Source organism: Sabethes cyaneus, chromosome 3 (genome assembly GCF_943734655.1).
Source record: "Sabethes cyaneus chromosome 3, idSabCyanKW18_F2, whole genome shotgun sequence".
Lineage (NCBI taxonomy): Eukaryota > Metazoa > Arthropoda > Insecta > Diptera > Culicidae > Sabethes > Sabethes cyaneus.
Window position 1 is genome coordinate 4,141,067 of NC_071355.1, and position 144,179 is coordinate 4,285,245.

A 144,179-nucleotide genomic window follows, 5' to 3' on the forward strand; every position below is an offset into this window, starting at 1 on the left:
AGGGGTCCTAATTCAACATAGAAAATTTTCTTGCCCTCGAAAACCTTCACATGCCAAATTTGGTTCCATTTGCTTGATTATTTCTCGAGTTATGAGGAAATTTGTATGGAAACCCCCCCTCTTAAAGGGGAGAGGAGTTATAATTCCCCTTATAAAGAGGGGAGGGGTCTCAAATTACCCTAGAATAAATTCTTGTCACCGAAAACACCCACATGCCAAATTTGGTTCTATTTGCTTGATTAGTTCTCGAGTTATGCAGAAATTTGTGTTTCATTTGTATGGGAGCCCCCCCTCTTAGTGGGGGGAGGGGTCTCTAACCATCACTAAAACCTTTCCTGGCCCCAAAAACCTCTACATGCAAATTTTCACGCCGATTGGTTCAGTAGTTTTTGATTCTATAAGGAACACAGGACAGACAGACAGACAGACAGACAGACAGACAGACAGACAGACAGACAGACAGAAATCCTTCTTTATAGGTATAGATTATATTCTCGTTACGTTATATCGAAGTAAAAACGAAATTTATTCCTATTCGAAAGAAATAGATTGCAAATGACAGGGAACCCTTAGAAAACCGCTAACTTTCAAATTTCACGATAGTTGGTCTTATAGTTTGGAAGATTCGTTAAGAAATGAGAAAAAGCGAAGAGTTTGTAAAGATTTTGTTAATTGATATTTGTAAATCTAAATAACGAAATTGTCTCATAATTTACAACGTTTAAGAAATAGAAATAATTTTCGCACAGTAGCAATGCGAGGTCATACCATAATGAAAGTTAACACTGTTGTTTTTATTAATTTTAAACAATTACGTTATATCGATGTTAGGGGCCGTGCAATAATTACGTAAGGGCATTTTCCTCATTTTTGAACCCCCCCTCCCACCTATATAAGATTTTGTAAGATTTTGACCAATCCCCCCTCCCCCCGTAAAAAAATCTTAGTAAGATTTTTTGAAACATCAAAATGCAAGTTTTATTTAAAAAGTTAGACATTGAAAGAATATTGAAATAGTCAACAAAGTTCAAACAAGGTTATATTGAAATAGAAAACCAAACAAGTTCAAACAAATTCATAAAAAAACCAACAATACAAATTTTTTGTTGTAAATCCCTTTATGGTCCACTCACGAACAGAACGTATTTCAGCATTGAGGTTGCCAATAAACGTTTGTGTATGCTCAGAATCTCACAAGCGTTCACTTAATTCGCATTGATCCACATCCACTCTAAATCGTCTTACCACGTGTCCTCGTCAAGTAGCGTACAAAGAACTTATTTGCCTCTTCTAGATGACACACGACATGGTCTTATGTTGTAATTGGTACTGCGTTGCGTGTAATATACAGATCGGTAATGACCATCCGCGATTTCTTTTGAAGCGAAATAATGACCCAACTCTGGTCACATGCGGCAGGCAAGATCTTTGGATGCAGAAGAATAATACATCCCAAGAAACATTTTTGTTGTATAGTAGCTTATCAAGCACTTGTTCCATTAGTATAGCTATACATTAGTTGAATAAGCTACTTTTAAACATAAATGTTTCTCGCGATATCATAAGGGATTTTACGGCTGCTTTGCGGGATTGGGATAGGTAATTGCAACGAAATATGTTGGAATAATAGCATAAACCGATAACATCAGATGGCTCTGGAACAAGTAGGCCAACTGCTGTTTTCCTGAGTGGGCAAGGCTAAAATACTCAGCAGGTTGCTATGCATTTCCTTGCAGCATGAAGGATTTTGACACTTCACAACTTAACTCATCAATTTAAAAAAAATTTGTAACAAGTAACATGAATTGCTATTAAAAATGTGAATTTTTCTTAATTTTTTCGTGTGTGAAAATCTTACGTAAGAAATGATTAAACCCCCCTCCCTCCCAAATAAGATTTTGTAAGATTTCGCGGAGCCCCCCCTCCCCCCATTATGCCTTACGTAATTAGTGCACGGTCCCTTACCCAAGTAGCACACTTTAGGTCTATTTAGTTGAAGCAACCAGATTACGACTGAAATTAGTCATAATTCGGTTACCATAACTACTTTGTAACAACCGTGCTAGTAGGGTTACTTTGAATCGAGGTTACTTTGTATCGAGGTATTACTGTACTATAAAAATATATTCTTGTATGGTCTTGTATAAAAACGTGATGGAATTTTTCATGTGACATGAGGCACCAATTTTCAGTGTTTGTTTAAAGATTAGCCATGAAATTCTTAACAAGTTTTTGATTTAATTGCTGTTGTGAAGTCGTACCGCTTAAATTTGGCTTATCTGTTGCCTATAATGAGTTGGCATCAGACATCCTGGTGAATTATTGCGTTAGGTGGAGATCACACCGAAACGAAAGTGAAATGAAAAGGACGAGTATAACAGCACTGTTGGCGCGGACGGTTTATTGAAGTATACTTTGCCTTTGGACTTTAAGCAATAGCCCGTGGCAGATCAACTGATCTCGGGGTTGCTTGTGGGACTAAGTTCTTTCGTTAGCGATAGCCCGATTGGGGTCGCATTAAACGTACGAAGTCTGAAGTCGAAATGGCTTGCTTTATTGTTTGAAAGGTTAGCTTTTATAGTTAAATTTTGGTGGAAAATATCGGTAATGCATATCGATATTTTCCTTATTCTAAATGCATTCTTAAAGCTAAAAAGAGATAGACTACTGGGACAGAAAGATTCATTGTTCGATACATTGGGTTCTGGAATTGTAATTCGAGTCCTTACACCGAGTCACATATGCCACCGAGCGGTCGGAGAGCCAGCTCAGCGAAATGCGTGCACTTGTGAAGTGTATGCATGGCGCCGGTGCTTGCGTTCGGTGCCCGCCGTGTGTCTCAATACGATCGGAGTTGTCTGTTTTGTTTTGCTTGTTGCATAATATTTATTTACATGATGTTGTGCATGGTTAGGGTAGAGTACGGATGGTACACGAGGGCAAAAGGATTTGTGCTCTTTTCGCCTTTCCACGCCTTTTCCCCTTTTTTCTGTTTATCTAATTTGCATACGCCCACACGCGGTGACAGCAGCGTATCCATGCACGTGTTGTGTGCATTATCATGCGCAAGGGAAATTTTAACTCTTTCATTGTATTAGAGCAACGAAGCCACGATTTGAATGCATAGGTGCATAGAAAGCATAAACGTAGGTCCATAGGATGCTTAGAGTAGGTTTATAGATTAAGACAAATATGTGTTTCTCTTTCTATCATACAAATTAAGTTCCTTTTAAATTCATGTTTCAAATCAAATAGAAGTTTATGTATTGGTAGGCAAATAGACCCACATAGTTTTATATCTATCTCTGTTATGTTGATATGAATTGAACTATCCGTTTCATTCTTACTATGACATTTTGATGGAATTTGTAACTTTTGGACATTTGATTAGGATAGAATGTAAGCGATACCCAAAAGAGGGAAATTTTTCTGTAATGTAAATAATTGTGACTATATAAGCTAAGTTTCGATTTAATAAAGTAGTGTTCTAGTTCTAAAGACCTCGCATGTAGATGCTTTTCCTGTTGCTAAGGAATGATATCACATGACCCTTAGACGTCTCCTGTTTTAAGGAACGTTGTAATCCGAACTCACAAACCAAGTGCTAAGGCTATCTTCCTGTTCTTAAGGAAGAAATTCGCGTTCCGTTTCCGTATCTAGGAAACGTAAAAATAAGAGGATCCTTCGTCCTCTTGAATTCGAATAAAACGCCCGCACAGCTGTAAAGTAAAAGTATATGAAAAGCAGAGAAAAAAGCCACGAAAAACCTCCAATGTCCTTAGAACGGTAGTAATAATTGAAAATCTTCCAGTCTGCGTGATTTTAACTAGCATTTACATGATAGTTGAAAGACAAGCATACATCAAAGGATATGCCATAATAAAATGGTGTTGTCAACTATTTTCGAATAAATTGATAAGAGTGAATTAGTGAGAGTAGTGATAAGAGTGAAAGAGTGAATTTTGAATAACCCAGATCAATTGATTATTATTTACTGTTTAGCCAAAAGTTTTGCGTTTAATGACAAATATTTTATGCTTTGAATAAGTTGTTTTTAATCCAATACACGTATATCGATTGCAAAATATGGTCAATCATCTAACAAAGTTATAAACTTGCGTAACAAACTGTGGAAGCTTTGAAGAATGTCCAGTGTTATCGAATTGCATCTGCATTCGTAGTTCTACGTTAGCGCAGCGTACGTGCCCTTAGGCACAGACCTTCATACTTTTTAGGTATATATTTTCAAATATCTTTCGGCTTTTACTGTCTCAACGACACCGGGAGTGCCAATATGTGTGGCGTTGATCTAAAAAGTCAGTTGTGCTTCCCCAAAAATAGTCCACAACATCAATAAGCGTGTCCAGACCCGACCTTCTAGAAAAATGTTTTGGTCTGCAAAACGGAGTAATCGTATGACGGCAAATCTATTATTACTTATCGCGAAAACATCACCCGATTCGGTTGAAAACTGCCGGACTGTCCGGTGCAATTGGATTTAAAATCAAAAGGCAAATTGGACTAGCAATTAGACTTCGAACTGGAATTGGAAATCAGAGTTTAAATTTGACTTGACATAGGATATTAAATTAGACATGAATTTGTACTAATTTAGGCTTGAAGCTTTACTTCATATGGAACTGAAATTTGGGACTCACATTGAGAGTAACTTGGACTGGAAGTTTTACTTGGAATTAGATATGAAATCGTACTTGAAGCAGAATTAGAAGGTGTTATTTACCTCATATTTAACTGGAAATTTCATTTGAATTTAAGCTCGAAATGGAACTTAAAATTGGAGTTCAAATTGAACATAAATTGGATTTGAATTAGAATTCGAATTCTACTTCAAATTGGACTTGGTTTGAGACGTTAAATTTGACTTGAAATACACCCTCAAATTAGACTTGAATTTGGACTCATTTAAATTGGAAGTTTCACTTCAAACTGCACATTGATACAAAGTTTTACTTGAAATTACATTTTCCTTTTTTACTGTTTGTTCCTTTTTTCTCTTTTTCTATATCGTTTTCTTGGTTTTTGCTCACTTTCCTTCCGTTTTTCCCCTTTTCCTTTCGTCTTCTTTTTTTCTGTCCCGTGTTTCTTAGCTTCCTGTCCCATTTTTTCTTATTTTCAGTTCTCATGTTATTCACTCATGTTTTGTTATTCTCTTATTCCTACATTTTTAGTATCTTTCCCTTTTTTTCGTTTCCAGTTTTCATCCTCTCCTAACCCCCTTTTATGTACCTACATTCTCGTTTTTCATCTTCGTCTGTCCCGTTTTTCCTCGCTGATTCTGATTTAGGCTCCCTTTTTCCGTTTCCTCTTCGGTTTTTCCTATTTCATCTACCGCTTTTCGGTTTTCTATCTTCCGTTTTGCCTTTTTCTTTAATCCGTTTTTCTTGTTTTTTCTTTCTTCTTTCTCTGTCTAACTTTTTGTCTTTTTGACCTCATTTTCTTAGTTTCCTCTGTCATTTTCCTTTCGGTTTCTCTTATTTTCTGTTCAGTATTACATTTCTTGTTTCGTTTTCCTTTTTTTTCTTTCACTTTTACTTTTTCCCGATGTTTTCTCTTTCACTATTTCCGTTTTTTCGCCCTTTTCCAATCCCCTGATTTTCCTCTATTTTGTTATTCGTCTTTTTCTTTCGTTTTTCTTTATTTTCAGGTCCGTTTTTCCAGTATAATCAATATATATAGAATGCCAGTGTCGCTGCAGTGCGCGTGGTGAACATCATACATATTCAGATAATGTATTTACATTATATATGCATATGTGTGTGTGCCTGAGATGCATCAAAAGGGGAATCTCACTGTCAAACTTTGACAGCCAGTTTGAAATTTCGAATATGGCTGCCAAGTAATGTGATCTGATTGTAAACTTCACTTGCTTCAAATTTCTGAAAAAATCGGTGCAGAAGGCCGCAGTTGTGGGATTCTATTCATCCGGACGATAAGAAAATTAGCGTTTAAAAACATTTCACTGGCATGAAAACAGCGATGAGTGCACTGATGACAACACCAACCAGCGCACAGATAAAGAACAGATAAATAACAATGAGCAGCTTTGATAATGAAGTTCCCGATTCACAGACTTGATACAGATTGTTAGCATCATGTTTACCATAATGAGTCTTGTAGAAAAACAGCGACACTGGCATTCTATGTATATTGATTCTACTGTTTTTCCTCTTCTCTCTTCTTGTTTTTTATCAGTTTCGGTCCAATTTCGACTTTTTTCGATTCCAATGTGGAGGAATCCCAGAGACTCCGCGTGAATCTTTTTGGTTCGTCCTGGTAGAGCTGCGAAAAAAAGAACTCACCGTCTAAAAACGCCAGTACGAAGAGCACGTGCCCGCTAGCCCAGAGGAAAGGTTCGCCAGCAACGACAAACGGAGTTACAAAACGGTCAGGTGCAAGAATTTTGCCATAAGTTGTTACCGTTTCGCACTCTTTACCCTATAACACCCAGGTAGATCGAAATAAATTGAATGTATCGTGAAGCAAACTAGAGTTCGTGATGAATTTTGCATATAAATAATTCATAGGTTTAGGTTGGGTGAGCGTTTTGAAGCAAATGATACATTATTATAAATATAAAAATTAAATCAAAATCGAAATTAAAAATAAATAAATAAATTAGGGAAAAATAGGTAAAAAGTAAAATTATTTACGAGTAAATAAAATCGAGGGACTAATTAAAAAACACTCACGATGCAACGATACAAAACATAATCCACAACTCTACAAACACCAAACGAAATAAAATATCAGTTCAATGGCTTAAAAAACGGCAGGAAATAGAAAGAGGAGTTTCTCCCTCCAGCGACAGTGGAGCTACCACCACTTTCGATTAGATGGTTCACTAAGTCAGAACAAAATTAATTAGGTCCGGCTATTCAATAAAAATTAGTTAAAATCTTTAACTTATTAAAGTAAGTGGTGCTTATTATATAGCACGATATCTGTGTATACGATCCGTGGCACATGAAGTGGATTAGCATAGTCAGAACCCATTAATATTATTCGGCCTGAATACGCCGACCCGGTTTACCAGCCCCTAGACGGTAGATCAACGAGTGATTGGCAAAATCCATCGGAAAAACGTACCCGCCTTCGAACCCCCGCTTCTGAGGTCACACGCGCTCCAGGGGAGGCGGTGACGGGCCGGGGTTAAGCAGTTCGATAGAGCAGGGAAAACCTCGCACCTGCAGTCGTAATAAGTAGTGATCGACATCGGACCGGGTAAAGTCCGGAAAGTCCGGTTCGATGTCCGGTCCGAAGTCCGATCGGAACGAAATTTTAGAGTCCGATTTTTTATCGGACCGGAACCGGAACGAAGCGTTCCGGAACCGGACCGGACCAGGAATTCCGTTGAAAGTCCGGAAAAGTCCGGTGCACTTTTGATAGTAAAACTGACCGCAGTGGAAACTGTCGCACTGTCGAACCAGGGAAATGCGTGTTCATAAGAATCTCCAACGTTTCCCTAGTAGTAACAGTGAGACTGACAACTTCTTTTTACAATTGCCCTAGGCCATTATTATGGTCTTTGACTAACGCTTTTTAGAGTCGCGCCGTCACAGGCAGAGTCTGGATGCTTTCGCAAAATTTGACTCTGGACTTTCTTTTGGCTTTGCGAAGCTCTGCGTTGTATTTGGTGAGAGATGCCCTGTAGGCCTCCCAATTAAACGTGATCTTTGTCCTGTTGAATAAACGCCCAGCCTCCCGAATAAGGTTGCTGAGCGATTCATTCCACCAGGATACGTCACGGTAGACTATCCGCGTGATTAACGGACAGTTTGCAGTATAAGCATCAATAATCCTACTTTGTAGGTCATTGGCTTCAACGTCCAGCTCAGCTGGTGTGCGTATATTAATATGACAGGAATTCCGAGAGTTTCCCAGATGTTCTCTGAATGAACTCCAGTTGGTTTTCTTCGGATTTCCGGATTGTTCTCTCCTGAGAGAGTTTGCCTCAATATCAAAAACGATATGCCTGTGGTCTGATAAACTTAGTTCGTCAGAGACATGCCAGTTTTTGACCTTCTTAGCTATAGAAGTGTTGCACAGAGTAAGATCTAGGACCTCATCTCTGATAGCATTAACAAAAGTTTCGAACATTTTACTTTGAAGAAAGTTTCAGCATGGCTTAAGTGTTCGAAGTTTGAATCAGAACGGTACCTAGTTAGCAGCTAGGTTTTACTTTGCTTTACTTTACTTTACTTCGGCGACAATCCGTTTATCGAATCCATGCCGAATTCAGGAGCCGTCTCCACATTTCTCGGTCTTGGCCTACCTCTCTCCAGTCGCCCCTAACACCCGCTGCTCTAACATCATCGTCAACGGCGCTCATCCACCGGGTACGGGGTCTGCCTCGAAATCGTCGGCCTCTATCGGGTTCTCTGCTAAATATTGTTTTCGCTGGTCTCTTTTCCGGCATCCTTGCTACGAGGCCCACCCATTGTAGCCTGCCGTGTTTTATTCACTTCACAATATCCGCGTCTTTGTATACTTGGTATATTTCATGATTCATGCGTTTGTGCAACACTCCCTCGTCTAATATGCCGCCAAGAATTGATCGCAGGATCTTATGCTCAAAAACGCCAAGAGCTCGTCGATCGCTCTCTTTCAATGTCCACGCTTCGTGGCCATACTGTACCACCGGGAGAGTTTGCGTCTTAAAAAGCGCTAGTTTTGTACGGAGTTGTAGGCTACTGGACCTCAGCTGGCTACGTAATCCGTAGAAGACCCTGTTGACAGCCGCTATCCGCCTTTTTACTTCACGGCTCAATCGGCTCGTTGTCACATGTTACTAACGTACCAAGGTAAACAAATTCGTCGACCACTTCAAAAGTATCTCCAGCTATGACCACCGCAGTTCCTACACCCGAAGGACTACCACACTCTCTACCAGCCACCATATACTTTGTTTGGGTAGAATTTATGATAAACCCTGTCCTCGCAGCTTCTCCCTTAAGATGCGTGCGCTTCTTTCACAGCACTACGGTTAACACCGTCATACATAAACATGACTAGGACTTGCTTTATATGTTTAAAACTAATTTTTTTAACTTCCTCAGTATTGAGGAATGGCAATAATTTCGCTAGCAACTCCACTTTCTGCTTAAGGCTCCCAAACAAGTCCAGCCAATTTATTTTTGAAAAATTAGCAAATATCTGTGGGTCTTGAAACCGAACGCTTCACAGCATCGGCTCGTACATTTCGATCCCTCAAAATTTAATTTCAAACAATTCATTTTAAAAGTTATGTAATTATGGCACTTCATCTTCTTGGTAATGCCATAGGTAACCGAATTTCACGCTTATGGTCCAATTTAAAACATAACTACAATAGTTTCAACGGATTTTTCTAAATTATCGTATAGGTTTGGGCGGAAGAGTATCAGATTTTCATGAAGTACTATGGCTTCAAGATATACACTTGCACCTTTTTCTCTCTAAGTAGTAATTCCTTATAATCGCTTGGAATGAAAGGGGTACAAGTGCACAACTTAGAAGGAAAGAGGTGTAAGTGCAAATTACATTTTCAAAAATGTCTTCTAAGTCCCGAAAATCAAAATGCTTTTCCAAGACATCAATAGAATTTAATAAAGAAATGTTAACACAACCATAGTGCGTCATTAGTTTTGTATTATATGACCTGACGAATTTTATAGATGATGTTAATTTTGGAGCTGATTTTCTCGAAATTTACTTTTTGTCATTTACACCCCTTTTCTTCTGATCCACTCAATTGCTAATCATAGCAATTTTTGTTCGATTATAGTCACTTTAACCAGCTTGGGTCATTCATGACTTCTGCGGGGTTGGGATTTGAACTCGGGTCCTCGGCGTGAGAGTGGTGAATGCTAACCACTACGCCGGGACTGACCCCATCAGCACAATTGAATGGAAAACATTTTGATGGTTACTTCTAAAGTTACAGCTGTTTGTATCAAACGTGTCCTGAGTGCATAAAAACTTTAATTGTGTTTTTATCGAAATCATATTTCTAACTTCACTACTAATTTTTATAAAGCGGATAAAATTATTATCTTTTTGACCCATCGTTTTAGCATCGGTATTGCATTTATTGAATTTTTAGAGGCGTTGAAAGACAATTTTTTTATTAAAAAACTGACTTTTATATCTGAATGTGCACCATTTTGGAATGCACTTAAATTTTCGAAAAAAGGGTAGGTCAAACAGAAAATAACTTAGTTTAGGAATTTTCCATGATGGGTAAGCTGCCAAGCACCAGTCAATGGTGCCGCAATTTTTTTTATAATCCGCTTCAAGGAGCCGTATGGCGTTTAGAAGTTACAGATTACAGGTTCCACACATTCAAAGCTTTGCCTTTGACGTTTACCTACTTTTTTAAAATTGGTAAATTTTCCATCCGGACAATTTCGGACTTCCGGACCGGAATCGGACCGGAACCGGAACAGAACTAAATCGGACCTAAAAAGTTCGTTCCGATTTTTTACCGGACCGGACCGGACCGGAACCCGGACTTCAATTTTCGTTCCGATGTCGAACACTAAAGCAGATCAAAAGCCAGAGGAGTTCATCGCAAGCAGCAACGGTCGGCCGACCAACAGCACCGGTAGCAGAAAACCAAAGTAAACACAGCATCGTGAGTAGAGTGGAAAAAAAAGTTAGGTTAATAAAAGATTGTAAAAGTTTAATTTAGGGTTTTGATCTCTTGATCCCGAAAGTAGACCCGGAGCCGACCCTGAAAGCCTTCGCGTTCTCAAGGTTGAGCTAGCCAGTGAGAAAAGAGGTCTTGAGAGCCCAGCCCCTACACGGTTCCCAGTGGTTCGACCAGGAACCAGGGGTGAACTTAACCGAGGCCCTTCCGGCCTCGGAGGTAACAATTGGCGCCCAACTTATAAGTCGAACACGGATCAAGATTTCAAAAATAGTTTTTGAAAACTCGGAGTGTAGGAGGAACTTGTAAAATTGAATTAATTTTCCAAACTAAAACGCACAAGGGTTTAAGTGAGTAACGATTGCGCAAATCATACTTACCGTTTCAACTGAATTTAGCCTAATCGATAACTTACGCTTATTAAAGCTACGATTTGCGATTGTGGGTGAACTAAATAGATTTACGCGAAGCAAATTTAGTTTAATTGAGTATTAGAGAATCAATTAATGGGTCTTGACTAAATAACATTCGGAAATAATACGTTTGGTACAAAGTATTCGGATTAAAAAAAGTTTGTGGACCTTTGTGATCATATATTTATTTCGTTTTTCTTAAATTATCGCTAAAATGGATTTACAAAATTCATATAAGACTATGAATGTATCGCATCTTACGATAGAAGAGGTAGAGCATGAGCTTTTAATCCATAATCTTCTATTTCGAAGAGAGGATCATGAAAGCGTCAAGCGACGTAAGCTTAAAGATAGGATGAAAGAGGAAAGGGCGATGGGATACGTATCCGCCGCATTTGCTCGGACATGGCGCTCCGCTTCCGAAGAAATCGCTTTGATCAATTCCACTCTCACATAAATTGGTGAGATTCTAGACCATCCAAAAGTCGATACTAGACAGATTGAAAAATTAAGAACGAGAATGATTCACTACCGTGTCAGAATTGCTCACTTATCTGTGGCATTAGACGCGAGAAAATATTCCTCACAGGTTAGGGCCATCGAGAAGCAGATTAATGAGATTTTTGAGAAGCATTTCCGTTTTCCGTCCGCTCCTAGAACCGAAGAGTCGGGAGAAGGGCCAGATGAGATGGGTATTGAAGAAGCTTTACTAGAAGTGAGAACTGAAATCGATCATTTGAATGAGACAGTAGTTGCACTAGAGGACGATGACGGGTCTTTAGAGGGTGCTGTTGGGGGACAGAAATCAGCCCAGTCCAAAGAATATGAATTAGAATGTACAATGAAACGATCTGAAAATATATTAGATAAGTTAACAGAATTTGAACAAGGGAAAATTGAAAATATTGGACCATTGATAAAGGCCTTTAAGGATTTTGTTTTACAAACATCCGATCAAGAAAGGGCGAGAAAAGAAAAAGAGATTCAGGCGGAGAAACATAGAAAATTGGAAATGGAGGAAAATATTAAAAGAAAAAGAAAATTAGAAAAACTACTATTGGAAATGAATGAAAAAATGAAACTGCAAACTGAGCAAAATAGCGCCCCCGCGATTTCCTTCGAAAACCGAGAAGAAGTACTCAGCGTAACAGAGGAGAAAAGTGAGAAACAGGAAAAGAGGAAGAAATTGAAATGGAAGGAAATTGAAGGTACATCAACTACAGATGTTTCCGAATCAGATGCCAAATTATCGACAGAGCCAATCAGTAGCTCCGATAGCTCAGATAGTTTCAGGAAAAGGAAACGGAAAAATAAGAACTATAATAAGGAAAAACCCCAAAAAACCGTTATGTCGAATCCGTACACGTCGACCGAAAATTCTTCGACTGAATCGAGCGATAGCTCTGAGTCGTCATCAACGACGATGTCTGATAGCTCATCCAATTCCAAATAGTCCCAAAATCGAAGGAATAAGAACAGAAAACATCGAAAATCGAAACGAAATAAAGAACCGATGAAACGAATTCCTATCTCAGAATGGCGATTGAAATATGACGGTAAGGACAATGGACGTAAATTGGCCGAAAAAGCAGCTGAAGCGCGAATTTCTTCCGCCAGACCTAGACTTTCAACTAGAAACCCAAGCAAGCAATCGCAAACAAGCAAGAGGGGAAAAGTTTGCGGATTATTTCCATGATGTACAGAAAATTTTCCTGAGTGTCAACCCGGATTGAATAAACAAATTCGACATAAGTATGGAGCTTAAGCTGACAGTTCAATATTTATAAGTACTCAAATAACTGCGGATGAAATACTAACTCTACTTTTAAATACTTAGAATTGAAGCTGGTAATATTTTCGGAGCTTGGACCCCAAAAGCTCTACTTAAATGATTTCATGAATCGTGGGGCCCCAGCAATTGAACATTCGTGAGTCGTATAAAAAGTTTAATTGAAATACTTACTTACTTAAGTGACTTGCCGTCCTAAGACAAAGCCTGTTGTAACGGACGCATCTAATTAAACGTTTATTAGATTATTTAATCAAATCCCAAATTCATTTTATTTTCTGTAACTAAAGAAGGTTTTGAAAAGTAGGTTCATAAATCGTGTATTTTCAATACCTGCGTGTACGAATTGTAGAAAGATTAGAAGAAAGGATCAACAAAACAAACCATAATCCAAAACCAGGTATCTGAGCAAGACCCCTTTGGTGATTAGGCTGCATAGGTAGTTACAGTGTACCACGTGTATATGCACTTACCATGTTTATCAGGCAGGGTCCGAACGGTCCGAACACACTTTACCCCCGCCCCAGGTAGCGTCAAAGATAAGCCGGGAGAAAGTAACCTTTGTTTTGACTAGCGGAAGGAACAGGCAGAGTAAATAATTTCGTATTATTCATTAGGTAAAATTGTCTACGCCCTTTAACAATGAATGCACGAAAATGGAAATACCAACCAACCAGGTACAGTTCAGGGAATCAGTCGGTAAATAATTTCCCACTTCTCTATCTCTTTCACCACACCTGGATCAAATGATTTGAATTTGTATCGAAAGATAGGAAAAACCAAAGTTATCACTTTCACTCCAATTAGCCATAAGGATTTAGAATAATTGAATTTACCTAACTACGTATAAATAGATCAGCTTTACGAAAAAATAAACTAGTGCAAAATCAGACCAGCAGTAAAGCTTCTCATCCGAACGATCCTTTTGATTATTCTCCACAGCCAGCTCAATCACACTGCTCAATCATGAATCCAGTTCGCTCTCTATTGAAGGTAACAGCGCTCGGAGCAGCAACCTTTAGCATCACCTGCCTGTACAAGGGAAATGAAAGGTTCTACGAAAACATTTTCATGCCGATCGTTCGGCTCGCTCCGCCGGAAACTGCTCATCATCTGGCGGTGTTCGGCCTGAAGCTGGGATTGATTCGACCCGGATATCAAGATCCCGGCGTTCTGCGCACCCAGCTGATGAATATGGTTCTGCGCAATCCGGTCGGTATCGCTGCCGGTTTTGACAAACACGGCGAAGCGGTCTGTGGACTGCATCTGCTTGGGTTCGGCTTTGTGGAGGTCGGATCGGTTACGCCCCAGCCGCAGCCGGGAAACCCGGGACCGCGAGTGTTTCGGTTGAATGAGGATAAGGCGATTGTCAATAGGTATGTGTGTGAACTGAACGTGTTCTGTTATAATGGTAACATTGTTTCATATTACCAAATTTTTTTTTCAGATACGGATTTAATAGTGAGGGCCACAAAGTAGTTTACGAGCGGCTGAAAGAAGCTCGTCAAAAGTGTGGCGAAGATGTTGCTTTAGGAATTAATTTAGGAAAGAATAAACTTTCAAAGGATGCGATCCGCGATTACGTGAAAGGAGTGAAACGATTTAGTGGCTTAGCTGATTATCTCGTTATCAATATAAGTAGCCCGAATACGCCCGGTTTGAGGACTATGCAAAACAAAAGTACGCTTTTCGTATTGTTGAGTGAAGTCCTGAAGGTACGGAGTTCCCTGCCGCTGGCAGAACAAAGACCTATTATGGTGAAACTGGCACCGGACTTGTCCGATGAAGACATCCAGGAGATAGTCACAGTTGTATGCAGCAAAGCATGTGCCGTCGACGGACTAATCGTATCGAATACAACCATCGAAAGGCCATCTAGTCTGAAGAGCATCAATGCCGGCCAGCTGGGCGGCTTGAGTGGGCAGCCATTGTTCCAAAGATCTACCCAACTGGTGGCCAAGGTGTACAAATGGACCGAGGGAAAGATTCCCATCATCGGCGTTGGAGGGATTTTCAGCGGTCGCGATGCGTACAATAAAATTCTGGCCGGTGCCAGCGCGGTTCAACTATATACGGCGTTTATTTACCATGGACCACCGATTGTGATACGAGTCAAACAGGAGCTTGAGGAGCTACTGAAAGCGGACGGGTACGACAGCGTGCAGCAAGCCGTCGGCAAGGGCGTAGATCAGATCTTACAAAGTTGATGATTGGTTCTAAGAAGAAAGATTTTTAACGTAGAACTACGTTTTTGTTTTCTATTCTATATTGGGGTGCACTTTAGAAATTCGAGAAATGTGCATGTAACGAAAAGTGGTTATGGTTTGCGCGCATAACTCAGCCATTTTTCAATGGATTTTCGAGATATTTGTATCAATCGATCAGTATTTTTTCTAAAAATTGATAAATATAGCAAAAAATCAGAGGGGTTGTGTACAAGACACGACCGCATATATAGGTGACGCAGGACTACGTAAGTCTCTTTGTAGTGATAGTAGCATGTATTCAATCATTCAAATAATCATTAGATTCTTCATGTATACATGCTATATGCAACATATATACATGCTACATACGTTGTATGTAACATTTATCAAAGTAGTAACATTGCATACGTTCAATTCTCAAAAGATTGTGCATTTGAAAACAATTTAACAAAATCAAGAACACAAACTATTGCTTTCCTGCTACCTTACTGAAATTAAAGATTGTTTTTATTACCCATGGTTCCCCACGTTGAAGGGATTTTACCTATTCAATCCTATTTTATCAACAGCACATCTTTTCACTACACTTGTAATGAAACGGCAAGCATGCGTATTCATACAGAGTCGTATTATAACCGAACACTACAGCTGTAGTACATTTTTCCAACACAGATATCAAATTCGCCGAGGTTTAATCGTCTCGTAGTAAATAATTTGCGATCTTTTCGGACAACGAACTTGTATCATTTGTTCTGGCACTTCCCTAACACAGACATCAAATTGGACTAGGTTTAATCGCGTTCGTAAGAAATCTGTTGGCACGAGGGGGGTTTGTCACTCTTTCTGGCGTACTTCCCAAGCAATGACATCAAAATGGTCTAGGTTTAACCACGGTGTTAAGAAATCTTGTTGAAATGAGGATACTTTGTCACTTGTTTTGGCTTACTTCTCAAGCACAGATATCAAATTGGTATAGGTTTAGATCATCGCAAAGAATCTTCCAACCAATCACGAAGCGAGAATTCTGGTAAAACATAGGTTCATTATTTTCAATTTTTCAATAGTTCAACATCAAGAATTCATACTTTTCTTCATTTGGGTCAATTCTTAGAAGATTTGCCAATCGATTGGTGTAAGAATATTGAAAATCGATCGGAAAATCGCTGAGCTATTAGCGCTCAAAACCTTTCATTTTTCGTGACGCTCGCATTTTTCGATTTTTTGGAATGACACCCTATCTCAAAACTTGCCGTAACACGTAGTCCTACGTCAATATAAAAATAATTTGTCAAATTACTATTAAAAAAAGTATAAATAGTAGGTATTGTCAAAATCAGCCAATCACATAGAAGCACTCTTTTGCTTCCCAGGCCCGGGACGACAATTTTATACACCTGCGGCTTCGTTTACTTCGATTCTAGAAAAAATGTAACCGAACCCTTGCCTTCCAGTAGGACAAGAATTATTCATTACCAGCTAAGCTGGACAAAATTGAAGTCCTGAAGGTAAACAACTTTTGTAAAAATTCGAAATTACCCACACACTTTGATCGATGTTATTATTTAAACATAGAACCTAGACGAATTCGATGTCCTGAAAGTAAACAAGTTTGTCAGAGTGTAAAACCATCCTTCCAATTATGCTTACTCTTCGATCGATCTAATCATTCGAACATTAACTTTAATCAAAGTTGATGTCCTGAAAGTAAACCGTTGAAAAAAAGAACGCATCTACCTCTTCTCTTCAATCGATTATATTATATTATATTCTCGTTACGTTATATCGAAGTAAAAACGAAATTTATTCCTATTCGAAAGAAATAGATTGCAAATGACAGGGAACCCTTAGAAAACCGCTAACTTTCAAATTTCACGATAGTTGGTCTTATAGTTTGGAAGATTCGTTAAGAAATGAGAAAAAGCGAAGAGTTTGTAAAGATTTTGTTAATTGATATTTGTAAATCTAAATAACGAAATTGTCTCATAATTTACAACGTTTAAGAAATAGAAATAATTTTCGCACAGTAGCAATGCGAGGTCATACCATAATGAAAGTTAACACTGTTGTTTTTATTAATTTTAAACAATTACGTTATATCGATGTTACTTTGAATCGAGGTTACTTTGTATCGAGGTACAGGTATACCTCGATAGTACGTACGCCCGCGTATCGTTTAGCGTGCGTACTATCGAAACGTACGTAATATCGAATCACAATTTTTAAGGTAAAGTATTATTTTTATTATGCTAAATATTGTCTAAAATTTCCAAATTTTAATATATTATAAAATAAATAATTATTTTGGGAGCGTGTAGGGCGCATATGCCTACATAGTTGCGTTGGTAAAAGGAAATGCTTATCAACTTAGGGACCAATTGCTTCAAGAAATGGTTAATTGGTTTCACTGTTCCTGGTTTTTGCTGTCAGGTATTGTGATAGTGTTTGAGGTGTTCAAGTTCGGAATATTTTATTGCAAGGGATCAGCATCGCTTGCTTTCGTGTCTCGTTCGTTGCAAAACTTTGGCAAAAAATTTTTTACGGAGCCGTGACAATTACCCAGTTTTAAATTCGAGCCAGTAGTTTGAACTTTGGAATAGTAGTTTGCATTGTAGTTTACAATAATATTTGACTCAGGTGAAGGGCCGAGGTCGCAGAGCAGCAAATTTATATGTAACGTTTTGTAAACAAATTAGAACGCGTGATTTTGATGACGACCTCGATGTCGCTATCTTAATTTTGCGAGAAATCTCATCCTCATCTAACAAGACGGATGCAATAATATTCGCCCACACAGTGGATTCGCGCGGGACTAGTTTATGTTTCGCTTACGGAAATAAATGTGCAAGGCATAATTTTCAAATCATCGAAACGAATTCAGGCCCAAATACGTCGCAAACGCTTTCTAAACGACTATTTATTTGCAATGGTGATCGCGAAAAGTTGAGATGAAATGTAATCGCTGACACGTTGTTTCGTTGGATCATATCATCTACCAAGATGAACCCTGATCTGTACCTTCCTCTACTAACATAAATCCTATCCCATAATACTTGGTGAGATGCAGTGGTACCTGCGGTCTCTAGCAACAACACGTATCGGACTAATATTCCTTCCTTTTCCCATGTAGTACAGCCTTTTGGTCGTGACCGGCGGCATTATTGGTCAATTTTCAAAGTATTGAATCAGTAGAAGTTGCACAACGAGTATGTCATGCTACTCCCAAGCACCATTCAATTGGTAGTGCAACTACGGGCAGTCTACCTAACCTAAGCTAATTATAAAATAAATAATTATCTTGGTAAAATTATTTTAGAAAAAACACTACAAATGTCAAAAAATATTTGAAAAGTAAAGCAAAAGGAATTCAAAAACATTTAGTTCTTTGAAAAATTCTTTCTCAAATTGAAAATTTACATATTTTAATCGAATAAATCTAGGTAAAGGTTTGGTACATAGTTGTCAATAAAAGCTGAAATGTTCGAATCTCGGCTAGGCGGTGCTGCTAGATAGAGTCAGTAGGATTGTTGCACTAGCCCCGTAACTGTTCTGTACTCTAACAGCCGGCTGCGAAGTCTGTCGATAAAGAAGGGTCAAATCTTAGAAAGATGTTTAAGCCCAAGGCTATGCTTTATGGGACAGACGTGCTTTTATTTAGCAACATGCGCTTGTAAATAAAAGCTTAACTGGCCAATCTTCCAAATTTTAAATAAAAAATGTGCATTTGTGTTTAACTTTACAACAAAGTTAATATGGATAGTTTAATTACTAGCGCAACGTGATTTTTCCTCCAAAGAAAGTAAAATAATTCTCGTATAATGACGCACAACATATATTTATAAATTAGTCAGTTGCTCTCATTTTTTCACACTTCACTTTTGTCCATATGGGACAGTTACGCTTTTATGGGTAGTAATCATATTACACGTATTTGCCGAACACCAGTATCTGCAAACCAACGAATATAACATTGCCTGCTATTCCCCCATCGCAGTTAAAAAGATTGTGAATCACAGAAAAGGTTAATTCCCTGAGCAAAAATCTGCAAAATCAGAATGCTAAAAAATAACTGTTATTTAGAAAGTATATTTGATTAATTTACTGTTTAGGAACTGTTTTTATTTTAAAATAATGGTTTTTACATTACATAAATAACTGATATTAATCAAATATTTAGAATTATTGAATACGTATTTGCTTGTATTGACTCATAAATATTCATAAAAAAGTTTCTGCTTTATATAGAAAATAAAAAAAATCATTGCTGGAAAATGTACGTACTATCGAGGCAAAATGTACGTATTATGGAAGGTACGTATTATAGAGGGTACGTACTAACGAGGGTACGTACTATGGAGGTATACCTGTATTACTGTACTATAAAAATATATTCTTGTATGGTCTTGTATAAAAACGTGATGGAATTTTTCATGTGACATGAGGCACCAATTTTCAGTGTTTGTTTAAAGACTAGACATGAAATTCTTAACAAGTTTTTGAAGTAGGACTACTTCTTTGATTTCTATATTGGGGTGCACTTTAGAAAAACGAAAAGGGAACATGTAACGAAAAGTGGTTATGGTTTGTACGCCTATAACTCAGTCATCCGTCAACAGATTCTAGAGATATTGGTATCAATCGATTGGAAATTTTTCAAAAATTCCATAACAATACAATAGATTCCATGTTTCCCAAACAGACGTTTAATAATTGAGAAAATATTAGACTATATTCATTATTTCATTATTTTCATGTTCTTGCCTTCCCACGCCAATGCTTCCCTAGCACAGATGACAGAAATATATACGAGATGAGCTATGGGTTTTGATTGTATTTAAATTACGCTCTATAGAATCCGCTCGAAAATTGTTGAGCTTCAGTGGGTGTTGCTTGCTCGGAATAAGGCATCGAAGACATTCAAATTCACCAAGCAAGACGCCAACAATCCGAAGAAGCCACCGACTCGCCCGCCAGCGAACGATATGGTTTTTACTGCTATCAATACCCAGTAAAATCAATGGATCCTCGCTGCAAGCCGTTAGAAGTAAATCGCCGCTAGCCACAATTGTGACGTTCCAAGGTTGGACACATTTGTGAAAAAGGTTTTGAAATTAGCTGTCGAAAAGCTGGTCCAAACAAAAAGAACAGGCGCTTCCGATTTGTTCAAGGTTGATAAAACGGACGAAAACAATATGTGTGCTAACTGCTGCAAAGGCGGCTCCGATTAAAGCTGTACTACTGGAGTAAATATGCGGGTGCCCCGAACAAAAATCTACTAAGCCAATGAAAACCGTAGCAAAGGCACCGAAAGCCCCAGTCAAAGGAAATCGTTCCAGCGGAGAAGGTGCCCGAAAAAAACTGTTGCCTAGATGTAAATTTCCTTGATTTGCATTACTAATATCTGGTAGAAAACAATCAGTTCTTTTAAGAACTACTGAATAAAAAGTATACGAAGCAGTTAAATTGATTTTTCTCACATTTTAAAGTGATGTTGGCAGTTTAGTATGAGCGTTCGAAGTATGAGCCCGTCGGAAATTACATGTTTAAACTGTATTAAGACAAACACAACTGTGAGTGCACGTCTGCCATGCTCGTTGCCGTGCCATCCCTGTGTTCAAACAATGTACGGAGTACGGTTTCATTGTACCGCCTTTCTTTCGTGTCTATGATTCTCTGCCCTACGTTGATCCGCCTTTGTTACAACTTGCTGCCATTTGCTCTGGTATATAATCAGAAGTAAGTCGGCTAACGGCATCATTTTTGCATTGGCATTGGTACGGTGCAGAAGCAGAACAGACAGCAGAGAGTTGCGATTTCCCTCTCTGGACTCGGCAAACTGGTAAAACGCAGCGCAGCGGCAGCAGCAGTAGCGGATCATTGTTTGGTGTAGAGTGCGCTGAACGTGTTGGTACCGGAGCATCGATCTATTATCAGCTATATTAGAATATTTGGTTGCGGGAGCGGAAGAGCTTGAATCAATGGAAAATGCTCTGTCCGGTAACCATTGTCACCATTGCCCTGGGAGGTGTTGTTTCAAACATTCAAGCCATTCTGCTGGCCGGATTTTCAACCACATAATTTACCACAACACGTCCTTTTTAGGACGAACGAATTTGTTTATGAAGAGATGAAAATTTTCTGCATACTAAATTTCTTTACTTAAATTTCCAAATGTCGCTGATTCTTTAAATCATGAAGAATTTCTTCTGATTTGATCTATAAAACGATAAATATGTGGTGACTCACCATGCGGTCTTCTAACTTATTTTTGCCTTCCCACGCCAATGCTTCCCTAACACGGATGACAGAAATATATAGGAGAAGAGCTGTGGATTAAATTCCCTTTGAATCAAAGTTTGATTGTATTTAATTTACGCTCTATAGAATCCGCTCGAAAATCGTTGAGCTTCAGCTGTTGCTACTTCCCCGGAATAAGGCAACGAAGACATCCAAATTCACTAAGCGAGACGCCAATAAACCGAAGAGTCAACGGATCTTCGTTGCATGCCGTCTCGAAGTATATCGCCGCCAGCTACAATTGTGACGTTTCAAAGTTGGACACATTCGTGAAAAAGGTTTTGAAGTTAGTTTTCAACAAGAGAAAGCTGGTCCAAACAAAGAACTGGCGCTTCCGGTTCGTTCGCCTACCAAACTTGCTAACGAGAAGCAAGATTACTAAGTCAATAAAGACCATAGCAAAGGCTTCGAAAACTCCAAAGCCAAAAGAAGTTCTAACGGAGAATGCGGTTCGAGAAAAGCTGCTGCCAAGCAGTAAATTTCTTCGATTTGTATTATTAACAGCTGCTAGAAAACAATCAGTTCTTTTAAGAACTACTGAATAAGTATATGAAGCAGTTGAATTGATTTTGCGAACGGCATCATTTTCGCGTTGTTTGGGTTACAAATAATAATGAGAGTTACGACTTTATCTCCCTGTCCGGATCCGAACGCGGCAAAGGTGGTAAAACTCGGCAGCAGCCGATTATTGTTTAGTGTGGAGTGGAAATTACGCCGACCGTGTTGGATTCGAAACATCGATCTATTATTGTCAATTGCAACGAAAATTGTCCAATCAATAAGTGCGCAATCGCTCATAAAAGTACTATTTTAGCTTAAATCGTTTCGGTCTCTTCGGCGCACTTATTGCTTGGAAGATAAAGAAAAAGTGCGCCGAAGATCGAAACGGTTTAATGCAAAATAGCACTTTATGAGCGATATCGCACTTTGGATGGTACAATTTTACTTGCAATTGACAATAAGCTGCTATAATAGAATATTAAATATGCTAGAAAACCCAAAGTTTGGTCGCGGAAGCAAAGGGTTTAAATTGGTGGGAGTGATGTCCGAAATTTTCAATTATTCGATTACCGATTAATCGGTGAGCCTTGTCTGCACTAATCGATTAATTCAACTATTCGTGCTAGAGAGCTTTCTGACAGCTCAAGCACCCACACTAGCGAACACGAAATACGCGTGAATATACATGATGTTTACCTCATTTTGGGGAACAGCTGATGCTGGAGGAACAAACCGAAAAATAGCGATTACTAGTTGTGTTTCTCCATTTGCCACACTGCAGAGCACATATTTCGGTCAAATTTTTCATCCTGTTCCAAATTCAAGCACATATTTTGAAAATTTGCTGGTATTTAAGCCAGCGGAAGACGAAACTCATTCTGTACCTTGGTGACAAAGGAATGCATCTCTTTTGTTTACTGTTGTTGTTTGCCTCATTTTCAAGCACCAATACACACATAACTGGAAAGGTCTAGTGGTCTTCGATTAGAAATATTCGCATATTTCTTTGCATAATTCGATTAATCGAACAATTATGAACGATTACCGAGCATTATTCGGGGATTATACGTACTGATTGAACTATTCGATTAATTCAACTACTCGTGCTGGCATTATTCGATTAAAAATTATTCGAATATTCCTTGTGTTATTCGATTAGTTGAATTAATCGAACGATTAACGGACATCACTAAGCCCATCTGAAGGACGAAAGTTGACAATGGACACTACGAGTCAGAAATTTGAGAATTAGAGATTAATGAACGGACCTTTTCAGGTCCACCATATAAATTAGCTGAAGAGTTGAAATTATGAATTTCTCACATGGAAGAACACAATTCTTTAATGCGCAACTTGAGCATCTATATATGAAATTCATACAAAAATCACCGGCTTTAGCATTGGGAGACGAATTGCGCTACATTCGTAGTCCTACTTCAAGCCTGCGCCCGTGCCACTAGGCATGGACCCTTATACTTTTATGATCACTTTACATTGGGAAACTTTCGTTTCACTTTTAACGTTTCTCTGGAGTACTTGAATATCAACCTCCTGAGTCGTTAAATTATTCGATGGAGGTAAACAAGAAGCGACCTCCAACAACGAGTAACTAGTCATATTAACTTCGGGACTACCGCAATCAAAGGCAATTAGCCCATGCCTTTCTAAGGAAAATGCATTACCAAAACAAAGTATAATGCAATAGATCACGAAGCACAAATTCGCCCATGTACATGGCCTAATTGTTTTCCTCTTTTTTGGTTTTGGTTCGGGGATGTTTGAAACTAATTCCCTTACCTTATTTAAATCTACTTCTGGTCGTTTACCCCAGTTTTTGTTTACTTGTTTTACTGCCTTACGTTTCCTATCAGGATGCAGTTTCTTAAGTGGCATATTACTTTTATGGTTTGTGTTTTGTTTTTGAACACAATCCCGCACAAGGCGTTGACTTTGTTTGTCAGCTGTTTTAGCGATCTTTGTTTTTCCATTAGAGGCCATTCACCCAACCTAATTTCTTTCCTACTGGGAAATACACGTTTAATGCGCGCTGGTTTTTTTTAAATCCAGACGACTTGGAGCTCTCCAAGGGATCTTCTCCCTTTGATTAATTCTTGCCAACTCAAAGACAATCTTCGAATTTATTATTGACGAAGATAATTTACGCGTAGGTGAGCATACTGGACTTTTTTCCGCATGAAAACCGACAAAGGAACTCTCTGTAGAAGAGTTATTTTTGGTTTTCGCATCGCTAACTGTCACTTCCTCCTCTACGGAAGGTTCAACATCCAGCACTGTCAATTTACAGGCTGGTCTTTTTGTCTGTCCGTCTTGCGTTTGTACGATCGCCGATCGTACCTGTCCGTCCTTCGACGGATGAACTTCCTGTATTACACCCTTTTTCCAATTCCCCTTTCGATTCTCATCCATTATCATGACAATATCGCCTACCTTAAGCGGAGGACAATCATAATTCCACTTGGAACGTTTTCCAAGTGTGGGTAAATACTCCTTGACCCATCTGTCCCAAAACTGTTTAGCCAGATATTGGACTCTTTTCCAATGCTGTCTGGAAGCTTCGGTTTTGGATACATCATCAAGTGAAGTTTCCGAGTCTCCAACACAACCGAACAAGAAATGGTTTGGTGTCAGTGGCTCGTCATCTTCTGAATTTATCGGAATATTTGTTAATGGTCGACTATTTATCTGATTTTCGACGACAGCTAATAACCCACGTAAAACATGCTCAGGCATAGTCGTACTTGGGAGTAAGGACTTAACTTCCTTAACTAATCTCTCCCAAGCTCCTCCGAAATGGGGGGAAGCTGGGGGGATAAAGTGCCAATCGATTCCCTTCCCGGCTAGTCGATGTTGTATGGCTTTTAACTCGTTCGATGCTCCGATGAAATTAGTACCGTTATCGCTATATAATTCGGAAACCCTGCCTCTTCTACTTTGGAGAGAGTTTAGACACACCATGAATGAATCTGCGCTTAGATCATAAGCTAGATCTAAATAGACAGCACGTGTGGTCATACAGGTGAATAACGCACCCCATCTTTTTTCAGTGCGTCTTCCTATTGAGATGATATAAGGCCCAAAGTAATCAACACCAGTCAAAGTAAATGGTTTAAAATATGGCTGCATCCTACATTGTGGCAATGCGGCCATTATTGGAATATTAGCTTGAGCATTTTTATTTTTGCAGAATTGACAACTCCTTTTAAATTTCCTTACGGCTTCTTTAATGTGTATTATATGATATTTTTGCGTTATTTCCGCAATTATAGTATTCTCCTTTTGGTGATTAAAATATTCATGATTCATTATGTGGTGTTTCCTCGGCAAAATAATAGGATACCGTGCTTTAAATGGACTGCAATTCGCATTTTCAAAACGAGTTCTAAATCTTAGAATTCCATCTTGATCTAAGAAAGGAGCTAAATTAAGGATGTGGCTATCCCTTTCTATAGGTAATTTTTTGCTGAGATTAAAAATTTCTTGATTATAAACATCCTTTTGGGCCTTTTTGAGCAAAATTAATTCTGCCTCTCTCATGTCCAGAGCAGTTACAATCGGATTATAGTCCGATTTATTCCATTTCTTCGTAATTTTTTTGGCATTGCATATTACCCTTTTTAATCGGGTCCAATCAGAACACCAGTTTATCCACTTATCATCAATATCCTCAACATTATCTTGGGTTTGGAAAAGATACATCGGTCTAAGTTCCAAATCAGTCGAACCGTACCCCTTTCGAGTAGGCCAATTATTTTCAGGCTCTTCTAAAAATGATGGTCCCTTAAGCCAAATGGAATTTTTTGAGATTTCCCTAGTCCCCTCATCTGCGGGGTTATTTCGCGTGTCAGCATAACGCCATTGTTTTTCAGTTGATGTCTCTAAGATTTCTCCAACCCTATGTTGAACAAAAATTTTATACTTTCTGGATTCAGAATGTATCCAGCTCAATACGGTAGTTGAATCAGACCAATACGTAATGCGATTGATTGGTGGCCTTAGTTCCTTGACAATAGAATTGACCAATCTCGACCCCAAAACTGCAGCTTGCAGCTCAAGCTTTGGGATTGATAAGGTTTTTGTCGGCGCTACACGCGCCTTCGCTGCTAATAAAGAGGTATCTACCCCATTCTTATGTGTTGTTACTAAATAAATCGTACAAGCAAAGGCAGCTTCTGAGGCATCGCAAAACACATGTAAATCTCGTTTTAATATTTGAGAACTAATTGAATAGCACCTATTGAAACTGCGGTCTTTAAAACATTTTAACTGTTCTAACCACTCAAACCATTTTTGTTGCGTACTATCTGAAATTGCATCATCCCATCCTATGCCTGATTTCCAAATTTCTTGCATTAAAATTCGAGATCGAATAGTTATATTCGACATTAGGCCTAAAGGATCATAAATATTCATTGCTATTGACAATACATTTCTTTTAGTAAGCTTAATTGGAATCGTCTCGGGTATTTTGATGTTAATCTTAAACACATCCTTTCTAAAATCCCAATTCATTCCCAGAATTTTTTCATAGGAATCCTCCATATGTTCCAATGAAATATTATTCGTATCAGATACTCGATCTTCCGGTATTGCCTTTATAATTTCCTTAGAGTTTGAAATAAAATCTCTCATTCTAAAGTTACCATTTTCGTGAATGTCAATTACGTCTCGAATTGTTTTTATAGCTTGATCCAAATTATCAAAGCTATCTAAATAATTATCAACGTAATGGTTTTTTATGATGGCTTTAGCTGCATCCGGAAATTGATCATTGAATTTTAGCGCATTAAAATTCTTTACATACTGAGCACATGCTGGTGAGCATGTTGCCCCAAAAATCATTGATTGCATTACATACACCTCAAGCGGCACATCATTCCGTTTTCGAAACAAAAATCTCTGGGAATCCTGATCCTCCTTACGGATAGCGATTCTATGGAACATTTCTTGGATGTCCCCAGATATAGCAAATCGATGCTCTCTAAATCTAATTAAAATACCTAAGAGTGACTCTGTTGAATCAGGACCCGTTAAGAGTTTCGAATTAAAGGAAACTCCTTCAGATTTAGCAGCAGCATCAAAGACCAACCTATGTTTTCGTTGCTGTTTATTCTCATTTACCACTACAAAATGTGGTAAATAAAACGTTGTTGGGGTTAATTTAACAGAATCAGCTGGAGAGAGCTTCCTAGCGTATCCCTTTTCCACATATTCATCTATTTTATCGTTGTACCATTTTCTCAAGTTAGAATCATTTTTCATTCTCTTTTCTTGAGATAATAACCTTGATAAAGCGCCTGGGAAACTATTAGGAAAGTTTACCTCATCCTCTTTCCACAACAAACCGATTTCATATCCCTGCTCGATCTGTTGGGTTGTATTTTTCATTACCTCAACTGCTCGTTGATCATATTTCGAAAGCAATTGCTCTTGAGGTACTTTGACACCAAAACCTTCGGTTGAAAAATAGTCCGCCATGATTTGACGCATCGACTGGTCTTCATCAAAGGGCTTATCTTTTTCCTCTTCCATGACAAATAGATGTTCAACAGGAGTTGATTTTGTGGCCTGATTCACCATTCCGTGAATCGTCCAGCCTAACTTCGTCTTTCTAGCAATTGGTTCATTAAACCCTCTAGTCTAGTCATAAGGAAAGCATGAGGCAACCCTAAGAGAATTAAAGGTTTTGCCTCAATAAAATTTTCTATTTTAACATCCTTCAGATAATGATATTTATTTAATAATTTCGCCTTATCTTGAGATTGTGACGGTAGGGTAAGTTCGCTTACCGTCCTCATACCTTTTAAAGTGTAGCCTCGACCATCCATACCATGAATTTACCTGGACGTCTAAACTTTCGGGCTCACGTATGGTTTTTCCATTTGTCCATGCCAGCGTCATTGGACGTTTAATACCAGTAATATTTAATTTGTTAATTAAATCTTGTTGGATCAAACTGACAGAAGATCCTGAACGCATATATTCTAAGGGTCTTATTGCCATTCTTAAGTGTGACAGGAATTATCTGATAATACACCTTTTTTCCCGCCAAATGACAATTTATGGTTTCGGTATTTTCCACTCTTCTTCCATTGGAATGTAGAAGTGGATGGTGCTTTCTTTCATACCCATTTACATTGCAACGCATTGCCTGTTTACATTCGCTGACCCTATGACCTGGGTTGCAGCACGAAAAGCAAAGTCTCTCTTTTATTGCCACCTCGTATCTTTTCCCTGTTCCCAACTGTTTAAACTTATAACAGTCGGAAGTCTTGTGGTTTTTCTTGCATACCACACAAGTAAATTTAGACTCCTTTGAGCCCTGTGAGCCGTGATAATTGACTCGATCTAACCTTTCAGTTTTAAAGGTTTTATCCGCCAAGAAAGCGGTCGCCAGCTTTTCTTGCGATTTTAGCCATTTATAAAATTCAGTGATACTTGGAGGCAAAAATGGATCTTCATCTGAAGAAAGTGCCTTTTGCTCCTCAATGTTTTCAATCCATTTTGATCTATAACGAGATCACGAAGCAATCTCTGATCATGTAAATAACTTTCCTGGTTAATACATTTCATATTAGTAACCAGGTTTCCTACAGCAGTTATGAAATCAATTACAGATTGAGGATTATCATGTCGAGGGTTCCTCAATCTGAATATGTCTTGCAAAAGACTTGAGTGGATTGTCTCGACTCTTCCAAATAATCTTTCGAGACGAGACATAATTTCATTAACGTTATTGGAGTCTAAAAATAATGCGCTTACTGCTTTCAAAGCATCTCCCTTTAAATGTTTCTGCAAACGATTTAGGTTTTCTAGATCAGAAAAACCTGCTTCCTTCGTCGTTTGCTCAAAAATTACTTTAAATCTTGGCCATACCTGGTGTGACCCATCATAATATGGCAAATCAATCAATGATTGCCTAGCTAACAATTTAGTAAAATTTTCATTGCTTCTAGTCATCGAATCCACATTCAATTCTTCTAACTTTGCCCTAAGATTTTTAACTAATAATTCTTGGTCTGTACATTTCGTACAGATCCACCTTTCTGACTTTTTGGGAGCCTGTGTGAGCTTGGCACAGCTCAAGTGAAACCATCGGTCACACTCATCACAGGCTACCAAATTGTCATGGTCATCTGCCTTGTCGCACAAACGACAGTGACCGATTTTATTGGTTACAAAATACCATACCGCCATTATGATAGTATCAAAATTAAAAATGAACTTACGTTTTTGATACACTTCTTGCCGGTTCAGCAGACACCGTCCCTTGTCGATATGGAAATGCACCAGGCTTTGCCGGTTCAGCAGACACCGACCCTTGTCAGTATGAAAATGCACCAGCTCTTGCCGGTTCAGCAGACACCGACCCTTGTCGGTATGAAAATGCAGCGGCCCTTGCCGACCCTTGTCGGTATGATTAGAACTAGTTCCCTGCTAGTATTCCGAGTTCAAAGATGTGATATTACACCTGGAGCACTGTTGTTGATCTTTTGGCGCCAACACACCATATAAACTTGCCTGTGCAATTTGCTAGCACCGTAGGCAATCTACTTCGATTCGTAGCCTTTCCAGTTTCTACTAGGATATATGGCTAACCCGTGTGACTACACACGTTGGACTTTTGCCTGCGTCAAAGGCACTCTACGTCCTGCTCCTCTCTGGAGCCACCAAAATGTGCGGGCGTTTTATTCGAATTCAAGAGAGCGAAGGATCCTCTTATTTTTACGTTTCCTAGATACGGAAACGGAACGCGAATTTCTTCCTTAAGAACAGGAAGATAGCCTTAGCACTTGGTTTGTGAGTTCGGATTACAACGTTCCTTAAAACAGGAGACGTCTAAGGGTCATGTGATATCATTCCTTAGCAACAGGAAAAGCATCTACATGCGAGGTCTTTAGAACTAGAACACTACTTTATTAAATCGAAACTTAGCTTATATAGTCACAATTATTTACATTACAGAAAAATTTCCCTCTTTTGGGTATCGCTTACATTCTATCCTAATCAAATGTCCAAAAGTTACAAATTCCATCAAAATGTCATAGTAAGAATGAAACGGATAGTTCAATTCATATCAACATAACAGAGATAGATATAAAACTATGTGGGTCTATTTGCCTACCAATACATAAACTTCTATTTGATTTGAAACATGAATTTAAAAGGAACTTAATTTGTATGATAGAAAGAGAAACACATATTTGTCTTAATCTATAAACCTACTCTAAGCATCCTATGGACCTACGTTTATGCTTTCTATGCACCTATGCATTCAAATCGTGGCTTCGTTGCTCTAATACAATGAAAGAGTTAAAATTTCCCTTGCGCATGATAATGCACACAACACGTGCATGGATACGCTGCTGTCACCGCGTGTGGGCGTATGCAAATTAGATAAACAGAAAAAAGGGGAAAAGGCGTGGAAAGGCGAAAAGAGCACAAATCCTTTTGCCCTCGTCCTTTTCATTTCACTTTCGTTTCGGTGTGATCTCCACCTAACGCAATAATTCACCAGGATGTCTGATGCCAACTCATTATAGGCAACAGATAAGCCAAATTTAAGCGGTACGACTTCACAACAGCAATTAAATCAAAAGTATAAGGGTCCATGCCTAGTGGCACGGGCGCAGGCTTGAAGTAGGACTACGAATGTAGCGCAATTCGTCTCCCAATGCTAAAGCCGGTGATTTTTGTATGAATTTCATATATAGATGCTCAAGTTGCGCATTAAAGAATTGTGTTCTTCCATGTGAGAAATTCATAATTTCAACTCTTCAGCTAATTTATATGGTGGACCTGAAAAGGTCCGTTCATTAATCTCTAATTCTCAAATTTCTGACTCGTAGTGTCCATTGTCAACTTTCGTCCTTCAGATGGGCTTAGTGATGTCCGTTAATCGTTCGATTAATTCAACTAATCGAATAACACAAGGAATATTCGAATAATTTTTAATCGAATAATGCCAGCACGAGTAGTTGAATTAATCGAATAGTTCAATCAGTACGTATAATCCCCGAATAATGCTCGGTAATCGTTCATAATTGTTCGATTAATCGAATTATGCAAAGAAATATGCGAATATTTCTAATCGAAGACCACTAGACCTTTCCAGTTATGTGTGTATTGGTGCTTGAAAATGAGGCAAACAACAACAGTAAACAAAAGAGATGCATTCCTTTGTCACCAAGGTACAGAATGAGTTTCGTCTTCCGCTGGCTTAAATACCAGCAAATTTTCAAAATATGTGCTTGAATTTGGAACAGGATGAAAAATTTGACCGAAATATGTGCTCTGCAGTGTGGCAAATGGAGAAACACAACTAGTAATCGCTATTTTTCGGTTTGTTCCTCCAGCATCAGCTGTTCCCCAAAATGAGGTAAACATCATGTATATTCACGCGTATTTCGTGTTCGCTAGTGTGGGTGCTTGAGCTGTCAGAAAGCTCTCTAGCACGAATAGTTGAATTAATCGATTAGTGCAGACAAGGCTCACCGATTAATCGGTAATCGAATAATTGAAAATTTCGGACATCACTCCCACCAATTTAAACCCTTTGCTTCCGCGACCAAACTTTGGGTTTTCTAGCATATTTAATATTCTATTATAGCAGCTTATTGTCAATTGCAAGTAAAATTGTACCATCCAAAGTGCGATATCGCTCATAAAGTGCTATTTTGCATTAAACCGTTTCGATCTTCGGCGCACTTTTTCTTTATCTTCCAAGCAATAAGTGCGCCGAAGAGACCGAAACGATTTAAGCTAAAATAGTACTTTTATGAGCGATTGCGCACTTATTGATTGGACAATTTTCGTTGCAATTGACAATAATAGATCGATGTTTCGAATCCAACACGGTCGGCGTAATTTCCACTCCACACTAAACAATAATCGGCTGCTGCCGAGTTTTACCACCTTTGCCGCGTTCGGATCCGGACAGGGAGATAAAGTCGTAACTCTCATTATTATTTGTAACCCAAACAACGCGAAAATGATGCCGTTCGCAAAATCAATTCAACTGCTTCATATACTTATTCAGTAGTTCTTAAAAGAACTGATTGTTTTCTAGCAGCTGTTAATAATACAAATCGAAGAAATTTACTGCTTGGCAGCAGCTTTTCTCGAACCGCATTCTCCGTTAGAACTTCTTTTGGCTTTGGAGTTTTCGAAGCCTTTGCTATGGTCTTTATTGACTTAGTAATCTTGCTTCTCGTTAGCAAGTTTGGTAGGCGAACGAACCGGAAGCGCCAGTTCTTTGTTTGGACCAGCTTTCTCTTGTTGAAAACTAACTTCAAAACCTTTTTCACGAATGTGTCCAACTTTGAAACGTCACAATTGTAGCTGGCGGCGATATACTTCGAGACGGCATGCAACGAAGATCCGTTGACTCTTCGGTTTATTGGCGTCTCGCTTAGTGAATTTGGATGTCTTCGTTGCCTTATTCCGGGGAAGTAGCAACAGCTGAAGCTCAACGATTTTCGAGCGGATTCTATAGAGCGTAAATTAAATACAATCAAACTTTGATTCAAAGGGAATTTAATCCACAGCTCTTCTCCTATATATTTCTGTCATCCGTGTTAGGGAAGCATTGGCGTGGGAAGGCAAAAATAAGTTAGAAGACCGCATGGTGAGTCACCACATATTTATCGTTTTATAGATCAAATCAGAAGAAATTCTTCATGATTTAAAGAATCAGCGACATTTGGAAATTTAAGTAAAGAAATTTAGTATGCAGAAAATTTTCATCTCTTCATAAACAAATTCGTTCGTCCTAAAAAGGACGTGTTGTGGTAAATTATGTGGTTGAAAATCCGGCCAGCAGAATGGCTTGAATGTTTGAAACAACACCTCCCAGGGCAATGGTGACAATGGTTACCGGACAGAGCATTTTCCATTGATTCAAGCTCTTCCGCTCCCGCAACCAAATATTCTAATATAGCTGATAATAGATCGATGCTCCGGTACCAACACGTTCAGCGCACTCTACACCAAACAATGATCCGCTACTGCTGCTGCCGCTGCGCTGCGTTTTACCAGTTTGCCGAGTCCAGAGAGGGAAATCGCAACTCTCTGCTGTCTGTTCTGCTTCTGCACCGTACCAATGCCAATGCAAAAATGATGCCGTTAGCCGACTTACTTCTGATTATATACCAGAGCAAATGGCAGCAAGTTGTAACAAAGGCGGATCAACGTAGGGCAGAGAATCATAGACACGAAAGAAAGGCGGTACAATGAAACCGTACTCCGTACATTGTTTGAACACAGGGATGGCACGGCAACGAGCATGGCAGACGTGCACTCACAGTTGTGTTTGTCTTAATACAGTTTAAACATGTAATTTCCGACGGGCTCATACTTCGAACGCTCATACTAAACTGCCAACATCACTTTAAAATGTGAGAAAAATCAATTTAACTGCTTCGTATACTTTTTATTCAGTAGTTCTTAAAAGAACTGATTGTTTTCTACCAGATATTAGTAATGCAAATCAAGGAAATTTACATCTAGGCAACAGTTTTTTTCGGGCACCTTCTCCGCTGGAACGATTTCCTTTGACTGGGGCTTTCGGTGCCTTTGCTACGGTTTTCATTGGCTTAGTAGATTTTTGTTCGGGGCACCCGCATATTTACTCCAGTAGTACAGCTTTAATCGGAGCCGCCTTTGCAGCAGTTAGCACACATATTGTTTTCGTCCGTTTTATCAACCTTGAACAAATCGGAAGCGCCTGTTCTTTTTGTTTGGACCAGCTTTTCGACAGCTAATTTCAAAACCTTTTTCACAAATGTGTCCAACCTTGGAACGTCACAATTGTGGCTAGCGGCGATTTACTTCTAACGGCTTGCAGCGAGGATCCATTGATTTTACTGGGTATTGATAGCAGTAAAAACCATATCGTTCGCTGGCGGGCGAGTCGGTGGCTTCTTCGGATTGTTGGCGTCTTGCTTGGTGAATTTGAATGTCTTCGATGCCTTATTCCGAGCAAGCAACACCCACTGAAGCTCAACAATTTTCGAGCGGATTCTATAGAGCGTAATTTAAATACAATCAAAACCCATAGCTCATCTCGTATATATTTCTGTCATCTGTGCTAGGGAAGCATTGGCGTGGGAAGGCAAGAACATGAAAATAATGAAATAATGAATATAGTCTAATATTTTCTCAATTATTAAACGTCTGTTTGGGAAACATGGAATCTATTGTATTGTTATGGAATTTTTGAAAAATTTCCAATCGATTGATACCAATATCTCTAGAATCTGTTGACGGATGACTGAGTTATAGGCGTACAAACCATAACCACTTTTCGTTACATGTTCCCTTTTCGTTTTTCTAAAGTGCACCCCAATATAGAAATCAAAGAAGTAGTCCTACTTCAAAAAGATCCGTGAGGCACTGTGGGATGCATTCGCATACTTCTAACTTGGAAAGAAGTTTTTCTTACATAGTCAAAGAATTTAGTGCAGAAGAATGTCTTACTGCACATCAGCTTGGTATCGTTAAGATATATAATGATCACTCTATCAGCGAGCTAAAAAGAAATGCAACCACTAGAGGCGAATCTCTTATAATTGGATCGTTAGATGGCAGTAGTTGCAACGGTGGTACTTATCGGACTCCTATATATACGTGGGAAAACGCTCTTGTTTATTTTGAATACGAGATAACACTAAGGGATTATATTGCTACAGTAGATAATGAAAACGATGTTAGACTTCTGAGAAATGGGTTGAAATTTAGATTCCGAGGAGGGATATTTAACTTGGAATATAGATTACAACAGAATCTGTGAGCAAACAGATTTCGAAGTCATATTCGGAACCGTAAATAAAACAAGAGATGGAAACAAACCTAAAGATATGTCTTCAGTAATTTATAGCACCATTTCTGAGACACATTTGTTCTCCATAAGGACGAAAAAGCAAACAAAAGTTTGTGGACATGTAGGTTTTACGACAGACCACCCTCGAATGCTTATCGTTGAGATAAACGGCTTTCAATCTCCTTTTAGAAGGAAGGCCATTTCAGGAAAGAATCTGGATTTGTTTACTTACTTTAACTCTAAAATCACATTGGTAGAGAGTTATATAGGGCAGAAATTAAATGATGTTTATACTACCGTGATGACTGAAATGTGTAAAGTTGATAAGGCTTTAATGGAAACCAAATTAACGTTAGCCCGATTGAATCCTACAGATTTCGTTTCCAGCATCACGAAGAGATCCGGATATACTGCTGTAGTAACCGGAGAGGTTCTGCATATTCTTGAATGCAAACCTGTGAATGTGATACCACGTTCAGACGAATTGTGTTATCAGGAAATTCCTGTGACATACAACAATAAGTCAATGTACATTGCTCCAGTTACGAAAGTATTGCAATTACGTGGAACGCAAATAGATTGTACTCCACTTATGCCTGCTAAATTTCAAATAGGTGGTCGATGGTTTACCGCTAATGGAAGGCTACGAGAAACAACACCTCCATTGAAGCTTACCACTGATTTGGTAACGTCATGGACATATACACCTTTACCTAATTTGATGGAAAGTGGTATTTATGATGCGGATAATGTACTGAAGATGCGCAATATGATTTATGACAACGGCGAAAGACGCATTGCTTCCAATGTTTTATATAAATTGCTTGCAGGACAAAACCCTGACATCCAAGGGTTCCGCATAGACGCTCTTATAAATAGTAACGTTATAGAACATGCTATTCAGAGATACTGGACTAAATTATTAACTTGGTCTACTTGGTTAGGAAACATAACTTCCACTTTTATTGGATTATATATGATGGGAAGAATCATTAAATTTATAGTTGATACCATTATGCATGGTCGTATATTATACGACATATATGGAATGGGTTGGCAGTTACTTGCATCATTTTGGGTCTCATTAACTAATTTTTTGTCGCATAACGCAGCGCGGGTACAAATGCTGCGTAGAGCCACCCGTCAGAATGTGGAGCGAAGAACTGCTTCCACCTGTCGACCACCTCGCGCTCGTTTGTAATTAGATTCCCTCCCTCATCCCTACACATGTCAGGTTTCGGTGTGTAGCCCTTCCGAGTTTGGTTCACCTTCTCATAAAACTTGCGCGTGTCATTAGCTCGGAATAGTTGCTCTAATTCTTCACGATCTCTGTCCTCCTTTTGGCGCTTTTTTCTCCTCAGGATCGTGGTCAACTGGTTCCTAGCTCGTCGGTACTTGGCCAAGTTCTCTCTAGTGGCAATACTTAGATAATTTTTCCAAGCATTTTTTTTCTCCTCCACCGCTTGTTGGCATTCCCCATCAAACCAATCATTTTGTGTACTCCGAGGCTCAATACCTAGTGCCGCGGTAGCGGCCTCTCCGATGGCCGAGCGTATTCTGCCCCAACCGTCTTCGAGGTTTGAAGCACCTAACTCCTCGGAAGAAGGCAGTGCCTCATTCAGTACTCGCGCGTAGTTCTCGGCAGCTTGTGGGTTATCTAGCTGCCTGATGTTCAGCCGAGGAGGGCGGCTTTGACGTGTCCGGTATACGGTGGACAGCTTTGAGCGCACATGTACTGCTACTAGGTAACGGTCAGAATCAATATCCGCACCCCGACGGGAGCGTACGCTAGTGATGTTAGAGAAGAACCGGCCCTCTATGAGAACGTGGTCAATTTGGTTTATTGTACGTTGGTCAGGTGATCTCCAGGTGGCTTTGTGGATATCCTTGCGCGGGAAAAAGGTGCTTCGGATCACCAGGCCTCGGGAAGCTGCGAAGTTTATACATCGTTGGCCGTTATCGTTTGTGTCGGTGTGCAGGCTATGGGGTCCTACCGCCGGTCTATACATTTCTTCCCTACCGACCTGGGCGTTCATATCCCCGATGACGATCTTGATGTCCCGTGACGAGCAGCTGTCGTACGTTGCCTCCAGCCTCGCGTAGAACGCTTCTTTCTCATCATCGGGTCTACCTTCGTGCGGGCAGTGCACGTTAATGATGCTATAATTGAAGAAACGGCCCTTTATCCTCAATACACACATTCTCTCGTTGATCGCCTTCCAATCTATCACGCGATCCTGCATTCCGCCCAGCACTACAAAGCCCGTTCCCAGTTCGTTGGTAGCGCCACCGCTCTGGTAAAACTGGGCCTTTCCGCCACGGATCTTCCATACCTTCTCTCCTTTGCGACAGATTTCCTGCAGAGCTACGATGCCGAGTTTGCGGGGTTCCAGCTGTTCAATCAGCACCCGCTCGCAACCTGCGAAATTTAGCGATCTGCAGGTCCAAGTCCCGAGTCTCCATTCGTCGTCCTTATTCCGTCGCCTAGGTCGATGCCGAATATTCCGCTCCGAATATGCTTGAATGTTGTTAGTTTAAGTTTAGTTTAGGTGTGTAGCCGTACTGGGGCAACACTACCGAGTCTCGCGATGGGGCTGCCATCTCATAGTGCCGAGACGCACTATACCTCCTTCCCGGTTAGTATACGACCTTAGTTTCCACCGGGGTTGGTTACCCGATCTCCGCTAAGGTTGCTCGTATTCCGGCTGGTACCACGAGGAGGTCGGGATCGGAGTTGCTGGATAAGAGGCTAACGACCACTATGGGGTCTATATTCCGCATTATCTAGCCATTTACCAACCAGTGTCAACCCGGATTGAATAAACAAATTCGACATAAGTATGGAGCTTAAGCTGACAGTTCAATATTTATAAGTACTCAAATAACTGCGGATGAAATACTAACTCTACTTTTAAATACTTAGAATTGAAGCTGGTAATATTTTCGGAGCTTGGACCCCAAAAGCTCTACTTAAATGATTTCATGAATCGTGGGGCCCCAGCAATTGAACATTCGTGAGTCGTATAAAAAGTTTAATTGAAATACTTACTTACTTAAGTGACTTGCCGTCCTAAGACAAAGCCTGTTGTAACGGACGCATCTAATTAAACGTTTATTAGATTATTTAATCAAATCCCAAATTCATTTTATTTTCTGTAACTAAAGAAGGTTTTGAAAAGTAGGTTCATAAATCGTGTATTTTCAGTACCTGCGTGTACGAATTGTAGAAAGATTAGAAGAAAGGATCAACAAAACAATCCATAATCCAAAACCAGCTATCTGAGCAAGACCCCTTTGGTGATTAGGCTGCATAGGTAGTTACAGTGTACCACGTGTATATGCACTTACCATGTTTATCAGGCAGGGTCCGAACGGTCCGAACACACTTTACCCCCGCCCCAGGTAGCGTCAAAGATAAGCCGGGAGAAAGTAACCTTTGTTTTGACTAGCGGAAGGAACAGGCAGAGTAAATAATTTCGTATTATTCATTAGGTAAAATTGTCTACGCCCTTTAACAATGAATGCACGAAAATGGAAATACCAACCAACCAGGTACAGTTCAGGGAATCAGTCGGTAAATAATTTCCCACTTCTCTATCTCTTTCACCACACCTGGATCAAATGATTTGAATTTGTATCGAAAGATAGGAAAAACCAAAGTTATCACTTTCACTCCAATTAGCCATAAGGATTTAGAATAATTGAATTTACCTAACTACGTATAAATAGATCAGCTTTACGAAAAAATAAACTAGTGCAAAATCAGACCAGCAGTAAAGCTTCTCATCCGAACGATCCTTTTGATTATTCTCCACAGCCAGCTCAATCACACTGCTCAATCATGAATCCAGTTCGCTCTCTATTGAAGGTAACAGCGCTCGGAGCAGCAACCTTTAGCATCACCTGCCTGTACAAGGGAAATGAAAGGTTCTACGAAAACATTTTCATGCCGATCGTTCGGCTCGCTCCGCCGGAAACTGCTCATCATCTGGCGGTGTTCGGCCTGAAGCTGGGATTGATTCGACCCGGATATCAAGATCCCGGCGTTCTGCGCACCCAGCTGATGAATATGGTTCTGCGCAATCCGGTCGGTATCGCTGCCGGTTTTGACAAACACGGCGAAGCGGTCTGTGGACTGCATCTGCTTGGGTTCGGCTTTGTGGAGGTCGGATCGGTTACGCCCCAGCCGCAGCCGGGAAACCCGGGACCGCGAGTGTTTCGGTTGAATGAGGATAAGGCGATTGTCAATAGGTATGTGTGTGAACTGAACGTGTTCTGTTATAATGGTAACATTGTTTCATATTACCAAATTTTTTTTTCAGATACGGATTTAATAGTGAGGGCCACAAAGTGGTTTACGAGCGGCTGAAAGAAGCTCGTCAAAAGTGTGGCGAAGATGTTGTGTTAGGAATAAATTTAGGAAAAAATAAGCTTTCTAAGGATGCGATCCGCGATTACGTGAAAGGAGTGAAACGATTTAGTGGCTTAGCTGATTATCTCGTTATCAATATAAGTAGCCCGAATACGCCCGGTTTGAGGACTATGCAAAACAAAAGTACGCTTTTCGTATTGTTGAGTGAAGTCCTGAAGGTACGGAGTTCCCTGCCGCTGGCAGAACAAAGACCTATTATGGTGAAACTGGCACCGGACTTGTCCGATGAAGACATCCAGGAGATAGTCACAGTTGTATGCAGCAAAGCATGTGCCGTCGACGGACTAATCGTATCGAATACAACCATCGAAAGGCCATCTAGTCTGAAGAGCATCAATGCCGGCCAGCTGGGCGGCTTGAGTGGGCAGCCATTGTTCCAAAGATCTACCCAACTGGTGGCCAAGGTGTACAAATGGACCGAGGGAAAGATTCCCATCATCGGCGTTGGAGGGATTTTCAGCGGTCGCGATGCGTACAATAAAATTCTGGCCGGTGCCAGCGCGGTTCAACTATATACGGCGTTTATTTACCATGGACCACCGATTGTGATACGAGTCAAACAGGAGCTTGAGGAGCTACTGAAAGCGGACGGGTACGACAGCGTGCAGCAAGCCGTCGGCAAGGGCGTAGATCAGATCTTACAAAGTTGATGATTGGTTCTAAGAAGAAAGATTTTTAACGTAGAACTACGTTTTTGTTTTCTATTCTATATTGGGGTGCACTTTAGAAATTCGAGAAATGTGCATGTAACGAAAAGTGGTTATGGTTTGCGCGCATAACTCAGCCATTTTTCAATGGATTTTCGAGATATTTGTATCAATCGATCAGTATTTTTTCTAAAAATTGATAAATATAGCAAAAAATCAGAGGGGTTGTGTACAAGACACGACCGCATATATAGGTGACGCAGGACTACGTAAGTCTCTTTGTAGTGATAGTAGCATGTATTCAATCATTCAAATAATCATTAGATTCTTCATGTATACATGCTATATGCAACATATATACATGCTACATACGTTGTATGTAACATTTATCAAAGTAGTAACATTGCATACGTTCAATTCTCAAAAGATTGTGCATTTGAAAACAATTTAACAAAATCAAGAACACAAACTATTGCTTTCCTGCTACCTTACTGAAATTAAAGATTGTTTTTATTACCCATGGTTCCCCACGTTGAAGGGATTTTACCTATTCAATCCTATTTTATCAACAGCACATCTTTTCACTACACTTGTAATGAAACGGCAAGCATGCGTATTCATACAGAGTCGTATTATAACCGAACACTACAGCTGTAGTATATTTTTCCAACACAGATATCAAATTCGCCGAGGTTTAATCGTCTCGTAGTAAATAATTTGCGATCTTTTCGGACAACGAACTTGTATCATTTGTTCTGGCACTTCCCTAACACAGACATCAAATTGGACTAGGTTTAATCGCGTTCGTAAGAAATCTGTTGGCACGAGGGGGGTTTGTCACTCTTTCTGGCGTACTTCCCAAGCAATGACATCAAAATGGTCTAGGTTTAACCACGGTGTTAAGAAATCTTGTTGAAATGAGGATACTTTGTCACTTGTTTTGGCTTACTTCTCAAGCACAGATATCAAATTGGTATAGGTTTAGATCATCGCAAATAATCTTCCAACCAATCACGAAGCAAGAATTCTGGTAAAACATAGGTTCATTATTTTCAATTTTTCAATAGTTCAACATCAAGAATTCATACTTTTCTTCATTTGGGTCAATTCTTAGAAGATTTGCCAATCGATTGGTGTAAGAATATTGAAAATCGATCGGAAAATCGCTGAGCTATTAGCGCTCAAAACCTTTCATTTTTCGTGACGCTCGCATTTTTCGATTTTTTTGGAATGACACCCTATCTCAAAACTTGCCGTAACACGTAGTCCTACGTCAATATAAAAATAATTTGTCAAATTACTATTAAAAAAAGTATAAATAGTAGGTATTGTCAAAATCAGCCAATCACATAGAAGCACTCTTTTGCTTCCCAGGCCCGGGACGACAATTTTATACACCTGCGGCTTCGTTTACTTCGATTCTAGAAAAAATGTAACCGAACCCTTGCCTTCCAGTAGGACAAGAATTATTCATTACCAGCTAAGCTGGACAAAATTGAAGTCCTGAAGGTAAACAACTTTTGTAAAAATTCGAAATTACCCACACACTTTGATCGATGTTATTATTTAAACATAGAACCTAGACGATTTCGATGTCCTGAAAGTAAACAAGTTTGTAAGAGTGTAAAACCATCCTTCCAATTATGCTTACTCTTCGATCGATCTAATCATTCGAACATTAACTTTAATCAAAGTTGATGTCCTGAAAGTAAACCGTTGAAAAAAAGAACGCATCTACCTCTTCTCTTCAACCGATTATATTATATTATATTCTCGTTACGTTATATCGAAGTAAAAACGAAATTTATTCCTATTCGAAAGAAATAGATTGCAAATGACAGGGAACCCTTAGAAAACCGCTAACTTTCAAATTTCACGATAGTTGGTCTTATAGTTTGGAAGATTCGTTAAGAAATGAGAAAAAGCGAAGAGTGTGTAAAGATTTTGTTAATTGATATTTGTAAATCTAAATAACGAAATTGTCTCATAATTTACAACGTTTAAGAAATAGAAATAATTTTCGCACAGTAGCAATGCGAGGTCATACCATAATGAAAGTTAACACTGTTGTTTTTATTAATTTTAAACAATTACGTTATATCGATGTTACTTTCAATCGAGGTTACTTTGTATCGAGGTATTACTGTACTATAAAAATATATTCTTGTATGGTATTGTATAAAAACGTGATGGAATTTTTCATGTGACATGAGGCACCAATTTTCAGTGTTTGTTTAAAGACTAGCCGTGAAATTCTTAACAAGTTTTTGATTTAATTGCTGTAAAGTAAAAATATATGAAAAGCAGAGAAAAAACCTGATTTAATCCACCCAGTGGTGAAAGGAACCTTTGTTATACAGTCTTACTTGCAATTTGAGATAGAAATCGACACGTTTGGTTTACATGAAATTTTTGGAAATTGAATAAGTTTACAAAATTTGAAACAAATAGAAGCACTTATAAATTTTGATAGTTTCTTTTCTCATGAAATTGCTGAGTAAGTTGTTACTAATGAGGGTAAGTGCAAGTAAAAGTAAGTTGTAAGATGAAATATTATTCTTTAACATATACATTGCGTAGTAAAGGCCTAGTTAATAGGTTTTTGAACTATGCATAATTTCCTGTAACGCCATTCTATTTGATTCACAACAATAAAGTTTTCTTGAATAAATTTCATCAATTTTTATGAACCTTCGGTTACTCACGTGGTTGTATTTTGTACACCATATGTAGGTTTTTGAATGCCATATTGTTATATAGTTACAAATCGTATATTACGTATATACTAACGTATATTCTTCAATAAACTTGTTATGAGCAAAATGTCAGAATTATTCAATGCATTAATACTTTAAATTGTTAGAAAAATAGATTAGCATAATCCGACATCACAGAAACGAAGCAAGTAGCATGTGAGGTGTACCGCAATTGGCCCCAACTGGAATTTTCTTTCGTTTCTTCATATGGAAAAATGGTGTCTGTGCGCAGCAAAACTACCAGCAAATGTAAAATGTTTAAAATGTATCCATCTGTTGGTAGTCGAGTGATTCGGGGTCAAAATCAGGGTATTTTTTATAATCAAAGTTCTACAGTTCGTAAACAAGCAAACAAGCTTGAGGGAGGAAGCTGAAACCAGCACTGTAATTCCTCCTGAAATTGAACAAACGAAACTAGAATTAATAAACCACGGCTTCAAGCCTACCGATAGTACTGATTATTTTAACGAGCCAGAAGTAGATGAATGCTCTGTTATGTTACAAAACGATAACAGACCTTTCGTAAAAGTATCAATCATGGGAACTGAAATAACCGCGTTACTAGATAGTGGAACACAGCGATCTGTGTTAGGTTTCGGTGCAGAAACGCTAATAAAAGCATTAAAATTAAAAATATATCCTTCCCAGACAACCATTACAACGGCTGGTGGGAAAAATATTCCGGTGAAAGGCTATGTTCATATGCCAATAACGTTTAATAATAAAACTAAAATATTATCTGTTTTGGTAGCGCCAGATCTGTGTAGGAGACTAATATTGGGTTATGGTGATTTCTGGAGGACTTTCCACATTAACCTTCCTAATGCATTGGAAAAAAGTTACATATTATGCATTAAGGGTCGAAAACGACCCAAGTTTTGAAATTGCTCTCATTCATCCATTTTCAATCCGAATTTAGTTTTCTTTACCTCGTTTGAAAGATATGGCCAAAAACTAGCACCCAAGGTATGCTGGGGAATATTTGTTGACTGATGGCCACTTCTGCGTCGATTCCGGAACACCCACTACCAGGTCCCGGGGGACATTTTTATATTTTGAGATAATTCATTTTGCGGCACATCAAATCACATTGGCTTGATAAAATAAGATTAAGGTGCGAGGTGCGAGGTGCTGAGCGTGGGAAGCAGCTGATAATTATTCCACCAGCGGTGAACGGGCATCTGGATATTATCACGTTGAGTTACGATCGCCCCGTTTGGGTGATCGTTTTCGGGAATCAACGAAGGCAGCGAGGACCAAGGCGAACACGACTAGGCGAGTTAGGTTTTTTCTTTTCCAGGAATTTAGGGTTTTTTTTGACGTAGGACTACGTCTTTGTTTACTATACTGGGACTGGGTAGCACTTTGTAAAAACGAGAAATAGAAGTGTAACGTTTGAATGAAATATTTCAAACGCTAATAGCTACTATACTACTGAACGAAACGTAACAGTTAATATGTCGTTGGATAGATAAAATGTCCAGCAATTTTATAGTAACATACTAATAATAATTTTTTATACGCTAAATAGTGAAAATGTGTGTAAAGATTCAAGGTCGAATTTTTCCATACATTTCCCTTGTTATCGCCTAGCTTCACAGGCACGGACGACAATTAGATACACCAAAGGATTTGGATCCAAATGATAACCTTGAGACCACTTTGTAAGCCACACCCCTTTTCCAATCCAATCGGCAACATCGATGGCTATTGACGGCAATACCGGTCCCAAAGACAAGCGGAATCAGAGGGCAATGGCCAACGTGAATCCCACACGATGCACTTAACATTACATTTTGCATTATCCCCATCGCAGACATGCGAAATTGTTCGATAGCTTGCTCAATCAGTGTCGGACAATCATTTAAGCAGCAGCAGCCGATATGGTTTCCCCCACCACCTACACTAGCTTACAAGCAGCAGCGGCAGTGCCAGTGACTATAAAATGGTACTCTTGGTTCGCCGTCTGCTCATTCATCGCACAATCGCACTGACGGACGGTCAGCATTTACCATCGACAGCTATTGGTGGCGAAACCAACGGCATTTAGCGGCAAGACCGGTTATTGGTGGCAACACCGATTGTTGACTGCACTGAAGAGGTTGATGTTACTTGTAACCAATGGCCCTTTTAAGGGCCGCAAACTAATTAAATGAAGCATAATCAGAATTTATCTCAAATGTGCAAAATGGTTTTGATTATTATTTGTAACCAACGGCCAGAAACTATTTGAAGGAAGTTGGTTCAAATATCAAACTACGCATAACATATTTATTACAATGATCTGTGGGCTGGCCATTCATTGCTATTTCAACCTTTGTGAAATACAGTAGTGATTTGTTAAAGAATTCGCTATGTCTAAATGGTTGCAGGCGTTATATTTACGTGACCACCGTAAACGTATTCGTGAACAAGTGGCTGGTGTAGTAACTGAACCAAGGATATCCTTAACAGGATTTAATGATCAGACATAGTTATACTTCATCGATTAAAACATGTTATCAATATAATGAGTATTATATGACACAGTCCTACGTCACCCTTTCGTACAACCCTTAGGGCTGTATACCTTGTAGTTTTATTTTCGTAGAATTAGGTTTTGATAGGCTAGGATAGCTCTAAGTAGACCGTGTAGAAAATAGGGAAAATATATTTTGTTCAGTCGGGTTTTGACCTCGAAAGAGAAAAGTTGTGTTTTATCAAAACTCACATAAACGGTATCACAGCCTCAGACGCCTACATTCGTGGTGACAAGCGTAAAGGCCGAAACCACTCGGTCACGTCTTTAGTCTATTTCGAAACAAAGCTGAAGTCTGTGCCGTAATTTGTGTTTAGTTTCTGACATTTTACGTCATTGTTTGTATTAAGAAGAAAGTGGTACCCATTAAGTAAAGTACAATTTGCTGCAAAATTGGACCATCGTCTACGATTGAAAAACTGTGACAATTTTTAATTTTGTGCTGAGATTGTGTGGAACGAGAAATCTATACCTATAAAGAAGGATTTCTGTCTGTCTGTCTGTCTGTCTGTCTGTCTGTCTGTCTGTCCTGTGTTCCTTATAGAATCAAAAACTACTGAACCAATCGGCGTGAAAATTTGCATGTAGAGGTTTTTGGGGCCAGGAAAGGTTTTAGTGATGGTTAGAGACCCCTCCCCCCACTAAGAGGGGGGGCTCCCATACAAATGAAACACAAATTTCTGCATAACTCGAGAACTAATCAAGAAAATAGAACCAAATTTGGCATGTGGGTGTTTTCGGTGACAAGAATTTATTCTAGGGTAATTTGAGACCCCTCCCCTCTTTATAAGGGGAATTATAACTCCTCTCCCCTTTAAGAGGGGGGGTTTCCATACAAATTTCCTCATAACTCGAGAACTAATCAAGCAAATGGAACCAAATTTAGCATGTGAAAGTTTTCGAGGGCAAGAAAATTTTCTATGTTGAATTAGGACCCCTCCTCACTTTAAGAGGGGGGGCTCCTGTACAAATGAAATACCAATTTCCTCATAACTCGAGAACTAATCAAGCAAATGGAACTAAATTTGGCATGTGTGTGTTTTTGGAGACAAAATTTTTTTCTATGATGAATTGGGACCCCTCCCCACTTTAAGTGGGGGGGGGGGGCTCCTATACAAACGAAATACAAATTTCCTTATAACTCGAGAGCTAATCCAGCAAATGGAAGCATATTTGGCATGTGGGTGTTTTTGGAGGCAACCATTTTTCCCATTATGAATTAGGACTTCTTACCTTTTTAGGAGGGGGGGGGGGGCTCCCATTCAAACTAAATACAAATTTGCTCATAACTTTAGAACTAATCAAGCAAATGGAACCAAATTTGGCATGTGAGAGTTTTAGATAGCAGAATTTTTTTTCTGTGGTGTATTACGACCCCTTTCCCTTTTAAGAGGGTGGGCTCCCATACAAATGAAATACAAATTTCCTTATAATTTGAGTACTAATCAAGCAAATGGAACCAAATTTAGCATGTAGGAGATTTTTGAGTCTTGAATTTATTTTACGATAGTTAGAGACCTCTCACCCCTGTGGTAGGGGGATATGGACTCTCATACAAATAAAACAGAAATTTTTGCGAAACTCAAAAACTAATCCAACTCGAGAAATTCGAGACTCTTCCATAAAACATTAATCAATAACAAGACCACAAAAACTATCTATAGTAACACTAGATCATTCAGGACGAGCCGGTCACGAGTGTTGCCGGTGACCCGCCGTCGGAAGCGCCGCCCACTGGGGGGCTTGCAAAACTCGAGATAGTGACAAAGATCATCCGAGATTCATGATTTATGTACAACACAGGTTAATTTGTGGCAATACGAAGTTTGTCGGGTCAGCTAGTTTGAATAGTAAAAGAGGTTACAGTAAGCGCGAAAAAGTGTACGAAAGCAGAAACGCTAACAATTTGTAAAGTGCCGTATTCAAAGATATTTACACCACCTAGAACTAGTTGGAAGTGACCAGAAAAAATCGGTGAAAATCCGCTAAGTTTAGGACTGCAAGTTTTTATTCTGCAGTAAAGTGCGAAGAAACTTTAATAGGACAGGCAAGAAGAAGCTCAAGTGAAGTGAAACAAAAAGAGACTTGTCTGTGGTGTAATCCAAGCCCAGTAATTTTCCGTTTAATATTGCTCTACCACTGAACTACAGTAAATTTACGAATCAATGTATTCGCAATTTTTTTTTCTCGGCTTTGCCTATTACGTTAAAAATCCTATTCCGCAATTTTCGCAATAATTGTTTCGGACTCGCTGTGTTTGTGGTTATCAAAATTTTTAAATTGCTCAACACCGTTTTCCCTGTTTCTGAATTTCGGAAAAATCATATCGACGAAAAATGACGTGTGCAAATGCAACTGGCAAGGAGACAGTTTGCGATTATGAGCAACCGCTTCGAGGAATCACCAATCAGAAGTCCTGCCATAATCGCCTAAATACATCACAGTAAGTAACATTGGTCAAACTATTCGATCCAAAAGACTTAAAAGGCAACCTTTCAAAATGGGTAGCAGTGAAGCGTACTATCTGAGATGGTACAACCGCAAGTCCAATATGATGGTGAGTTTTCCAATTTTTCTATTAAATTTTTCGATTTTTTTTTCCACCGCCGTAAAAACATTGCGTCGCACAGTGGTCCATAAAAATCTCTTTAACACTAAACACTGCACTCTATGAATATTTTGCACTAGCAGACCGTAATTGCCGCGATTGTCAACAGATTAGCGTTAATATTTTTCTCGGAAAAAAGACAAATAGTAGGGCAGTAAACTTTGTGTTATGTTTTAAATATGTTTTCTAGTAAAAGTAGTCAAGAGGAATAGTGTAATAGTGCTGTGAAAATGAAAAAAAAGCAAGTGGTCAATTGACACCTTCACGGTATGTTTAGTGTTAAATAAAGAATTATATACGGTTGTTTAAGTAATTTTGGGGTGCTGAGCCCAAGTATTAGGCTACTTTTTTTTTGCATTAGAACGTATATTGTTTATTATGACCATGGATTAAAATTCTCTATATTGCGGATGAAATATAGTAGCAGGAGTATAGCCCGACGTAAAGTTTTGCGGTATCGAATTTTGTTTTGATAATAAGATTTGATTTTTTTTTTTTAGTGTAATAATGTGCTCTGTTCAAGAAATTTTTATGAGAATATTTCTCAACCTTTTTATTAATTTTCAATCTATACCCGTTATGATTATTGTCGATTCCTCCGAATTTCGATTTATCGACAATGCTGAAATCTGTATGAATGTTTTCTTGGATGCTTCAAACTGCGTTTCACGTCTAAATTTTGTTTTCTTCTAGCATCTAAAATCCTGTCGATATGCAGTATGGACCATACTTTTGAAGCGGTTTATTCAACCATGTAAAAAAGATATCCCATAATTGAGATTTTCTTCGTCAACTTAAAGATAAAATTACTGCATTCAAAAACAAATATGCACCGCAACAAAAGAACATTTAATAAATATATTGGCTTTTCTCTGCATAATAATTTAATCCATGAATTCAGTGTCCTGATAAACACAATTTTTGAAAATTTTAATTCCGTATCGGTATTCACTGGACGAAAAGAAAACACTCGAACTAAAATTCCATTTTACAAAACTATTATTTGGATAACTCCGCCAGTGAGGGACCACGCTGATGAACTAGCACGTGTGACTCCATAAAAAGAGTGAACAAGTGATGGGGAAATTGGATCGGGACCCAAACTGTCTGTCACAAGCCAGGATAAAGGACGAGTGTTGAGATTTGTCTTTCGGTGTGCAGCGCTGGATGGCTCCATGACAAACACGTGATGGATCCATCTAGATATACACCGAGTCTCTTCCGCGGCAAATCTTGTAAAAAAATCAGAGGGGTTGTGTACAAGACACGACCGCATATTCAACGTAGGACTACGCAAAGTTAATGTAAAGGTGCGTTTAGAATAGGCAATTTTGGCTACGTTGGGAATGCGATATGTTGCTAGTTTTTGCTCAATGTTGCTTCTGTCGCCACCTGCACATATGTGGTACGTCGCCATAGTTACTTGGAAACATCAGCAACTGTTAGGAACAATTGCATGCCACTAGTTGCCAATCTAGACACACCTTACTAAAACACTTATGAGAAAATTGATTGCTAATACTCGATACACGATACATATACATAATACACGATCAACTGGATTGTTTAAAGGGTTCAAGGGAAGAATTCACATTGTCTCTGGTTAAGATAGTGGTGAATTAACACTACAGAGTAACAATTATTAAAAAAATTGATTTGGCTAATCAGAAACTTACTAGCCGTTAAAATCAGGTACATGGTGTCATCTCCTTACCGGTTGGTAAGGAAAAGCTCCTGGCACTAATATCGATATGAAAATAACTTCATTACTGTCCATCTATGTTTCGCTGAGCGCAAGGATATCTACCTGTCTGAGAACCGCATCGGTTGAAATATCTGCTGAATGTGCGTGCGTTTAGACTCTGTATATTCAGGCTCAGCAGTACAGCAAAATGGCTTACGTTAGATATAAATTCTAGAAGTTCAGTACCTAAAGTAACCAATTTGTGGTTTTCCAGGCACCTAAGTTCCGTCCGTAATTCCTGGATTCTCGGTGATGCAGTTCCCTTGGCATGCTAAAACTAAAATATGCCTCTGTTATTCGTCAAGTACAATCCTTCAATCGATGTAACTCTTGACATTCCCACGTACACCAACTGCTGTTCCTATCCAGTAAGAGCATTCGCACCTACTAAAGGAAATTGTATACGTTTGCACTTAATGCTACTAGTTAGCTTAATATTTGCAGATCGCTTTTCAATAGGTGTCCAATCGGGCTGAAGAACGTCATGCTTAGAGTACACAGCGGGCCTCGATTTGACCCGCAAGACCCGCAATGAGTCGTTTTCAAATTTGAGCGATGATAATAAAGCACAGGTTGCGAGTATTTCACATATGAATATTTTGAACCTACATTATTTTTTATAATATTCTATCCGGCAAGTTGAAAGCATGGAATGGTATATCCATAAACAAGCCGAAAATGTTTGATGACTGATCCCGTACCCTACATTTTTACATCTTTTCGGATTCTATAGGACTCACCTGTTACGTTAGGCTGCTCGTGCTGCTCGAGCCAAAGATGCTGATACGTTAGGCGATACGCTGGCCTCTACGTGCGCCGAAGCGGTCACCTCACGTTGGAGGGACCAGCTATTTCGTGCGATGCACCATCTAACGATGTATTGCCCACTTCGGAATACATTGAATCACTACGATTTCCTTTTCTTCTCAAATGGTAGAATTTACAGTGCTCTGCCACCGTCAACGCTGGCCTCTTGCTGGTCCAGTTAATAATGTCTGGTCACGGACTCGCTTGCAGTATTTACGCATATATTTTGCTTCAAGCAATTGAAACATTGTAGAATCAGATGCACAAAATCACTCACTTGTCACTTAAATTGATTGTATGTTATTAATAACAATTTCATATGGCGACGATTGAACGAATACTGTAGGGAATTTGGAAAAATTGTTCAACTTTACGTGGAAATTCCAGAAGTTACGTACAAAATACAATCTTTTAATAAAAACTATACAAAAGGCTGATATTTTGTGATTCGAATGGTATGCAAACCACAAAAATATTTTCAGAATTGGCTGAGCTATAAGCGTTCAAAATCTATCACTTTGTCGTGTCGCGGTCATTTTTGCTTCTCCAACGTGCCACCCTATTAAAGTAAGACGTAGTCCTACGTCAAAAAAGTTTGCTCCCAATGTAGCAAGCAACATTGGAGCATGCTGCATTCTGAGTAAATTGCGGAGGAGGACCCCAATCCTCGGTGTAACGCGACCCGTGCCTAAGGATGAATGCTTGGGGGGGTCTAATTAAGTCTCCCAAGGTCGAACGGAGCCTGCATGGTACCAGGGCACCCCGTGCAGTAATTTGCTCCCTCTGTTCTAAGCTGGTAACGGACAGCTGATTCTTTCTCCCAGCAAATTAAGACCATTGAGATGGAAACAATTAATAAAACTTTTAATATAAATATAAATAACAAATCAAGTGGGGGATCAGCACTCAGGAGGGACCCTGACATCGATAAGACCCAAGAGGAAACTGGTGATGCTGATATAATCAGTCAAATCCCAGGACCCAGTTGTGTCAACGGTGCAGGACTAAATCCAAAACAGCCCGGTCGTACCACAAATCATATAAAATTACAAAGAAAAAATGTTAAATTTGTCCAGGTGAATCTTCACCATGCAAAGGGAGCAACTGCTGTACTTTGTAGAAGATTCACAGAAAGCAACCTGGATGTAGCACTGATCCAGGAGCCCTGGACCTATAAAGGTAGGATACAAGGAATTCCTACAAAGTCGTGTAAATTGATTTACGCCGAAGGTGAGCTCACGCCAAGAGCTGCCATTTTAGTAAGTGAAAGCATAAAAAGTATTCCAATTACAGAATTGATTACAAAAGATCTCACAGCAATAATGATGGAGGTTCCAACGACCCATGGCACGACTGAAATTTGCGTAGCATCTGCATATTTTCCAGGAGATTTGGGTGAAGTACCTCCACCAGAAGTGGTAAATTTGGTTTCTTACTGCAAGAAACAAAACAAAGCACTTGTAATTGGATGTGATGCAAACGCCCATCACACTGTTTGGGCCAGCACAGATACCAATAACAGAGGTGAACTCCTTTTAGACTATATATCATCAAATGATATAGATATATGCAATAAAGGGGAAGAGCCAACTTTTGTAAACGCAATAAGGCAAGAAGTACTTGACTTAACACTATGCAGTCCAACGATGACTGATAAAATAAAAAATTGGCACGTATCGGATGAAGAATCTTTGTCCGATCACAAGCAAATCATGTTTGATTACGAAGCTAATCAGCAACTTAAGGAAATTATAAGAGATCCCAGGAAAACAAAGTGGGATCAGTATAATTTGAAACTGAAGGTTGGAGTCAAGAATTTGAAAGGCTGCTCAAGGACATGTAAAGAACTTGAGGACAACTCAAAACAACTTTCAAACCTGATCCAACAAGCTTATCACGAAAGCTGTCGTGCAAAGGAACGCTCTACGAATAGAGATGTACCTTGGTGGAACAAAACTTTGGAGAAATTTAGAAAGAAAACTCGGAAATTATTTAACCGGGCAAAAAGAACACAACAGTGGGAGGAGTATAAACAAACTCTCACTGCCTATAATAGGGAAATACGAAGATCAAAGAGGATTCACTGGAGGCACACATGTGAAAACATTGAAAATACTCCAGCAACTGCTAGATTGCAGAAAATCCTCGCTAAAGATCATTCTAATGGGTTAGGTACTTTGAAAAAAGAGGATGGCTCTTTTACTAACTCAACTAAGGAAACATTAGAGTTAATGATGAGAACACATTTTCCCTGTTCAATCATTAATACATGCGGAGACCAAAGTGCACCGGCATTGAGAACTGTAAATCTTGAAACCAGGACAGACATTCTCGAAATAGCGAGTGAAATGACTGGGTTAGATAGAAACAGGAATGATGCTTGTACTTTGGCCAAAAAAATTTTTACAAGAAGCAAGGTTGAATGGGCGATTGACACTTTTGAACCCTTCAAATCACCGGGTAGGGATGGAATTTTTCCTGTACTACTACAGAAGGGCAAGGCGTTTTTAACACCTATTCTAACAAACCTTTTTCAATCAAGCCTGATACTAGGTCATATACCAGCAGTATGGCGACAAGTACGGGTCACGTTCATTCCGAAGGCTAATAAGAAGGATAAGACTTCACCAAAATCCTTCAGGCCGATAAGCTTATCGTCCGTTGTGTTAAAAACAATGGAAAAAATAATTGATGAGTATATAAAATCATCATATTTAGCCAAAGATCCTTTGAGCGAATATCAATTCGCATATCAAGAAGGCAAATCTTCAATAACAGCAGTACAAACTGTTGTAAAAAACTAGAAAAGTCTTTTAAAGCGAAAGAAATTTCACTAGGTGCCTTCCTTGACATAGAAGGCGCATTTGATAATTCATCTCATAATTCAATGATTACGGCTATGACGAAACGTGGTTTCGATATATCCATTATCGACTGGATTAGCGAAATGTTATCAAAAAGGGAGATATCAGCAAGCCTTGGAAGCTCATCTATAAGCATTAGAGCAGTAAAAGGTTGCCCACAAGGAGGCGTAATATCACCTCTACTGTGGTCTTTAATAGTTGATGATCTTCTTCAAAAGTTAACGGCGCTAGGCTTTGAAATAATTGGCTTCGCAGATGATATATGTAGTCATAATTGTTCGAGGAAAATTTGATTCTATTATCGCTGACCGAATGCAAATGGCTTTAAATTTGATTTCATCATGGTGTGATAGGCAGGGTCTCAGCATAAATGCCAATAAAACTGCTATCATACCATTTACGAGAAGGAAAAAATTTACATTAAATAACATCAGATTAAAAGGAACACTTTTAAAACTTTCAGACACTGTTAAATATCTTGGAGTATTTCTTGACAGAAAACTCAATTGGAACACACATCTAGAGCAAGCAGTAAACAAAGCAACAAATGCTCTATGGATATGTAAAAGAACGTTTGGTAAGCAATGGGGACTGAAACCGAAGATGATCCATTGGATCTATTCGGCCATTGTCAGACCCAGGATTACCTATGCTTCGTTGGTTGGTTTTGTATGCTGCATAAGATATTTTAGGTTATTTCATATATTTTGTAGGTGCTTTCTCACCGCCCAGCTAGCTTCGAGGTACGATGCTGGTCTAACAAGCCAGTCGTCGTATGTTCGAATCTCGGCTAGGCGGTGCTTGCTAGTTAGAGTCAGTAGGATTGTTGCACTGGCCCCGTAATTTTCCTGTACTCTAACAGCCGGCTGCGAAGTCTGTCGATAAAGAAGGGTAATGTCTAAAGACGGTATAAACCCACGGCTTTGCTTTTTAGGTGCTTTCTTAATCCAAAATTTTTTTTTTCCCATCTCCAGAAATACATATATAAAAAAAGACATTTTGAGTGTGTGCTTAAATGTAACTTTCATGCACTGATACTTTTATTTTATTTTTTTTTTAAGAGGATGCCATATTTTTTTTATTTTTATTAACAAAACTCATAGTCAAAAAAATTTCTGTTTCTTCTTTCTGGTTTTCATTTACTGAGGAAAAAAAAAGATATTTAACGACAATGTATCTCTATATAACAGACAAAGAAAAAGAATGTATGACAAACCGAAGCAAACTATTCTTTATGTACAGGCTACTGTATTTTGACAAAAACAAAGATAAAAGGGAACAAAATCGCTATCAACAATTGATATACATAAGTGACTACCTGATACAAAAAAAATTGGGAAAATATAATGAGATACAAAGGGAAAGAAAAAAAGACTTTAAATATAATAAAAAAATAATCGGTTCAAAAAAATGACATGAAAGACAATGCAAACGTTTACAAACGGTAAATTATGATAAAGGACGTCGAAAGGAAAAATAAAAGATATAAGGTATGCGAACAAGGGGAATTGATTGACCTATATTATGAACAAAAATAAATGTTATACGGAAAAATTGACATCGACAAAAAGGGGGAAACAAAAAGGATGGTACATAATAACCAAAACTAAGTATTTAAAAGACGACTGAATAACAAAAATATACAAAAAGTATTATGAGGGATATTTAAAGACATGCATGCACAAAAGATGAAAAATGAAAATGATTATGGTAGTGACGAAAATGATGGTGATAATGACGAAAATAATAACGGAAATAATGAAAATGGTATATGCTGATAATAATGACGAAGATAATGATGATGGAAAAAGGTATAAGAGACAAGTAAAAGACAACAGGAAAATTAAAATGAAAGATTGGTACAAACTGACATAAGAAGGGAAGTTAGCGATGAACGAATATATAATCAACGAAGGTAGTTGGTATGGATTAAAAAAGCGCGACAGATAAAATTAAGGAAAGGAATGAGGGAAAGGTCGAATTGACAACACAAGGAAGGATGAAGTGAAGTATAGAGACAGTGTCTCAGACGATTATACAAGGTTATTAAAAAGCATGGACCTACTCGACATATGGACTCGAATGGTGGAATTCTTATAGATAGTGAACTAGATAGATTGTGGGAGAATGATGATCATTTACAAAACAATCTACACTATCAGACCGACAAAGGGCTTTAAAATAAACATGACATAAAAAAAACAATATTGGGAGTTTAAAAAAAAAGAGGGATCTTTTACTACGGGTGAATTAGGGAATAACAAAAGGCGAAGACCTGAGAATCGAATAAAAGTTATATAAATGACAAGGCGTTGAAAGTAGAGGTTAAAATGACGAGAAGAAAATTAGAAAACGAAAAATGGTAATGAAGGGGTACATACATCACAAATAAATAAGATTTCCTAAAGACAATGACGAATAGACTTTTATATTGCCAGCTGGATCATCGAAAGAATAATTGTTAGTTAGTAGAACCTTCGAGAGAGCGGAAATAGTGAAAAAAATAAAGAAAACATGAAAAAATACTGATTATTTTCGGAAAAGTGAAGATAAGGTTGTAGGGATTGGCCATCCCGCCTGTATGAATGGACGAGTGAGTGGAGGAGCGACAATTTTCTTTTTTTTTATTCTTTTCAGAAAACCTGCAATGGTAGGCGTACCATTTTTCAATCGAAGGGGGGAGAGGAATATGCAGTTACCTGCATATCTGGTTAAAGGGAAGGAAGCGACTCGCGCGGCAATCGACAAAAAAAGGGGACTATCAAAAGGACGACAAATAGACTGGAGATGTTACATCGGGAATCACTAGGCAACAATTTAAACAATCGAAGTATCGCTAATTAAAAAAAAAAGGGAAAAAACGTGTGGCATGGTAATTCATTTCTTTTTCTTTCTTTCTTTTATAATCTCCTCAGAAAACCAGGGAGGAAGCACCACCATCGGGAGACCCCTTTAAAGACCACCCAATTTTTTTTTCCTTTTTGTCTCTCTCTCTCTTAGTATTGTATCCTACTTCGATTCCCTATTAGGTTATTATCAGAAAAAAAGAGAGGACATTGATTTTAATTACATTCAGATTTTTTTTGCTAGACTTAGTAGATGAAAAACAAGAAGAAATTAGTTAGATGAGTTCATTGGGTGTAGCCGGTCTTTAAAGGGTTAAACTTATTATATAATTTACCATTTAGGAAAATTAGAAAAACTGTGACAACAGCAGTAGGGTTATCAGCTTAGATTCTTTTCTTGTATTTGAAACAAATAATCAGACCTATTAGCGTCGGAAGGATCGGAGGATGTGCTGTATCCAGGCACCAACGAGCTCACAGTTATGGAGCTATACATATACATTGTCAGGATAGAAACGAACTTCAAAACCCCGCTCGATTCTTATTTACCCGCGCGTGAGCCAAGAAAAGTCTGATCGTATTGAGACAACGACAACACAAACGACGGATAACTTCCAGAAAATGGAGAAAATCGGAAAAGGTACATAAGGTGTCGTGTACAGATGTCGTAATAATTTTACCGGTAAATTAGTTACCATGATAAGCCAAGAAATACAGTCTACTGCCATTCGTGAAAACTCGCGGCTGAAGGAATTGCTGCGCCCGGACATAGTTTCGCTTCAGGGTGTTCTGATGGAGGAAAATAGATTTTAGTTGGTATTTGAGTTCCTATCAATAGATTGGAAAAAGTACATGGACTCATTGCCAGCGAACTTACCAACGCAGGTTAAGTGCGTTGAAGCTGATTAAGTAGGGGCGGATGCAAAGCCACCCATTCCTGCTTAAAAATTTATGGCCTGCCTCATAGGAAAAATAGTTCGTCTCGTACAAACGGAGTTTGTCGAGGACCACTATGCAGGTGGAAGAACTCCAAAAGGCAAGCGAGCACTGTATGTCGCTACATTTTTATTACCAGCTATGTCGCCGCGATCGCAGGATGACGAGTCATAAAAAAAGAGAAAGGGCGGATAAGACCCTAATAAGTTATAAGCTAATGGCATCCAGCCAAGCGTAGTCACAGGATGCGGGAGCGAAGTTTATGCTAAACAAGTTTGTTCAAATAAATTAATTACTTGGTAATTAATTTATTTTACGGGGAGTGTGGGGTAGTGTTACCGTTTCGCACTCTTTACCCTATAACACCCAGGTAGATCGAAATAAATTGAATGTATCGTGAAGCAAACTAGAGTTCGTGATGAATTTTGTATATAAATAATTCATAGGTTTAGGTTGGGTGAGCGTTTTGAAGCAAATGATACATTATTATAAATATAAAAATTAAATCAAAATCGAAATTAAAAATAAATAAATAAATTAGGGAAAAATAGGTAAAAAGTAAAATTATTTACGAGTAAATAAAATCGAGGGACTAATTAAAAAACACTCACGATGCAACGATACAAAACATAATCCACAACTCTACAAACACCAAACGAAATAAAATATCAGTTCAATGGCTTAAAAAACGGCAGGAAATAGAAAGAGGAGTTTCTCCCTCCAGCGACAGTGGAGCTACCACCACTTTCGATTAGATGGTTCACTAAGTCAGAACAAAATTAATTAGGTCCGGCTATTCAATAAAAAATAGTTAAAATCTTTAACTTATTAAAGTAAGTGGTGCTTATTATATAGCACGATATCTGTGTATACGATCCGTGGCACATGAAGTGGATTAGCATAGTCAGAACCCATTAATATTATTCGGCCTGAATACGCCGACCCGGTTTACCAGCCCCTAGACGGTAGATCAACGAGTGATTGGCAAAATCCATCGGAAAAACGCACCCGCGTTCGAACCCCCGCTTCTGAGGTCACACGCGCTCCAGGGGAGGCGGTGACGGGCCGGGGTGAAGCAGATAGTCCGAACCGAGTATATACATAGCTGAAACACCGCATCCGCGGTAGATCCCCTCCGCCTTTGAGGTCACACTCGCTCATAGGGAGGCGGTGACCAAGGTGAGTTAAAATAGGTGATCTAGTTTTCACAGTTTGTAGAACAGGAGTGTGCGGAACGATTGGTTAGCAACCATCGACGTTGTTTGTACATTCAACAGTTTCCGCTTTGAAAATTTCGGTGATCGTCAAGGGTAACCCAGCGGGGGTGAAAAACGAATTTGAACATCAGAAAACCTCTCTTGACTAACCTTGGCGGTGACGGGCCGGGGTTAAGCAGTTCGATAGAGCAGGGAAAACCTCGCACCTGCAGTCGTAATAAGCAGATCAATAGCCAGAGGAGTTCATCGCAAGCAGCAACGGTCGGCCGACCAACAGCACCGGTAGCAGAAAACCAAAGTAAACACAGCATCGTGAGTAGAGTGGAAAAAAAAGTTAGGTTAAAAAAAGATTGTAAAAGTTTAATTTAGGGTTTTGATCTCTTGATCCCGAAAGTAGACCCGGAGCCGACCCTGAAAGCCTTCGCGTTCTCAAGGTTGAGCTAGCCAGTGAGAAAAGAGGTCTTGAGAGCCCAGCCCCTACACGGTTCCCAGTGGTTCGACCAGGAACCAGGGGTGAACTTAGCCGAGGCCCCTCCGGCCTCGGAAGTAACAAAGTGATAGGTGCTCTCCCTGTCCTGTGTTTTAGACTGATACCGTTAGCGGAGTCGGCGAGTACTAAATTGGTTATCACCGAAATCAAAAGTAGAGCAGTGAAAGAAGCCTTAGGTCATTTATTGAGAAATTGGGACTTACCATTAACACCGCCAAAACGAAGTACCTGGTGCGTAAATCCAAATGGTGTTGGTGCCGAAGAGGAACTGAATATATTTTGGTATGCTCGTGACATGTGGCAACGATGTAAGTCTCAAAATAAAACGACTAATATTTGCAGCTGCGAATTGGCCTTTACGCAGGTATTACATTTTGTAGCTGAAGTCCCGTAGCTTGCAAATTCGCATAAAACTGACGCTCTAGAGAACACTAATCCTTTCGGTGGCTTTTTACGTACAAGAATCATGGACGCTAAAAGAAGCTGATCGACGAATGCTTGGGGTTTTAGCGTAAAATTTTGCAGAATCCAAAATGGAGTGTTACACAGACGCCTGAACCATGAGCTGTATTAAGAATGCAAATATGCTGTTAAGCTGAATGCAAATATGCGTCGAGAATGCTCGACGAAAGAGTAGCCAAAATTATTTTAAGCAGAGAATCAAGAAGAGACCGTAGACTTCGGAGTAGACATCGCACTGATAGATGTGCGCTATCGAGGATGATGCACGTTCAGTTGGTGTTCGAGGGGTTTGAAGAAATGTAGCCCAGGATTGAGTACTGGAGGACCATAACTCATTCGGCGCAGGATCGATAACGGACTGTCGTCACTGAAGTAAACTAATGTCGAATTTGTTTATTCAATCCGGATTGGAACTGGATGAACTTTTTGTATTCATTTGCTCCTATCTGACAGATAAAATTCATCCAGTGTCAACCCGGATTGAATAAACAAATTCGACATAAGTATGGAGCTTAAGCTGACAGTTCAATATTTATAAGTACTCAAATAACTGCGGATGAAATACTAACTCTACTTTTAAATACTTAGAATTGAAGCTGGTAATATTTTCGGAGCTTGGACCCCAAAAGCTCTACTTAAATGATTTCATGAATCGTGGGGCCCCAGCAATTGAACATTCGTGAGTCGTATAAAAAGTTTAATTGAAATACTTACTTACTTAAGTGACTTGCCGTCCTAAGACAAAGCCTGTTGTAACGGACGCATCTAATTAAACGTTTATTAGATTATTTAATCAAATCCCAAATTCATTTTATTTTCTGTAACTAAAGAAGGTTTTGAAAAGTAGGTTCATAAATCGTGTATTTTCAGTACCTGCGTGTACGAATTGTAGAAAGATTAGAAGAAAGGATCAACAAAACAAACCATAATCCAAAACCAGGTATCTGAGCAAGACCCCTTTGGTGATTAGGCTGCATAGGTAGTTACAGTGTACCACGTGTATATGCACTTACCATGTTTATCAGGCAGGGTCCGAACGGTCCGAACACACTTTACCCCCGCCCCAGGTAGCGTCAAAGATAAGCCGGGAGAAAGTAACCTTTGTTTTGACTAGCGGAAGGAACAGGCAGAGTAAATAATTTCGTATTATTCATTAGGTAAAATTGTCTACGCCCTTTAACAATGAATGCACGAAAATGGAAATACCAACCAACCAGGTACAGTTCAGGGAATCAGTCGGTAAATAATTTCCCACTTCTCTATCTCTTTCACCACACCTGGATCAAATGATTTGAATTTGTATCGAAAGATAGGAAAAACCAAAGTTATCACTTTCACTCCAATTAGCCATAAGGATTTAGAATAATTGAATTTACCTAACTACGTATAAATAGATCAGCTTTACGAAAAAATAAACTAGTGCAAAATCAGACCAGCAGTAAAGCTTCTCATCCGAACGATCCTTTTGATTATTCTCCACAGCCAGCTCAATCACACTGCTCAATCATGAATCCAGTTCGCTCTCTATTGAAGGTAACAGCGCTCGGAGCAGCAACCTTTAGCATCACCTGCCTGTACAAGGGAAATGAAAGGTTCTACGAAAACATTTTCATGCCGATCGTTCGGCTCGCTCCGCCGGAAACTGCTCATCATCTGGCGGTGTTCGGCCTGAAGCTGGGATTGATTCGACCCGGATATCAAGATCCCGGCGTTCTGCGCACCCAGCTGATGAATATGGTTCTGCGCAATCCGGTCGGTATCGCTGCCGGTTTTGACAAACACGGCGAAGCGGTCTGTGGACTGCATCTGCTTGGGTTCGGCTTTGTGGAGGTCGGATCGGTTACGCCCCAGCCGCAGCCGGGAAACCCGGGACCGCGAGTGTTTCGGTTGAATGAGGATAAGGCGATTGTCAATAGGTATGTGTGTGAACTGAACGTGTTCTGTTATAATGGTAACATTGTTTCATATTACCAAATTTTTTTTTCAGATACGGATTTAATAGTGAGGGCCACAAAGTGGTTTACGAGCGGCTGAAAGAAGCTCGTCAAAAGTGTGGCGAAGATGTTGTGTTAGGAATAAATTTAGGAAAAAATAAGCTTTCTAAGGATGCGATCCGCGATTACGTGAAAGGAGTGAAACGATTTAGTGGCTTAGCTGATTATCTCGTTATCAATATAAGTAGCCCGAATACGCCCGGTTTGAGGACTATGCAAAACAAAAGTACGCTTTTCGTATTGTTGAGTGAAGTCCTGAAGGTACGGAGTTCCCTGCCGCTGGCAGAACAAAGACCTATTATGGTGAAACTGGCACCGGACTTGTCCGATGAAGACATCCAGGAGATAGTCACAGTTGTATGCAGCAAAGCATGTGCCGTCGACGGACTAATCGTATCGAATACAACCATCGAAAGGCCATCTAGTCTGAAGAGCATCAATGCCGGCCAGCTGGGCGGCTTGAGTGGGCAGCCATTGTTCCAAAGATCTACCCAACTGGTGGCCAAGGTGTACAAATGGACCGAGGGAAAGATTCCCATCATCGGCGTTGGAGGGATTTTCAGCGGTCGCGATGCGTACAATAAAATTCTGGCCGGTGCCAGCGCGGTTCAACTATATACGGCGTTTATTTACCATGGACCACCGATTGTGATACGAGTCAAACAGGAGCTTGAGGAGCTACTGAAAGCGGACGGGTACGACAGCGTGCAGCAAGCCGTCGGCAAGGGCGTAGATCAGATCTTACAAAGTTGATGATTGGTTCTAAGAATAAAGATTTTTAACGTAGAACTACGTTTTTGTTTTCTATTCTATATTGGGGTGCACTTTAGAAATTCGAGAAATGTGCATGTAACGAAAAGTGGTTATGGTTTGCGCGCTTATAACTCAGCCATTTTTCAATGGATTTTCGAGATATTTGCATCAATCGATCAGTATTTTTTCTAAAAATTGATAAATATAGCAAAAAATCAGAGGAGTTGTGTACAAGACACGACCGCATATATAGGTGACGCAGGACTACGTAAGTCTCTTTGTAGTGATAGTAGCATGTATTCAATCATTCAAATAATCATTAGATTCTTCATGTATACATGCTATATGCAACATATATACATGCTACATACGTTGTATGTAACATTTATCAAAGTAGTAACATTGCATACGTTCAATTCTCAAAAGATTGTGCATTTGAAAACAATTTAACAAAATCAAGAACACAAACTATTGCTTTCCTGCTACCTTACTGAAATTAAAGATTGTTTTTATTACCCATGGTTCCCCACGTTGAAGGGATTTTACCTATTCAATCCTATTTTATCAACAGCACATCTTTTCACTACACTTGTAATGAAACGGCAAGCATGCGTATTCATACAGAGTCGTATTATAACCGAACACTACAGCTGTAGTATATTTTTCCAACACAGATATCAAATTCGCCGAGGTTTAATCGTCTCGTAGTAAATAATTTGCGATCTTTTCGGACAACGAACTTGTATCATTTGTTCTGGCACTTCCCTAACACAGACATCAAATTGGACTAGGTTTAATCGCGTTCGTAAGAAATCTGTTGGCACGAGGGGGGTTTGTCACTCTTTCTGGCGTACTTCCCAAGCAATGACATCAAAATGGTCTAGGTTTAACCACGGTGTTAAGAAATCTTGTTGAAATGAGGATACTTTGTCACTTGTTTTGGCTTACTTCTCAAGCACAGATATCAAATTGGTATAGGTTTAGATCATCGCAAAGAATCTTCCAATCAATCACGAAGCGAGAATTCTGGTAAAACATAGGTTCATTATTTTCAATTTTTCAATAGTTCAACATCAAGAATTCATACTTTTCTTCATTTGGGTCAATTCTTAGAAGATTTACCAATCGATTGGTGTAAGAATATTGAAAATCGATCGGAAAATCGCTGAGCTATTAGCGCTCAAAACCTTTCATTTTTCGTGACGCTCGCATTTTTCGATTTTTTGGAATGACACCCTATCTCAAAACTTGCCGTAACACGTAGTCCTACGTCAATATAAAAATAATTTGTCAAATTACTATTAAAAAAAGTATAAATAGTAGGTATTGTCAAAATCAGCCAATCACATAGAAGCACTCTTTTGCTTCCCAGGCCCGGGACGACAATTTTATACACCTGCGGCTTCGTTTACTTCGATTCTAGAAAAAATGTAACCGAACCCTTGCCTTCCAGTAGGACAAGAATTATTCATTACCAGCTAAGCTGGACAAAATTGAAGTCCTGAAGGTAAACAACTTTTGTAAAAATTCGAAATTACCCACACACTTTGATCGATGTTATTATTTAAACATAGAACCTAGACGATTTCGATGTCCTGAAAGTAAACAAGTTTGTAAGAGTGTAAAACCATCCTTCCAATTATGCTTACTCTTCGATCGATCTAATCATTCGAACATTAACTTTAATCAAAGTTGATGTCCTGAAAGTAAACCGTTGAAAAAAAGAACGCATCTACCTCTTCTCTTCAACCGATTATATTATATTATATTCTCGTTACGTTATATCGAAGTAAAAACGAAATTTATTCCTATTCGAAAGAAATAGATTGCAAATGACAGGGAACCCTTAGAAAACCGCTAACTTTCAAATTTCACGATAGTTGGTCTTATAGTTTGGAAGATTCGTTAAGAAATGAGAAAAAGCGAAGAGTGTGTAAAGATTTTGTTAATTGATATTTGTAAATCTAAATAACGAAATTGTCTCATAATTTACAACGTTTAAGAAATAGAAATAATTTTCGCACAGTAGCAATGCGAGGTCATACCATAATGAAAGTTAACACTGTTGTTTTTATTAATTTTAAACAATTACGTTATATCGATGTTACTTTGAATCGAGGTTACTTTGTATCGAGGTATTACTGTACTATAAAAATATATTCGTGTATGGTATTGTATAAAAACGTGATGGAATTTTTCATGTGACATGAGGCACCAATTTTCAGTGTTTGTTTAAAGACTAGCCATGAAATTCTTAACAAGTTTTTGATTTAATTGCTGTAAAGTAAAAATATATGAAAAGCAGAGAAAAAACCTGATTTAATCCACCCAGTGGTGAAAGGAACCTTTGTTATACAGTCTTACTTGCAATTTGAGATAGAAATCGACACGTTTGGTTTACATGAAATTTTTGGAAATTGAATAAGTTTACAAAATTTGAAACAAATAGAAGCACTTATAAATTTTGATAGTTTCTTTTCTCATGAAATTGCTGAGTAAGTTGTTACTAATGAGGGTAAGTGCAAGTAAAAGTAAGTTGTAAGATGAAATATTATTCTTTAACATATACATTGCGTAGTAAAGGCCTAGTTAATAGGTTTTTGAACTATGCATAATTTCCTGTAACGCCATTCTATTTGATTCACAACAATAAAGTTTTCTTGAATAAATTTCATCAATTTTTATGAACCTTCGGTTACTCACGTGGTTGTATTTTGTACACCATATGTAGGTTTTTGAATGCCATATTGTTATATAGTTACAAATCGTATATTACGTATATACTAACGTATATTCTTCAATAAACTTGTTATGAGCAAAATGTCAGAATTATTCAATGCATTAATACTTTAAATTGTTGGGAAAATTGATCAGCATAAACTGACATCACAGAAATGAAGCAATCAGCATATGAGGTGTACCGGAATTGGCCTGGAATTTTCTCTCGTTTCTTCATATGGAAAAATGGTGTCTGTATGCATCAAAACAATCAGCAATAATGTAAAATGTTTAAAATGTATCCGTCTGTTGCTAGTCGAGTAATTCGGGGTCAAAATCAGGGTATTTTTTATAATCAAAGTTCTACAGTTCGTAAACAAGCAAACATAGAGGTATACTATATTCAGCAAAGTTGTGTATTTTTATTATTTATACAACTTTGTAATACATGAAAAAGTCATACAACAATTACAAAAAGAGCTAAAATAGAAAAACTGATTTTTCAAATTCATATACAATAAATAAGATCTCTTCGTTGAAGAGATAGAAGGTTACTGTCTTCAGCAAAATTTCTTATAATAATATGCTCTAAAACTTTGCAGAACACATCAATGTGTTTTATTGAAACTGAAGGAAAATAATTTTTTTATTTCACTTTTAGGGGGATTAATCAAAATTAAAATTCTACCAGACGATAGAGCTTTCAATTTTAAGAAATTCTTCCAAAGGTTCGATAAACTTAAAACGAAGTTTTCCTAGTCAAAACTCTAGTGCGCACGTTTTCTTTGGTTTTGGGCTATTGTGCGTGCGAGTAACTGTGTTATAAAAGTTGGCGCGAGTGTTCGAGGGTTACCAATTGTTATGAAATTTTGCATATATATTCGTAGTGTGAAAACCTCTCGTTTGATATTAAAATAATTGAAATTAGGTTATTTTTCTTGGTTAAAATCATTATAAATTATTGTTAATTTTGGTGTGGTGTATTGAATTACTCATAACTTTCAAATTAAACATCTAATCAAAAAACCATTCAATAGTGATCTATCCGGCTATATTACCTGCCAAATGAAACTAATAGCACGTAAATCGGTTTGGCCATCTCTGAGAAACAGGTGAACCTTGTCAAAACTGGTTTTTTAAGCATAACTTTTAAACCACTTGTTTGTTTTCAATAAAAATTGGCGTGAAGTTTAGCAATAGTAAGAGCTTCTATTTGGTACTAAGGTCGATGAAATCGGTTATGTGGTCCCGGAGAAAACCGTGTCACGTAATTTTCACATTTTTGCTTATAACTTTTAAACTAAAAGTCAGACCACGAAACCATTTAATAGTGATATACTAGGTAAAAATACCTTTCAAATAAAAGTTATAGCAGACGAATCGGTTAAGCCATCTCCGAGAAATAGGCGACTGAAAATTGAAGCGCACACACATACACACACACACAGACATTGCTCATTCGTCGAACCTGATCGATTGGTATATGTGACACGGCCCTCCGGGCCTCAGATCGACTTCGTGTTTTTCGACCAATTCCTAAACCTTTGTTATATAGTATAACAAAGGTAAAAAGCCACGAAAAACCTCCAATGTCCTTAGAACGGTAGTAATAATTGAAAATCTTCCAGCCTGCGTGATTTTAACTAGCATTTACATGATAGTTGAAAGACAAGCATACATCAAAGGATATGCCATAATAAAATGGTGTTGTCAACTATTTTCGAATAAATTGATAAGAGTGAATTAGTGAGAGTAGTGATAAGAGTGAAAGAGTGAATTTTGAATAACCCAGATCAATTGATTATTATTTACTGTTTAGCCAAAAGTTTTGCGTTTAATGACAAATATTTTATGCTTTGAATAAGTTGTTTTTAATCCAATACACGTATATCGATTGTTAACTGGTGTGCTAGCTACAAGCTACTCAAAAATCTACAAAATATGGTATTACCGCCAATCACCAAAAGATGTGTGATTGTGACTTGGTGATTTAATTCTTTATAGAAATAAATTGGAAGAAACTGATATACATTTGATACATGCATTTGGAAAATTTAATCTCGACATCATCTAACAAAGTTATAAACTTGCGTAACAAACTGTGGAAGCTTTGAAGAATGTCCAGTGTTATCGAATTGCATCTGCATTCGTAGTTCTACGTTAGCGCAGCGTACGTGCCCTTAGGCACAGACCTTCATACTTTTTAGGTATATATTTTCAAATATCTTTCGGCTTTTACTGTCTCAACGACACCGGGAGTGCCAATATGTGTGGCGTTGATCTAAAAAGTCAGTTGTGCTTCCCCAAAAATAGTCCACAACATCAATAAGCGTGTCCAGACCCGACCTTCTAGAAGAATGTTTTGGTCTGCAAAACGGAGTAATCGTATTACGGCAAATCTATTATTACTTATCGCGAAAACATCACCCGATTCGGTTGAAAACTGCCGGACTGTCCGGTGCAATTGGATTTAAAATCAAAAGGCAAATTGGACTAGCAATTAGACTTCGAACTGGAATTGGAAATCAGAGTTTAAATTTGACTTGACATAGGATATTAAATTAGACATGAATTTGTACTAATTTAGGCTTGAAGCTTTACTTCATATGGAACTGAAATTTGGGACTCACATTGAGAGTAACTTGGACTGGAAGTTTTACTTGGAATTAGATATGAAATCGTACTTGAAGCAGAATTAGAAGGTGTTATTTACCTAATATTTAACTGGAAATTTCATTTGAATTTAAGCTCGAAATGGAACTTAAAATTTGAGTTCAAATTGAACATAAATTGGATTTGAATTAGAATTCGAATTCTACTTCAAATTGGACTTGGTTTGAGACGTTAAATTTGACTTGAAATACACCCTCAAATTAGACTTGAATTTGGACTCATTTAAATTGGAAGTTTCACTTCAAACTGCACATTGATATAAAGTTTTACTTGAAATTACCTTTTCCTTTTTTACTGTTTGTTCCTTTTTTCTCTTTTTCTATATCGTTTTCTTGGTTTTTGCTCACTTTCCTTCCGTTTTTCCCCTTTTCCTTTCGTCTTCTTTTTTTCTGTCCCGTGTTTCTTAGCTTCCTGTCCCATTTTTTCTTATTTTCAGTTCTCATGTTTTTCACTCATGTTTTGTTATTCTCTTATTCCTACATTTTTAGTATCTTTCCCTTTTTTTCGTTTCCAGTTTTCATCCTCTCCTAAACCCCTTTTATCTACCTACATTCTCGTTTTTCATCTTCGTCTGTCCCGTTTTTCCTCGCTGATTCTGATTTAGGCTCCCTTTTTCCGTTTCCTCTTCGGTTTTTCCTATTTCATCTACCGCTTTTCGGCTTTCTATCTTCCGTTTTGCCTTTTTCTTTAATCCGTTTTTCTTGTTTTTTCTTTCTTCTTTCTCTGTCTAACTTTTTGTCTTTTTGACCTCATTTTCTTAGTTTCCTCTGTCATTTTCCTTTCGGTTTCTCTTATTTTCTGTTCAGTATTACATTTCTTGTTTCGTTTCCTTTTTTTTTCTTTCACTTTTACTTTTTCCCGATGTTTTCTCTTTCACTATTTCCGTTTTTTCGCCCTTTTCCAATTCCCTGATTTTCCTCTATTTTGTTATTCGTCTTTTTTCTTTCGTTTTTCTTTATTTTCAGGTCCGTTTTTCCAGTATAATCAATATATATAGAATGCCAGTGTCGCTGCAGTGCGCGTGGTGAACATCATACATATTCAGATAATGTATTTACATTATATATGCATATGTGTGTGTGCCTGAGATGCATCAAAAGGGGAATCTCACTGTCAAACTTTGACAACCAGTTTGAAATTTTGAATATGGCTGCCAAGTAATGTGATCTGATTGTAAACTTCACTTGCTTCAAATTTCTGAAAAAATCGGTGCAGAAGGGCGCAGTTGTGGGATTCTATTCATCCGGACGATTCTACTGTTTTTCCTCTTCTCTCTTCTTGTTTTTTATCAGTTTCGGTCCAATTTCGACTTTTTTCGATTCCAATGTGCCCGGTCAACACTGAATGTAACACAATGTTGCTGTTATGTAACACAGAAGCAACATTGTAATGTAACAAAGTTATCAAAATTTGACGTAACATTTAAATAAAAAAAATGGTAGCATTGTTACGTTAAAATGTTACCTGTAGGTTATGTAACAATAACATTAAGTTTTTAATGTAACAAACTTAAGGTTATTGTTACGTAACCTACAGGTAACATTTTAGCATAACAAAGCTGCCAGTTTTTTACTTAAATGTTGCGTCAAATTTTGATAACTTTGTAACATTACAATGTTATTTCTGTGTTACTTAACAGTAACATCGTGTTACTTTCAGTATTGAACACCGTGTGTTCACCACAGAGGTGGTGGACAAAAGGAGACTGCAAACCCCCCTTATAAAGCTAATGACATGGGTTGGGTTATTTTTAGACACAAATTGTGCCTCTTCCTTCGTCTACTGTAGAACCACCGACCGAGAAGTTTAATCTAACTTTGTTTTTACTGGCGGGACGACGACACTATGCAGGCCCTTGCGACTTCCAAGACACTGCGTGTGACGTTTGATACTTACCGAATGAAACTGGTACTGGTATATCGATACTTAATATTTTTTTAAAAGTTTTTTGAGGAGGAGAACGAGTTGAAAGGAAGGGGGGTAATAGGTAGCTACGCTTAACAAGTTGTCGTTGTGACTCCTATCTTTTGTCCAATGCTTGTTAAGCGACAACGACAACTTGTTAAGCGTAGCTACATGTAACCCCCCCTTCCTTCCTTTCCACTCTTTCCGCTTCTTTCCCAAAAAATTTTCATTACTTTCCCCTACCGTCCCTCCATCAATTGTAAAAACCATCGTTTCAAAAAAATATTAATATTAATGCCTGACCGCATTTCAAGGTCAATCATGAATGCAGTTCGCGCCGCTCTAACGGTAAGTGATCCGATAACATAACCCTTATTGTTTTCAATAGTTGTCCCATGCATGTTTGCTTCTGACAGGATAAGCTGCGCTCTCTATTGAAGGTAACAGCGCTCGGAGCAGCAACCTTTAGCATCACCTGCCTGTACAAGGGAAATGAAAGGTTCTACGAAAACATTTTCATGCCGATCGTTCGGCTCGCTCCGCCGGAAACTGCTCATCATCTGGCGGTGTTCGGCCTGAAGCTGGGATTGATTCGACCCGGATATCAAGATCCCGGCGTTCTGCGCACCCAGCTGATGAATATGGTTCTGCGCAATCCGGTCGGTATCGCTGCCGGTTTTGACAAACGGCGAAGCGGTCTGTGGACTGCATCTGCTTGGGTTCGGCTTTGTGGAGGTCGGATCGGTTACGCCCCAGCCGCAGCCGGGACACTCGAGACCGCGAGTGTTTCGGCTGTATGAGGATGAGGCGATTGTCAATAGGTATGTGTGTGGACTGAACGTGTTCTGTTATAATGGAAACATTGTTTCATATTACCAAATTTTTTTTCAGATACGGATTTAATAGCGATGGCCACAAAGTGATCTATGAGCGGCTGAAAGAAGTTCGTCAAAAGTGTGGCGAAGATGTTTTAGGAATAAATTTAGGAAAAAATAAACTTTCAAAGGATGCGATCCGCGATTACGTGAAAGGAGTGAAAAGATTTTGTGGCTTAGCTGATTATCTCGTTATCAATATAAGTAGCCCGAATACGCCCGGTTTGAGGACTATGCAAAACAAAAGTACGCTTTTCGTATTATTGAGTGAAGTCCTGAAGGTACGGAGTTCGCTGCCGCTGGCAGAACAACGACCTATTATGGTGAAACTGGCACCGGACTTGTCCGATGAAGACATCCAGGAGATAGTCACAGTTGTATGCAGCAAAGCATGTGCCGTCGACGGACTAATCGTATCGAATACAACCATCGAAAGGCCATCTAGTCTGAAGAGCATCAATGCCGGCCAGCTGGGCGGCTTGAGTGGGCAGCCATTGTTCCAAAGATCTACCCAACTGGTGGCCAAGGTGTACAAATGGACCGAGGGAAAGATTCCCATCATCGGCGTTGGAGGGATTTTCAGCGGTCGCGATGCGTACAATAAAATTCTGGCCGGTGCCAGCGCGGTTCAACTATATACGGCGTTTATTTACCATGGACCACCGATTGTGATACGAGTCAAACAGGAGCTTGAGGAGCTACTGAAAGCGGACGGGTACGACAGCGTGCAGCAAGCCGTCGGCAAGGGCGTAGATCAGATCTTACAAAGTTGATGATTGGTTCTAAGAATAAAGATTTTTAACGTAGAACTACGTTTTTGTTTTCTATTCTATATTGGGGTGCACTTTAGAAATTCGAGAAATGTGCATGTAACGAAAAGTGGTTATGGTTTGCGCGCTTATAACTCAGCCATTTTTCAATGGATTTTCGAGATATTTGCATCAATCGATCAGTAATTTTTCTAAAAATTGATAAATATAGCAAATATAAAAATAATTTGTCAAATTACTATTAAAAAAAAAAGTATAAATAGTAGGTATTGTCAAAATCAGCCAATCACATAGAAGCACTCTTTTGCTTCCCAGGCCCGGGACGACAATTTTATACACCTGCGGCTTCGTTTACTTCGATTCTAGAAAAAATGTAACCGAACCCTTGCCTTCCAGTAGGACAATAATTATTCATTATCAGCTAAGCTGGACACAATTGAAGTCCTGAAGGTAAACAACTTTTGTAAAAATTCGAAACTACCCACACACTTTGATCGATGTTATTATTTAAACATAGAACCTAGACGAATTCGATGTCCTGAAAGTAAACAAGTTTGTAAGAGTGTAAAACCATCCTTCCAATTATGCTTACTCTTCGATCGATCTAATCATTCGAACATTAACTTTAATCAAAGTTGATGTCCTGAAAGTAAACCGTTGAAAAAACTATAAGGTATACAGTCCGAAGGATTGTACGAAAGGGTGACGTAGGACTATATCAGATCATCAGATCAAAGACTAATGTAAACTGCATTTCTGGCATATGTATGTTTATAAGAATCTGTGAGTGCCATTGTTTAAGTGATCATAAGTACAACGCCTGCAACCTTTGAGACATAGAGATTTCTTTTAAAAATCACTTGTGTGCATCATAAAGGTTGAAATGGTAATGAGTGACCAATTTCTGTTTTATTTGTATGACAGTCCTTATCCTCCTACCACTGGGGTGAGGGGTCTCAAACCATCGTAAAATAAATAAATTCATGCCTCTAAAAACCCCCACATGCCAAATTTGGTTCCATTTGCTTGATTAGTTCTAGAGTTATGAGGAAATTTGTATTTCATTTGTATAGGAGCCCCCCCCCCCCTCTAATGCCCTCCTTTTACTCTCTTACCCCCCTATAAAATTGCTGGTAATTTTATCTATCCAACGATATATAAATTGTTCAGTTTCGTTTCGTAGTTTAGTAGTTATTATCATTTGAAATCTTTCATTCAAACGTTACACTTCTATTTTCGTTTTCATAAAGTGCTACCCAGTCCCAGTATAGTAAACAAAGACGTAGTCCTACGTCAAAAAGAACGAATCTACCTCTTCTCTTCAACCGATTATATTATATTATATTCTCGTTACGTTATATCGAAGTAAAAACGAAATTTGTTCCTATTCGAAAGAAATAGATTGCAAATGACAGGAAACCCTTAGAAAACCGCTAACTTTCAAATTTCACGATAGTTGGTCTTATAGTTTGGAAGATTCGTTAAGAAATGAGAAAAATTAAACGCATCTAATTAAACGTTTATTAGATTATTTAATCAAATCCCAAATTCATTTTATTTTCTGTAGCTAAAGAAGGTTTTGAAAAGTAGGTTCATAAATCGTGTATTTTTAGTAGCTGCGTGTACGAATTGTAGAAAGATTAGAAGAAAGGATCAACAAAACAAACCATAATCCAAAACCAGCTATCTGAGCAAGACCCCTTTGGTGATTAGGCTGCATAGGTAGTTACAGTGTACCACGTGTATATGCACTTACCATGTTTATCAGGCAGGGTCCGAACACACTTTACCCCCGCCCCAGGTAGCGTCAAAGATAAGCCGGGAGAAAGTAACCTTTGTTTTGACTAGCGGAAGGAACAGGCAGAGTAAATAATTTCGTATTATTCATTAGGTAAAATTGTCTACACCCTTTAACTATGAATGCACGAAAATGGAAATACCAACCAACCAGGTACAGTTCAGGGAATCAGTCGGTAAATAATTTCCCACTTCTCTATCTCTTTCACCACACCTGGATCAAATGATTTGAATTTGTATCGAAAGATAGGAAAAACCAAAGTTATCACTTTCACTCCAATTAGCCATAAGGATTTAGAATAATTGAATTTACCTAACTACGTATAAATAGATCAGCTTTACGAAAAAATAAACTAGTGCAAAATCAGACCAGCAGTAAAGCTTCTCATCCGAACGATCCTTTTGATTATTCTCCACAGCCAGCTCAATCACACTGCTCAATCATGAATCCAGTTCGCTCTCTATTGAAGGTAACAGCGCTCGGAGCAGCAACCTTTAGCATCACCTGCCTGTACAAGGGAAATGAAAGGTTCTACGAAAACATTTTCATGCCGATCGTTCGGCTCGCTCCGCCGGAAACTGCTCATCATCTGGCGGTGTTCGGCCTGAAGCTGGGATTGATTCGACCCGGATATCAAGATCCCGGCGTTCTGCGCACCCAGCTGATGAATATGGTTCTGCGCAATCCGGTCGGTATCGCTGCCGGTTTTGACAAACACGGCGAAGCGGTCTGTGGACTGCATCTGCTTGGGTTCGGCTTTGTGGAGGTCGGATCGGTTACGCCCCAGCCGCAGCCGGGACACTCGAGACCGCGAGTGTTTCGGCTGTATGAGGATAAGGCGATTGTCAATAGGTATGTGTGTGGACTGAACGTGTTCTGTTATAATGGAAACATTGTTTCATATTACCAAATTTTTTTCAGGTACGGATTTAATAGTGATGGCCACAAAGTGGTCTACGAGCGGCTGAAAGAAGCTCGCCAAAAGTGTGGCGAAGATGTTGTGTTAGGAATAAATTTAGGAAAAAATAAGCTTTCTAAGGATGCGATCCGCGATTACGTGAAAGGAGTGAAACGATTTAGTGGCTTAGCTGATTATCTCGTTATCAATATAAGTAGCCCGAATACGCCCGGTTTGAGGACTATGCAAAACAAAAGTACGCTTTTCGTATTGTTGAGTGAAGTCCTGAAGGTACGGAGTTCCCTGCCGCTGGCAGAACAAAGACCTATTATGGTGAAACTGGCACCGGACTTGTCCGATGAAGACATCCAGGAGATAGTCACAGTTGTATGCAGCAAAGCATGTGCCGTCGACGGACTAATCGTATCGAATACAACCATCGAAAGGCCATCTAGTCTGAAGAGCATCAATGCCGGCCAGCTGGGCGGCTTGAGTGGGCAGCCATTGTTCCAAAGATCTACCCAACTGGTGGCCAAGGTGTACAAATGGACCGAGGGAAAGATTCCCATCATCGGCGTTGGAGGGATTTTCAGCGGTCGCGATGCGTACAATAAAATTCTGGCCGGTGCCAGCGCGGTTCAACTATATACGGCGTTTATTTACCATGGACCACCGATTGTGATACGAGTCAAACAGGAGCTTGAGGAGCTACTGAAAGCGGACGGGTACGACAGCGTGCAGCAAGCCGTCGGCAAGGGCGTAGATCAGATCTTACAAAGTTGATGATTGGTTCTAAGAATAAAGATTTTTAACGTAGAACTACGTTTTTGTTTTCTATTCTATATTGGGGTGCACTTTAGAAATTCGAGAAATGTGCATGTAACGAAAAGTGGTTATGGTTTGCGCGCTTATAACTCAGCCATTTTTCAATGGATTTTCGAGATATTTGCATCAATCGATCAGTATTTTTTCTAAAAATTGATAAATATAGCAAAAAATCAGAGGGGTTGTGTACAAGACACGACCGCATATATAGGTGACGCAGGACTACGTAAGTCTCTTTGTAGTGATAGTAGCATGTATTCAATCATTCAAATAATCATTCGATTCTTCATGTATACATGCTATATGCAACATATATACATGCTACATACGTTGTATGTAACATTTATCAAAGTAGTAACATTGCATACGTTCAATTCTCAAAAGATTGTGCATTTGAAAACAATTTAACAAAATCAAGAACACAAACTATTGCTTTCCTGCTACCTTACTGAAATTAAAGATTGTTTTTATTACCCATGGTTCCCCACGTTGAAGGGATTTTACCTATTCAATCCTATTTTATCAACAGCACATCTTTTCACTACACTTGTAATGAAACGGCAAGCATGCGTATTCATACAGAGTCGTATTATAACCGAACACTACAGCTGTAGTATATTTTTCCAACACAGATATCAAATTCGCCGAGGTTTAATCGTCTCGTAGTAAATAATTTGCGATCTTTTCGGACAACGAACTTGTATCATTTGTTCTGGCACTTCCCTAACACAGACATCAAATTGGACTAGGTTTAATCGCGTTCGTAAGAAATCTGTTGGCACGAGGGGGGTTTGTCACTCTTTCTGGCGTACTTCCCAAGCAATGACATCAAAATGGTCTAGGTTTAACCACGGTGTTAAGAAATCTTGTTGAAATGAGGATACTTTGTCACTTGTTTTGGCTTACTTCTCAAGCACAGATATCAAATTGGTATAGGTTTAGATCATCGCAAAGAATCTTCCAACCAATCACGAAGCGAGAATTCTGGTAAAACATTGGTTCATTATTTTCAATTTTTCAATAGTTCAACATCAAGAATTCATACTTTTCTTCATTTGGGTCAATTCTTAGAAGATTTGCCAATCGATTGGTGTAAGAATATTGAAAATCGATCGGAAAATCGCTGAGCTATTAGCGCTCAAAACCTTTCATTTTTCGTGACGCTCGCATTTTTCGATTTTTTGGAATGACACCCTATCTCAAAACTTGCCGTAACACGTAGTCCTACGTCAATATAAAAATAATTTGTCAAATTACAATTAAAAAAAGTATAAATAGTAGGTATTGTCAAAATCAGCCAATCACATAGAAGCACTCTTTTGCTTCCCAGGCCCGGGACGACAATTTTATACACCTGCGGCTTCGTTTACTTCGATTCTAGAAAAAATGTAACCGAACCCTTGCCTTCCAGTAGGACAAGAATTATTCATTACCAGTTAAGCTGGACAAAATTGAAGTCCTGAAGGTAAAAAACTTTTGTAAAAATTCGAAATTACCCACACACTTTGATCGATGTTATTATTTAAACATAGAACCTAGACGAATTCGATGTCCTGAAAGTAAACAAGTTTGTAAGAGTGTAAAACCATCCTTCCAATTATACTTACTCTTCGATCGATCTAATCATTCGAACATTAACTTTAATCAAAGTTGATGTCCTGAAAGTAAACCGTTGAAAAAAAGAACGCATCTACCTCTTCTCTTCAACCGATTATATTATATTATATTCTCGTTACGTTATATCGAAGTAAAAACGAAATTTATTCCTATTCGAAAGAAATAGATTGCAAATGACAGGGAACCCTTAGAAAACCGCTAACTTTCAAATTTCACGATAGTTGGTCTTATAGTTTGGAAGATTCGTTAAGAAATGAGAAAAAGCGAAGAGTGTGTAAAGATTTTGTTAATTGATATTTGTAAATCTAAATAACGAAATTGTCTCATAATTTACAACGTTTAAGAAATAGAAATAATTTTCGCACAGTAGCAATGCGAGGTCATACCATAATGAAAGTTAACACTGTTGTTTTTATTAATTTTAAACAATTACGTTATATCGATGTTACTTTGAATCGAGGTTACTTTGTATCGAGGTATTACTGTACTATAAAAATATATTCTTGTATGGTCTTGTATAAAAACGTGATGGAATTTTTCATGTGACATGAGGCACCAATTTTCAGTGTTTGTTTAAAGACTAGCCGTGAAATTCTTAACAAGTTTTTGATTTAATTGCTGTAAAGTAAAAATATATGAAAAGCAGAGAAAAAAGCCACGAAAAACCTCCAATGTCCTTAGAACGGTAGTAATAATTGAAAATCTTCCAGCCTGCGTGATTTTAACTAGCATTTACATGATAGTTGAATGGCAAGCATACATCAAAGGATATGCCATAATAAAATGGTGTTGTCAACTATTTTCGAATAAATTGATAAGAGTGAATTAGTGAGAGTAGTGATAAGAGTGAAAGAGTGAATTTTGAATAACCCAGATCAATTGATTATTATTTACTGTTTAGCCAAAAGTTTTGCGTTTAATGACAAATATTTTATGCTTTGAATAAGTTGTTTTTAATCCAATACACGTATATCGATTGTTAACTGGTGTGCTAGCTACAAGCTACTCAAAAATCTACAAAATATGGTATTACCGCCAATCACCAAAAGATGTGTGATTGTGACTTGGTGATTTAATTCTTTATAGAAATAAATTGGAAGAAACTGATATACATTTGATACATGCATTTGGAAAATTTAATCTCGACATCATCTAACAAAGTTATAAACTTGCGTAACAAACTGTGGAAGCTTTGAAGAATGTCCAGTGTTATCGAATTGCATCTGCATTCGTAGTTCTACGTTAGCTGGACTGGAAGTTTTACTTGGAATTAGATATGAAATCGCACTTGAAGCAGAATTAGAAGGTTTTATTTACCTAATATTTAACTGGAAATTTCATTTGAATTTAAGCTCGAAATGAAACTTAAAATTGGAGTTCAAATTGAACATAAATTGGAATTGAATTAGAATTCGAATTCTACTTCAAATTGGACTTGGTTTGAGACGTTAAATTTGACTTGAAATACACCCTCAAATTAGACTTGAATTTGGACTCATTTAAATTGGAAGTTTCACTTCAAACTGTACATTGATACAAAGTTTTACTTGAAATTACCTTTTCCTTTTTTACTGTTTGTTCCTTTTTTCTCTTTTTCTATATCGTTTTCTTGGTTTTTGCTCACTTTCCTTCCGTTTTTCCCCTTTTCCTTTCGTCTTCTTTTTTTCTGTCCCGTGTTTCTTAGCTTCCTGTCCCATTTTTTCTTATTTTCAGTTCTCATGTTTTCCACTCATGTTTTGTTATTCTCTTATTCCTACATTTTTAGTATCTTTCCCTTTTTTTTTTGTTTCCAGTTTTCATCCTCTCCTAACCCCCTTTTATCTACCTACATTCTCGTTTTTCATCTTTTTTTTTTCCATGTTGGGTATTTTTATCACTGCGACCATTTGTTTGATCTATTGTGATATATTCCCCGTTTTATTATAGCTATGTTGTCAAGATGACGCACCACTAGTAGAAGTGATTGTCATTGTTTGACTAATAGCATTTGTCCAGCCCGGTGATGCACTTCGGATGAAATGCACTACTGCGCTGGGAGTTGTTCTCCAAATATCAGAGGGTTCTAACAGCCCTCTTTCGAAGAACCTTAATCTTTTATTGAGAATTGCCGGACATCGGCATAACAGGTGTTCCGAGTCTTCTTTTTCTATGCCGCAGAAGCGACATATATCATCATGAAGTTTTCCCATTAGCTTCAGATGATAGCGGCTCGGACAATGTCCTGTTATAAGACCAGTATAAATGCTTAGATCTTTCTTCGAAAGCTCCAGTATTTTGCGAGTAATTGAAACGTTTGGAGAGATGAAACGTTTCGACTGCCTAGCATTGAAAGTGTTATTCCAATTTGATTCCACTTTCGTACATTCCCATGCTTTTAGCTCCATTTTTAAAGCAGAAGCAGATAAGCAACAGAAGGGCTCAGGTCCTACAAATTGATGAGATGATCCGAGTCTTGCTAGTGCATCAGCTCTCTCATTTCCATCAATTCCACAGTGACCTGGGACCCAGTACAAGTTGACTTGGTTACGACGAGACAATTTTTGGAGTGATTGAATACATTCCCAGACAAGTTTTGATGTGCATGTCGCCGACTTTAGAGCGTTTAGAGCAGCTTGGCTGTCGGACATGATGCATATATTTGAATGTTTATAGTTCCTGCGCAAGCACACAGTCGTACATTCTAGAATTGCTTGTATTTCAGCTTGGAATACAGTTGGCCATCTGCCCATAGAAATTGACATGTCTATTCCTGGGTCAGTGACTCCTGCTCCCACTTGATTGTCCATTTTTGAACCATCTGTATAGAAAACTGTCGAGCCTCCCAGGAATCACGTCTAGGCTCAAATACACGAAATATTCGGTTGAAGTTGTATTTTTTCTCCATCCAATCTTCATTACTGGTTACAAGAGGATTTATACTAATAGTTTTTAGAATACTGAGATGACCTGTTAAGTCCCCTTCAAAAAGGTTCTTTGATCTTTTGATCCTCAGAACACTTTTTTTAGCTTCTAATTGTATAAACTGATGCAATGGAAGTATATAGAGTAAAGCATCCAATGCCTTCGAAGGTGTACTTCTCATTGCACCTGTTATTGAGAGAGTGGCTAGCCTTTGAAGTTTTTCCAGCTTTGTTTGGGTAGTTTTCTCTTTCGTTTTTGGCCACCAGACCAACGAAGCATAGGTAATCATGGGTCTGACAATGGCCGAATAGATCCAATGGATCATCTTCGGTTTCAGTCCCCATTGCTTACCAAACGTTCTTTTACATATCCATAGAGCATTTGTTGCTTTGTTTACTGCTTGCTCTAGATGTGTGTTCCAATTGAGTTTTCTGTCAAGAAATACTCCAAGATATTTAACAGTGTCTGAATGTTTTAAAAGTGTTGCTTTCAATCTGATGTTATTTAATGTAAATTTTTTCCTTCTCGTAAATGGTATGATAGTAGTTTTATTGGCATTTATGCTGAGACCCTGCCTATCACACCATGATGAAATCAAATTTAAAGCCATTTGCATTCGGTCAGCGATAATAGAATCAAATTTTCCTCGAACAATTATGACTATATCATCTGCGAAGCCAATTATTTCAAAGCCTAGCGCCGTCAACTTTTGAAGAAGATCATCAACTATTAAAGACCACAGTAGAGGTGATATTACGCCTCCTTGTGGGCAACCTTTTACTGCTCTAATGCTTATAGATGAGCTTCCAAAGCTTGCTGATATCTCCCTTTTTGATAACATTTCGCTAATCCAGTCGATAATGGATATATCGAAACCACGTTTCGTCATAGCCGTAATCATTGAATTATGAGATGAATTATCAAATGCGCCTTCTATGTCAAGGAAGGCACCTAGTGAAATTTTTTTCGCTTCAAAAGACTTTTCTAGTTTTTTACAACAGTTTGTACTGCTGTTATTGAAGATTTGCCTTTTTGATATGCGAATTGATATTCGCTCAAAGGATCTTTGGCTAAATATGATGATTTTATATGCTCATCAATTATTTTTTCCATTGTTTTTAACACAACGGACGATAAGCTTATCGGCCTGAAGGATTTTGGTGAAGTCTTATCCTTCTTATTAGCCTTCGGAATGAACGTGACCCGTACTTGTCGCCATACTGCTGGTATATGACCTAGTATCAGGCTTGATTGAAAAAGGTTTGTTAGAATAGGTGTTAAAAACGCCTTGCCCTTCTGTAGTAGTACAAGAAAAATTCCATCCCTACCCGGTGATTTGAAGGGTTCAAAAGTGTCAATCGCCCATTTAACCTTGCTTCTTGTAAAATTTTTTTTGGCCAAAGTACAAGCATCATTCCTGTTTCTATCTAACCCAGTCATTTCACTCGCTATTTCGAGAATGTCTGTCCAGGTTTCAAGATTTACAGTTCTCAATGCCGGTGCACTTTGGTCTCCGCATGTATTAATGATTGAACAGGGAAAATGTGTTCTCATCATTAACTCTAATGTTTCCTTAGTTGAGTTAGTAAAAGAGCCATCCTCTTTTTTCAAAGTACCTAACCCATTAGAATGATCTTTAGCGAGGATTTTCTGCAATCTAGCAGTTGCTGGAGTATTTTCAATGTTTTCACATGTGTGCCTCCAGTGAATCCTCTTTGATCTTCGTATTTCCCTATTATAGGTACTGAGAGTTTGTTTATACTCCTCCCACTGTTGTGTTCTTTTTGCCCGGTTAAATAATTTCCGAGTGATACCGAATTATGGAAAAACACGACTTTACTCGTTGTGGGTTGAAACCCGACTGAACAAAATATATTTTCCCTATTTTCTACACGGTCTACTTAGAGCTATCCTAGCCTATCAAAACCTAATTCTACGAAAATACAAAAAAACCCTAAATTCCTGGAAAAGAAAAAACCTAACTCGCCTAGTCGTGTTCGCCTTGGTCCTCGCTGCCTTCGTTGATTCCCGAAAACGATCACCCAAACGGGGCGATCGTAACTCAACGTGATAATATCCAGATGCCCGTTCACCGCTGGTGGAATAATTATCAGCTGCTTCCCACGCTCAGCACCTCGCACCTCGCACCTTAATCTTATTTTATCAAGCCAATGTGATTTGATGTGCCGCAAAATGAATTATCTCAAAATATAAAAATGTCCCCCGGGACCTGGTAGTGGGTGTTCCGGAATCGACGCAGAAGTGGCCATCAGTCAACAAATATTCCCCAGCATACCTTGGGTGCTAGTTTTTGGCCATATCTTTCAAACGAGGTAAAGAAAACTAAATTCGGATTGAAAATGGATGAATGAGAGCAATTTCAAAACTTGGGTCGTTTTCGACCCTTAATGCATAATATGTAACTTTTTTCCAATGCATTAGGAAGGTTAATGTGGAAAGTCCTCCAGAAATCATCATAACCCAATATTAGTCTCCTACACAGATCTGGCGCTACCAAAACAGATAATATTTTAGTTTTATTAGTAAACGTTATTGGCATATGAACATAGCCTTTCACCGGAATATTTTTCCCACCAGCCCACAGTGGTTTGATTGCTCTGGAATCGTGAACTTTTTTAATAACTCTTTTCATAGTGTTTTTTTCAATATGGCGTCTTTGGAAGAATTTCTGTATATCAATAGGCGCAGCAACTGATGGTTAGTATTAGTTCGGAACTCAAACACAGGTGGCGCTGCAAAATTTAACTTTCTAATTTAATGATTTAGAGCTATAGTATGTTCTAGAAAGTTTTAGATAATCTTATTATGAAGCTTTTTGCTAAAAACATTATTCCTCTAAGTATCACAGTTTTCGAGATATTAAGCGTCTTTCATGACGGACCCCCACAAATCGAGTTTTTCACTGTAGCTTCAAAACTATGTGATTTAGGGAAAAATAGTGTTCTGCAAACATTTGCATCTATTAAAATCACACACTTTTGCAGAAGAAAGTGAACACGTATCTTCTATATAGAGCGAGTTACTGAACGATTTAGGTAAAAATTAGCCATACTTCGTACTGCTATACAATAAAAACTTGGAAAAACTGGCGGCCGAGATATAATTAAAGTGAAAGTACATTCAAAACTGATCTTAAAACATGCTAAGTCATTTGTCTCTTTAAGTATCTTCATCATTTAATTTGCATTTCCAAAAAGTGTTACTCAGTTTTTTAGAGACATATATGATATATATCATAATGTTTACTATATCCCATCGCCCTGTTAACCACAAGGTACGATGCTAATCTAACAAGCCAGTCGTCGTATGTCTAATCTCGGCTGTGTGGTACTGCTAGAGTTTAATAGGATCCTTACACTAGTCCTGTAATGGTCCTGTACTCTAATAACCGGCTGCGAAGCCTGCCGATAAACAAGGGCAATGTCCTCAAGACGGTTATACCCAAAGCTTTGCTCTACTTGTATCGCAAGAGACTACTGTTTTACCTGACTCACTGCGACTTAGCATGTTTTAAGATCAGTTTTGAATGTACTTTCACTTTAATTATATCTCGGCCGCCAGTTTTTCCAAGTTTTTATTGTATAGCAGTACGAAGTATGGCTAATTTTTACCTAAATCGTTCAGTAACTCGCTCTGTATAGAAGATACGTGTTCACTTTCTTCTGCAAAAGTGTGTGATTTTAATAGATGCAAATGTTTGCAGAACACTATTTTTCCCTAAATCACATAGTTTTGAAGCTACAGTGAAAACTCCGATTTGTGGGGGTCCGTCATGAAAGACGCTTAATATCTCGAAAACTGTGATACTTAGAGGAATAATTTTTTCAGCAAAAAGCTTCATAATAAGATTATCTAAAACTTTCTAGAACATACTATAGCTCTATATAGTCAAATAAGAAAGTTACATTTTGCAGCGCCACCTGTGGTTGAGTTCCGAACTAATACTAACCACCAGTCGTTGCGTCTATTGATATACAGAAATTCTTCCGAAGACGCCATATTGAAAAAAACACTATGAAAAGAGTTATTACAAAAGTTCACGAATCCGAGCAATCAAACCACTGTGCAGCCGTTGTAATGGTTGTCTGGGAAGGATATATTTTTAATTTTAATGCTTTTATTAGCGTTTCTGCACCGAAACCTAACACAGATCGCTGTGTTCCACTATCTAGTAACGCGGTTATTTCAGTTCCCATGATTGATACTTTTACGAAAGGTCTGTTATCGTTTTGTAACATAACAAAGCATTCATCTACTTCTGGCTCGTTAAAATAATCAGTACTATCGGTAGGCTTGAAGCCGTGGTTTATTAATTCTAGTTTCGTTTGTTCAATTTCAGGAGGAATTACAGTGCTGGTTTCAGCTTCATCCCTCAAGCTGAACCTGTTAAGTTTTTTCTACAAAACGGACACATACTTGTGTACACGTTTGCAAATCCGCAGATACGACAAAATTTTTGCCTTTCATCTAGACATTCTACATAGTGGTGACCTGCTTTCTTACAGTTGTAGCACGTACCGATTGGAGGGCGTACATACTGTTGAACCAAAATGTCAAATGTATTTTTACTCGAGCCTTCTAAAGGATCACTCTCTTGCTTATCGAACCTCCCATCCACTTTTCCTGCTGAGGCTTTTTGAGATCTGATTTCTTGAGTCTCACTTTTGCTCATCTTTTGATCTCGGTCGCTATTTGTAAAAACACGCGGATTATTGCTCGATTTACCAGAGCTGGCTTTACTCTTCTGATTGCCCGAAGTCATAACTTCGCTGACTTGGGAAGAGCGATGATGAGTTGTATTTTCCGGTATCCTTTGATACAAGTTACTATAATTCTCATCAATTCTTCTCCCGTATTTTCTCAACTTACTAAGCGTCTTTATATGTTTGCCCGTAAGAGCATTCTTGTAATCGTGACGCATGTTTCGCCAGATGGTTTTAAATTTTCTTCGGTCTGACACTGTTTTGGTCATAGACAGGAAAATTTTCTGTACATCATGGAAATAATCCGCAAACTTTTCCCCTCTTGCTTGTTTGCGATTGCTTGCTTGGGTTTCTAGTTGAAAGTCTAGGTCTGGCGGAAGAAATTCGCGCTTCAGCTGCTTTTTCAGCTCTCTCCAATTTCGAAAGCTTTTACTTTCTACCCCTTCTATATACCAATCTCTGGCGCGACCTATGAACAAATATAAGGCTGATCGGAATAACTCACGATCGGTGACATCCTCTGATTTACTTTGCATTTTAATTTCTTTTAGAAATTCGGCCAATTTACGTCCATTGTCCTTACCGTCATATTTCAATCGCCATTCTGAGATAGGAATTCGTTTCATCGGTTCTTTATTTCGTTTCGATTTTCGATGTTTTCTGTTCTTATTCCTTCGATTTTGGGACTATTTGGAATTGGATGAGCTATCAGACATCGTCGTTGATGACGACTCAGAGCTATCGCTCGATTCAGTCGAAGAATTTTCGGTCGACGTGTACGGATTCGACATAACGGTTTTTTGGGGTTTTTCCTTATTATAGTTCTTATTTTTCCGTTTCCTTTTCCTGAAACTATCTGAGCTATCGGAGCTACTGATTGGCTCTGTCGATAATTTGGCATCTGATTCGGAAACATCTGTAGTTGATGTACCTTCAATTTCCTTCCATTTCAATTTCTTCCTCTTTTCCTGTTTCTCACTTTTCTCCTCTGTTACGCTGAGTACTTCTTCTCGGTTTTCGAAGGAAATCGCGGGGGCGCTATTTTGCTCAGTTTGCAGTTTCATTTTTTCATTCATTTCCAATAGTAGTTTTTCTAATTTTCTTTTTCTTTTAATATTTTCCTCCATTTCCAATTTTCTATGTTTCTCCGCCTGAATCTCTTTTTCTTTTCTCGCCCTTTCTTGATCGGATGTTTGTAAAACAAAATCCTTAAAGGCCTTTATCAATGGTCCAATATTTTCAATTTTCCCTTGTTCAAATTCTGTTAACTTATCTAATATATTTTCAGATCGTTTCATTGTACATTCTAATTCATATTCTTTGGACTGGGCTGATTTCTGTCCCCCAACAGCACCCTCTAAAGACCCGTCATCGTCCTCTAGTGCAACTACTGTCTCATTCAAATGATCGATTTCAGTTCTCACTTCTAGTAAAGCTTCTTCAATACCCATCTCATCTGGCCCTTCTCCCGACTCTTCGGTTCTAGGAGCGGACGGAAAACGGAAATGCTTCTCAAAAATCTCATTAATCTGCTTCTCGATGGCCCTAACCTGTGAGGAATATTTTCTCGCGTCTAATGCCACAGATAAGTGAGCAATTCTGACACGGTAGTGAATCATTCTCGTTCTTAATTTTTCAATCTGTCTAGTATCGACTTTTGGATGGTCTAGAATCTCACCAATTTATGTGAGAGTGGAATTGATCAAAGCGATTTCTTCGGAAGCGGAGCGCCATGTCTGAGCAAATGCGGCGGATACGTATCCCATCGCCCTTTCCTCTTTCATCCTATCTTTAAGCTTACGTCGCTTGACGCTTTCATGATCCTCTCTTCGAAATAGAAGATTATGGATTAAAAGCTCATGCTCTACCTCTTCTATCGTAAGATGCGATACATTCATAGTCTTATATGAATTTTGTAAATCCATTTTAGCGATAATTTAAGAAAAACGAAATAAATATATGATCACAAAGGTCCACAAACTTTTTTTAATCCGAATACTTTGTACCAAACGTATTATTTCCGAATGTTATTTAGTCAAGACCCATTAATTGATTCTCTAATACTCAATTAAACTAAATTTGCTTCGCGTAAATCTATTTAGTTCACCCACAATCGCAAATCGTAGCTTTAATAAGCGTAAGTTATCGATTAGGCTAAATTCAGTTGAAACGGTAAGTATGATTTGCGCAATCGTTACTCACTTAAACCCTTGTGCGTTTTAGTTTGGAAAATTAATTCAATTTTACAAGTTCCTCCTACACTCCGAGTTTTCAAAAACTATTTTTGAAATCTTGATCCGTGTTCGACTTATAAGTTGGGCGCCAATTGTTACCTCCGAGGCCGGAAGGGCCTCGGTTAAGTTCAGCCCTGGTTCCTGGTCGAACCACTGGGAACCGTGTAGGGGCTGGGCTCTCAAGACCTCTTTTCTCACTGGCTAGCTCAACCTTGAGAACGCGAAGGCTTTCAGGGTCGGCTCCGGGTCTACTTTCGGGATCAAGAGATCAAAACCCTAAATTAAACTTTTACAATCTTTTATTAACCTAACTTTTTACCTTTGTTATACTATATAACAAAGGTTTAGAAATTGGTCGAAAAACACGAAATTGATCCGAGGCCCGCAGGGCCGAATGACATATACCAATCGATAGAGCTCGACGAACTGAGCAATGTCTGTGTGTGTGTGTGTGTATGTGTGTATGTGTGTATGTGTGTATGTGCAGCTCATTTTCTATCGCCTGTTTCTCGAAGATGGCTGAACCGATTTGATCGCTTTTACTTTTGTTTGAAAGGTATTATTGTCTAGTATATCACTATTGAATTGCTTTGCGGTCCGACATTTCGTTTAAAAGTTATAAGCAAAAATGTGAAAACTACGTGACACGCGTTTCTCTTGAACTACGCAACCAATTTTAACGATCTTAGTACCAAACGAAAGATCTTGCTGTTACTAAACTTTTTACCAAGTTTTATTGAAAACGGACAAGCAGTTTAAAAGTTAGCCTTAAAAAACCATTTTTGATAAGGTTCAAATGATCGCCTGTTTCTCAGAGATGGCCAAACCGATTTATGCGCTATTAGTTTTATTTGGCAGGTAATATAGCCGGATAGATCACTATTGAATGGTTTTTGGATTGGACGTTTAATTTGAAAGTTATGAGCAATCGTATACACCATACCAAAATTTATTTTACCATAATTTATAATGATTTTAACCAAGATAATTTACCTAATTTCAATTATTTTAATATCAAACGAGAGGTTTTGACACTACGAATATATATGCAAAATTTCATAAGAATTGGTTTTACCGGTCAAAAGATATCAATCCTCGAACGCTCGCGCCAACTTTTGCAACACAGTTACTCGCGCGCACAATAACCCAAAACCAAAGAAAACGTGCGCACTAGAGTTTTGACTAGGAAAACTTGTTTTTAAGATTATCGAACCTTTGGAAGAGTTTCTTGAAATTGAATGCTCTTTCATCTGGTGCAATTTAAATTTGGATTAATCCCCCTAAAAGTGAAAAAAAAAATTTTTTCAGTTTCAATATAACACATTGATATGTTCTGCAAAGTTTTAGAGCCTATTATTACAAGAAATTTTGCTGAAGACAGTAACCTGAGATAGAAGCGAAGACAGAGAAATCTTATTTATTGTTTCTGTATTTGTAAAATCAGTTTTTCTATTTTAGCTCTTTTTGTAATTGTTGTATGACTTTTTCATGTATTACAAAGTTATACAAATAGTAAAAATACACGACTTTGCTGAAAATAGTATACCTCTATGTTTGCTTGTTTAGGAACTGTAGAACTTTGATTATAAAAATACCCTGATTTTAACCCCGAATTACTCGACTACCAACTGACGGATACATTTTAAACATTTTACATTTGCTGATAGTTTTGCTACATACAGACATCATTTTTCCATATGAAGTAACGTGAAAAAATTCCAGTTTGGGGCCAATAGCGGTACACTACACCTCACAAGCTGCTTGCTTCGTTTCTGTGCTCTCGGTTTATGCTGATCTATTTTCCTAAAAATTTAAAGTATTATTGCATTGAATAATTCAGACATTTTGCTGAACATTTTTTTGAAGAATATACGTTAGTTAAACACCGATTGGTAAATATGGCATTCAAAAACCTACACATGTTATTATGAATATAACAGCGTGAGTAACCGAAGGTTAATAAAAATTGATGAAATTTTTTCAAGAAAACCTTATTGATGCATAGTTATGCATAGTTCAAAAACCTATAAACTAGACCTTTACTACGCAATGTATATGTTAAAGAATAATATTTCTTCTTACAACTTACTTTTACTTGCACTTACCCACATTAGTAACAACTTACTCAACAATTTCATGAGAAAAAGAACTATCAAAATTTGTAAGTGCTACTATTTTGTTCAAATTTTGTAAGCTTATTCAATTTCCAAAATTTTTATGTAAACCAACGCACAATGCAACGTTAACTAATAGATGAATTATGTTCCGAAGACGTGTCGATTTCTATCTCAAATAGCAAGTAAGACCGTATAACAAAGGTTCCTTTCACCAATAGGTGGATTAAATCAGGTTTTATTTTTGTTATACTATAACAAAGGTTTAGGAATTGGTCGAAAAACACGAAATTGATCCGAGGCACCTAGGGCCGAGCCACATATACCAATCGACAGGGTTCGACGAACTGAGCAATGTCTGTGTGTGTGTGTATGTGTGTATGTATGTGCGGGGCGCAACTTTTCTATCGCCTGTTTCTCGGAGATGGCTGAACAGATTTGTTCGCTATTACTTTCGTTTGAAAGGTATTATTGCTTAGTATATCACTATTGAATTGCTTCGAGGTCCGACATTTCGTTTAAAAGTTATAAGTAAAAAAGTAAAAATTACGTGACACGATTTTCTCCGGAACCAAATGACTGATTTCAACGATCTTGGTATCGAATGAAAACTCTTGTTAATGCTGAATTTTTCGGGTAAATTTTATTGAAAACAAACAAGTAGTTTAAAAGTTATGCTTAAGAAACCTGTTTTGACAAGGTAATAATTATCGCCTGTTTCTTAGAGATGGCTAAACCGACTTAGGCGCTATTAGTCTCATTTGAAAGGTAACATAGCCTAATAGATCACTATTGATTTGTTTTTTGATTGGATGTTTAATTTGAAAGTTATGAGCAATTGAATACAACACATTAAAATTTTTAATAATTTATAACCATTTCATCTAAGATGATTTATCTAGTTTGAATTATTTTTACATCAAATTAGAGATTTTAATGCTGCAAATATATCTGCAAAATTTCAGTAGAATTGGTTTTGCCGATCAAAAGATATTAACCCTCCAACACTCGCGCCAACTTTTGTAATACGGTTATTCGCGCGCACAATGGCCCAAAGCCAAAAAGACATGCGCACTAGAGTTTTGACTGGGAAAACTTGGTTTTAGGTTTATGGAACCTTTGGAAGAATTTCTTGAAATTGATAGTTATATCGTCTGGTGCAATTTAAATTTTGATTAATCCCCCTAAAAGTGCAATAAAACTGAGGTAAGGTACAATAGAGCGTGCATCATAGAGCGACACATTGATGTATTCTGCAAAGTTTTAGAGTTTATTATTACAAGAAATTTTGCTGAAGACAGTAACCCCCTATCTCTTCAGCGAAGCTAGAAAAATCTTATTTATTGTATATGAATTAGTGAAATCAGTTTTTTATTTTAGCTCTTTTCGTAATTGTTGTATGACTTTTTCATGTATTACAAAGTTGCACAAATAGTAAAAATACACAACTTTGCTGAATATAGTATACCTCTATGTTTGCTTGTTTAGGAACTGTAGAACTTTGATTATAAAAAATACCCTAATTTTGACCCCGAATTACTCGACTACCAACAGACGGATACATTTTAAACATTTTACATTATTGCTGATTGTTTTGATGCATACAGACACCATTTTTCCATATGAAGAAACGAGAGAAAATTCCAGGCCAATTCCGGTACACCTCATATGCTGATTGCTTCATTTCTGTGATGTCAGTTTATGCTGATCAATTTTCCCAACAATTTAAAGTATTAATGCATTGAATAATTATGACATTTTGCTCATAACAAGTTAATTGAAGAATATACGTTAGTTAAACAACGATTTGTAACTTTATAACAATATGGCGTTCAAAATACAAAATACAACAGCGTGAGTAACCGAAGGTTAATAAAAATTGATGAAATTTATTCTAGAAAACTTTATTGGTGTGAATCAAATAGGCATTACAGGAAATTATGCATAGTTCAAAAATCTATAAACTAGACCTTTACTACGCAATGTATATGTTAAAGAATAATATTTGCTCTTACAACCTACTTTTACTTGCACTTACTCAAATTATTAACAACTTACTTATCCTTATTACGCAGTTTCATGAAAAAAGGATCTATCAAAATTTATAAGTGGTCATATTTTGTTCAAATTTTGTAAACGTATTCAATTTTCAAAATTTTTTATGTAAACCAACGCACTACGCAACGTTAACTAATAGATGGATTATACTCCGAAGACGTGTCGGTTTCTATCTCAAATAGCAAGTAAGATCGTATAACAAAGGTTTCTTTCACCACTAGGTGGATTAAATCGAGTTTTTTCCACTCTACTCACGATGCTGTGTTTACTTTGGTTTTCTGCTACCGGTGCTGTTGGTCGGCCGACCGTTGCTGCTTGCGATGAACTCCTCTGGCTTTTGATCTGCTATATTACGACTGCAGGTGCGAGGTTTTCCCTGCTCTATCGAACTGCTTAACCCCGGCCCGTCACCGCCAAGGTTAGTCAAGAGAGGTTTTCTGATGTTCAAATTTGTTTTTCACCCCCGCTGGGTTACCCTTGACGATCACCGAAATTTTCAAAGCGGAAACTGTTGAATGTACAAACAACGTCGATGGTTGCTAACCAATCGTTCCGCACACTCCTGTTCTACAAACTGTGAAAACTAGATCACCTATTTTAACTCACCTTGGTCACCGCCTCCCTATGAGCGCGTGTGACCTCAAAGGCGGAGGGGATCTACCGCCTACCGGTTTTAGTGATGGTTAGAAACCCCTCCCCCCACTAAGAGGGGGGGCTCCCATACAAATGAAACACAAATTTCTGCATAACTCGACAACTAATCAAGCAAATAGAACAAAATTTGGCATGAGGGTGTTTTCGGTGACAAGAATTTATTCTATGGTAAATTGAGACCCCTCCCCTCTTTATAAGGGGAATTATAACTCCTTTCCTCTTTAAAAGGGGGGGCTTCCATACAAATTTCCTCATAACTCGAGAACTAATCAAGCAAATGGAACCAAACTTGGCATGTGAAGGTTTTCGAGGGCAAGAATATTTTCTATAGTAAATTAGGACCCCTCCCCACTTTAAAAGGGGGGGCTCCTGTACCAAAGAAACACAATTTTCCTCATAACTCGAGAAGTAATTAAGCAAATGGAACCAAATTTGGCATGTGGGTGTTTTTGGAGACAAACATTTTTTCTATGATGAATTGGGACCCCTCCCCGTTTTAGGAGGGGGGGATCCTATACACATGAAATACAAATTTCCTCATAACTGAAGAACTAATCAAGCAAATGGAACAAAATTTGGCATGTGAAAGTTTTCGAGGGCAAGAATATTTTCTATGGTAAATAAGGACCCCTCTCCACTTTAGGAGGAGGGGCTCCTATACAAACGAAATACAAATTTCCTCATAATTCGAGAACTAATCAAGCAAATGGAACAAAATTTGGCACGTGGGTGTTTTTGGAAACAAATTTTTTTTATATGATAAATTAGGACCCCTCCCCACTTTAGGAAGGGGGGCTCCTATACAAATGAAATGCAAATTTCCTCATAACTCGAGAATTAATCAAGCAAATGGAACCAAATTTGGCATGTGAAAGTTTTCTAGGGCATGAATATTTGCTATGCTGAATTAGAACCCCTCCCCACTTTAAGAGGGGGGGCTCCTATACAAACGAAATACAAATTTCCTCATAACTCGAGAGCTAATCAAGCAAATGGAACCAAATTTGACACGTGGGTGTTTTTGGAGACAAAAATATTTTCTATTATGAATTGGGACCCCTACCCACTTTACGAGGGGGGGGCTCCTATACAAATGAAATTCAAATTTCCTCATAACTCGAGAACTAATCAAGCAAATAGAACCAAATTTGGCATGTGGAGGTTTCTGGAGGCAAAAATATTTTCTATGGTGAATTAGGACCCCTCCCAACTTTAAGAGCGGGTGCTTCTACACAAATGAAATACAAATTTCCTCATAATTCGAGAACTAATCAAGCAAATGGAACCATATTTGGCATGTGGGTGTTTTTGGAGGCAACCATTTTTTCTATGATGAATTAGGACCCCTTACCTTTTTAAGAGGGGGGGGGGGGCTCTCATACAAACGAAATACAAATTTCCTCATAACTCTAGAACTAATCAAGCAAATGGAACCAAATTTATCATGTGGGTGTTTTTGTAGGCAAGAATATTTTCTATGGTATATTTCCTATGGATTTTCCCACTTTAAGAGGGGGGGGGGGGCTCCTATACAAATGAAAAACAAATTTCCTCATAACTCGAGAACTAATCAAGCAAATGGAACCAAATTTGACATGTAAGTGGTTTTGGACGCAAGATTTTTTTCTATGGTGAATTAAGACCCCTCTCTTCTTTAGAAAGCGAGTTATGGCCCATCTCCCCTTTAAGAGGGTGGGCTTCCATACAAATGAAATGCAAATTTCCTCTTATCTCGAGAACTAATCAATCAAATGGAACCAAATTTGGCATGTGGGAGTTTTAGATGGCAGAAATTTTTTCTATGGTGAATTACGACCCCTTCCCCTTTTAAGAGGGGAGGTCCCATACAAATGAAATTCAAATTTCCTTATAACTTGAGAACTAATCAAGCAAATGGAACCAAATTTGGCATGTGGGAGATTTTGGAGTCTTGAATTTATTTTACGATAGTTAGAGACCTCTCACCCCTGTGGTAGGGGGATATGGACTCTCATACAAATAAAACAGAAATTTTTGCGAAACTCAAAAACTAATCCAACTCGAGAAATTCGAGACTCTTCCATAAAACATTAATCAATAACAAGACCACAAAAACTATCTATAGTAACACTAGATCATTCAGGACGAGCCGGTCGCGAGTGTTGCCGGTGACCCGCCGTCGGAAGCGCCGCCCACTGGGGGGCTTGCAAAACTCGAGAAGTGACAAAGATCATCCGAGATTCATGATTTATGTACAACACAGGTTAATTTGTGGCAATACGAAGTTTGTCGGGTCAGCTAGTATATATATATAAATTATGCTATAAAGTTTCACGTTAGCATAAAAAAAATTTATTCACTATACTTTTAACACTTGATCGTTCCTAACTACACACAAGACTGAATTGAAAATTAATTCTATAAGGCTTATATCTACTGAATCTGCTGATGCGTCGTTTCCTCGGGTGGTTCGATTCTGATTCAACCTTTGTCCGCGTGGTTCGATCGGGTCTTGCAGTCGTCATCGGTTGTTGATCGATGGTTGCGTTGATGGTTTGGTTCCTCGGTTTGTTGCTATGGGTCCCGGCTAGGTTTTCGCTGACGTCTTGACTTCGGGTGCGCTTTGGTCGGGTAGTTGTGGTGTAACGCCTCCCCTCTTAGATTGTCGTCCGTCCTCGGGCGATTTACCGAAAAGGATGAGACTTGGTAATGGTGTCGGTTTAATTTGCTTGATAGGGTCTTTAGGTTCCGTGGTGGTTCCAGCATGGTTATGGATTTCTAGAAAGGATTCTTCCTTTGATTTGATTTTTCTGTTGATAATATAAATAGTAAGAGAGCAGATAATGATTAGTATGAGGAGGATTCCTCCTCCAATGGTTGTTCTTCTTTTAGAACGATGCAAATCCAGTTTTACGTCCTGGAGGCTGTTCAAATTTTCCAATTTGAGGTGAGAGAACTCGTTTTGTTCTTCCGTGTAGTTTAGTTGTATCATCTTGCTTCCAAACACTGGAAGGAGGTATTCTTCGTTATTTTCCAGAGAGACTTGGCTATTGTATGTAATGTTCATCACTTTTATTGTGCAATTGTTTGCTTCTATGACTGTCGGAGTGTTGATCAATCTAGAGCTGTTGCATGAATCGGAAATCAGTACTTTTTCGTTTGTGTCAATAAGTATGATTCCTTTCTTGATTTCTTCTACACGGGTAGTTTGTCTTACGGGTTTTATGTCGCATTTTGGTGTGCGGTGATTTAAGAGGTTATAGATGCATTCGTCCTCGAGAAGAGTTGTCTTTTCACATATGTCGCAATGTTCAGTCTGTTTGTAAATGGAGTCTCCATGCTTTGCCACCAGCTTTATGTTTGTGTGGATTCGTGTGTTATTTATGTTGAGCGGTTGAATGTTGATCAGATCGAACTCGTTGTCGTCCAGAATGGGTATTTTCACCAGTATTAGAATTTCACCTCGGCCTACAATTACGCTTCCTGAGCTATACTGAAATATTTGGTCTAAGTAATCTAATTTTAGTTTCTGTGCATTTAGTCTGTTAAAACTATATTTTTTCTCTTCAAATGAGAATAAATTCCTGTTTAAAACGCTAAATTTGGCAAATTCTATTTGTTCTTCTATATTACTAAGAATTTGGATTATTAAGTCAAGGTTTATGATCAGGTTGATGTATTCCAAATCGGCCCTAACAGTTAACGAACTGTTCCTTTGCTCTACGATGTGTTTGTTAATCTTTTTGAGAATATCCGTAATATTATTGATTTTGTTTTGTATTTTTTCATTGATGATTATTTGTCTTGATAGAGATTTCGAGACTGAATTTTCCTGTTTTGCTAGGGTACCTAAACTCTGATTTATGATTTCTAGATCGTCATTGTCTGGATTGCCTGCTAACAATTTTATCACTGATCCTAATGCATTGACTAGTGCTCTTCTGGTTCTGTGGGAATACAAACTCATCAATTTTCCTCTAGCATATTGGATTTTGAAATCTAGTGTGTTACGTAAATGGTCAATGATTTTCAGGTTTTCAGCTGTTCTTTCGATATAGTCTATGTTATTCTCGATAGATTGGATGTTAATTTTATGTATAATCCTCTCAAATCCTAACCTTATCCTGACTTGTTTTAGCTTTATGGCTATTATGCCATTGTTATGGGATACATCTTTAAATTTGGTACTGTTTATTAAGGCGATGAATGGTAAACTGTAACGAGAATTAAATGATTGGTTTATTGGTTAGTTTTTTATTCTGTTTTTATGTATTTTGATGTCGTTGACATCTTCAAATGTTAGTTCATTGTTGGTTTTAACGGTTGTAGTTTTAAATGGGTCTTTATCTTTTGTTAGGCGTTGTGAGTTTTTAATATACTTAATGTCGCCAGGGTAAAGATTTGTGGGTTTTTTGTTAGTTTCGTGCTGTTGTTCATATTCGTTTTTTCGCCTATTTAGTTCGATTTTTACCGCTGACTGTAATTTTTTTGCTGTTTCCGATATCTCTTCCATATTTGTTGTTCCTGAGTTATTGAATATTAAGTTTCGCGGTTGGTTTTTGATGGCTGAATGGAAGCTATTGTTGTAGATGTCTATTACGATGTTTATTTGTTCGTTTATCGTCAGATTGTTAAACTTCGCCTTATTCGTGCGGAAAATTTCTATTAGTGTCGAGTGGAACCGTTCCACTATACCGTTCGAGTTCGATCCACTCGCGAAGTGTATTTCGATTCCGAGATCGTTAAGGAATCCTACGAAGTCTATAGACCTAAAAGATGGCTCTTGGTCACATACTATAGTCTTCGGTCTTCCGAACTGTCGAATGTGCTCGGTAATCGCGGTTTTTATGTCAATGATAGTTCTAGTGGTTAATGGGATGATGTTTGCGAATTTGGAAAAGGAGTCGACTATAGTGAGCCATTTTTGCCCTTTTAAAAAGAAAATGTCTATATGAACTCGATCGAAAGGTTTTTCTCCAAATATACTCTTTCTTATTAGTTTCGGTGGTTTTCTGTCATATTTAGCTTTTTTGCAAATATCACATGAATTGATAAAAATTTTGAGTTTTCGGTCGAGTTGTGGGAAAAAATGGGTTTGCATTATTTGGTTCTTATTTTCCTTTATGCCACGATGCCCATAGTGGTGTATGTTTCTTATGGTTTCATCCTGCTCTTCTTCCATTCTTATGTCGTCCAGTAAGGTTTCTGAAATGAAAACTTTGTATATATTATTACCTGTGAAGTGTTTTTTGTAAGTTTCTTGGACCAATTGCGCTAGTGACACGGGGACTTTTAAGCAATTTACACCCTTCGGGTTGAGGGTTCGTTTTAATATTTCTATCACGTTTTCTTCGGTGTATTCTTTTCTGACAATTGTGTGTCTATGGAATTTTGGAAAGACTTGCTCGTACGCTGATAACTCTATATTACCAATTTTAAATAAAACTTGCGTTCTGAAAACATTGATTGGCCTTTCGGTATATCTGATAAAATAATCGTCGCTTGTGTCTGCCGAGTGTACCGTCATTATGTCGCTTTCATCATCCGAATCTTCTGCTGCTCGCTCAGACGGTTCAACGTTTAAAGATAGCGATGATTGCGAATGCATGTTTAAATGGTTTTTCAAATTTACGCGTGACAATGCGTCGGCGACTACGTTTTGTTTGCCTGGTTTATAGATAAGTTCATAATCAAACTCTTCTAAAGCCAATTTTCCTCTAATAATTCTATGGTTTGCGTTACTAAGTGAGAAAGTTAGTGGTTGGTGGTCTGTGAACATTTTAAACTTCCTTCCATAAAGATAAGGTCTGAAGTGTTTCACTGCCCATACAATTGCCAGGAATTCTTTCTCTGTCGTTGAGTAGCGCTCTTCTGTTTGGTTTAATGTCCTTGAAGCATATGCGATAGGTCTGTCACGCCCTATCGGACCTTGTGACAACACAGCGCCTATGGCATAGTCGCTTGCGTCTGTTGTCAGTAAAAATTCTTTATTGAAATCTGGGTAAACTAATACCGGGTCAAGCATTAAAAGTTCTTTACATTTTTCAAAACACCTTTTTATTTCGGGTGTAATTTCAAATTCAGTTTCTTTCCTGAGGAGTGCTGTTAGTGGTTTAACGATTTTTGCGAAATCCTTGATAAATCGCCTGTAGTAACCGAGCATTCCTAAAAATTGCCTTATTTCTTTTTCACTTGAAGGTAGTGGCCATTGTTTAATAGCTTCTATTTTGTCGCTATTTGGTCGTACTCCGTCTTCAGAGACTGTATGACCTAAAAACTGAGTTTCTTTTCTAAAAAACTCGCATTTGTCAAGTTGAATTTTTAATCTCGCGTCCTTTAATTTTTCAAGCACTTGAGATAGATTTTTTGCGTGTTCTTGAAGGGAGCTGGAGAAGACAATTATATCGTCCATGTAGACGAAGCAGCATACTCCGATTAAGTCTCTTAGAATGCAGTCCATGACTCTTTGAAACGTCGCTGGGGCGTTCTTTAATCCGAATGGCATACGAGTGAATTCGTATTTGCCACCGTTTACCGAAAAAGCGGTTTTTCTGTATCTTCCTTTGCCAACTGAATTTGGTGGAAGCCAGAAACCAAATCGATCGTTGAGAAGTATTTTGCTTTACCTAATTTATCCAGAATATCCGTGATTTCTGGTATGGGATATTTATCATTGATTGTTTTTTCATTAAGTTTTCTATAATCAATGACTAAACGAAATTTCTTTTTGCCAGACGCATCAGGTTTCTTTGGGACTACCCATACAGGAGAGGTGTATGGTGATATAGATTCCTTGATTATTCCGTCCGCAAGCATTTTCTTTATTTGGTCTTGTACCTCACTTTCGTATACGTAAGGATATTTGTACGATTTGGAGTGTACTGGCACATTGTCGACCGTTCTGACGTTGTGCTTTATTTTGTGGGTGAACGACAGTTTATCTGTCTCCACGTAAAGAACGTCTCTATAGTTGTTGATTACTTTCTTGAGGGCATGCTTCTCTTCATCATTCATGTGATCGTCTCTAAATGTGTATTTCGCAGGGTCGACCGTTTTTGGTAAATCCATCAGGTCGAACGGGTCATTTTCAATTTCTTTATCTAAGTCATTAGAAAGTTTGAGTTCGTTTGCGTTAATTTCGATCGATGTTTCTGAGTGATTTTGCACTGCTATAAAAGCTACGTTGTTTGTGCTTCTGTAGAGGCCTGGTAATATTGAAAAATTGTCGAAAGGTTTTTCTTCTTTTACGAGAAAATCTCCATCATTTTTTGTTCTGATTTTTACAAATTGAAATTTTTGTTCTGTTAAGTTTATTTTATGTTTTTCGGGGAATCTCTTTTTCATATGGAAGGTCTTTCTACCGATTTTCAAAATGTTTTTGCTAACATCGATTTTCGCATTAAGATCTCGTAGTGACTCGTATCCAATGAGTCCATCAAAAAATTTATGAAATTCGAAAATGAAAAATTTTAATTTTTTGTTAATTTGAAATGGGTCAAATGATGCCGATTTATCTATGATGTGTGTGCCTTTTATATTGGTCACTTTTGATGTTGGCTCTATCTTACAGTTTTCAATATTTACGTGTGCTGGCGATATGTAATTTTTGTTCGCTCCTGTGTCGAGCAAAAATTTCATTTCACCTTTTGAAGTTTGGATAGTTATGTACGGAACGAAATTGTTGTCATTTTTTGTTATTTTGACGTAGGACTACGTCTTTGTTTACTATACTGGGACGGGGTAGCACTTTGTAAATTATGAGACAATTTCGTTATTTAGATTTACAAATATCAATTAACAAAATCTTTACACACTCTTCGCTTTTTCTCATTTCTTAACGAATCTTCCAAACTATAAGACCAACTATCGTGAAATTTGAAAGTTAGCTGTTTTCTAAGGGTTCCCTGTCATTTGCAATCTATTTCTTTCGAATAGGAATAAATTTCGTTTTTACTTCGATATAACGTAACGAGAATATAATATAATATAATCGGTTGAAGAGAAGAGGTAGATGCGTTCTTTTTTTCAACGGTTTACTTTCAGGACATCAACTTTGATTAAAGTTAATGTTCGAATGATTAGATCGATCGAAGAGTAAGTATAATTGAAAGGATGGTTTTACACTCTTACAAACTTGTTTACTTTCAGGACATCGAATTCGTCTAGGTTCTATGTTTAAATAATAACATCGATCAAAGTGTGTGGGTAATTTCGAATTTTTACAAAAGTTGTTTACCTTCAGGACTTCAATTGTGTCCAGCTTAGCTGATAATGAATAATTATTGTCCTACTGGAAGGCAAGGGTTCGGTTACATTTTTTCTAGAATCGAAGTAAACGAAGCCGCAGGTGTATAAAATTGTCGTCCCGGGCCTGGGAAGCAAAAGAGTGCTTCTATGTGATTGGCTGATTTTGACAATACCTACTATTTATACTTTTTTTTTTAATAGTAATTTGACAAATTATTTTTATATTTGCTATATTTATCAATTTTTAGAAAAATTACTGATCGATTGATGCAAATATCTCGAAAATCCATTGAAAAATGGCTGAGTTATAAGCGCGCAAACCATAACCACTTTTCGTTACATGCACATTTCTCGAATTTCTAAAGTGCACCCCAATATAGAATAGAAAACAAAAACGTAGTTCTACGTTAAAAATCTTTATTCTTAGAACCAATCATCAACTTTGTAAGATCTGATCTACGCCCTTGCCGACGGCTTGCTGCACGCTGTCGTACCCGTCCGCTTTCAGTAGCTCCTCAAGCTCCTGTTTGACTCGTATCACAATCGGTGGTCCATGGTAAATAAACGCCGTATATAGTTGAACCGCGCTGGCACCGGCCAGAATTTTATTGTACGCATCGCGACCGCTGAAAATCCCTCCAACGCCGATGATGGGAATCTTTCCCTCGGTCCATTTGTACACCTTGGCCACCAGTTGGGTAGATCTTTGGAACAATGGCTGCCCACTCAAGCCGCCCAGCTGGCCGGCATTGATGCTCTTCAGACTAGATGGCCTTTCGATGGTTGTATTCGATACGATTAGTCCGTCGACGGCACATGCTTTGCTGCATACAACTGTGACTATCTCCTGGATGTCTTCATCGGACAAGTCCGGTGCCAGTTTCACCATAATAGGTCTTTGTTCTGCCAGCGGCAGGGAACTCCGTACCTTCAGGACTTCACTCAACAATACGAAAAGCGTACTTTTGTTTTGCATAGTCCTCAAACCGGGCGTATTCGGGCTACTTATATTGATAACGAGATAATCAGCTAAGCCACTAAATCGTTTCACTCCTTTCACGTAATCGCGGATCGCATCCTTAGAAAGCTTATTTTTTCCTAAATTTATTCCTAACACAACATCTTCGCCACACTTTTGACGAGCTTCTTTCAGCCGCTCGTAAACCACTTTGTGGCCCTCACTATTAAATCCGTATCTGGAAAAAAAAAATTGGTGATATGAAACAATATAATGGTAACAGAACACGTTCAGTCTCCACACATACCTATTGACAATCGCCTTATCCTCTTTCAGACGAAACACTCGCGGTCCCGGGTTTCCCGGCTGCGGCTGGGGCGTAACCGATCCGACCTCCACAAAGCCGAACCCAAGCAAATGCAGTCCACAGACCGCTTCGCCCTGTTTGTCAAACCCGGCAGCGATACCGACCGGATTGCGCAGAACCATATTCATCAGCTGGGTGCGCAGAACGCCGGGATCTTGATATCCGGGTCGAATCAATCCCAGCTTCAGGCCGAACACCGCCAGATGATGAGCAGTTTCCGGCGGAGCGAGCCGAACGATCGGCATGAAAATGTTTTCGTAGAACCTTTCATTTCCCTTGTACAGGCAGGTGATGCTAAAGGTTGCTGCTCCGAGCGCTGTTACCTTCAATAGAGGGCGAACTGGATTCATGATTGAGCAGTGTGATTGAGCTGGCTGTGGAGAATAATCAAAAGGATCGTTCGGATGAGAAGCTTTACTGCTGGTCTGATTTTGCACTAGTTTATTTTTTCGTAAAGCTGATCTATTTATACGTAGTTAGGTAAATTCAATTATTCTAAATCCTTATGGCTAATTGGAGTGAAAGTGATAACTTTGGTTTTTCCTATCTTTCGATACAAATTCAAATCATTTGATCCAGGTGTGGTGAAAGAGATAGAGAAGTGGGAAATTATTTACCGACTGATTCCCTGAACTGTACCTGGTTGGTTGGTATTTCCATTTTCGTGCATTCATTGTTAAAGGGCGTAGACAATTTTACCTAATGAATAATACGAAATTATTTACTCTGCCTGTTCCTTCCGCTAGTCAAAACAAAGGTTACTTTCTCCCGGCTTATCTTTGACGCTACCTGGGGCGGGGGTAAAGTGTGTTCGGACCGTTCGGACCCTGCCTGATAAACATGGTAAGTGCATATACACGTGGTACACTGTAACTACCTATGCAGCCTAATCACCAAAGGGGTCTTGCTCAGATACCTGGTTTTGGATTATGGTTTGTTTTGTTGATCCTTTCTTCTAATCTTTCTACAATTCGTACACGCAGGTATTGAAAATACACGATTTATGAACCTACTTTTCAAAACCTTCTTTAGTTACAGAAAATAAAATGAATTTGGGATTTGATTAAATAATCTAATAAACGTTTAATTAGATGCGTCCGTTACAACAGGCTTTGTCTTAGGACGGCAAGTCACTTAAGTAAGTAAGTATTTCAATTAAACTTTTTATACGACTCACGAATGTTCAATTGCTGGGGCCCCACGATTCATGAAATCATTTAAGTAGAGCTTTTGGGGTCCAAGCTCCGAAAATATTACCAGCTTCAATTCTAAGTATTTAAAAGTAGAGTTAGTATTTCATCCGCAGTTATTTGAGTACTTATAAATATTGAACTGTCAGCTTAAGCTCCATACTTATGTCGAATTTGTTTATTCAATCCGGGTTGACACTCAGGAAAATTTTCTGTACATCATGGAAATAATCCGCAAACTTTTCCCCTCTTGCTTGTTTGCGATTGCTTGCTTGGGTTTCTAGTTGAAAGTCTAGGTCTGGCGGAAGAAATTCGCGCTTCAGCTGCTTTTTCGGCCAATTTACGTCCATTGTCCTTACCGTCATATTTCAATCGCCATTCTGAGATAGGAATTCGTTTCATCGGTTCTTTATTTCGTTTCGATTTTCGATGTTTTCTGTTCTTATTCCTTCGATTTTGGGACTATTTGGAATTGGATGAGCTATCAGACATCGTCGTTGATGACGACTCAGAGCTATCGCTCGATTCAGTCGAAGAATTTTCGGTCGACGTGTACGGATTCGACATAACGGTTTTTTGGGGTTTTTCCTTATTATAGTTCTTATTTTTCCGTTTCCTTTTCCTGAAACTATCTGAGCTATCGGAGCTACTGATTGGCTCTGTCGATAATTTGGCATCTGATTCGGAAACATCTGTAGTTGATGTACCTTCAATTTCCTTCCATTTCAATTTCTTCCTCTTTTCCTGTTTCTCACTTTTCTCCTCTGTTACGCTGAGTACTTCTTCTCGGTTTTCGAAGGAAATCGCGGGGGCGCTATTTTGCTCAGTTTGCAGTTTCATTTTTTCATTCATTTCCAATAGTAGTTTTTCTAATTTTCTTTTTCTTTTAATATTTTCCTCCATTTCCAATTTTCTATGTTTCTCCGCCTGAATCTCTTTTTCTTTTCTCGCCCTTTCTTGATCGGATGTTTGTAAAACAAAATCCTTAAAGGCCTTTATCAATGGTCCAATATTTTCAATTTTCCCTTGTTCAAATTCTGTTAACTTATCTAATATATTTTCAGATCGTTTCATTGTACATTCTAATTCATATTCTTTGGACTGGGCTGATTTCTGTCCCCCAACAGCACCCTCTAAAGACCCGTCATCGTCCTCTAGTGCAACTACTGTCTCATTCAAATGATCGATTTCAGTTCTCACTTCTAGTAAAGCTTCTTCAATACCCATCTCATCTGGCCCTTCTCCCGACTCTTCGGTTCTAGGAGCGGACGGAAAACGGAAATGCTTCTCAAAAATCTCATTAATCTGCTTCTCGATGGCCCTAACCTGTGAGGAATATTTTCTCGCGTCTAATGCCACAGATAAGTGAGCAATTCTGACACGGTAGTGAATCATTCTCGTTCTTAATTTTTCAATCTGTCTAGTATCGACTTTTGGATGGTCTAGAATCTCACCAATTTATGTGAGAGTGGAATTGATCAAAGCGATTTCTTCGGAAGCGGAGCGCCATGTCCGAGCAAATGCGGCGGATACGTATCCCATCGCCCTTTCCTCTTTCATCCTATCTTTAAGCTTACGTCGCTTGACGCTTTCATGATCCTCTCTTCGAAATAGAAGATTATGGATTAAAAGCTCATGCTCTACCTCTTCTATCGTAAGATGCGATACATTCATAGTCTTATATGAATTTTGTAAATCCATTTTAGCGATAATTTAAGAAAAACGAAATAAATATATGATCACAAAGGTCCACAAACTTTTTTTAATCCGAATACTTTGTACCAAACGTATTATTTCCGAATGTTATTTAGTCAAGACCCATTAATTGATTCTCTAATACTCAATTAAACTAAATTTGCTTCGCGTAAATCTATTTAGTTCACCCACAATCGCAAATCGTAGCTTTAATAAGCGTAAGTTATCGATTAGGCTAAATTCAGTTGAAACGGTAAGTATGATTTGCGCAATCGTTACTCACTTAAACCCTTGTGCGTTTTAGTTTGGAAAATTAATTCAATTTTACAAGTTCCTCCTACACTCCGAGTTTTCAAAAACTATTTTTGAAATCTTGATCCGTGTTCGACTTATAAGTTGGGCGCCAATTGTTACCTCCGAGGCCGGAAGGGCCTCGGTTAAGTTCACCCCTGGTTCCTGGTCGAACCACTGGGAACCGTGTAGGGGCTGGGCTCTCAAGACCTCTTTTCTCACTGGCTAGCTCAACCTTGAGAACGCGAAGGCTTTCAGGGTCGGCTCCGGGTCTACTTTCGGGATCAAGAGATCAAAACCCTAAATTAAACTTTTACAATCTTTTATTAACCTAACTTTTTTTTCCACTCTACTCACGATGCTGTGTTTACTTTGGTTTTCTGCTACCGGTGCTGTTGGTCGGCCGACCGTTGCTGCTTGCGATGAACTCCTCTGGCTTTTGATCTGCTTTAGTGTTCGACATCGGAACGAAAATTGAAGTCCGGGTTCCGGTCCGGTCCGGTCCGGTAAAAAATCGGAACGAACTTTTTAGGTCCGATTTAGTTCTGTTCCGGTTCCGGTCCGATTCCGGTCCGGAAGTCCGAAATTGTCCGGATGGAAAATTTACCAATTTTAAAAAAGTAGGTAAACGTCAAAGGCAAAGCTTTGAATGTGTGGAACCTGTAATCTGTAACTTCTAAACGCCATACGGCTCCTTGAAGCGGATTATAAAAAAAATTGCGGCACCATTGACTGGTGCTTGGCAGCTTACCCATCATGGAAAATTCCTAAACTAAGTTATTTTCTGTTTGACCTACCCTTTTTTCGAAAATTTAAGTGCATTCCAAAATGGTGCACATTCAGATATAAAAGTCAGTTTTTTAATAAAAAAATTGTCTTTCAACGCCTCTAAAAATTCAATAAATGCAATACCGATGCTAAAACGATGGGTCAAAAAGATAATAATTTTATCCGCTTTATAAAAATTAGTAGTGAAGTTAGAAATATGATTTCGATAAAAACACAATTAAAGTTTTTATGCACTCAGGACACGTTTGATACAAACAGCTGTAACTTTAGAAGTAACCATCAAAATGTTTTCCATTCAATTGTGCTGATGGGGTCAGTCCCGGCGTAGTGGTTAGCATTCACCACTCTCACGCCGAGGACCCGAGTTCAAATCCCAACCCCGCAGAAGTCATGAATGACCCAAGCTGGTTAAAGTGACTATAATCGAACAAAAATTGCTATGATTAGCAATTGAGTGGATCAGAAGAAAAGGGGTGTAAATGACAAAAAGTAAATTTCGAGAAAATCAGCTCCAAAATTAACATCATCTATAAAATTCGTCAGGTCATATAATACAAAACTAATGACGCACTATGGTTGTGTTAACATTTCTTTATTAAATTCTATTGATGTCTTGGAAAAGCATTTTGATTTTCGGGACTTAGAAGACATTTTTGAAAATGTAATTTGCACTTACACCTCTTTCCTTCTAAGTTGTGCACTTGTACCCCTTTCATTCCAAGCGATTATAAGGAATTACTACTTAGAGAGAAAAAGGTGCAAGTGTATATCTTGAAGCCATAGTACTTCATGAAAATCTGATACTCTTCCGCCCAAACCTATACGATAATTTAGAAAAATCCGTTGAAACTATTGTAGTTATGTTTTAAATTGGACCATAAGCGTGAAATTCGGTTACCTATGGCATTACCAAGAAGATGAAGTGCCATAATTACATAACTTTTAAAATGAATTGTTTGAAATTAAATTTTGAGGGATCGAAATGTACGAGCCGATGCTGTGAAGCGTTCGGTTTCAAGACCCACAGATATTTGCTAATTTTTCAAAAATAAATTGGCTGGACTTGTTTGGGAGCCTTAAGCAGAAAGTGGATTATTGCTAGCGAAATTATTGCCATTCCTCAATACTGAGGAAGTTAAAAAAATTAGTTTTAAACATATAAAGCAAGTCCTAGTCATGTTTATGTATGACGGTGTTAACCGTAGTGCTGTGAAAGAAGCGCACGCATCTTAAGGGAGAAGCTGCGAGGACAGGGTTTATCATAAATTCTACCCAAACAAAGTATATGGTGGCTGGTAGAGAGTGTGGTAGTCCTTCGGGTGTAGGAACTGCGGTGGTCATAGCTGGAGATACTTTTGAAGTGGTCGACGAATTTGTTTACCTTGGTACGTTAGTAACATGTGACAACGAGCCGATTGAGCCGTGAAGTAAAAAGGCGGATAGCGGCTGTCAACAGGGTCTTCTACGGATTACGTAGCCAGCTGAGGTCCAGTAGCCTACAACTCCGTACAAAACTAGCGCTTTTTAAGACGCAAACTCTCCCGGTGGTACAGTATGGCCACGAAGCGTGGACATTGAAAGAGAGCGATCGACGAGCTCTTGGCGTTTTTGAGCATAAGATCCTGCGATCAATTCTTGGCGGCATATTAGACGAGGGAGTGTTGCACAAACGCATGAATCATGAAATATACCAAGTATACAAAGACGCGGATATTGTGAAGTGAATAAAACACGGCAGGCTACAATGGGTGGGCCTCGTAGCAAGGATGCCGGAAAAGAGACCAGCGAAAACAATATTTAGCAGAGAACCCGATAGAGGCCGACGATTTCGAGGCAGACCCCGTACCCGGTGGATGAGCGCCGTTGACGATGATGTTAGAGCAGCGGGTGTTAGGGGCGACTGGAGAGAGGTAGGCCAAGACCGAGAAATGTGGAGACGGCTCCTGAATTCGGCATGGATTCGATAAACGGATTGTCGCCGAAGTAAAGTAAAGTAAAGCAAAGTAAAACCTAGCTGCTAACTAGGTACCGTTCTGATTCAAACTTCGAACACTTAAGCCATGCTGAAACTTTCTTCAAAGTAAAATGTTCGAAACTTTTGTTAATGCTATCAGAGATGAGGTCCTAGATCTTACTCTGTGCAACACTTCTATAGCTAAGAAGGTCAAAAACTGGCATGTCTCTGACGAACTAAGTTTATCAGACCACAGGCATATCGTTTTTGATATTGAGGCAAACTCTCTCAGGAGAGAACAATCCGGAAATCCGAAGAAAACCAACTGGAGTTCATTCAGAGAACATCTGGGAAACTCTCGGAATTCCTGTCATATTAATATACGCACACCAGCTGAGCTGGACGTTGAAGCCAATGACCTACAAAGTAGGATTATTGATGCTTATACTGCAAACTGTCCGTTAATCACGCGGATAGTCTACCGTGACGTATCCTGGTGGAATGAATCGCTCAGCAACCTTATTCGGGAGGCTGGGCGTTTATTCAACAGGACAAAGATCACGTTTAATTGGGAGGCCTACAGGGCATCTCTCACCAAATACAACGCAGAGCTTCGCAAAGCCAAAAGAAAGTCCAGAGTCAAATTTTGCGAAAGCATCCAGACTCTGCCTGTGACGGCGCGACTCTAAAAAGCGTTAGTCAAAGACCATAATAATGGCCTAGGGCAATTGTAAAAAGAAGTTGTCAGTCTCACTGTTACTACTAGGGAAACGTTGGAGATTCTTATGAACACGCATTTCCCTGGTTCGACAGTGCGACAGTTTCCACTGCGGTCAGTTTTACTATCAAAAGTGCACCGGACTTTTCCGGACTTTCAACAGAATTCCTGGTCCGGTCCGGTTCCGGAACGCTTCGTTCCGGTTCCGGTCCGATAAAAAATCGGACTCTAAAATTTCGTTCCGATCGGACTTCGGACCGGACATCGAACCGGACTTTCCGGACTTTACCCGGTCCGATGTCGATCACTACTTATTACGACTGCAGGTGCGAGGTTTTCCCTGCTCTATCGAACTGCTTAACCCCGGCCCGTCACCGCCTCCCCTGGAGCGCGTGTGACCTCAGAAGCGGGGGTTCGAAGGCGGGTACGTTTTTCCGATGGATTTTGCCAATCACTCGTTGATCTACCGTCTAGGGGCTGGTAAACCGGGTCGGCGTATTCAGGCCGAATAATATTAATGGGTTCTGACTATGCTAATCCACTTCATGTGCCACGGATCGTATACACAGATATCGTGCTATATAATAAGCACCACTTACTTTAATAAGTTAAAGATTTTAACTAATTTTTATTGAATAGCCGGACCTAATTAATTTTGTTCTGACTTAGTGAACCATCTAATCGAAAGTGGTGGTAGCTCCACTGTCGCTGGAGGGAGAAACTCCTCTTTCTATTTCCTGCCGTTTTTTAAGCCATTGAACTGATATTTTATTTCGTTTGGTGTTTGTAGAGTTGTGGATTATGTTTTGTATCGTTGCATCGTGAGTGTTTTTTAATTAGTCCCTCGATTTTATTTACTCGTAAATAATTTTACTTTTTACCTATTTTTCCCTAATTTATTTATTTATTTTTAATTTCGATTTTGATTTAATTTTTATATTTATAATAATGTATCATTTGCTTCAAAACGCTCACCCAACCTAAACCTATGAATTATTTATATGCAAAATTCATCACGAACTCTAGTTTGCTTCACGATACATTCAATTTATTTCGATCTACCTGGGTGTTATAGGGTAAAGAGTGCGAAACGGTAACAACTTATGGCAAAATTCTTGCACCTGACCGTTTTGTAACTCCGTTTGTCGTTGCTGGCGAACCTTTCCTCTGGGCTAGCGGGCACGTGCTCTTCGTACTGGCGTTTTTAGACGGTGAGTTCTTTTTTTCGCAGCTCTACCAGGACGAACCAAAAAGATTCACGCGGAGTCTCTGGGATTCCTCCACATTGGAATCGAAAAAAGTCGAAATTGGACCGAAACTGATAAAAAACAAGAAGAGAGAAGAGGAAAAACAGTAGAATCAATATACATAGAATGCCAGTGTCGCTGTTTTTCTACAAGACTCATTATGGTAAACATGATGCTAACAATCTGTATCAAGTCTGTGAATCGGGAACTTCATTATCAAAGCTGCTCATTGTTATTTATCTGTTCTTTATCTGTGCGCTGGTTGGTGTTGTCATCAGTGCACTCATCGCTGTTTTCATGCCAGTGAAATGTTTTTAAACGCTAATTTTCTTATCGTCCGGATGAATAGAATCCCACAACTGCGGCCTTCTGCACCGATTTTTTCAGAAATTTGAAGCAAGTGAAGTTTACAATCAGATCACATTACTTGGCAGCCATATTCGAAATTTCAAACTGGCTGTCAAAGTTTGACAGTGAGATTCCCCTTTTGATGCATCTCAGGCACACACACATATGCATATATAATGTAAATACATTATCTGAATATGTATGATGTTCACCACGCGCACTGCAGCGACACTGGCATTCTATATATATTGATTATACTGGAAAAACGGACCTGAAAATAAAGAAAAACGAAAGAAAAAGACGAATAACAAAATAGAGGAAAATCAGGGGATTGGAAAAGGGCGAAAAAACGGAAATAGTGAAAGAGAAAACATCGGGAAAAAGTAAAAGTGAAAGAAAAAAAAGGAAAACGAAACAAGAAATGTAATACTGAACAGAAAATAAGAGAAACCGAAAGGAAAATGACAGAGGAAACTAAGAAAATGAGGTCAAAAAGACAAAAAGTTAGACAGAGAAAGAAGAAAGAAAAAACAAGAAAAACGGATTAAAGAAAAAGGCAAAACGGAAGATAGAAAACCGAAAAGCGGTAGATGAAATAGGAAAAACCGAAGAGGAAACGGAAAAAGGGAGCCTAAATCAGAATCAGCGAGGAAAAACGGGACAGACGAAGATGAAAAACGAGAATGTAGGTACATAAAAGGGGGTTAGGAGAGGATGAAAACTGGAAACGAAAAAAAGGGAAAGATACTAAAAATGTAGGAATAAGAGAATAACAAAACATGAGTGAATAACATGAGAACTGAAAATAAGAAAAAATGGGACAGGAAGCTAAGAAACACGGGACAGAAAAAAAGAAGACGAAAGGAAAAGGGGAAAAACGGAAGGAAAGTGAGCAAAAACCAAGAAAACGATATAGAAAAAGAGAAAAAAGGAACAAACAGTAAAAAAGGAAAAGGTAATTTCAAGTAAAACTTTGTATCAATGTGCAGTTTGAAGTGAAACTTCCAATTTAAATGAGTCCAAATTCAAGTCTAATTTGAGGGTGTATTTCAAGTCAAATTTAACGTCTCAAACCAAGTCCAATTTGAAGTAGAATTCGAATTCTAATTCAAATCCAATTTATGTTCAATTTGAACTCCAATTTTAAGTTCCATTTCGAGCTTAAATTCAAATGAAATTTCCAGTTAAATATGAGGTAAATAACACCTTCTAATTCTGCTTCAAGTACGATTTCATATCTAATTCCAAGTAAAACTTCCAGTCCAAGTTACTCTCAATGTGAGTCCCAAATTTCAGTTCCATATGAAGTAAAGCTTCAAGCCTAAATTAGTACAAATTCATGTCTAATTTAATATCCTATGTCAAGTCAAATTTAAACTCTGATTTCCAATTCCAGTTCGAAGTCTAATTGCTAGTCCAATTTGCCTTTTGATTTTAAATCCAATTGCACCGGACAGTCCGGCAGTTTTCAACCGAATCGGGTGATGTTTTCGCGATAAGTAATAATAGATTTGCCGTCATACGATTACTCCGTTTTGCAGACCAAAACATTTTTCTAGAAGGTCGGGTCTGGACACGCTTATTGATGTTGTGGACTATTTTTGGGGAAGCACAACTGACTTTTTAGATCAACGCCACACATATTGGCACTCCCGGTGTCGTTGAGACAGTAAAAGCCGAAAGATATTTGAAAATATATACCTAAAAAGTATGAAGGTCTGTGCCTAAGGGCACGTACGCTGCGCTAACGTAGAACTACGAATGCAGATGCAATTCGATAACACTGGACATTCTTCAAAGCTTCCACAGTTTGTTACGCAAGTTTATAACTTTGTTAGATGATTGACCATATTTTGCAATCGATATACGTGTATTGGATTAAAAACAACTTATTCAAAGCATAAAATATTTGTCATTAAACGCAAAACTTTTGGCTAAACAGTAAATAATAATCAATTGATCTGGGTTATTCAAAATTCACTCTTTCACTCTTATCACTACTCTCACTAATTCACTCTTATCAATTTATTCGAAAATAGTTGACAACACCATTTTATTATGGCATATCCTTTGATGTATGCTTGTCTTTCAACTATCATGTAAATGCTAGTTAAAATCACGCAGACTGGAAGATTTTCAATTATTACTACCGTTCTAAGGACATTGGAGGTTTTTCGTGGCTTTTTTCTCTGCTTTTCATATACTTTTACTTTACAGCTGTGCGGGCGTTTTATTCGAATTCAAGAGGACGAAGGATCCTCTTATTTTTACGTTTCCTAGATACGGAAACGGAACGCGAATTTCTTCCTTAAGAACAGGAAGATAGCCTTAGCACTTGGTTTGTGAGTTCGGATTACAACGTTCCTTAAAACAGGAGACGTCTAAGGGTCATGTGATATCATTCCTTAGCAACAGGAAAAGCATCTACATGCGAGGTCTTTAGAACTAGAACACTACTTTATTAAATCGAAACTTAGCTTATATAGTCACAATTATTTACATTACAGAAAAATTTCCCTCTTTTGGGTATCGCTTACATTCTATCCTAATCAAATGTCCAAAAGTTACAAATTCCATCAAAATGTCATAGTAAGAATGAAACGGATAGTTCAATTCATATCAACATAACAGAGATAGATATAAAACTATGTGGGTCTATTTGCCTACCAATACATAAACTTCTATTTGATTTGAAACATGAATTTAAAAGGAACTTAATTTGTATGATAGAAAGAGAAACACATATTTGTCTTAATCTATAAACCTACTCTAAGCATCCTATGGACCTACGTTTATGCTTTCTATGCACCTATGCATTCAAATCGTGGCTTCGTTGCTCTAATACAATGAAAGAGTTAAAATTTCCCTTGCGCATGATAATGCACACAACACGTGCATGGATACGCTGCTGTCACCGCGTGTGGGCGTATGCAAATTAGATAAACAGAAAAAAGGGGAAAAGGCGTGGAAAGGCGAAAAGAGCACAAATCCTTTTGCCCTCGTGTACCATCCGTACTCTACCCTAACCATGCACAACATCATGTAAATAAATATTATGCAACAAGCAAAACAAAACAGACAACTCCGATCGTATTGAGACACACGGCGGGCACCGAACGCAAGCACCGGCGCCATGCATACACTTCACAAGTGCACGCATTTCGCTGAGCTGGCTCTCCGACCGCTCGGTGGCATATGTGACTCGGTGTAAGGACTCGAATTACAATTCCAGAACCCAATGTATCGAACAATGAATCTTTCTGTCCCAGTAGTCTATCTCTTTTTAGCTTTAAGAATGCATTTAGAATAAGGAAAATATCGATATGCATTACCGATATTTTCCACCAAAATCTATACCTATAAAGAAGGATTTCTGTCTGTCTGTCTGTCTGTCTGTCTGTCTGTCTGTCTGTCTGTCTGTCTGTCTGTCCTGTGTTCCTTATAGAATCAAAAACTACTGAACCAATCGGCATGAAAATTTGCATGTAGAGGTTTTTGGGGCCAGGAAAGGTTTTAGTGATGGTTAGAGACCCCTCCCCCCACTAAGAGGGGGGGCTCCCATACAAATGAAACACAAATTTCTGCATAACTCGAGAACTAATCAAGCAAATAGAACCAAATTTGGCATGTGGGTGTTTTCGGTGACAAGAATTTATTCTAGGGTAATTTGAGACCCCTCCCCTCTTTATAAGGGGAATTATAACTCCTCTCCCCTTTAAGAGGGGGGGTTTCCATACAAATTTCCTCATAACTCGAGAACTAATCAAGCAAATGGAACCAAATATGGCATGTGAAAGTTTTCGAGGGCAAGAAAATTTTCTATGTTGAATTAGGACCCCTCCTCACTTTAAGAGGGGGGGCTCCTGTACAAATGAAATACCAATTTCCTCATAACTCGAGAACTAATCAAGCAAATGGAACCAAATTTGGCATGTGTGTGTTTTTGGAGACAAATTTTTTTTCTATGATGAATTGGGACCCCTCCCCACTTTAAGTGAGGGGGGGGGGGGCTCCTATACAAACGAAATACAAATTTCCTTATAACTCGAGAGCTAATCCAGCAAATGGAACCAAATTTGGCATGTAGGTGTTTTTGGTGGCAAGAATTTTTTCTATGATGAATAAGAACCTCTCCCCACTTTAGGAGGGGGGACTCCTATACAAATGAAATACAAATTTCCTCATAACTCGAGAACTAATCAAGCAAATAGAACCAAATTTGGCATGTGGGTGTTTTCGGTGACAAGAATTTATTCTATGGTAAATTGAGACCCCTCCCTCTTTATAAGGGGAATTGTAACTCCTCTCCCCTTTAAGAGGGGGGGCTTCCATACAAATTTCCTCATAACTCGAGAACTAATCAAGCAAATGGAACCAAATTTGGCATGTGAAGGTTTTCGAGGGCAGGAAAATTTTCTACGGTGAATTAGGACCCCTCCCCACTCTAAGAAGGGGAGCTCCTGTACAAATGAAATACAAATTTCCTCCTAACTCAAGAACTAATCAAGCAAATAGAACAACATTTGGCATGTGGGTGTTTTTTTGGTGACAAGAATTTATTCTATGGTGAATTGAGACCCCTCCCCTCTTTGTAAGAGGAATTATAACTCCTCTCCCCTTTAAGAGGGGGGGCTTCCATACAAATTTCCTCATAACTCGAGAACTAATCAAGCAAATGCAACCAAATTTGGCATGTGAAGGTTTTCGAGAGCAAGAAAATTTTCTATGGTGAATTAGGACCCCTCCCCACTTTAAGAGGAGGGGCTCCTGTACAAATGAAATACAAATTTCCTCATAACTCGAGAACTAATCAAGCGAATTGAACCAAATTTGGCATATGTGTGTTTTTGGAGACAATTTTTTTTTCAATGATGAATTGGGACCCCTCCCCACTTTAGGAGGGGGGTCCTATACAAACGAAATACAAATTTCCTCATAACTCGAGAACTAATCCAGCAAATGGAACCAAATTTGGCGTGTAGGTGTTTTTGGAGGCAAGAATTTTTTCTGTGATGAATTAGGACCTCTTCCCACATTAGGAGGGGGGGCTCCAATACAAATGAAATACAAATTTCCCCATAACTCGAGAACTAATCAAGCAAATAGAACCAAATTCGGCATGTGGAGGTTTTTGGAGGCAAAAATATTTTCTACGGTGAATTAGGATCCTTCCACACTTCAAGAGGGGGGGCTTCTACACAAATGAAATACAAATTTCCTCATAATTCGAGAACTAATCAAGCAAATGGAACCATATTTGGCATGTGGGTGTTTTTGGAGGCAACCATTTTTCCCATGATGAATTAGGACTTCTTACCTTTTTAGGAGGGAGGGGGCTCCCATTCAAACGAAATACAAATTTGCTCATAACTTTAGAACTAATCAAGCAAATGGAACCAAATTTAGCATGTAGGAGATTTTTGAGTCTTGAATTTATTTTCTGATAGTTAGAGACCTCTCACCCCTGTGGTAGGGGGATATGAACTCTCATACAAATAAAACAGAAATTTTTGCGAAACTCAAAAACTAATCCAACTCGAGAAATTCGAGACTCTTCCATAAAACATTAATCAATAACAAGACCACAAAAACTATCTATAGTAACACTAGATCATTCAGGACGAGCCGGTCGCGAGTGTTGCCGGTGACCCGCCGTCGGAAGCGCCGCCCACTGGGGGGCTTGCAAAACTCGAGATAGTGACAAAGATCATCCGAGATTCATGATTTATGTACAACACAGGTTAATTTGTGGCAATACGAAGTTTGTCGGGTCAGCTAGTTTAACTATAAAAGCTAACCTTTCAAACAATAAAGCAAGCCATTTCGACTTCAGACTTCGTACGTTTAATGCGACCCCAATCGGGCTATCGCTAACGAAAGAACTTAGTCCCACAAGCAACCCCGAGATCAGTTGATCTGCCACGGGCTATTGCTTAAAGTCCAAAGGCAAAGTATCTATACCTATAAAGAAGGATTTCTGTCTGTCTGTCTGTCTGTCTGTCTGTCTGTCTGTCTGTCTGTCTGTCTGTCTGTCTGTCTGTCTGTCTGTCTGTCTGTCTGTCTGTCTGTCTGTCTGTCTGTCTGTCTGTCTGTCTGTCTGTCTGTCTGTCTGTCTGTCTGTCTGTCTGTCTGTCTGTCTGTCTGTCTGTCTGTCTGTCTGTCTGTCTGTCTGTCTGTCTGTCTGTCTGTCTGTCTGTCTGTCTGTCTGTCTGTCTGTCTGTCTGTCTGTCTGTCTGTCTGTCTGTCTGTCTGTCTGTCTGTCTGTCTGTCTGTCTGTCTGTCTGTCTGTCTGTCTGTCTGTCTGTCTGTCTGTCTGTCTGTCTGTCTGTCTGTCTGTCTGTCTGTCTGTCTGTCTGTCTGTCTGTCTGTCTGTCTGTCTGTCTGTCTGTCTGTCTGTCTGTCTGTCTGTCTGTCTGTCTGTCTGTCTGTCTGTCTGTCTGTCTGTCTGTCTGTCTGTCTGTCTGTCTGTCTGTCTGTCTGTCTGTCTGTCTGTCTGTCTGTCTGTCTGTCTGTCTGTCTGTCTGTCTGTCTGTCTGTCTGTCTGTCTGTCTGTCTGTCTGTCTGTCTGTCTGTCTGTCTGTCTGTCTGTCTGTCTGTCTGTCTGTCTGTCTGTCTGTCTGTCTGTCTGTCTGTCTGTCTGTCTGTCTGTCTGTCTGTCTGTCTGTCTGTCTGTCTGTCTGTCTGTCTGTCTGTCTGTCTGTCTGTCTGTCTGTCTGTCTGTCTGTCTGTCTGTCTGTCTGTCTGTCTGTCTGTCTGTCTGTCTGTCTGTCTGTCTGTCTGTCTGTCTGTCTGTCTGTCTGTCTGTCTGTCTGTCTGTCTGTCTGTCTGTCTGTCTGTCTGTCTGTCTGTCTGTCTGTCTGTCTGTCTGTCTGTCTGTCTGTCTGTCTGTCTGTCTGTCTGTCTGTCTGTCTGTCTGTCTGTCTGTCTGTCTGTCTGTCTGTCTGTCTGTCTGTCTGTCTGTCTGTCTGTCTGTCTGTCTGTCTGTCTGTCTGTCTGTCTGTCTGTCTGTCTGTCTGTCTGTCTGTCTGTCTGTCTGTCTGTCTGTCTGTCTGTCTGTCTGTCTGTCTGTCTGTCTGTCTGTCTGTCTGTCTGTCTGTCTGTCTGTCTGTCTGTCTGTCTGTCTGTCTGTCTGTCTGTCTGTCTGTCTGTCTGTCTGTCTGTCTGTCTGTCTGTCTGTCTGTCTGTCTGTCTGTCTGTCTGTCTGTCTGTCTGTCTGTCTGTCTGTCTGTCTGTCTGTCTGTCTGTCTGTCTGTCTGTCTGTCTGTCTGTCTGTCTGTCTGTCTGTCTGTCTGTCTGTCTGTCTGTCTGTCTGTCTGTCTGTCTGTCTGTCTGTCTGTCTGTCTGTCTGTCTGTCTGTCTGTCTGTCTGTCTGTCTGTCTGTCTGTCTGTCTGTCTGTCTGTCTGTCTGTCTGTCTGTCTGTCTGTCTGTCTGTCTGTCTGTCTGTCTGTCTGTCTGTCTGTCTGTCTGTCTGTCTGTCTGTCTGTCTGTCTGTCTGTCTGTCTGTCTGTCTGTCTGTCTGTCTGTCTGTCTGTCTGTCTGTCTGTCTGTCTGTCTGTCTGTCTGTCTGTCTGTCTGTCTGTCTGTCTGTCTGTCTGTCTGTCTGTCTGTCTGTCTGTCTGTCTGTCTGTCTGTCTGTCTGTCTGTCTGTCTGTCTGTCTGTCTGTCTGTCTGTCTGTCTGTCTGTCTGTCTGTCTGTCTGTCTGTCTGTCTGTCTGTCTGTCTGTCTGTCTGTCTGTCTGTCTGTCTGTCTGTCTGTCTGTCTGTCTGTCTGTCTGTCTGTCTGTCTGTCTGTCTGTCTGTCTGTCTGTCTGTCTGTCTGTCTGTCTGTCTGTCTGTCTGTCTGTCTGTCTGTCTGTCTGTCTGTCTGTCTGTCTGTCTGTCTGTCTGTCTGTCTGTCTGTCTGTCTGTCTGTCTGTCTGTCTGTCTGTCTGTCTGTCTGTCTGTCTGTCTGTCTGTCTGTCTGTCTGTCTGTCTGTCTGTCTGTCTGTCTGTCTGTCTGTCTGTCTGTCTGTCTGTCTGTCTGTCTGTCTGTCTGTCTGTCTGTCTGTCTGTCTGTCTGTCTGTCTGTCTGTCTGTCTGTCTGTCTGTCTGTCTGTCTGTCTGTCTGTCTGTCTGTCTGTCTGTCTGTCTGTCTGTCTGTCTGTCTGTCTGTCTGTCTGTCTGTCTGTCTGTCTGTCTGTCTGTCTGTCTGTCTGTCTGTCTGTCTGTCTGTCTGTCTGTCTGTCTGTCTGTCTGTCTGTCTGTCTGTCTGTCTGTCTGTCTGTCTGTCTGTCTGTCTGTCTGTCTGTCTGTCTGTCTGTCTGTCTGTCTGTCTGTCTGTCTGTCTGTCTGTCTGTCTGTCTGTCTGTCTGTCTGTCTGTCTGTCTGTCTGTCTGTCTGTCTGTCTGTCTGTCTGTCTGTCTGTCTGTCTGTCTGTCTGTCTGTCTGTCTGTCTGTCTGTCTGTCTGTCTGTCTGTCTGTCTGTCTGTCTGTCTGTCTGTCTGTCTGTCTGTCTGTCTGTCTGTCTGTCTGTCTGTCTGTCTGTCTGTCTGTCTGTCTGTCTGTCTGTCTGTCTGTCTGTCTGTCTGTCTGTCTGTCTGTCTGTCTGTCTGTCTGTCTGTCTGTCTGTCTGTCTGTCTGTCTGTCTGTCTGTCTGTCTGTCTGTCTGTCTGTCTGTCTGTCTGTCTGTCTGTCTGTCTGTCTGTCTGTCTGTCTGTCTGTCTGTCTGTCTGTCTGTCTGTCTGTCTGTCTGTCTGTCTGTCTGTCTGTCTGTCTGTCTGTCTGTCTGTCTGTCTGTCTGTCTGTCTGTCTGTCTGTCTGTCCTGTGTTCCTTATAGAATCAAAAACTACTGAACCAATCGGCGTGAAAATTTGCATGTAGAGGTTTTTGGGGCCAGGAAAGGTTTTAGTGATGGCTAGAGACCCCTGCCCCCACTAAGAGGGGGGGCTCCCATACAAATGAAACACAAATTTCTGCATAACTCGAGAACTAATCAAGCAAATAGAACCAAATTTGGCATGTGGGTGTTTTCGGTGACAAGAATTTATTCTAGGGTAATTTGAGACCCCTCCCCTCTTTATAAGGGGAATTGTAACTCCTCTCCCCTTTAAGAGGGGGGGCTTCCATACAAATTTCCTCATAACTCGAGAACTAATCAAGCAAATGCAACCAAATTTGGCATGTGAAGGTTTTCGAGAGCACGAAAATTTTCTATGGTGAATTAGGACCCCTCCCCACTTGAAGAGGAGGGGCTCCTGTACAAATGAAATACAAATTTCCTCATAACTCGAGAACTAATCAAGCAAATGGAACCAAATTTGGCATGTGAAGGTTTTCGAGGGCAAGAAAATTTTCTACGTTGAATTAGGACCCCTCCCCACTCTAAGAGGGGGGGCTCCTGTACAAATGAAATACAAATTTCCTCCTAACTCGAGAACTAATCAAGCAAATAGAACAACATTTGGCATGTGGGTGTTTTTTTTGGTGACAAGAATTTATTCTATGGTGAATTGAGACCCCTCCCCTCTTTATAAGAGGAATTATAACTCCTCTCCCCTTTAAGAGGGGGGGTTTCCATACAAATTTCCTCATAACTCGAGAACTAATCAAGCAAATGCAACCAAATTTGGCATGTGAAGGTTTTCGAGAGCACGAAAATTTTCTATGGTGAATTAGGACCCCTCCCCACTTGAAGAGGAGGGGCTCCTGTACAAATGAAATACAAATTTCCTCATAACTCGAGAACTAATCAAGCGAATTGAACCAAATTTGGCATGTGTGTGTTTTTGGAGACAATTTTTTTTCAATGATGAATTGGGACCCCTTCCCACTTTAGGAGGGGGGGGTCCTATACAAACGAAATACAAATTTCCTCATAACTCGAGAACTAATCCAGCAAATGGAACCAAATTTGGCGTGTAGGTGTTTTTGGAGGCAAGAATTTATTCTGTGATGAATTAGGACCTCTTCCCACATTAGGAGGGGGGGCTCCAATACAAATGAAATACAAATTTCCCCATAACTCGAGAACTAATCAAGCAAATAGAACCAAATTCGGCATGTGGAGGTTTTTGGAGGCAAAAATATTTTCTACGGTGAATTAGGATCCTTCCACACTTCAAGAGGGGGGGCTTCTACACAAATGAAATACAAATTTCCTCATAATTCGAGAACTAATCAAGCAAATGGAACAACATTTGGCATGTGGGTGTTTTTGGAGGCAACCATTTTTCCCATGATGAATTAGGACTTCTTACCTTTTTAGGAGGGGGGGGGGGCTCCCATTCAAACGAAATACAAATTTGCTCATAACTTTATAACTAATCAAGCAAATGGAACCAAATTTGGCATGTGAGAGTTTTAGATGGCAGAATTTTTTTTCTGTGGTGTATTACGACCCCTTTCCCTTTTAAGAGGGTGGGCTCCCATACAAATGAAATACAAATTTCCTTATAATTTGAGTACTAATCAAGCAAATGGAACCAAATTTAGCATGTAGGAGATTTTTGAGTCTTGAATTTATTTTATGATAGTTAGAGACCTCTCACCCCTGTGGTAGGGGGATATGGACTCTCATACAAATAAAACAGAAATTTTTGTGAAACTCAAAAACTAATCCTACTCGAGAAATTCGAGACTCTTCCATAAAACATTAATCATTCTAGATCATTCAGGACGAGCCGGTCGCGAGTGTTGCCGGTGACCCGCCGTCGGAAGCGCCGCCCACTGGGGGGCTTGCAAAACTCGAGAAGTGACAAAGATCATCCGAGATTCATGATTTATGTACAACACAGGTTAGTTTGTGGCAACACGAAGTTTGTCGGGTCAGCTAGTACTTCAATAAACCGTCCGCGCCAACAGTGCTGTTATACTCGTCCTTTTCATTTCACTTTCGTTTCGGTGTGATCTCCACCTAACGCAATAATTCACCAGGATGTCTGATGCCAACTCATTATAGGCAACAGATAAGCCAAATTTAAGCGGTACGACTTCAAAACAGCAATTAAATCAAAAACTTGTTAAGAATTTCATGGCTAGTCTTTAAACAAACACTGAAAATTGGTGCCTCATGTCACATGAAAAATTCCATCACGTTTTTATACAAGACCATACAAGAATATATTTTTATAGTACAGTAATACCTCGATACAAAGTAACCTCGATTCAAAGTAACATCGATATAACGTAATTGTTTAAAATTAATAAAAACAACAGTGTTAACTTTCATTATGGTATGACCTCGCATTGCTACTGTGCGAAAATTATTTCTATTTCTTAAACGTTGTAAATTATGAGACAATTTCGTTATTTAGATTTACAAATATCAATTTACAAAATCTTTACAAACTCTTCGCTTTTTCTCATTTCTTAACGAATCTTCCAAACTATAAGACCAACTATCGTGAAATTTGAAAGTTAGCGGTTTTCTAAGGGTTCCCTGTCATTTGCAATCTATTTCTTTCGAATAGGAATAAATTTCGTTTTTACTTCGATATAACGTAACGAGAATATAATATAATATAATCGATTGAAGAGAAGAGGTAGATGCGTTCTTTTTTTCAACGGTTTACTTTCAGGACATCAACTTTGATTAAAGTTAATGTTCGAATGATTAGATCGATCGAAGAGTAAGCATAATTGGAAGGATGGTTTTACACTCTTACAAACTTGTTTACTTTCAGGACATCGAATTCGTCTAGGTTCTATGTTTAAATAATAACATCGATCAAAGTGTGTGGGTAGTTTCGAATTTTTACAAAAGTTGTTTACCTTCAGGACTTCAATTTTGTCCAGCTTAGCTGGTAATGAATAATTATTGTCCTACTGGAAGGCAAGGGTTCGGTTACATTTTTTCTAGAATCGAAGTAAACGAAGCCGCAGATGTATAAAATTGTCGTCCCGGGCCTGGGAAGCAAAAGAGTGCTTCTATGTGATTGGCTGATTTTGACAATACCTACTATTTATACTTTTTTTTAATAGTAATTTGACAAATTATTTTTATATTTGCTATATTTATCAATTTTTAGAAAAAATACTGATCGATTGATACAAATATCTCGAAAATCCATTGAAAAATGGCTGAGTTATGCGCGCAAACCATAACCACTTTTCGTTACATGCACATTTCTCGAATTTCTAAAGTGCACCCCAATATAGAATAGAAAACAAAAACGTAGTTCTACGTTAAAAATCTTTATTCTTAGAACCAATCATCAACTTTGTAAGATCTGATCTACGCCCTTGCCGACGGCTTGCTGCACGCTGTCGTACCCGTCCGCTTTCAGTAGCTCCTCAAGCTCCTGTTTGACTCGTATCACAATCGGTGGTCCATGGTAAATAAACGCCGTATATAGTTGAACCGCGCTGGCACCGGCCAGAATTTTATTGTACGCATCGCGACCGCTGAAAATCCCTCCAACGCCGATGATGGGAATCTTTCCCTCGGTCCATTTGTACACCTTGGCCACCAGTTGGGTAGATCTTTGGAACAATGGCTGCCCACTCAAGCCGCCCAGCTGGCCGGCATTGATGCTCTTCAGACTAGATGGCCTTTCGATGGTTGTATTCGATACGATTAGTCCGTCGACGGCACATGCTTTGCTGCATACAACTGTGACTATCTCCTGGATGTCTTCATCGGACAAGTCCGGTGCCAGTTTCACCATAATAGGTCTTTGTTCTGCCAGCGGCAGGGAACTCCGTACCTTCAGGACTTCACTCAACAATACGAAAAGCGTACTTTTGTTTTGCATAGTCCTCAAACCGGGCGTATTCGGGCTACTTATATTGATAACGAGATAATCAGCTAAGCCACTAAATCGTTTCACTCCTTTCACGTAATCGCGGATCGCATCCTTTGAAAGTTTATTTTTTCCTAAATTAATTCCTAAAGCAACATCTTCGCCACACTTTTGACGAGCTTCTTTCAGCCGCTCGTAAACTACTTTGTGGCCCTCACTATTAAATCCGTATCTGAAAAAAAAATTTGGTAATATGAAACAATGTTACCATTATAACAGAACACGTTCAGTTCACACACATACCTATTGACAATTGCCTTATCCTCATACAGCCGAAACACTCGCGGTCTCGAGTGTCCCGGCTGCGGCTGGGGCGTAACCGATCCGACCTCCACAACGCCGAACTCAAGCAGATGCAGTCCACAGACCGCTTCGCCCTGTTTGTCAAAACCGGCAGCGATACCGACCGGATTGCGCAGAACCATATTCATCAGCTGGGTGCGCAGAACGCCGGGATCTTGATATCCGGGTCGAATCAATCCCAGCTTCAGGCCGAACACCGCCAGATGATGAGCAGTTTCCGGCGGAGCGAGCCGAACGATCGGCATGAAAATGTTTTCGTAGAACCTTTCATTTCCCTTGTACAGGCAGGTGATGCTAAAGGTTGCTGCTCCGAGCGCTGTTACCTTCAATAGAGAGCGCAGCTTATCCTGTCAGAAGCAAACATGCATGGGACAACTATTGAAAACAATAAGGGTTATGTTATCGGATCACTTACCGTTAGAGCGGCGCGAACTGCATTCATGATTGACCTTGAAATGCGGTCAGGCATAATTATTAATATTTTTTTGAAACGATGGTTTTTACAATTGATGGAGGGACGGTAGGGGAAAGTAATGAAAATTTTTTGGGAAAGAAGCGGAAAGAGTGGAAAGGAAGGAAGGGGGGGTTACATGTAGCTACGCTTAACAAGTTGTCGTTGTCGCTTAACAAGCATTGGACAAAAGATAGGAGTCACAACGACAACTTGTTAAGCGTAGCTACCTATTACCCCCCCCCCCTTCCTTTCAACTCGTTCTCCTCCTCCTCAAAAAACTTTTAAAAAAATATTAAGTATCGATATACCAGTACCAGTTTCATTCGGTAAGTATCAAACGTCACACGCAGTGTCTTGGAAGTCGCAAGGGCCTGCATAGTGTCGTCGTCCCGCCAGTAAAAACAAAGTTAGATTAAACTTCTCGGTCGGTGGTTCTACAGTAGACGAAGGAAGAGGCACAATTTGTGTCTAAAAATAACCCAACCCAGGTCATTAGCTTTATAAGGGGGGTTTGCAGTCTCCTTTTGTCCACCACCTCTGTGGTGAACACACGGTGTTCAATACTGAAAGTAACACGATGTTACTGTTAAGTAACACAGAAATAACATTGTAATGTTACAAAGTTATCAAAATTTGACGTAACATTTAAATAAAAAAAAATCGGAGGGGTTGTGTACAAGACACGACCGCATATACAGGTGACGCAGGACTACGTAAGTCTCTTTGTAGTGATAGTAGCATGTATTCAATCATTCAAATAATCATTCGATTCTTCATGTATACATGCTATATGCAACATATATACATGCTACATACGTTGTATGTAACATTTATCAAAGTAGTAACATTGCATACGTTCAATTCTCAAAAGATTGTGCATTTGAAAATAATTTAACAAAATCAAGAACACAAACTATTGCTTTTCTGCTACCTTACTGAAATTAAAGCTTGTTTTTATTACCCATGGTTCCTCACGTTGAAGGGATTTTACCTATTCAATCCTATTTTATCAACAGCACATCTTTTCAGTACACTTCTAATGAAACGGCAAGCATGCGTATTCATACAGAGTTGTATTATAACCGAACACTACAGCTGTAGCACATTTTTCCAACACAGATATCAAATTCGCCGAGGTTTAATCGTCTAGCAGTCGCAGTAAAGAATTTGCGATCTGTTAGAACAACGAACTTGTGTCATTTGTTCTGGCACACTTTCCTAACACAGACATCAGATTGGACTAGGTTTAATCGCGTTCGTAAGAAATCTGTTGGCACGAGGGGGCTTTGTCACTCTCTGTGGCCTACTTCCCAAGCAAGGACATCAAAATGGTCTAGGTTTAACCGCGGTGTTAAGAAATCTTGTTGAAATGAGGAAACTTTGTCACTTGTTTTGGCTTACTTCCCAAGCACAGATATCAAATTAGTATAGGTTTAGATCATCGTAAAGAATCTTCCAACCAATCACGAAGCGAGAATTTTGGTAAAACATAGGTTCATTATTTTCAATTTTTCAATAGTTCAACATCAAGAGTCCATACTTTTCTTCATTTGGGTCAATTCTTAGAAGATTATCCGATCGATTGGTGTAAGAATATTAAAAATCGATCGGAAAACCGCTAAGCTATTAGCGCTCAAAACCTTTCATTTTTCGTAACGCTCGCATTTTTCGATTTTTCGGAATGACACCCTATCTCAAAACTTGCCGTAACACGTAGTCCTACGTCAATATAAAAATAATTTGTCAAATTACTATTAAAAAAAGTATAAATAGTAGGTATTGTCACTCTTTTGCTTCCCAGGCCCGGGACGACAATTTTATACACCTGCGGCTTCGTTTACTTCGATTCTAGAAAAAATGTAACCGAACCCTTGCCTTCCAGTAGGACAAGAATTATTCATTACCAGCTAAGCTGGACAAAATTGAAGTCCTGAAGGTAAACAACTTTTGTAAAAATTCGAAACTACCCACACACTTTGATCGATGTTATTATTTAAACATAGAACCTAGACGAATTCGATGTCCTGAAAGTAAACAAGTTTGTAAGAGTGTAAAACCATCCTTTCAATTATACTTACTCTTCGATCGATCTAATCATTCGAACATTAACTTTAATCAAAGTTGATGTCCTGAAAGTAAACCGTTGAAAAAAAGAACGCATCTACCTCTTCTCTTCAACCGATTATATTATACTAGCTGACCCGACAAACTTCGTATTGCCACAAATTAACCCGTGTTGTACATAAATCATGAATCTCGGATGATCTTTGTCACTTCTCGAGTTTTGCAAGCCCCCCAGTGGGCGGCGCTTCCGACGGCGGGTCACCGGCAACACTCGCGACCGGCTCGTCCTGAATGATCTAGTGTTACTATAGATAGTTTTTGTGGTCTTGTTATTGATTAATGTTTTATGGAAGAGTCTCGAATTTCTCGAGTTGGATTAGTTTTTGAGTTTCGCAAAAATTTCTGTTTTATTTGTATGAGAGTCCATATCCCCCTACCACAGGGGTGAGAGGTCTCTAACTATCATAAAATAAATTCAAGACTCAAAAATCTCCTACATGCTAAATTTGGTTCCATTTGCTTGATTAGTACTCAAATTATAAGGAAATTTGTATTTCATTTGTATGGAAGCCCACCCTCTTAAAAGGGAAAGGGGTCGTAATACACCACAGAAAAAAAATTCTGCCATCTAAAACTCTCACATGCCAAATTTGGTTCCATTTGCTTGATTAGTTCTAAAGTTATGAGCAAATTTGTATTTCGTTTGAATGCGAGCCCCCCCCCCCTCCTAAAAAGGTAAGAAGTCCTAATTCATAATGGGAAAAATGGTTGCCTCCAAAAACACCCACATGCCAAATATGGTTCCATTTGCTTGATTAGTTCTCGAATTATGAGGAAATTTGTATTTCATTTGTGTAGAAGCCCCCCCTCTTGAAGTGTGGAAGGATCCTAATTCACCGTAGAAAATATTTTTGCCTCCAAAAACCTCCACATGCCGAATTTGGTTCTATTTGCTTGATTAGTTCTCGAGTTATGGGGAAATTTGTATTTCATTTGTATTGGAGCCCCCCCTCCTAATGTGGGAAGAGGTCCTATTTAATCACAGAAAAAATTCTTGCCTCCAAAAACACCTACACGCCAAATTTGGTTCCATTTGCTGGATTAGTTCTCGAGTTATGAGGAAATTTGTATTTCGTTTGTATAGGACCCCCCCCTCCTAAAGTGGGGAGGGGTCCCAATTCATCATTGAAAAAAAAATTGTCTCCAAAAACACACACATGCCAAATTTGGTTCAATTCGCTTGATTAGTTCTCGAGTTATGAGGAAATTTATATTTCATTTGTACAGGAGCCCCTCCTCTTAAAGTGGGGAGGAGTCCTAATTCACCATAGAAAATTTTCTTGCTCTCGAAAACCTTCACATGCCAAATTTGGTTCCATTTGCTTGATTAGTTCTCGAGTTATGAGGAAATTTGTATGGAAGTCCCCCCTCTTAAAGGGGAGAGGAGTTATAATTCCTCTTATAAAGAGGGGAGGGGTCTCAATTCACCATAGAATAAATTCTTGTCACCAAAAAAAACACCCACATGCCAAATGTTGTTCTATTTGCTTGATTAGTTCTCGAGTTAGGAGGAAATTTGTATTTCATTTGTACAGGAGCCCCCCCTCTTAGAGTGGGGAGGGGTCCTAATTCACCGTAGAAAATTTTCTTGCCCTCGAAAACCTTCACATGCCAAAGTTGGTTGCATTTGCTTGATTAGTTCTCGAGTTATGAGGAAATTTGTATGGAAGCCCCCCCTCTTAAAGGGGAGAGGAGTTATAATTCCTCTTACAAAGAGGGGAGGGGTCTCAATTCACCATAGAATAAATTCTTGTCACCAAAAAAACACCCACATGCCAAATGTTGTTCTATTTGCTTGATTAGTTCTTGAGTTAGGAGGAAATTTGTATTTCATTTGTACAGGAGCTCCCCTTCTTAGAGTGGGGAGGGGTCCTAATTCACCGTAGAAAATTTTCCTGCCCTCGAAAACCTTCACATGCCAAATTTGGTTCCATTTGCTTGATTAGTTCTCGAGTTATGAGGAAATTTGTATGGAAGCCCCCCCTCTTAAAGGGGAGAGGAGTTACAATTCCCCTTATAAAGAGGGAGGGGTCTCAATTTACCATAGAATAAATTCTTGTCACCGAAAACACGCACATGCCAAATTTGGTTCTATTTGCTTGATTAGTTCTCGAGTTATGAGGAAATTTGTATTTCAATTGTATAGGAGCCCCCCCTCCTAAAGTGGGGAGAGGTTCTTATTCATCATAGAAAACATTCTTGCCTCCAAAAACACCTACATGCCAAATTTGGTTCCATTTGCTGGATTAGCTCTCGAGTTATAAGGAAATTTGTATTTCGTTTGTATAGGAGCCTCCCCCCCCCTCTTAAAGTGGGGAGGGGTCCCAATTCATCATAGAAAAAAATTTTGTCTTCAAAAACACACACATGCCAAATTTGGTTCCATTTGCTTGATTAGTTCTCGAGTTATGAGGAAATTGGTATTTCATTTGTACAGGAGCCCCCCCTCTTAAAGTGAGGAGGGGTCCTAATTCAACATAGAAAATTTTCTTGCCCTCGAAAACCTTCACATGCCAAATTTGGTTCCATTTGCTTGATTATTTCTCGAGTTATGAGGAAATTTGTATGGAAACCCCCCCTCTTAAAGGGGAGAGGAGTTATAATTCCCCTTATAAAGAGGGGAGGGGTCTCAAATTACCCTAGAATAAATTCTTGTCACCGAAAACACCCACATGCCAAATTTGGTTCTATTTGCTTGATTAGTTCTCGAGTTATGCAGAAATTTGTGTTTCATTTGTATGGGAGCCCCCCCTCTTAGTGGGGGGAGGGGTCTCTAACCATCACTAAAACCTTTCCTGGCCCCAAAAACCTCTACATGCAAATTTTCACGCCGATTGGTTCAGTAGTTTTTGATTCTATAAGGAACACAGGACAGACAGACAGACAGACAGACAGACAGACAGACAGACAGACAGAAATCCTTCTTTATAGGTATAGATTATATTCTCGTTACGTTATATCGAAGTAAAAACGAAATTTATTCCTATTCGAAAGAAATAGATTGCAAATGACAGGGAACCCTTAGAAAACCGCTAACTTTCAAATTTCACGATAGTTGGTCTTATAGTTTGGAAGATTCGTTAAGAAATGAGAAAAAGCGAAGAGTTTGTAAAGATTTTGTTAATTGATATTTGTAAATCTAAATAACGAAATTGTCTCATAATTTACAACGTTTAAGAAATAGAAATAATTTTCGCACAGTAGCAATGCGAGGTCATACCATAATGAAAGTTAACACTGTTGTTTTTATTAATTTTAAACAATTACGTTATATCGATGTTAGGGGCCGTGCAATAATTACGTAAGGGCATTTTCCTCATTTTTGAACCCCCCCTCCCACCTATATAAGATTTTGTAAGATTTTGACCAATCCCCCCTCCCCCCGTAAAAAAATCTTAGTAAGATTTTTTGAAACATCAAAATGCAAGTTTTATTTAAAAAGTTAGACATTGAAAGAATATTGAAATAGTCAACAAAGTTCAAACAAGGTTATATTGAAATAGAAAACCAAACAAGTTCAAACAAATTCATAAAAAAACCAACAATACAAATTTTTTGTTGTAAATCCCTTTATGGTCCACTCACGAACAGAACGTATTTCAGCATTGAGGTTGCCAATAAACGTTTGTGTATGCTCAGAATCTCACAAGCGTTCACTTAATTCGCATTGATCCACATCCACTCTAAATCGTCTTACCACGTGTCCTCGTCAAGTAGCGTACAAAGAACTTATTTGCCTCTTCTAGATGACACACGACATGGTCTTATGTTGTAATTGGTACTGCGTTGCGTGTAATATACAGATCGGTAATGACCATCCGCGATTTCTTTTGAAGCGAAATAATGACCCAACTCTGGTCACATGCGGCAGGCAAGATCTTTGGATGCAGAAGAATAATACATCCCAAGAAACATTTTTGTTGTATAGTAGCTTATCAAGCACTTGTTCCATTAGTATAGCTATACATTAGTTGAATAAGCTACTTTTAAACATAAATGTTTCTCGCGATATCATAAGGGATTTTACGGCTGCTTTGCGGGATTGGGATAGGTAATTGCAACGAAATATGTTGGAATAATAGCATAAACCGATAACATCAGATGGCTCTGGAACAAGTAGGCCAACTGCTGTTTTCCTGAGTGGGCAAGGCTAAAATACTCAGCAGGTTGCTATGCATTTCCTTGCAGCATGAAGGATTTTGACACTTCACAACTTAACTCATCAATTTAAAAAAAATTTGTAACAAGTAACATGAATTGCTATTAAAAATGTGAATTTTTCTTAATTTTTTCGTGTGTGAAAATCTTACGTAAGAAATGATTAAACCCCCCTCCCTCCCAAATAAGATTTTGTAAGATTTCGCGGAGCCCCCCCTCCCCCCATTATGCCTTACGTAATTAGTGCACGGTCCCTTACTTTGAATCGAGGTTACTTTGTATCGAGGTATTACTGTACTATAAAAATATATTCTTGTATGGTCTTGTATAAAAACGTGATGGAATTTTTCATGTGACATGAGGCACCAATTTTCAGTGTTTGTTTAAAGATTAGCCATGAAATTCTTAACAAGTTTTTGATTTAATTGCTGTTGTGAAGTCGTACCGCTTAAATTTGGCTTATCTGTTGCCTATAATGAGTTGGCATCAGACATCCTGGTGAATTATTGCGTTAGGTGGAGATCACACCGAAACGAAAGTGAAATGAAAAGGACGAGTATAACAGCACTGTTGGCGCGGACGGTTTATTGAAGTATACTTTGCCTTTGGACTTTAAGCAATAGCCCGTGGCAGATCAACTGATCTCGGGGTTGCTTGTGGGACTAAGTTCTTTCGTTAGCGATAGCCCGATTGGGGTCGCATTAAACGTACGAAGTCTGAAGTCGAAATGGCTTGCTTTATTGTTTGAAAGGTTAGCTTTTATAGTTAAATTTTGGTGGAAAATATCGGTAATGCATATCGATATTTTCCTTATTCTAAATGCATTCTTAAAGCTAAAAAGAGATAGACTACTGGGACAGAAAGATTCATTGTTCGATACATTGGGTTCTGGAATTGTAATTCGAGTCCTTACACCGAGTCACATATGCCACCGAGCGGTCGGAGAGCCAGCTCAGCGAAATGCGTGCACTTGTGAAGTGTATGCATGGCGCCGGTGCTTGCGTTCGGTGCCCGCCGTGTGTCTCAATACGATCGGAGTTGTCTGTTTTGTTTTGCTTGTTGCATAATATTTATTTACATGATGTTGTGCATGGTTAGGGTAGAGTACGGATGGTACACGAGGGCAAAAGGATTTGTGCTCTTTTCGCCTTTCCACGCCTTTTCCCCTTTTTTCTGTTTATCTAATTTGCATACGCCCACACGCGGTGACAGCAGCGTATCCATGCACGTGTTGTGTGCATTATCATGCGCAAGGGAAATTTTAACTCTTTCATTGTATTAGAGCAACGAAGCCACGATTTGAATGCATAGGTGCATAGAAAGCATAAACGTAGGTCCATAGGATGCTTAGAGTAGGTTTATAGATTAAGACAAATATGTGTTTCTCTTTCTATCATACAAATTAAGTTCCTTTTAAATTCATGTTTCAAATCAAATAGAAGTTTATGTATTGGTAGGCAAATAGACCCACATAGTTTTATATCTATCTCTGTTATGTTGATATGAATTGAACTATCCGTTTCATTCTTACTATGACATTTTGATGGAATTTGTAACTTTTGGACATTTGATTAGGATAGAATGTAAGCGATACCCAAAAGAGGGAAATTTTTCTGTAATGTAAATAATTGTGACTATATAAGCTAAGTTTCGATTTAATAAAGTAGTGTTCTAGTTCTAAAGACCTCGCATGTAGATGCTTTTCCTGTTGCTAAGGAATGATATCACATGACCCTTAGACGTCTCCTGTTTTAAGGAACGTTGTAATCCGAACTCACAAACCAAGTGCTAAGGCTATCTTCCTGTTCTTAAGGAAGAAATTCGCGTTCCGTTTCCGTATCTAGGAAACGTAAAAATAAGAGGATCCTTCGTCCTCTTGAATTCGAATAAAACGCCCGCACAGCTGTAAAGTAAAAGTATATGAAAAGCAGAGAAAAAAGCCACGAAAAACCTCCAATGTCCTTAGAACGGTAGTAATAATTGAAAATCTTCCAGTCTGCGTGATTTTAACTAGCATTTACATGATAGTTGAAAGACAAGCATACATCAAAGGATATGCCATAATAAAATGGTGTTGTCAACTATTTTCGAATAAATTGATAAGAGTGAATTAGTGAGAGTAGTGATAAGAGTGAAAGAGTGAATTTTGAATAACCCAGATCAATTGATTATTATTTACTGTTTAGCCAAAAGTTTTGCGTTTAATGACAAATATTTTATGCTTTGAATAAGTTGTTTTTAATCCAATACACGTATATCGATTGCAAAATATGGTCAATCATCTAACAAAGTTATAAACTTGCGTAACAAACTGTGGAAGCTTTGAAGAATGTCCAGTGTTATCGAATTGCATCTGCATTCGTAGTTCTACGTTAGCGCAGCGTACGTGCCCTTAGGCACAGACCTTCATACTTTTTAGGTATATATTTTCAAATATCTTTCGGCTTTTACTGTCTCAACGACACCGGGAGTGCCAATATGTGTGGCGTTGATCTAAAAAGTCAGTTGTGCTTCCCCAAAAATAGTCCACAACATCAATAAGCGTGTCCAGACCCGACCTTCTAGAAAAATGTTTTGGTCTGCAAAACGGAGTAATCGTATGACGGCAAATCTATTATTACTTATCGCGAAAACATCACCCGATTCGGTTGAAAACTGCCGGACTGTCCGGTGCAATTGGATTTAAAATCAAAAGGCAAATTGGACTAGCAATTAGACTTCGAACTGGAATTGGAAATCAGAGTTTAAATTTGACTTGACATAGGATATTAAATTAGACATGAATTTGTACTAATTTAGGCTTGAAGCTTTACTTCATATGGAACTGAAATTTGGGACTCACATTGAGAGTAACTTGGACTGGAAGTTTTACTTGGAATTAGATATGAAATCGTACTTGAAGCAGAATTAGAAGGTGTTATTTACCTCATATTTAACTGGAAATTTCATTTGAATTTAAGCTCGAAATGGAACTTAAAATTGGAGTTCAAATTGAACATAAATTGGATTTGAATTAGAATTCGAATTCTACTTCAAATTGGACTTGGTTTGAGACGTTAAATTTGACTTGAAATACACCCTCAAATTAGACTTGAATTTGGACTCATTTAAATTGGAAGTTTCACTTCAAACTGCACATTGATACAAAGTTTTACTTGAAATTACATTTTCCTTTTTTACTGTTTGTTCCTTTTTTCTCTTTTTCTATATCGTTTTCTTGGTTTTTGCTCACTTTCCTTCCGTTTTTCCCCTTTTCCTTTCGTCTTCTTTTTTTCTGTCCCGTGTTTCTTAGCTTCCTGTCCCATTTTTTCTTATTTTCAGTTCTCATGTTATTCACTCATGTTTTGTTATTCTCTTATTCCTACATTTTTAGTATCTTTCCCTTTTTTTCGTTTCCAGTTTTCATCCTCTCCTAACCCCCTTTTATGTACCTACATTCTCGTTTTTCATCTTCGTCTGTCCCGTTTTTCCTCGCTGATTCTGATTTAGGCTCCCTTTTTCCGTTTCCTCTTCGGTTTTTCCTATTTCATCTACCGCTTTTCGGTTTTCTATCTTCCGTTTTGCCTTTTTCTTTAATCCGTTTTTCTTGTTTTTTCTTTCTTCTTTCTCTGTCTAACTTTTTGTCTTTTTGACCTCATTTTCTTAGTTTCCTCTGTCATTTTCCTTTCGGTTTCTCTTATTTTCTGTTCAGTATTACATTTCTTGTTTCGTTTTCCTTTTTTTTCTTTCACTTTTACTTTTTCCCGATGTTTTCTCTTTCACTATTTCCGTTTTTTCGCCCTTTTCCAATCCCCTGATTTTCCTCTATTTTGTTATTCGTCTTTTTCTTTCGTTTTTCTTTATTTTCAGGTCCGTTTTTCCAGTATAATCAATATATATAGAATGCCAGTGTCGCTGCAGTGCGCGTGGTGAACATCATACATATTCAGATAATGTATTTACATTATATATGCATATGTGTGTGTGCCTGAGATGCATCAAAAGGGGAATCTCACTGTCAAACTTTGACAGCCAGTTTGAAATTTCGAATATGGCTGCCAAGTAATGTGATCTGATTGTAAACTTCACTTGCTTCAAATTTCTGAAAAAATCGGTGCAGAAGGCCGCAGTTGTGGGATTCTATTCATCCGGACGATAAGAAAATTAGCGTTTAAAAACATTTCACTGGCATGAAAACAGCGATGAGTGCACTGATGACAACACCAACCAGCGCACAGATAAAGAACAGATAAATAACAATGAGCAGCTTTGATAATGAAGTTCCCGATTCACAGACTTGATACAGATTGTTAGCATCATGTTTACCATAATGAGTCTTGTAGAAAAACAGCGACACTGGCATTCTATGTATATTGATTCTACTGTTTTTCCTCTTCTCTCTTCTTGTTTTTTATCAGTTTCGGTCCAATTTCGACTTTTTTCGATTCCAATGTGGAGGAATCCCAGAGACTCCGCGTGAATCTTTTTGGTTCGTCCTGGTAGAGCTGCGAAAAAAAGAACTCACCGTCTAAAAACGCCAGTACGAAGAGCACGTGCCCGCTAGCCCAGAGGAAAGGTTCGCCAGCAACGACAAACGGAGTTACAAAACGGTCAGGTGCAAGAATTTTGCCATAAGTTGTTACCGTTTCGCACTCTTTACCCTATAACACCCAGGTAGATCGAAATAAATTGAATGTATCGTGAAGCAAACTAGAGTTCGTGATGAATTTTGCATATAAATAATTCATAGGTTTAGGTTGGGTGAGCGTTTTGAAGCAAATGATACATTATTATAAATATAAAAATTAAATCAAAATCGAAATTAAAAATAAATAAATAAATTAGGGAAAAATAGGTAAAAAGTAAAATTATTTACGAGTAAATAAAATCGAGGGACTAATTAAAAAACACTCACGATGCAACGATACAAAACATAATCCACAACTCTACAAACACCAAACGAAATAAAATATCAGTTCAATGGCTTAAAAAACGGCAGGAAATAGAAAGAGGAGTTTCTCCCTCCAGCGACAGTGGAGCTACCACCACTTTCGATTAGATGGTTCACTAAGTCAGAACAAAATTAATTAGGTCCGGCTATTCAATAAAAATTAGTTAAAATCTTTAACTTATTAAAGTAAGTGGTGCTTATTATATAGCACGATATCTGTGTATACGATCCGTGGCACATGAAGTGGATTAGCATAGTCAGAACCCATTAATATTATTCGGCCTGAATACGCCGACCCGGTTTACCAGCCCCTAGACGGTAGATCAACGAGTGATTGGCAAAATCCATCGGAAAAACGTACCCGCCTTCGAACCCCCGCTTCTGAGGTCACACGCGCTCCAGGGGAGGCGGTGACGGGCCGGGGTTAAGCAGTTCGATAGAGCAGGGAAAACCTCGCACCTGCAGTCGTAATAAGTAGTGATCGACATCGGACCGGGTAAAGTCCGGAAAGTCCGGTTCGATGTCCGGTCCGAAGTCCGATCGGAACGAAATTTTAGAGTCCGATTTTTTATCGGACCGGAACCGGAACGAAGCGTTCCGGAACCGGACCGGACCAGGAATTCTGTTGAAAGTCCGGAAAAGTCCGGTGCACTTTTGATAGTAAAACTGACCGCAGTGGAAACTGTCGCACTGTCGAACCAGGGAAATGCGTGTTCATAAGAATCTCCAACGTTTCCCTAGTAGTAACAGTGAGACTGACAACTTCTTTTTACAATTGCCCTAGGCCATTATTATGGTCTTTGACTAACGCTTTTTAGAGTCGCGCCGTCACAGGCAGAGTCTGGATGCTTTCGCAAAATTTGACTCTGGACTTTCTTTTGGCTTTGCGAAGCTCTGCGTTGTATTTGGTGAGAGATGCCCTGTAGGCCTCCCAATTAAACGTGATCTTTGTCCTGTTGAATAAACGCCCAGCCTCCCGAATAAGGTTGCTGAGCGATTCATTCCACCAGGATACGTCACGGTAGACTATCCGCGTGATTAACGGACAGTTTGCAGTATAAGCATCAATAATCCTACTTTGTAGGTCATTGGCTTCAACGTCCAGCTCAGCTGGTGTGCGTATATTAATATGACAGGAATTCCGAGAGTTTCCCAGATGTTCTCTGAATGAACTCCAGTTGGTTTTCTTCGGATTTCCGGATTGTTCTCTCCTGAGAGAGTTTGCCTCAATATCAAAAACGATATGCCTGTGGTCTGATAAACTTAGTTCGTCAGAGACATGCCAGTTTTTGACCTTCTTAGCTATAGAAGTGTTGCACAGAGTAAGATCTAGGACCTCATCTCTGATAGCATTAACAAAAGTTTCGAACATTTTACTTTGAAGAAAGTTTCAGCATGGCTTAAGTGTTCGAAGTTTGAATCAGAACGGTACCTAGTTAGCAGCTAGGTTTTACTTTGCTTTACTTTACTTTACTTCGGCGACAATCCGTTTATCGAATCCATGCCGAATTCAGGAGCCGTCTCCACATTTCTCGGTCTTGGCCTACCTCTCTCCAGTCGCCCCTAACACCCGCTGCTCTAACATCATCGTCAACGGCGCTCATCCACCGGGTACGGGGTCTGCCTCGAAATCGTCGGCCTCTATCGGGTTCTCTGCTAAATATTGTTTTCGCTGGTCTCTTTTCCGGCATCCTTGCTACGAGGCCCACCCATTGTAGCCTGCCGTGTTTTATTCACTTCACAATATCCGCGTCTTTGTATACTTGGTATATTTCATGATTCATGCGTTTGTGCAACACTCCCTCGTCTAATATGCCGCCAAGAATTGATCGCAGGATCTTATGCTCAAAAACGCCAAGAGCTCGTCGATCGCTCTCTTTCAATGTCCACGCTTCGTGGCCATACTGTACCACCGGGAGAGTTTGCGTCTTAAAAAGCGCTAGTTTTGTACGGAGTTGTAGGCTACTGGACCTCAGCTGGCTACGTAATCCGTAGAAGACCCTGTTGACAGCCGCTATCCGCCTTTTTACTTCACGGCTCAATCGGCTCGTTGTCACATGTTACTAACGTACCAAGGTAAACAAATTCGTCGACCACTTCAAAAGTATCTCCAGCTATGACCACCGCAGTTCCTACACCCGAAGGACTACCACACTCTCTACCAGCCACCATATACTTTGTTTGGGTAGAATTTATGATAAACCCTGTCCTCGCAGCTTCTCCCTTAAGATGCGTGCGCTTCTTTCACAGCACTACGGTTAACACCGTCATACATAAACATGACTAGGACTTGCTTTATATGTTTAAAACTAATTTTTTTAACTTCCTCAGTATTGAGGAATGGCAATAATTTCGCTAGCAATAATCCACTTTCTGCTTAAGGCTCCCAAACAAGTCCAGCCAATTTATTTTTGAAAAATTAGCAAATATCTGTGGGTCTTGAAACCGAACGCTTCACAGCATCGGCTCGTACATTTCGATCCCTCAAAATTTAATTTCAAACAATTCATTTTAAAAGTTATGTAATTATGGCACTTCATCTTCTTGGTAATGCCATAGGTAACCGAATTTCACGCTTATGGTCCAATTTAAAACATAACTACAATAGTTTCAACGGATTTTTCTAAATTATCGTATAGGTTTGGGCGGAAGAGTATCAGATTTTCATGAAGTACTATGGCTTCAAGATATACACTTGCACCTTTTTCTCTCTAAGTAGTAATTCCTTATAATCGCTTGGAATGAAAGGGGTACAAGTGCACAACTTAGAAGGAAAGAGGTGTAAGTGCAAATTACATTTTCAAAAATGTCTTCTAAGTCCCGAAAATCAAAATGCTTTTCCAAGACATCAATAGAATTTAATAAAGAAATGTTAACACAACCATAGTGCGTCATTAGTTTTGTATTATATGACCTGACGAATTTTATAGATGATGTTAATTTTGGAGCTGATTTTCTCGAAATTTACTTTTTGTCATTTACACCCCTTTTCTTCTGATCCACTCAATTGCTAATCATAGCAATTTTTGTTCGATTATAGTCACTTTAACCAGCTTGGGTCATTCATGACTTCTGCGGGGTTGGGATTTGAACTCGGGTCCTCGGCGTGAGAGTGGTGAATGCTAACCACTACGCCGGGACTGACCCCATCAGCACAATTGAATGGAAAACATTTTGATGGTTACTTCTAAAGTTACAGCTGTTTGTATCAAACGTGTCCTGAGTGCATAAAAACTTTAATTGTGTTTTTATCGAAATCATATTTCTAACTTCACTACTAATTTTTATAAAGCGGATAAAATTATTATCTTTTTGACCCATCGTTTTAGCATCGGTATTGCATTTATTGAATTTTTAGAGGCGTTGAAAGACAATTTTTTTATTAAAAAACTGACTTTTATATCTGAATGTGCACCATTTTGGAATGCACTTAAATTTTCGAAAAAAGGGTAGGTCAAACAGAAAATAACTTAGTTTAGGAATTTTCCATGATGGGTAAGCTGCCAAGCACCAGTCAATGGTGCCGCAATTTTTTTTATAATCCGCTTCAAGGAGCCGTATGGCGTTTAGAAGTTACAGATTACAGGTTCCACACATTCAAAGCTTTGCCTTTGACGTTTACCTACTTTTTTAAAATTGGTAAATTTTCCATCCGGACAATTTCGGACTTCCGGACCGGAATCGGACCGGAACCGGAACAGAACTAAATCGGACCTAAAAAGTTCGTTCCGATTTTTTACCGGACCGGACCGGACCGGAACCCGGACTTCAATTTTCGTTCCGATGTCGAACACTAAAGCAGATCAAAAGCCAGAGGAGTTCATCGCAAGCAGCAACGGTCGGCCGACCAACAGCACCGGTAGCAGAAAACCAAAGTAAACACAGCATCGTGAGTAGAGTGGAAAAAAAAGTTAGGTTAATAAAAGATTGTAAAAGTTTAATTTAGGGTTTTGATCTCTTGATCCCGAAAGTAGACCCGGAGCCGACCCTGAAAGCCTTCGCGTTCTCAAGGTTGAGCTAGCCAGTGAGAAAAGAGGTCTTGAGAGCCCAGCCCCTACACGGTTCCCAGTGGTTCGACCAGGAACCAGGGGTGAACTTAACCGAGGCCCTTCCGGCCTCGGAGGTAACAATTGGCGCCCAACTTATAAGTCGAACACGGATCAAGATTTCAAAAATAGTTTTTGAAAACTCGGAGTGTAGGAGGAACTTGTAAAATTGAATTAATTTTCCAAACTAAAACGCACAAGGGTTTAAGTGAGTAACGATTGCGCAAATCATACTTACCGTTTCAACTGAATTTAGCCTAATCGATAACTTACGCTTATTAAAGCTACGATTTGCGATTGTGGGTGAACTAAATAGATTTACGCGAAGCAAATTTAGTTTAATTGAGTATTAGAGAATCAATTAATGGGTCTTGACTAAATAACATTCGGAAATAATACGTTTGGTACAAAGTATTCGGATTAAAAAAAGTTTGTGGACCTTTGTGATCATATATTTATTTCGTTTTTCTTAAATTATCGCTAAAATGGATTTACAAAATTCATATAAGACTATGAATGTATCGCATCTTACGATAGAAGAGGTAGAGCATGAGCTTTTAATCCATAATCTTCTATTTCGAAGAGAGGATCATGAAAGCGTCAAGCGACGTAAGCTTAAAGATAGGATGAAAGAGGAAAGGGCGATGGGATACGTATCCGCCGCATTTGCTCGGACATGGCGCTCCGCTTCCGAAGAAATCGCTTTGATCAATTCCACTCTCACATAAATTGGTGAGATTCTAGACCATCCAAAAGTCGATACTAGACAGATTGAAAAATTAAGAACGAGAATGATTCACTACCGTGTCAGAATTGCTCACTTATCTGTGGCATTAGACGCGAGAAAATATTCCTCACAGGTTAGGGCCATCGAGAAGCAGATTAATGAGATTTTTGAGAAGCATTTCCGTTTTCCGTCCGCTCCTAGAACCGAAGAGTCGGGAGAAGGGCCAGATGAGATGGGTATTGAAGAAGCTTTACTAGAAGTGAGAACTGAAATCGATCATTTGAATGAGACAGTAGTTGCACTAGAGGACGATGACGGGTCTTTAGAGGGTGCTGTTGGGGGACAGAAATCAGCCCAGTCCAAAGAATATGAATTAGAATGTACAATGAAACGATCTGAAAATATATTAGATAAGTTAACAGAATTTGAACAAGGGAAAATTGAAAATATTGGACCATTGATAAAGGCCTTTAAGGATTTTGTTTTACAAACATCCGATCAAGAAAGGGCGAGAAAAGAAAAAGAGATTCAGGCGGAGAAACATAGAAAATTGGAAATGGAGGAAAATATTAAAAGAAAAAGAAAATTAGAAAAACTACTATTGGAAATGAATGAAAAAATGAAACTGCAAACTGAGCAAAATAGCGCCCCCGCGATTTCCTTCGAAAACCGAGAAGAAGTACTCAGCGTAACAGAGGAGAAAAGTGAGAAACAGGAAAAGAGGAAGAAATTGAAATGGAAGGAAATTGAAGGTACATCAACTACAGATGTTTCCGAATCAGATGCCAAATTATCGACAGAGCCAATCAGTAGCTCCGATAGCTCAGATAGTTTCAGGAAAAGGAAACGGAAAAATAAGAACTATAATAAGGAAAAACCCCAAAAAACCGTTATGTCGAATCCGTACACGTCGACCGAAAATTCTTCGACTGAATCGAGCGATAGCTCTGAGTCGTCATCAACGACGATGTCTGATAGCTCATCCAATTCCAAATAGTCCCAAAATCGAAGGAATAAGAACAGAAAACATCGAAAATCGAAACGAAATAAAGAACCGATGAAACGAATTCCTATCTCAGAATGGCGATTGAAATATGACGGTAAGGACAATGGACGTAAATTGGCCGAAAAAGCAGCTGAAGCGCGAATTTCTTCCGCCAGACCTAGACTTTCAACTAGAAACCCAAGCAAGCAATCGCAAACAAGCAAGAGGGGAAAAGTTTGCGGATTATTTCCATGATGTACAGAAAATTTTCCTGAGTGTCAACCCGGATTGAATAAACAAATTCGACATAAGTATGGAGCTTAAGCTGACAGTTCAATATTTATAAGTACTCAAATAACTGCGGATGAAATACTAACTCTACTTTTAAATACTTAGAATTGAAGCTGGTAATATTTTCGGAGCTTGGACCCCAAAAGCTCTACTTAAATGATTTCATGAATCGTGGGGCCCCAGCAATTGAACATTCGTGAGTCGTATAAAAAGTTTAATTGAAATACTTACTTACTTAAGTGACTTGCCGTCCTAAGACAAAGCCTGTTGTAACGGACGCATCTAATTAAACGTTTATTAGATTATTTAATCAAATCCCAAATTCATTTTATTTTCTGTAACTAAAGAAGGTTTTGAAAAGTAGGTTCATAAATCGTGTATTTTCAATACCTGCGTGTACGAATTGTAGAAAGATTAGAAGAAAGGATCAACAAAACAAACCATAATCCAAAACCAGGTATCTGAGCAAGACCCCTTTGGTGATTAGGCTGCATAGGTAGTTACAGTGTACCACGTGTATATGCACTTACCATGTTTATCAGGCAGGGTCCGAACGGTCCGAACACACTTTACCCCCGCCCCAGGTAGCGTCAAAGATAAGCCGGGAGAAAGTAACCTTTGTTTTGACTAGCGGAAGGAACAGGCAGAGTAAATAATTTCGTATTATTCATTAGGTAAAATTGTCTACGCCCTTTAACAATGAATGCACGAAAATGGAAATACCAACCAACCAGGTACAGTTCAGGGAATCAGTCGGTAAATAATTTCCCACTTCTCTATCTCTTTCACCACACCTGGATCAAATGATTTGAATTTGTATCGAAAGATAGGAAAAACCAAAGTTATCACTTTCACTCCAATTAGCCATAAGGATTTAGAATAATTGAATTTACCTAACTACGTATAAATAGATCAGCTTTACGAAAAAATAAACTAGTGCAAAATCAGACCAGCAGTAAAGCTTCTCATCCGAACGATCCTTTTGATTATTCTCCACAGCCAGCTCAATCACACTGCTCAATCATGAATCCAGTTCGCTCTCTATTGAAGGTAACAGCGCTCGGAGCAGCAACCTTTAGCATCACCTGCCTGTACAAGGGAAATGAAAGGTTCTACGAAAACATTTTCATGCCGATCGTTCGGCTCGCTCCGCCGGAAACTGCTCATCATCTGGCGGTGTTCGGCCTGAAGCTGGGATTGATTCGACCCGGATATCAAGATCCCGGCGTTCTGCGCACCCAGCTGATGAATATGGTTCTGCGCAATCCGGTCGGTATCGCTGCCGGTTTTGACAAACACGGCGAAGCGGTCTGTGGACTGCATCTGCTTGGGTTCGGCTTTGTGGAGGTCGGATCGGTTACGCCCCAGCCGCAGCCGGGAAACCCGGGACCGCGAGTGTTTCGGTTGAATGAGGATAAGGCGATTGTCAATAGGTATGTGTGTGAACTGAACGTGTTCTGTTATAATGGTAACATTGTTTCATATTACCAAATTTTTTTTTCAGATACGGATTTAATAGTGAGGGCCACAAAGTGGTTTACGAGCGGCTGAAAGAAGCTCGTCAAAAGTGTGGCGAAGATGTTGTGTTAGGAATAAATTTAGGAAAAAATAAGCTTTCTAAGGATGCGATCCGCGATTACGTGAAAGGAGTGAAACGATTTAGTGGCTTAGCTGATTATCTCGTTATCAATATAAGTAGCCCGAATACGCCCGGTTTGAGGACTATGCAAAACAAAAGTACGCTTTTCGTATTGTTGAGTGAAGTCCTGAAGGTACGGAGTTCCCTGCCGCTGGCAGAACAAAGACCTATTATGGTGAAACTGGCACCGGACTTGTCCGATGAAGACATCCAGGAGATAGTCACAGTTGTATGCAGCAAAGCATGTGCCGTCGACGGACTAATCGTATCGAATACAACCATCGAAAGGCCATCTAGTCTGAAGAGCATCAATGCCGGCCAGCTGGGCGGCTTGAGTGGGCAGCCATTGTTCCAAAGATCTACCCAACTGGTGGCCAAGGTGTACAAATGGACCGAGGGAAAGATTCCCATCATCGGCGTTGGAGGGATTTTCAGCGGTCGCGATGCGTACAATAAAATTCTGGCCGGTGCCAGCGCGGTTCAACTATATACGGCGTTTATTTACCATGGACCACCGATTGTGATACGAGTCAAACAGGAGCTTGAGGAGCTACTGAAAGCGGACGGGTACGACAGCGTGCAGCAAGCCGTCGGCAAGGGCGTAGATCAGATCTTACAAAGTTGATGATTGGTTCTAAGAAGAAAGATTTTTAACGTAGAACTACGTTTTTGTTTTCTATTCTATATTGGGGTGCACTTTAGAAATTCGAGAAATGTGCATGTAACGAAAAGTGGTTATGGTTTGCGCGCATAACTCAGCCATTTTTCAATGGATTTTCGAGATATTTGTATCAATCGATCAGTATTTTTTCTAAAAATTGATAAATATAGCAAAAAATCAGAGGGGTTGTGTACAAGACACGACCGCATATATAGGTGACGCAGGACTACGTAAGTCTCTTTGTAGTGATAGTAGCATGTATTCAATCATTCAAATAATCATTAGATTCTTCATGTATACATGCTATATGCAACATATATACATGCTACATACGTTGTATGTAACATTTATCAAAGTAGTAACATTGCATACGTTCAATTCTCAAAAGATTGTGCATTTGAAAACAATTTAACAAAATCAAGAACACAAACTATTGCTTTCCTGCTACCTTACTGAAATTAAAGATTGTTTTTATTACCCATGGTTCCCCACGTTGAAGGGATTTTACCTATTCAATCCTATTTTATCAACAGCACATCTTTTCACTACACTTGTAATGAAACGGCAAGCATGCGTATTCATACAGAGTCGTATTATAACCGAACACTACAGCTGTAGTACATTTTTCCAACACAGATATCAAATTCGCCGAGGTTTAATCGTCTCGTAGTAAATAATTTGCGATCTTTTCGGACAACGAACTTGTATCATTTGTTCTGGCACTTCCCTAACACAGACATCAAATTGGACTAGGTTTAATCGCGTTCGTAAGAAATCTGTTGGCACGAGGGGGGTTTGTCACTCTTTCTGGCGTACTTCCCAAGCAATGACATCAAAATGGTCTAGGTTTAACCACGGTGTTAAGAAATCTTGTTGAAATGAGGATACTTTGTCACTTGTTTTGGCTTACTTCTCAAGCACAGATATCAAATTGGTATAGGTTTAGATCATCGCAAAGAATCTTCCAACCAATCACGAAGCGAGAATTCTGGTAAAACATAGGTTCATTATTTTCAATTTTTCAATAGTTCAACATCAAGAATTCATACTTTTCTTCATTTGGGTCAATTCTTAGAAGATTTGCCAATCGATTGGTGTAAGAATATTGAAAATCGATCGGAAAATCGCTGAGCTATTAGCGCTCAAAACCTTTCATTTTTCGTGACGCTCGCATTTTTCGATTTTTTGGAATGACACCCTATCTCAAAACTTGCCGTAACACGTAGTCCTACGTCAATATAAAAATAATTTGTCAAATTACTATTAAAAAAAGTATAAATAGTAGGTATTGTCAAAATCAGCCAATCACATAGAAGCACTCTTTTGCTTCCCAGGCCCGGGACGACAATTTTATACACCTGCGGCTTCGTTTACTTCGATTCTAGAAAAAATGTAACCGAACCCTTGCCTTCCAGTAGGACAAGAATTATTCATTACCAGCTAAGCTGGACAAAATTGAAGTCCTGAAGGTAAACAACTTTTGTAAAAATTCGAAATTACCCACACACTTTGATCGATGTTATTATTTAAACATAGAACCTAGACGAATTCGATGTCCTGAAAGTAAACAAGTTTGTAAGAGTGTAAAACCATCCTTCCAATTATGCTTACTCTTCGATCGATCTAATCATTCGAACATTAACTTTAATCAAAGTTGATGTCCTGAAAGTAAACCGTTGAAAAAAAGAACGCATCTACCTCTTCTCTTCAATCGATTATATTATATTATATTCTCGTTACGTTATATCGAAGTAAAAACGAAATTTATTCCTATTCGAAAGAAATAGATTGCAAATGACAGGGAACCCTTAGAAAACCGCTAACTTTCAAATTTCACGATAGTTGGTCTTATAGTTTGGAAGATTCGTTAAGAAATGAGAAAAAGCGAAGAGTTTGTAAAGATTTTGTTAATTGATATTTGTAAATCTAAATAACGAAATTGTCTCATAATTTACAACGTTTAAGAAATAGAAATAATTTTCGCACAGTAGCAATGCGAGGTCATACCATAATGAAAGTTAACACTGTTGTTTTTATTAATTTTAAACAATTACGTTATATCGATGTTACTTTGAATCGAGGTTACTTTGTATCGAGGTACAGGTATACCTCGATAGTACGTACGCCCGCGTATCGTTTAGCGTGCGTACTATCGAAACGTACGTAATATCGAATCACAATTTTTAAGGTAAAGTATTATTTTTATTATGCTAAATATTGTCTAAAATTTCCAAATTTTAATATATTATAAAATAAATAATTATTTTGGGAGCGTGTAGGGCGCATATGCCTACATAGTTGCGTTGGTAAAAGGAAATGCTTATCAACTTAGGGACCAATTGCTTCAAGAAATGGTTAATTGGTTTCACTGTTCCTGGTTTTTGCTGTCAGGTATTGTGATAGTGTTTGAGGTGTTCAAGTTCGGAATATTTTATTGCAAGGGATCAGCATCGCTTGCTTTCGTGTCTCGTTCGTTGCAAAACTTTGGCAAAAAATTTTTTACGGAGCCGTGACAATTACCCAGTTTTAAATTCGAGCCAGTAGTTTGAACTTTGGAATAGTAGTTTGCATTGTAGTTTACAATAATATTTGACTCAGGTGAAGGGCCGAGGTCGCAGAGCAGCAAATTTATATGTAACGTTTTGTAAACAAATTAGAACGCGTGATTTTGATGACGACCTCGATGTCGCTATCTTAATTTTGCGAGAAATCTCATCCTCATCTAACAAGACGGATGCAATAATATTCGCCCACACAGTGGATTCGCGC

General features: G+C 38.8%; 10 protein-coding genes across 10 annotated transcripts; 7 read left to right on the forward strand and 3 right to left on the reverse strand.

The window, feature by feature from the left end:
- The first annotated feature begins 12,124 nt into the window (after positions 1 to 12,124).
- Positions 12,125 to 12,514, forward strand: LOC128744159 (dentin sialophosphoprotein-like). Its single transcript, XM_053840966.1, has one exon. It carries the CDS (start codon positions 12,125 to 12,127, stop codon positions 12,512 to 12,514), a length of 390 nt encoding a protein of 129 aa, XP_053696941.1.
- Positions 12,515 to 13,492: 978 nt separating this feature from the next.
- On the forward strand, positions 13,493 to 15,057 carry LOC128744161 (dihydroorotate dehydrogenase (quinone), mitochondrial-like). Its single transcript, XM_053840968.1, has 3 exons — positions 13,493 to 13,527; positions 13,705 to 14,226; positions 14,298 to 15,057. Exons 1-3 carry the CDS (start codon positions 13,493 to 13,495, stop codon positions 15,055 to 15,057), a joined length of 1,317 nt encoding a protein of 438 aa, XP_053696943.1.
- Positions 15,058 to 23,889: 8,832 nt separating this feature from the next.
- On the reverse strand, positions 23,890 to 27,450 carry LOC128744165 (uncharacterized). The gene has a single exon (XM_053840976.1). The coding sequence runs from the start codon at positions 27,448 to 27,450 to the stop codon at positions 23,890 to 23,892; it is 3,561 nt and encodes a 1,186-aa protein (XP_053696951.1).
- A 7,541-nt stretch (positions 27,451 to 34,991) lies between these two features.
- On the forward strand, positions 34,992 to 39,772 carry LOC128744166 (dihydroorotate dehydrogenase (quinone), mitochondrial-like). The gene is made up of 3 exons (XM_053840977.1): positions 34,992 to 35,375; positions 38,508 to 38,941; positions 39,013 to 39,772. Exons 1-3 carry the CDS (start codon positions 34,992 to 34,994, stop codon positions 39,770 to 39,772), a joined length of 1,578 nt encoding a protein of 525 aa, XP_053696952.1.
- A 7,771-nt stretch (positions 39,773 to 47,543) lies between these two features.
- LOC128744167 (dihydroorotate dehydrogenase (quinone), mitochondrial-like) lies at positions 47,544 to 61,764 on the forward strand. Its single transcript, XM_053840978.1, has 3 exons — positions 47,544 to 47,600; positions 60,500 to 60,933; positions 61,005 to 61,764. Exons 1-3 carry the CDS (start codon positions 47,544 to 47,546, stop codon positions 61,762 to 61,764), a joined length of 1,251 nt encoding a protein of 416 aa, XP_053696953.1.
- Positions 61,765 to 69,381: 7,617 nt separating this feature from the next.
- On the forward strand, positions 69,382 to 70,708 carry LOC128744172 (dihydroorotate dehydrogenase (quinone), mitochondrial-like). The gene is given in 4 exon segments (XM_053840981.1): positions 69,382 to 69,408; positions 69,477 to 69,745; positions 69,747 to 69,881; positions 69,952 to 70,708. Coding segments are annotated over 4 exon segments (1,188 nt in total).
- Positions 70,709 to 72,945: 2,237 nt separating this feature from the next.
- On the forward strand, positions 72,946 to 74,184 carry LOC128744173 (dihydroorotate dehydrogenase (quinone), mitochondrial-like). The gene is made up of 2 exons (XM_053840982.1): positions 72,946 to 73,355; positions 73,425 to 74,184. Exons 1-2 carry the CDS (start codon positions 72,946 to 72,948, stop codon positions 74,182 to 74,184), a joined length of 1,170 nt encoding a protein of 389 aa, XP_053696957.1.
- Positions 74,185 to 97,038: 22,854 nt separating this feature from the next.
- On the reverse strand, positions 97,039 to 100,429 carry LOC128744178 (dihydroorotate dehydrogenase (quinone), mitochondrial-like). Its single transcript, XM_053840997.1, has 3 exons — positions 100,020 to 100,429; positions 99,196 to 99,950; positions 97,039 to 97,712 (listed from the first exon to the last, which is right to left on the reverse strand). Exons 1-3 carry the CDS (start codon positions 100,427 to 100,429, stop codon positions 97,039 to 97,041), a joined length of 1,839 nt encoding a protein of 612 aa, XP_053696972.1.
- Positions 100,430 to 120,504: 20,075 nt separating this feature from the next.
- LOC128744179 (dihydroorotate dehydrogenase (quinone), mitochondrial-like) lies at positions 120,505 to 121,837 on the reverse strand. The gene is made up of 3 exons (XM_053840999.1): positions 121,811 to 121,837; positions 121,336 to 121,742; positions 120,505 to 121,264 (listed from the first exon to the last, which is right to left on the reverse strand). The coding sequence occupies exons 1-3, from the start codon at positions 121,835 to 121,837 to the stop codon at positions 120,505 to 120,507; spliced, it is 1,194 nt and encodes a 397-aa protein (XP_053696974.1).
- An 18,296-nt stretch (positions 121,838 to 140,133) lies between these two features.
- Positions 140,134 to 141,374, forward strand: LOC128744185 (dihydroorotate dehydrogenase (quinone), mitochondrial-like). Its single transcript, XM_053841010.1, has 2 exons — positions 140,134 to 140,543; positions 140,615 to 141,374. Exons 1-2 carry the CDS (start codon positions 140,134 to 140,136, stop codon positions 141,372 to 141,374), a joined length of 1,170 nt encoding a protein of 389 aa, XP_053696985.1.
- The last annotated feature ends 2,805 nt before the right edge of the window (positions 141,375 to 144,179 follow it).

Excerpts from the sequence above, each read along its gene's own strand:
- LOC128744185 (XM_053841010.1), top strand. The coding sequence starts at position 140,134 with ATGAATCCAGTTCGCTCTCTATTGAAGGTAACAGCGCTCGGAGCAGCA. Across the intron at positions 140,544-140,614 it reads GATAAGGCGATTGTCAATAG|ATACGGATTTAATAGTGAGG; the intron begins GTATGTGTGTGA and ends TTTTTTTTTCAG.
- LOC128744178 (XM_053840997.1), bottom strand. The coding sequence starts at position 100,429 with ATGAATCCAGTTCGCCCTCTATTGAAGGTAACAGCGCTCGGAGCAGCA. Across the intron at positions 99,951-100,019 it reads GATAAGGCGATTGTCAATAG|ATACGGATTTAATAGTGAGG; the intron begins GTATGTGTGGAG and ends TTTTTTTTCCAG. Across the intron at positions 97,713-99,195 it reads CGTAGATCAGATCTTACAAA|GCCTCTACAGAAGCACAAAC; the intron begins GTTGATGATTGG and ends CAATATTACCAG.
- LOC128744166 (XM_053840977.1), top strand. The coding sequence starts at position 34,992 with ATGACTGAAATGTGTAAAGTTGATAAGGCTTTAATGGAAACCAAATTA. Across the intron at positions 35,376-38,507 it reads TGAAGCTTACCACTGATTTG|CCAGCTCAATCACACTGCTC; the intron begins GTAACGTCATGG and ends TATTCTCCACAG. Across the intron at positions 38,942-39,012 it reads GATAAGGCGATTGTCAATAG|ATACGGATTTAATAGTGAGG; the intron begins GTATGTGTGTGA and ends TTTTTTTTTCAG.
- LOC128744179 (XM_053840999.1), bottom strand. The coding sequence starts at position 121,837 with ATGAATGCAGTTCGCGCCGCTCTAACG. Across the intron at positions 121,743-121,810 it reads CAGTTCGCGCCGCTCTAACG|GATAAGCTGCGCTCTCTATT; the intron begins GTAAGTGATCCG and ends TGCTTCTGACAG. Across the intron at positions 121,265-121,335 it reads GATAAGGCAATTGTCAATAG|ATACGGATTTAATAGTGAGG; the intron begins GTATGTGTGTGA and ends TTTTTTTTTCAG.
- LOC128744161 (XM_053840968.1), top strand. The coding sequence starts at position 13,493 with ATGAATGCACGAAAATGGAAATACCAACCAACCAG. Across the intron at positions 13,528-13,704 it reads TGGAAATACCAACCAACCAG|ATCAGCTTTACGAAAAAATA; the intron begins GTACAGTTCAGG and ends ACGTATAAATAG. Across the intron at positions 14,227-14,297 it reads GATAAGGCGATTGTCAATAG|ATACGGATTTAATAGTGAGG; the intron begins GTATGTGTGTGA and ends TTTTTTTTTCAG.
- LOC128744167 (XM_053840978.1), top strand. The coding sequence starts at position 47,544 with ATGGGTAGCAGTGAAGCGTACTATCTGAGATGGTACAACCGCAAGTCC. Across the intron at positions 47,601-60,499 it reads ACCGCAAGTCCAATATGATG|CCAGCTCAATCACACTGCTC; the intron begins GTGAGTTTTCCA and ends TATTCTCCACAG. Across the intron at positions 60,934-61,004 it reads GATAAGGCGATTGTCAATAG|ATACGGATTTAATAGTGAGG; the intron begins GTATGTGTGTGA and ends TTTTTTTTTCAG.
- LOC128744159 (XM_053840966.1), top strand. The coding sequence starts at position 12,125 with ATGAATGAAAAAATGAAACTGCAAACTGAGCAAAATAGCGCCCCCGCG.
- LOC128744165 (XM_053840976.1), bottom strand. The coding sequence starts at position 27,450 with ATGGTGAATCAGGCCACAAAATCAACTCCTGTTGAACATCTATTTGTC.
- LOC128744173 (XM_053840982.1), top strand. The coding sequence starts at position 72,946 with ATGAATCCAGTTCGCTCTCTATTGAAGGTAACAGCGCTCGGAGCAGCA. Across the intron at positions 73,356-73,424 it reads GATAAGGCGATTGTCAATAG|GTACGGATTTAATAGTGATG; the intron begins GTATGTGTGTGG and ends AATTTTTTTCAG.